Source organism: Hippopotamus amphibius, chromosome 3 (genome assembly GCF_030028045.1).
Source record: "Hippopotamus amphibius kiboko isolate mHipAmp2 chromosome 3, mHipAmp2.hap2, whole genome shotgun sequence".
Classification (NCBI taxonomy): domain Eukaryota; kingdom Metazoa; phylum Chordata; class Mammalia; order Artiodactyla; family Hippopotamidae; genus Hippopotamus; species Hippopotamus amphibius.
The window spans coordinates 125,612,854-125,748,742 of record NC_080188.1 but is presented as its reverse complement, the minus strand read 5'-3'; the positions used below and the strand labels follow the sequence as shown (position 1 = coordinate 125,748,742).

At 54.4% G+C, this 135,889-nt stretch overlaps 7 protein-coding genes across 17 annotated transcripts; 5 read left to right on the top strand and 2 right to left on the bottom strand.

Annotated features, from left to right (window-relative positions):
* The first annotated feature begins 20,055 nt into the window (after positions 1 to 20,055).
* Positions 20,056 to 36,857, top strand: MAJIN (membrane anchored junction protein). Its single transcript, XM_057729852.1, has 10 exons — positions 20,056 to 20,156; positions 25,196 to 25,241; positions 28,115 to 28,190; positions 28,358 to 28,495; positions 29,325 to 29,353; positions 29,662 to 29,762; positions 31,127 to 31,190; positions 34,965 to 35,028; positions 35,857 to 35,974; positions 36,584 to 36,857. Exons 1-10 carry the CDS (start codon positions 20,056 to 20,058, stop codon positions 36,627 to 36,629), a joined length of 783 nt encoding a protein of 260 aa, XP_057585835.1. The 3' UTR covers positions 36,630 to 36,857.
* Positions 36,858 to 39,148: 2,291 nt separating this feature from the next.
* GPHA2 (glycoprotein hormone subunit alpha 2) lies at positions 39,149 to 40,275 on the top strand. The gene is made up of 4 exons (XM_057730019.1): positions 39,149 to 39,250; positions 39,614 to 39,716; positions 39,877 to 40,061; positions 40,174 to 40,275. Exons 1-4 carry the CDS (start codon positions 39,149 to 39,151, stop codon positions 40,273 to 40,275), a joined length of 492 nt encoding a protein of 163 aa, XP_057586002.1.
* Positions 40,276 to 40,485: 210 nt separating this feature from the next.
* PPP2R5B (protein phosphatase 2 regulatory subunit B'beta) lies at positions 40,486 to 49,189 on the bottom strand. Of its 2 annotated transcripts, none has more exons than XM_057728582.1 (14): positions 48,525 to 49,189; positions 47,628 to 48,092; positions 46,661 to 46,857; positions 45,954 to 46,055; positions 45,702 to 45,794; positions 45,446 to 45,576; positions 44,213 to 44,272; positions 44,004 to 44,112; positions 43,404 to 43,457; positions 43,282 to 43,332; positions 43,038 to 43,157; positions 42,042 to 42,169; positions 41,674 to 41,775; positions 40,486 to 41,266 (listed from the first exon to the last, which is right to left on the bottom strand). In XM_057728582.1, the coding sequence occupies exons 2-14, from the start codon at positions 47,824 to 47,826 to the stop codon at positions 41,119 to 41,121; spliced, it is 1,494 nt and encodes a 497-aa protein (XP_057584565.1). In that variant the 5' UTR covers positions 47,827 to 48,092; positions 48,525 to 49,189; the 3' UTR covers positions 40,486 to 41,118. The 2 variants fall into 2 exon arrangements, with proteins under 2 accessions (XP_057584565.1, XP_057584566.1); XM_057728583.1 differs by having other exon boundaries at positions 47,628 to 48,086.
* Positions 49,190 to 53,496: 4,307 nt separating this feature from the next.
* On the top strand, positions 53,497 to 73,502 carry ATG2A (autophagy related 2A). Of its 3 annotated transcripts, XM_057728187.1 has the most exons (41): positions 53,497 to 53,758; positions 55,828 to 55,990; positions 56,109 to 56,261; positions 56,389 to 56,491; positions 56,906 to 57,062; positions 57,211 to 57,309; positions 57,597 to 57,693; positions 57,782 to 57,946; positions 58,051 to 58,191; positions 58,728 to 58,965; positions 59,051 to 59,195; positions 59,294 to 59,386; positions 59,836 to 59,994; positions 60,105 to 60,348; positions 60,708 to 60,804; positions 60,931 to 61,087; positions 61,796 to 61,938; positions 62,019 to 62,158; positions 62,244 to 62,386; positions 62,837 to 62,987; positions 63,124 to 63,323; positions 63,426 to 63,506; positions 63,726 to 63,832; positions 63,921 to 64,013; positions 65,419 to 65,489; positions 65,714 to 65,790; positions 66,337 to 66,507; positions 66,650 to 66,776; positions 66,865 to 67,079; positions 67,646 to 67,854; positions 68,112 to 68,247; positions 69,660 to 69,860; positions 70,092 to 70,193; positions 70,277 to 70,361; positions 70,449 to 70,584; positions 70,670 to 70,742; positions 70,915 to 70,997; positions 71,221 to 71,342; positions 71,485 to 71,639; positions 72,637 to 72,789; positions 72,893 to 73,502. In XM_057728187.1, the coding sequence occupies exons 1-41, from the start codon at positions 53,588 to 53,590 to the stop codon at positions 73,127 to 73,129; spliced, it is 5,793 nt and encodes a 1,930-aa protein (XP_057584170.1). In that variant the 5' UTR covers positions 53,497 to 53,587; the 3' UTR covers positions 73,130 to 73,502. The 3 variants fall into 3 exon arrangements, with proteins under 3 accessions (XP_057584170.1, XP_057584173.1, XP_057584171.1); XM_057728190.1 differs by lacking the exon at positions 57,782 to 57,946; XM_057728188.1 differs by lacking the exon at positions 66,650 to 66,776 and having other exon boundaries at positions 66,865 to 67,071.
* A 15,449-nt stretch (positions 73,503 to 88,951) lies between these two features.
* EHD1 (EH domain containing 1) lies at positions 88,952 to 109,235 on the top strand. The gene is made up of 5 exons (XM_057728496.1): positions 88,952 to 89,548; positions 93,260 to 93,357; positions 103,848 to 104,260; positions 106,585 to 106,749; positions 107,199 to 109,235. The coding sequence occupies exons 1-5, from the start codon at positions 89,145 to 89,147 to the stop codon at positions 107,721 to 107,723; spliced, it is 1,605 nt and encodes a 534-aa protein (XP_057584479.1). The 5' UTR covers positions 88,952 to 89,144; the 3' UTR covers positions 107,724 to 109,235.
* Positions 109,236 to 109,421: 186 nt separating this feature from the next.
* On the bottom strand, positions 109,422 to 114,964 carry LOC130848783 (uncharacterized). Its single transcript, XM_057727178.1, has 5 exons — positions 114,813 to 114,964; positions 114,022 to 114,088; positions 113,749 to 113,913; positions 112,871 to 112,986; positions 109,422 to 109,833 (listed from the first exon to the last, which is right to left on the bottom strand). Exons 1-5 carry the CDS (start codon positions 114,962 to 114,964, stop codon positions 109,422 to 109,424), a joined length of 912 nt encoding a protein of 303 aa, XP_057583161.1.
* Positions 114,893 to 134,325, top strand: CDC42BPG (CDC42 binding protein kinase gamma). 8 transcript variants are annotated; one of them, XM_057726739.1, is made up of 37 exons: positions 114,893 to 115,170; positions 117,713 to 117,804; positions 117,887 to 117,970; positions 118,337 to 118,432; positions 118,753 to 118,901; positions 119,413 to 119,506; positions 119,751 to 119,951; positions 120,076 to 120,324; positions 120,769 to 120,848; positions 121,685 to 121,782; positions 121,876 to 121,956; positions 122,242 to 122,333; positions 122,435 to 122,614; positions 122,881 to 122,976; positions 123,112 to 123,236; positions 123,312 to 123,384; positions 123,578 to 123,684; positions 123,776 to 123,890; positions 124,104 to 124,252; positions 124,333 to 124,421; positions 124,731 to 124,783; positions 124,870 to 124,965; positions 125,075 to 125,134; positions 125,428 to 125,533; positions 125,822 to 125,955; positions 126,039 to 126,178; positions 126,277 to 126,358; positions 127,014 to 127,230; positions 128,578 to 128,640; positions 128,767 to 129,366; positions 130,750 to 130,847; positions 130,929 to 131,013; positions 131,118 to 131,238; positions 131,384 to 131,501; positions 131,637 to 131,760; positions 131,873 to 131,961; positions 133,117 to 134,325. In XM_057726739.1, exons 1-37 carry the CDS (start codon positions 115,011 to 115,013, stop codon positions 133,171 to 133,173), a joined length of 4,653 nt encoding a protein of 1,550 aa, XP_057582722.1. In that variant the 5' UTR covers positions 114,893 to 115,010; the 3' UTR covers positions 133,174 to 134,325. The 8 variants fall into 8 exon arrangements, with proteins under 8 accessions (XP_057582722.1, XP_057582721.1, XP_057582726.1 ...); XM_057726738.1 differs by having other exon boundaries at positions 124,867 to 124,965; positions 131,876 to 131,961; XM_057726741.1 differs by having other exon boundaries at positions 114,894 to 115,170; positions 122,881 to 122,973.
* The last annotated feature ends 1,564 nt before the right edge of the window (positions 134,326 to 135,889 follow it).

The window sequence follows — 135,889 nt, the reverse complement described above, 5'->3', positions numbered from 1 at the left end:
CAACAGAAGATTTCTCAGCCATGCCCAGGCTCCAGGAAGAAAGGCAAATTTTGTATCAGTTTAATGAGCTGCTTCATCTGGTAGTGATTTCCCTGTTACTGGAAGCATTCATAGAGAGGCTGCACAAAAACCTGCCATGATACTGCAAGGAGGACTCCTACAACATGAAGAACTTACCCAGGTGACTACCAAGCCTAAAATTCAATTATTTAATTCAACGCAAAGTTTTCTTGAATGCATAAAATCTGCTTCTCTCTGTATTGCCCCTCTTATGAGTATGTTTACTTTTCCCTAAGACTTAAAATATTTCATGCTCAGTAGGAAATCTGAAAAGCATGGGGGAAAATTATCTGTACCAGTGGATACTACTCAACAATAAAAAGGAATGAATTACAGCTACACATACCAACTTGGACGGATCTCAAGGGCATTATGCTGAGTGGAAAAAGCCAACCTCAAAAAGCTACCTACTATGAGATTCCACTCTGTAACCTTCTCAAAATGACAAAATTATGGAGAGGGAGAACAGATTAGTGGTGGCAGAAGGTTAGGGATGGTAGAGGGAAGGGTTGGATGTGACTATAAAGGGTGGCATCTTTGAGGGAATGCACATTCTGTATCTTCCGCGTGGTGGTTACACGAATCTATACACGTGATAAAAAGACATGGAACTACACACACTCTTTATAGAGATGAAGGTTTTCTGGTTTTGATATTGTGCTAAGTCATATAAGGACTTCTCTGTACTGCCTTTGTCACTTTTTGTGACTCTATAATTATTCCAAAATTTAAAAAAATTTTAAGAGCATAGCAAGCCCCACTGTTAACATTTTAGCATATTTCCTATGAATTGTTTTTTTTCACACAGTTGGGATCATGTTGTATGTAAGTTTTATATCCTGAAATTTCCTCTTAATAGAATATCATAGGCATTTTCTATGTCATTAACTACTCCACAAAACAATCATTTAATAGCTATGTAACATACCAATGTCATGGATACATCATTCTTTACTTAACCATTCATCCCTTGTGGAACACTTGGGATGCTGCAAATTTTTCACGACTATAAATTGCCCCATGATGAATATCTTTGTGCAAAAATGGATACCTACATTTTGAGTTCTTTTTTTAGGTCCGATTTCCAGAAGGGAAATTATGAAGTCAAAGGAAGCAATTTAAATAGTCTGTTTATTTTTATGGGGGAATCCAGTTGTCATGTTGTGTGGTCACTATGGAGAGGTCCAGGCAACAAGGAGCTGAGGCCTTCTGCCAAGAGCCAGCACCAACTTGCTAGACATGTGAGTGAGCACTTCAGAAGCAGATCCTTCAGCCCCATTCCAGCCTTCACATGACTGCAGCCCCACCTATATCTCAACCACAACCTCATGAGATACTTGAAGCCAAAACTATCCAGCTCAGCCCCTCTTAGATTTCTGACCCACAGAAACTGTGTGAGATAATAAGTGTTTATCATTTTATTTTATTTTTACTTAAAACAAATTTTTTTGGCAGTGCCACACATCATATGGGATCTTACTTCCTCAACCAGGGATCGAACCCATGCCCCCTGTGGTAGAAGCGCAGAGTCTTAACCACTGGACCACCAGGGAAGACCCAAGTGTTTATCATTTTAAGCCATTACGTTTTGGGGGGAATTGTTACATGGTAATAAATAATTAATACAAGGATTTGGCTAGGTGATGGGGGGAATCATATGGCAGGGTGAGAATTCCAGGCAAAGGGAACAGATAGGGTACAGAAGGGTCAAGAAACAGGAGAGAGGATGCTTGTGGGATGGAGTAAGCTAGGCCTTGGGGGGACCCTAACCCAGCTGGCAGGGCTGCCTTCTCCCCCATTGAGTGCCCCGTGGCACAAAGGGACCTGATTGATTGGCTGTGTCAGGTCTTAGTTGCCGTATGTGGGATCTTCTTTGCAGCACGTGGGATCTTTCATTGCAGCATGCACGATTCTCTTTAGTTGTGGCATGCGTGCTTTTCTCTTCTCTAGTTGTGGTGCACAGGCTCCAGGGTGCGTGGGCTCTGTAGCTGTGGTGCACGGTTTCTATAGTGCGAGGGCTCTGTAGTTTGCGGCATGCAGTTTCTCTAGCTGAGGCGCGCAAGCTCTGTAGTTGTGGCATGCGGGCTTACTTGCTCCGCAGAATATGGGATCTTAGTTCCCTGGAGAGATTGAACCTGCATCCCCTGCATTGGAAGGTGGGTACTTTACCACTGGACCACCAGGGAAGTCCCAAGGGGCCCGATCTTGACGTACAGCAACATCCAAGGGGGTCTGAGACCGCAAGTCGGGGACAGGTATTGAGGTCCGAGGCAGTGACTACATCAGAGCTCTGAATGTTTGAACAGTGCTTCAGCAAGCTGCAGGGCTCAGGGCGAACTTGGGGAAGGAGGAACTAGCAGGGATTCAGCTAAGACCCTCGTCTCTGTCAGGAACTGGCAGATGTCAGGGAAGGCAGCTGACATGGAGGGAAAAGGTCTGGCACACTAGATTCCACTTCTGGCTCTGTCACCTACTGTGTGGCCTTAGGCAAGTTATTTAATGTAACGGAGCCTGTTCACTCATCTATACAGGCATGACTCATGACGAGGCGGACCTTGCTAGGCTGGGGGCAGGCTGAGTGTAGTGGTGCATGGGAATGTCTGGTGGAGGGTCCGAGACACAGTTACATTGCCTTCTGTTCATTCCATTTATTTCCTCCCTGGACAAAAATGAGAGGTGAATGGATGAAAGTGGTTACAAGAAGGTGAGCTTGCTTGGCTCATAGGCATCCGGGACTCACCCCAGATACCCAGCTTCGGCAGCGTAGAGGCAAAGTCGGGTGTCCACGAGAAGAGACACTGGCAGGTGGCTGCCCTGAGTTAGGGCAACACCAGATTGGTGGGGATGTGGAGCAACCACAACTCACACATTTTTGGTGGGAATGTAAATTGGAAAAAAGATCTATACAATGAAACATATATCTATCTGATGACACAGTGATTCTACTTTTCGATATTTACCCAAGAGAAATGAAAACATATGCTCCACAAAAGACTTGTAAAGAGTATTCATGGCAGACATTTATAATTTCCAAAACCAGATAAAGCCGAGGTGTCCATCAATTGGAAAATGGATAAGTAAACTGTAGTATATTCATACAATAGAATATTACTCAGCAACTAAAAGGAACAAACTGTGGACTTAAGCAACAATATGGATGAATCTCAAAAACGCTATGCTGTGAAGAAGAAGCTTTATGCAAAATAGTGTATACTCCATGCTTTCATTAATGTAAAATTCTAAAACAAGCAAACAATTTATAATGGAAAAAAATTAAGACAGTGGTAACTTCCAGGGTGGGGGTGGAAGTGGGAGCCAGGACTGACTGGGAAGGGGCAACAGGGAACCTTCTGGTAAGTTGGAAATGTTCCATATCTTGATGGGGTTTTAAGATACATAGTTTGCATTTGTCAAAACTCAGCAAAGGCACACAAGATTTGGACATTTCATTTTACATAAATTTTATCTCAAAAGAAAAAGCTTGTGGGACTTCTCTGGTGGTCCACTGGGTAAGACAGCACCCTCCCAATGCAGGGACCCAGGTTTGATCCCTGGTCAGGGAACTAGATCCCACATGCCGCAACTAAGAGTCCGCCTGCTGCAACTAAGACCTGGAGCAGAGGGAAGGAAGGGAGGAAGGAAGGAAGGAAGGGAGGGAGGGAGGGAGGAAGGAAGGAAAGGGAAGGGAAGGAGGGAGGGAGGGAGGAAGAAAGAGCTTGTAACTCAATATTGATCTCTATTTAATGACGTGTGTGCCGAAGTATTTAGGGGGGAGTATACTGAGGTCTGCAACATCATTGGAATGCCTCAAAAAATCACGCATTGATGGATGGACAGAAGGATGGATGGATGGATGGATGATATATGATGAAGCAAGTAAAATTAAATTGTAGTGATAGCATCTAGGAGGTGGGTGTACAACTTTTTTGTATGTTTGAAGATTTTTGTGATAAAAGTCTTTTTAATCAAGACAATAATCGGGGGCTTCCTGGGTGGTGCAGTGGTTAAGAATCTGCCTGCCAATGCAGGGGACATGGGTTCGATCCCTGCTCCAGGAAGATCCCACATGCCGCGGAGCAACTAAGCCCATGTGCCACAACTACTGAGCCCATGTGCTGCAGCTACTGAAGTCCATGCATCTAGAGCCCATTCTCTGCAACAAGAGAAGCCATGGCAATGCGGAGCCCGCACACCACAACGAAGAGTAGCCCCTACTTGCCGCAACTAGAGAAAGCCCTTGTGTAGCAACGAAGATCCAACACAGCCAATAAATAAATAAATAAATAATAAATAAATTTATATATATAAAAAAAAGACAACAATCACTTGGGATCCTTGGTACAAATGCAGAGTGCTACCTGTGCCCCACCTCCTGCCCCTCCTGAGTGTGACTCTCTGGACTGGGCCTGGGACCCAGTGTCTAGAACAAGTTCTTGGCACACTTGAACCTTCAGGGGCTCAGTCTCCCAGCTAGATCCAAACACAAACCCTTTCCAAGGAGCGTTCTTCTGAAGGGGTCCCTCTCACCTCCATTCCGGGCTTGTCTGCTTCTGTCCTATGGCATCCACCACCTGCAGGAATCAGCTCTCATTACCAAATGAACAATGGCCTCCACGATCTAAGCTGAGCCCAGATGTCTTCTGAGGCCTCTTTGAGCACCCCTAACCCACCCCATCGCCTCCCTGAGCTCTACAGGGCTCATGACTGAATGGTCACTGGGTTCACCTAACTGTGAACCTAACTGAAACACCCAATACGCAAAGAGAAAGCAACAACTGGCCAACCCAATGATAACTCTCCACCCTTAGGAGACCCCCCTGCTCCCACCCCCAGGGCTGCCTCTCTGAGCAGGGTCAGTTCTCCCTGCGGCCGCACCAGGCCAATCCGTGGCCTCCAGCCTTCCAAGGCTGAGGGCTGAGGACCGTCACCTGATGGGTAATTGGCCTGGGAAGGCCAAAGGGAGATGGTAGGGACTCCGGGGATGAGGGAGCCCCAGGTGCTGCAGTAAGTGGAGCTGTTAATTAAGTGGCTCCTTCCCACCCTGGGACAGGGAGATGTGGATCTGCAGAGGACCAGGGAGCAGCAGCTCTTAAAGGAGACAGGAGCCCATTCTGAGCCTCTCAGGGAGAGCTGCGGGGGTGGGGGGACTCCCCTGCTCCTGGCACTCTTACTTCCTTCATCCCCAGCTTCTTCACAGGTCATGCTCAGAATCTGTCCTGTCTTCTGGACTCCCTGGTGGAACCGCTCCTCGGGAGGGAAGCCAGTTAAGGAACCCATGTGACCAGGGCCCCTCTGAAAAGCCCTAGGGAGTCCCTAAGAGAAAAGGACCAAGAAAGGGTACCGTAACCCCCTGCTCCAGCTCAAAGTGGGTGAGACAAGAGTAAAGACCAAGGAAATCCCCTGAAGGGCCAGGTGGTCAGTCAGATGGTTGTGATAAACTGCAGCAATGACAGCCCTTTGACAATGCCCAGCCCCGGGCTTGGCTGTGAGAAGCACCTAAATTGTAACTGCATTGCATCAAAGGTTCTCTGAATGTGGTCCCCACTGGCAGCATCAGCATCACCTGGAAACTTACCTGAGAAGTCCTAGAATGTGAAATTTCTGTGAGCAGACCTCTTCAACTTTCTGACACTGGGGCCTAGCACAGTGCCTGGCATGCAATGGGCTTTCAATAAATATTTATTTAGTGAAGGAAAGAAAGAAAGGAGGGGGTCCTCCCTGGTGGTGCAGTGGTTAAGAATCCACCTGCCAATGCAGGACTTCCTTGGTCTGGGAAGATCCCTCATGCCTTGGTCCAGGAAGATCTCACATGCCTCGGAGCAACTAAGTCCATGCACCACAACTACTGAGCCTGCGCTCTAGAGATGGAGGACCACACCTACTGAGCCCGTGTGCTGCAGCTACTGAAGCCCTCACACCTAGAGCCCGTGCTCCACAACAAGAGAAGCCACTGCAATGAGAAGCCCCTGTTCACTGCAACTAGAGAAAGCCCGTGCGCAGCAAAGAAGATCCAATGCAGCCAACAATAAATAAATTACAAAAAGAAACAAAGAAAGAGAGACAGAGAGAGAGAGAGAGAGAGAGAGAGAGAAAGAAAGAAAGAAAGAAAGAAAGGGAAAGAAAGGAAGGAAGGAAGAAAGGGAGGGAGGGAGGAAGGAAAGAAAGAAGGAAAAAGGAAGAAAGGAAGGAAGGAAGAAGGGAAGAAAGGAAGAAGGGAAGGAGAAGGTTAAATAGGAGGTCCAGGGAAAAAACAAAGGCAGGAATGATGAAGAGTCTGACAGTGAGCACATCCCAAAGGCAAAGGCGTCAAATGTTCTCTACAGAAAACCTGGAAGAGTGGAGACAGGGCTTAACAGCCAGGAGCTTCTTGCCACCTGCTTGCTGGCTTGTCAAATCTGGCATAAGTGCTTTGAATCCAGTTGTCATCTGCTGAGCGTTGCTGTTAAAATGTTCCAGTGTGTCAGGCCAAGTATGAATCCATGCGAGTCTCTAGCACTGTAAGTTGGTTCCTGAGTTTGGTTACAGGTTTATTAATTCTCAAGAATCCTAGGGACTTCCCTGGTGGCGCAGTGCTTAAGAGTCCGCCTGCCAATTCAGGGCACACGGGTTCAATCCCTGGTGCAGGAAGATCCCACATGCCACGGAGCAACTAAGCCTGTGCGCCACAACTACTGAGCCCAAGCGCTGCAACTACTGAAGCCCATGGGCTCTAGGGCCCACGTTCAGCAACATGAGAAGCCACAGAAATGAGAAGCCTGCACACCGCAACGAAGAGTAGCCCCAGCTCGCTACAACTAGCAAAAGCCCAGTTGCAGCAATGAAGACCCAACGCAGCAAAAAAATAAATGAAAATCAAAATTAAAAAAAAAAAAGAATCCTAAGGGCACATGGAAAGATGTTGAACATCATTAGTTATTAGGGAAATGCAAATTAGATCTACAACTAGATACCATTAACATCTATTAGAAGGGCAAAAAAACTTTTAACTGAAAATATCAAGTGCTGATGAGGATGTGGAACAACTGAAACTCTCAGATTCTGCTGGTGGGAATGCAAAATGGTACAGCCACTCCAGAAGACAGTTTGGCAGTTTCTCATAAAATTAAACATACACTTACAATACAGCCCAGCAATCCCACTTCTAGGTATTTACCTAAGAAATATGAAGACTGGGAATTCTCTGGCGGTCCAGCGGTTAGGACTCCGAGCTTCCACTGCTGGGGGCCAGGGTTTGATCCCTGATCGGGGAACTAGGATCCTGCAAGCTGCACGGCCAAAAAAGAAAGAGAAAGAAAGAAAGAAAGAAAGAAAGAAAGAAAGAAAGAAAGAAAGAAAGAAAGAAAGAAAGAGGGGGAGGGAGGGAGGAAGAAAAAAGAAAAGGGACGAAGACTTAAGTTCACACAACAACCAGTACATGAATGCTTATAGAAACTATTCAAAATTGCCCCGAATTGAAAACAACCCAAATGTTTATCAATAGGCAAATAAATAAACAGTGGTATAATCATGCAATAGAATACTACTCAGCAATAAAAAGGAACAATTTTTTTAAGCTCTTTATTGGAATATGATTGCTTTACACTCTTGTACCAGCTTTTGAGGTACACCAAAGTGAATCAGCTGTATTTATACATATATCCCCATATCCCCTCCCTCCTGCGACTCCCTCCCACCCTCCCTGTCCTGGCCCTCTAAGGCATCACCCATCATCGAGTTGATCTCCCTTTGTTATACAGCAACTTCCCACTAGCTATCTATTTTACAGTTGGTAGTGTATATATGTCTATGCTACTCTCTCACTTCGTCCCAGCTTCCCCTTTGCCCACTCCCCCACCGCCACAACCCCGTGTACTCCAGTCTATTCTTGGCATCTGCATCGGAACTATTGATATAGGCAACAACATGGATAAATCTAAATACATTTCACTAAGAGAAAAAACCCAATTCCAAAAGGTTAAACACTGTACAACTCCATTTATATGGCATTCTGGAAAAGGCAAAACTTTAGGAATGGAGAACATGTTGCCAGTGGTTGGGGTGGGAGGAGGATCTGACTAGAAAGGGGCAGCTTGAAGGAATTTTTTGGCATGATGAATCTGTTCTTTGTACTGATCTATTCTTGCATCTGTGCATATGTTGAAAATCATAGAGTTGAAATCATAGGGACTTCCCTGGTGGCACAGTGGTTAAGAATCTGCCTGCCAATGCAGGGGACATGGGTTCGATCCCTGGTCCGGGAAGATCCCACATGCCTTGGAGCAACAAAGCCCGTGCGCCACAACTACTGAGTGAATGCGCCACCACTACTAGAGTCCGTGCTCCTTAACGAGAGAAGCCACCACAACCAGAAGTCCACGCACTTCAACAAACAGTAGCCCCTGCTCACCGCAACTAGACAAAAAGCCTGCATGCAGCAATGATGACCCAACGCAGCCCCCAAAAAATAACAAAATAAAAAAATCAGACTTATACACCAAAAACAGTGAACTGTATTATATGTAAATTTTTTAAGTTTTTAGTACCAGGTTAAAGAAAAAATAACCCCAGGGGACAAGGCAACCCTCAGGCCCAGAAGGGGTGCCCCCTCCTACTGTCTCATCAATGGTGGCCAGTATTTGTTCCACTTCTAGCTCTTTAAGCAGGGTGAGTCAGCCCATGCAACCCTCCTGGGTGGCTCACCAAAATACGCTACAATCCTCCCATCTAGTTTTGGAGGTTTTTTGTTTTGGCTGCGTTGAGTCTTTGTTGCTGTGCTCAGGCTTCCTCTAGTTGCGGTAAGCGGGGGCTACTCTTCATTGTGGTGAGCGGGCTTCTCATCGCGGTGGCTTCTCTTGTTGCAGAGCACAGGCTCTAGGTGCTCGGGCTTCAGTAGTTGCAGCTCTCGGGCTATAGAGCACAGGCTCAGTAGTTGTGGTGCATGGGCTTAGTTGCTCTGTGGCACGTGGGATCTTCCTGGCCCAGGGATCAAACTCGTGTCTCCTCCACTGGCAGGAGGATTCTTAACCACTGTGCCACCAGAGAAGTCCTGTTCGTTTCTTTCTTTCTTTCTTTTTCTCTTTCTTTCTTTCTTTCTTTCTTTATGGCTGTGTTGGGTCTTTGTTGCTACTCACAGGCTTTCTCCAGTTGTGGCGAGTGGGGGCTACTCTTCGTTGAGGTATGCGGGTTTCTCATTGTGGTGGCTTCTCTTCTAGTGGAGCATGGGCTCTAGGCTCAGGGGCTTCAGTAGTTGCAGCACAAGGGCTCAGTAATTGTGGCTCTTGGGCTCTAGAGCTCAGGCTCAGTAGTTGTGGCGCATGGGCTTAGTTGTTCCACAGCACGTGGGATCTTCCCAGACCGGGGCTCAAACCCGTGTCCCCTGCATTGGCAGGCAGATTCTTCACCACTGCACCAGCAAGGAAGCCCCTCATTTCTTTTTAATATTTATTTATTTTATTTATTTGGCTGCACCAGGTCTTAGTTGTGGCACACGGGATCTTTTTTTTCTTTTTTTTAGTTGTGACATGTGGGCTCTTAGTTGCAGCATGGGGGATCTAGTTCCCTGACCAGGGGTCAAATCCGTGCCCCCTGCATTTGGTGGAGTCTTAAACACTGGACCACCAGGGAAGTCCCCTCCCATCTAGTTTGACCTCAGTGTCATCTCCATAATGACAGCTGACTTTGGCTTCTTCACTGAGGTATCCCTAAGGGCCTAGAACAGTGCTTATATAGAATAGTGACTCAAGAAATATCTGTTGATTGAGTAAATATTTATTATCTCTTTATCTCACTGGCTCCAAATTCCTAAATCCACTCTCTTAAGTCAAATATTCACCTTAGCCTCCCCTGCCTCCTTCTCCAACAACGTCACTTGCTCTAACTCCTCTCCTAGAATTTTGGCACTTAACATTCGTGCTCAGGTGCTGTCTCAAGTGAGAATTCCTCCCTCTAGCTGCATGCTTCTCTGGGCCCTCAGCCAGAGTCAATGGAAGCAGCCCTGGCCTCATCACAAAGGATGGTGCCCAACACGGGGCTGGCACCCTCCTCAGGCAGGAAGGAAATGCCAGTGGGCCACATGGGCTGAGAAGCCACCTTGGGCTCACCAAGGGCTGCTCCCATGCCTCAACAGCAGGATGTGTATTTGTGTCTGCCAGGGGACACTTTGTTTCAATCCCAATCGCTCAAAGTGTTTGTGTGTTCCTTTGGTTTCCCTTGACACCCCATAGTTGTAGATGATAGGTAGTGGGGTGTTCGGTCATTTGGGGTTGTACTAAAGCCCCAGGGCTTGGATTTCCTATTTCCCTCCAAGCTGGTTGAAACTGAGGGCTATTTGTGTCCAAAGAGTGATTATTTCCTTTGTCCTTCACACCTGGCAAGGGGCCCTCCTCCACAGGAAATCATCACACACATCACACAGGTGGTCGTGTAAGACTCATGACCTTCATTACCACAATCTTAGGTACAAATAATATCCAGGGAAGTAGCTAACAAGTAAACAGCACAGGTACAGAACAGTTTTCTCCAGCCTGATTCCTTTACCCTCCACTGACCCCCATCTCCACCCAAAAAGAAGGGACTTTCTCTTGGTTCCCAAGCACGGAGAGTGCAAGGGATGTGTACCCAACAGTGGCCAGAAGGCTGCCCTGCACTGGGAACTCAAGTCGTATCAACTTGGTCAAGTTTTACTCTGTGTCCATCAAGATCAGAGACACAAATGGGTGGCTCAAGAGCTGGGTCTGCCCACAAATGTGTTAGTTTCAGACCACACAGTGTACTCAAGCTTTCCAACTAATTGCCAACGCTTTTAAATTGGGAGATTTCTCAAGAAAATCAGATCAGGCATTAGCAGGCCACACTTCCCACGAGCCTCCGTTCAGTGGGAGACTGGCTAACAGATGCCCTCTTTAGATCCAGTTTCCTCTCTCTCCCTCCCTCCCCCACTGCTTTTTGCTCTTTTCCGGCCTTGCTTTCCCAGGCCTTTGGGTGTACTAACCGATAGTAGGTGCTCAGTAGTCCTGAGTATGAAAAGACATACAAGACTCGGCCGTCAAGTTTACTATCTGGGCATACAGAATAGGCTTTAAAATGAGGTGGGTTTAGGGGTGGGGGAGGTATTCCATGCAGAGAGAACAGCATGAACAGTACAGATGGCTACAAGAGAATGCAGAAGGACTACAGGGATACGTTGTGGCCGAGGGGTATCTCCCAGGTGGGCAGGTGCATTATCAGCAACTCAGGACACCCAGCCCACCCCGTCAGTCCTGCTAAGCAGATGTGGGGCTGGATGGCTTAATAATTCACAACACGGTCAGAATTTGATCAGCAGGAAGTGGATGGGAAGATGCTGGGCTTTGGAATCACAAAGACCTATCTGAGTGTTCCAGTCTTTGCGTGTCCACAAGTCGCTCCCGTTTCCAAGCCTCTGTGGAACTGGGATATTAATATTAATAACTGCCGCACAGCACCAGGGTGAGCATGAAAGGAGAGCGGGTACAGAAAGCGCACGCAAGATGCTTGACACACAGTAGGGGCTCCACGGTCCGCGTACTGGAGCCGCCCCCGCCAGGCGCGTGGTAGGCGCGAAAAGACAAGCGGGAGGACAAGCCCGGACGGGTGGTGACGCAGGCTGCCAGGGATCTCGGCCTCGCGGGACCCCTCGGCCTCGCGGGACCCCTCGGCCTCGCGGGACCCCTGCGCGGAGGTGGAGGAGGGGTGGGGGGGGAGGGGTGGTCGCACTGGCGCGCACGCGCAGACGCGGCCAGGCCTCGGAACGCGCGCCCACCGGGCGTCCGGGGAGCGCAGCTGCGCGTGCGCCGACGGCCTGGCGGGAACGCGGCGGGAGTTGAGGCGCGGGCGAGAGGCCGAGCGAGTCAGCGCGTCAGCCAGCCAGGCTTCGTGAGAGGTTGGCACCTGCCCTTTTCAGAGAGCGGTTCTTAGTGGGTACCCCGGCTGAGGCCACTTAGATGAGGCGCGAAGAACCCTTTTGAGAAAAGAGTCTGGCCGAACCCAGGAGGTCCTTGGGTGTGAGGTAACGGCCCGCAGCGGCCTGGGGCGCTGGTGAGGTTGGCGCCTTTCTCTGAGGGAGATTTCAGGCCCGGGCCCCACTCCGTGGCCTCCCGCTGTGGCAGCCTGCGCAGCCCCGGGCCCTTCGGACGCCCAGCGCACGCGACGCCCGGGCTGGGCCCAGCGCAGGGCCTCGAGGTCGGGGCGGCGGGCCTGGCGCTCAGGTCGCCCGCAGGCTGCGGAGGTGCGAGGGGGAGCTGGGCGGGCAGGGAGGGGAGCCGGGCGGGCCCCGAGCTGTGTCTCGATCCCCTTTCACGGGCGAGAGAGCAGCGCAGAGGCGAAGATCCTTGTCCAGGGACTGTTCCTGCCGCCACGCCACCCTCAGCACGGAACGCTGCCTCTGGCAGAGATCCAGTCTTCTGAGGCCCCCAACTCCCCCCTCCACATCCTCTTTAAAAAACAAAAAACACACACACACAAAAGACAAAAGTGATCATTCTGGTCCATAACTGTCGTCTAACTCAGGCTTAGGAGTTGCTGTGAAAACAAGACTTCTTCCATGGAAACGTATCTTGTCACATCGTGTCTCAATGATTTGAATGAGTTTCTGGCTTTCAGGTGCCTGATTGAACCTAGGAAGTAAGTTCATTTGAGTCACGGCACTCAGTCAGATCTCTCTGTTCAGCTGCTCGGGTCCTTGAATCTTGGCATCTGGGAAAAGTATACTTGGCTGTACATCCTTGACTTTTCTGAACTTTAGTACCTTCATCTGCAGATAGGAAACCTACCACAATAGCCAAAAGTCTACCTAGAATCTCTCTGGATATCTCGTGGGCGCCTTAAAATTAAGCATGTCCAAAAATGGACTCAATATCTTCCGCTCAAACTTACTTTCTACCACTCCTTTTTTTGGGAAGTGGCACTTTTATTTTTTCAATTATTTGTTCAAGCAACTCACAGTCTTTCTTGGCTTGTCCTTCTCCCTTACCCCATCAAGTCACCAAATCATGGCTAGATACCTTCCAAACCAGTCCACTTCTCTTCATCTCCACTCATCACTGTAGACCAGGCTATTATCAACTTCTGCCTGGAACCACAGGAGTCTCCTAGCCGATCCTCTTCCATCTGTTCTGGTTCTGAGTTATTTCTCACATTACAATCAGAGAGATTGTTTTGGTTTTTTAGTTTGTTTTTTAAAACTCACAGACATGTGGTCATGTCATCCTTTATTATGCCCTTCAGTGCCTTCCTGTTGGTCTTAGGATAGACTTCACAGTCCATAACCTGCCTATGAGGAAGGCCCTCATCCCTTCTCTATCTATACTTTCTCCCTGGATGATCTCATCCATTCCAATAGCTTCAAATACTATCTAAACACTGATGACTAATGTATGTTTCTATCCTGATTTCCATTCCTTGCATAGTAGGAGGCTGCCCCCTTGATACATCCACTAGGATGTCTGTCAGGCCTGTCACACTTAATTAACCAAAGCAACAGAGAGAATGGTAAATCTTTTTCTCCAGAATCCTTCCGCATCTCAGTAAAGGGTGTGTACCATTACCTATCTAATAACAGAGGCCAAAATCAAGAGCCATCCTTGATTCCCACATCTAGTCCATCAGTCTAAAATATACCCCAGATTTAACTTGTCACTAACTACTGAGACCTCAGAGTCCAAATCAGAAGCATCTTTCTGCTGGACTACTACAAATCTTCCTAACTAGTCTTCCTGCTTCTACACTTGCACTATTACATCTCAACTTCCTCTTGGCAGCCAGAATGCTATTTCTAAAGCATAAATCAAATAATTTCACTTCTTTTTATAAAACCCTTAGCATAAAATCTGAACTCTTTACAATGGCCTACAGAACTTACATGATCTGGTTCCTGCCTATCTCTGACTTCATTTCTTTCTACTCTGTCTTCATTCTCTGTGCTTCAGTCACACGGACCTTTCTGTCCATTAAACTACCCATCATCACAGGACATCTGTGCCTGCTGTTTTTTGCTGCTTAGAATGCTTTTCCCCTCAACTTTGTTGTTCCACTTTCCATTAAGGCCTTAACTCAGTTGTGATCTCTTCTGAAAGGCCTTCGCTGACCACACTAGCTAAAGCAGCCTCCCAGTCACTCTCTACCACAAAACCCTATTTTATTTTCTTAATAATACTTATAGTACTTCAAATTACATTTATTTATTTGTATGTTTATCACTGCTCTCCAAACCTGAAATCGAAGCTCTTAAAGATGAGGAATCATGTCTTTCTTGTTACCCACTCTCTCACTCCTCAGAACAATGCCTCATACATAGTAGGCTTTCAAATGTGTGCTGATTCACTGCGCATCTTTGTAGTCTTAGTTCGTAGCACTGCCCTTGCTGACTGTGTTCGAAAGTACTATACCTCTCTCCCTTGAAATTACCACGCTCTCTCTCAACTGAGGACTCTTATATCTGCTATTTCCTACACCCATATCAGACCCCACACCCACTCTTCATTTGTGTCTCCCCAGCTCTTCCTCATCCTTCAGATATGAGTCAGAGTTCCCTGACTTGCATTCTAGGTTAGGATTCTCTGTCTTGTTCCTTTATCACCCTACCCTTTTTTTGTAGCAGTCATCGCACTTAAAATTATTTGTAAACTCTTTGCAGGCGGTGACCAAGTTCTTATTCTTCTCCACTTTATCTCCAGCACTTAAATTTCTGAAACATAGGAGGCATGCAGATATTTGTGAACTGAATGAATGAATATGGAGTGAACACAGATTGAGAGGATCAAATCAGGTAAAAGTTAGGAGGACAGTTAGCATGGAGCATAAGTTAGCTGCATCTGCCCTGCCTACTTCAATAGATGTTTTTGAATCTTGTGAGACAGGAATAGGAAAGCATTGTATAAACTGAAAGTGCTTTTATAAATGTAAGATTTTTTTTTCATCACATCCCTGTGGTCTGATGGTCTTTCAAAGTGCAAAGCTTTATGTTTCTTAGCAATAATGCCTGATTCTGTTATTTTAGAGCTATGCGTAGGTGGTAAAATATAAAGAATTGAGGCTAACGTTGAGTTTGGGCTAATTCATAAGGTAAATGTATTCTTGACACCCTTAATTCAGCTGGACTATCTAGCTTTAGCAGTAAATCAGAGTTTTAGTCTTGCCCTTGATGTGTGACCTTGGGCAAATTAGATGATCTCTTCAAGTCACGTTTATCTTTCTGTAAACCTAGTGAATACAATTCTTATCTCCCCAGTATCTCACCAGAATTAAAGTCAGTAAGATATTTCAGATTTCTTGTGTGAAACTTGCTCTTTATATAAAAAAGTAACATAGTTTTATTTATTAACTTAATGTCTTTAGAATCTGACATTGTTTCATGCCAAGAACAAAGCTGTATATTTTAGAAGCTTTCTTTTCACACTTTCCTATACCTGTCTTCTGTCACTGAGACCCTTGAGATATGTACATCAAGGGCTCAAAGTTTATAGCTCAAAATTGTAAAAGATGTTCCTTTCTCTCTAGCTAAGGACATTCTCTCCACCATTTGCCCTTCTGAAACTGCTGATGCTTTTTCATCATTTTTAATCTTCTTCCTTACATGTACTGCTTCAGGGCAATTCACCCAATGGTGTAACCAGAAAATAAAATGTCCCTCATTGCCTGCAATTTTCCATCCAAATGTTTTTAGGGTTCCTGGGTTTAGTAGGATTTTTAGAGTACTGCAGTGAATTCAGTGTTATGTGAATGCTAATAGGTTGATCTTCATGTAACAAGCCGCAACTAATGGGCAGGGTGGTGAGATGAGATACCATGCTATTGCTTTTCCAGAATAACGAGCACAGTCCTGGACCTATTGACCAAAGATAGTTTCTCCATTAGCTTTTAGGATGGTTTAAATGGAAGTGCAAGAGCCATTAGGTGTAAAGAGTAACTTAAGAGGTTGACAGTCTCCTTTCTGGCCTATTGATTTGTTCACTAAGGCCTTTTGATTTCATTTCAGGGCATCTTCCTACCACTCTGTTAGAAGATTTAGTTACTCCTCCCCTCCCAAACAAAACAAAGCAAAATCTGACACATTTCCAATCACAAATATATTTCTGAATAAATGCCAGTGGTGTTTTAAAGATTGTGTCTTACCAGAAAGAGTAGGTAGAAATCTAATGAGAAAGAGAATGCCATCAGTAAGCATGGAAGTATCTTGGGTAGTCTTAGATCAGACTCTTCTTGTCCTATATCTTAACATTTGGATTTGTTTTGCTTTTAAAAAGGCTATTCTTTATTGAGTAACCTATGTACAGAGCACTACAATAAGCAGTTATACATGCATTAGTTCATTAATCATCCTAATCACCCTGCAAGGTGAGGAAACTAAGTTCCTTTTGAAAATAGAGCTTGAAGACAAACAAATGTGAATGTAACTCTTTACACCCCAAGATATAATCCTAAGAAGCTTTAATCAGGAGATCTTCCATTTTGGTTTGTACCTAAATGAGTTTGTACCTAAATTGAGTTTGCCTTGAGTCATCCAGAGTTATGAGAGTGACTAGGGTTACAGTTTAATAAAATGACCGGGTGATGTGTTATAATGGAAAATGTATGGGCCAAAGGAGCCAGCAATCTTGGGGGGCTAATCCTGGTTCCGTACTGAGTTATGTGACCTATAGGAGTCATTTCCTTCTTTGGTGGATTCACTTCCTCTTTGTCCCCTCTAAAACGAAGGGCACTGCCAGCTATAGGCAAGCATGAATCTCATTAGAAACATAGATTATCAGATAATCTGGATCTGCTTCAGTAAAGGCAGGCAGACTTCTGAAACTAGCCAGAGACTTTTGAAGTTAGAAGAGGAAGCTGAGCATCTGTTCTCAATCTCAGTGCTAAAACTTGGGTGTTGGATTCATAGCATCAGTGGGATTTCCCTATTTTGTTGCCCACACTCACTAGTGGTCACAGAGCCTGTCATGTTAATCTGCTCAGTAAATGCATTTTTAATACATGCTCGTGAAAGCTCTTTAATTCTTTGACACTGTGGAGGGTTTTCCCATCAAATATCACCAGATGTATTTAGTGACAGTACTTCCGTACGATCATCTCCTTCAGCTTCAATAGTCAATATCATTATCCTCATATTGCATTCAGCCCTGCTTCAGATTCTATACATTGACCCAGATGTTTCTTTAAGTGAGACAAATTACTAAAACCTTAGAAAAATCTTTCCCTTTCTAACATCGGTGCCTATGTGTCATTTAAATCTATTACTAGGGATTTTCAAGGAAAGATTATTAATTGAGATTTGTCAGATTTTGTACTGATGTTAAAGCTAATCAGTTTTCTTCTCTTGAATTTGCTTTTCTAGTAAAGCATTAAGAGAGAAATTCTTCAAATCTGTGAAAACAGCTAATGTTAATATAATAATCCAGAGTTTACGAAGTGCTTTTTATAGCATTATCTCATTTAATCCTCACAGCAATTCCAGGGGTAGGTGTAACCCCCATTTATAGATGTAGAAACTGAGAAATGAAAAGGCTAAGTGACTTGATCAGAATCTAAAGACTGATAAGAGGCGGAGCTAGGACTCAAACCTTGGTCCTCCAATTCCAAATCCTGTCTTTCCCACTATCCCATATTGCCTATAACATCTCTTTTATTTTAAAGGCATCATACTTTATGATCACCTAAAATTGGTTGAGAGTCTGACCCTTCATCTGCAAGATCTCATCAACTTAATAAATAATAGTGCCTGGGACGCAGTGTCACCATGACCGTAGGACTCATGTTGGAAAATAACCTTGTGAAATCTTTGAACCACTACTACTGTGTGGTTGTTTGGGATTTTGCTGTCTCATCTTTATTTTCAAATAGGGTAATTAGTGTGTGGTGTTTGTTTCTGAAGCAGGCAGCCAGCAATTAACAGGAACAGGCCCCAGCTAGAAGAAGGTGGTTTTTACTTCTTCCAGCCAGCCATCTGTGGCGCAGCGCATGAAGTTTCCTCTCTGGATTGTCATTTCCAGCAAATGTTCTTCATTTCCTTTGCTCTGATGCCCCCAGTCCTCGGTCTGTGGGAAGAGGTGACTGCATTTTTGAAGAACCCTCTGAATAATGAAGGGCTCAATTTTTGTGGCAGCAACCTAAGTCTCACTAAGCGGACTCCCTGCCTACTTAATCAAGTCATCTAGCACCAAAAACACCATAGAATTTAACGTGGGTTCCTGCCATGCCTAGGGCATGGGGAATCTGTAAGTTTTTCTCAGGATATGAATAGTATTTCACCTCTGGTAACTTTGCAGTTGGCACCAACTATTTCATTTCACTTTTGACTGCAATTCCAGTCTAAATAGTCTCAGGCTCTGGCTCCAGCCTCCTGTCATTCTCATCCCAAGCAGCCAAGATCAGACACTGGGATATCTCTTTACTGGCAGCCCTAGACTTGAACTTTGGATATTGTGGGAAATTCCACTCTGGGCACATAGATCTTCTGACTCTACCATACTAGAGTTCTCCCTTCTGAGTGGACGTGGAATCCGGGTAATACGGAGGAAAGAATAATGAAATAGTCCTTCATGTGCGTGTAGTATTTTAGTACTTACAAAATGATTTTATATTCATTATCTCTTTTTTTTCTTCCTAATAACCCCAGGAAGCAGAGTGGAAAAGTGGTTAAGACCATCAAGTCTGGATTTACTGCCTCAGTTTGAATCCCACTTCCAACATTCATAGCCATGGAAAACTTATTTCATCTCTCAGTGCCTCAATTTTGTCATCTATCAAATTTAGACTACTTATTCCATACGCTTTTTGGGAGGGTTAAGAGAGATATATCTGTAAGGCACTTAGAATAGGGTATCACAAAAAGTTGTTGTCGTTAGTAGTTGTATAAATAAGTTATTATTATTGTATAAATAAGAAAACCAAAGCCCAGAGAAACTATGTGGGGACAGTGGAGCTGAGGTTAAAATATAAATTATTCTTACTTTGTGCCTGCTCTGTCTACCCCATCTCAGCTGCCTCTGAAATCAATGCTTTGTATTGTATATAGGTAGATTTGAACCTAGAAACTCTGGATCTTTTACTTTCATTATTTATTTAAATTTCCATATGAAGTGAGCAGAAAGTACAGAGTTTATTATCTCTACTTCACAAATAAAAAGAGGCGTAGAAAAGTCCTAGTGACTTAGACAATCGCAGTGTGCTTGATTACTTTTGAGTGCATATCAAAATGCTCTCTTGGAGTAGAAGAGACATGCTATACTTCTTTTTCCATTTCTTCCTTCTCCTGAGTTGCCCGCAGAGAGGACCTTAAGCGAGCAGAGATTCTGGACTAGGAAAAGTAAAACTAGTAAGTGCTAGGAGAGTAATGGGCACAGGGCACTCTCTTAAGTGGTGAAGAAGTTGAGAGGTAGGGAAGGTAAGGCATTCCTTGGCAACACTGGAAAACATTAGTATACATCCTTATTTACTGCATTGGCTGTAGCAGGGAGGTATGCTAATTCCTAAACTTCATCTGAAATTAATAGCAGAGGTGTTTCCAATTGTGCCTCTTATTGGTACATCCTTTGAACTGTTTCATTATTTGATTTCAGCACTCTTCACATTGACCTAGGTTCCAGGGAAAGTGGGGACAAGGAACAAGAATAGATTCAAGAGATATTTGGAAGATAGATTTAATCCTAACAAAAACCCTTTTAGTCATCAGATGTTAGTGTCATTAGTCTCATGGAAGAGGAGTAATTTGCACAAGGTCATAAGGTAAACAGCAAAACTTCAACTCAGTTCTTTTGACTTTAAGTATATTATAGAGATTGTCCCGGAATATCATGTATCCTCCCCGTGCAGGTGGGGAAATGGTCCAGGAAATTAATATCAGAAGTGAGCCTGGGACATAGGCAGTGATACTGAGAACTGGACATTATACTGATGAAGAGATGCTACAGATTGAGCAGGTTCTCTTTTCTGTACATAAGGAACCATATTTAGCTTTTTAATAATTCTCTCATATTTCTATTTTATCTAGGTTATTGTTTGGAAGCAATGAGTTTAAAACCTTTCACCTACCCATTTCCAGAGACAAGGTTTCTTCATGTGGGACCCTATGTGTATAAATTCAAAATTAGATACGGCAACAGCATCAGGTAATTTTAAAACTAAGAGGGTAGACTTTGCAAACACAGGTTAGTACATTCCCACAGGTCATTTATTCTCTGCCTTCACCCAGTCCAGGAGATGGGCTGAAGCAGCACCTTGTAGGACTCTTTCCCAGGTGTGTTATGTTCTATATATTTATTATTCATATAAGTTTTTAAATTAGCAATGGCATATCTTTGGGCAGTGGTTCTCAAATTTTTTTTTGTCCCAGGACCTCTTTGCACTCTTAAAATTGAGGCTCCCAAAGAGTTTTTGATTAAGTGGGTTATTCCTGTCAATATTTATCCTATAAAATTGAAACAGAAAATTAAAATAATTGCTTATTAATATAAGATTTTATTAAAATAACTATATTTTTAAAAAATTAATGAGAAGATTGGCATTGTTTATATTCCCAGGACTTACCCCAGGAATGCAAGGATAGTTCAGCATACAAAAATCAATCAACATAATACACCACATTACTAGAAAGAAGAGAAAAAAACCACATGATCGTCTCAATTGACACAGAAAGGCATTTGACCAAATCCAGCACCCTTTCATGATAAAAATACTCAAACTAGGAATAGAAAGGAAATTCCTCAACATAAAGGCCATATATGAAACACCCACAGCTAACATCATACTCAGTGGTGAAAAACTTAAAACTTTTCCCTTAAGGTCAGGAACAAGATAAGGATGCTCACTTTCATCACTTCTATTCAACATAGTACTGGAGTTCTAGCCAGAGCAAGTAGGCAAGAAAAAGAAATAAAATGCATACAAATTGGAAAGGAAGAAGTGAAACTTCTCTGTTTGCAGATGACATGATCTTTTTTCTTTCTTTCTTTCTTTCTTTTTTTTTTTTTCCTCTTTTGGCTGTGCTGTGTGGCTTGCGGGATCTTAGTTCCCTGACTAGGGATTGAACCCATGCCCTCAGCAGTGAAAGCACAGAGTCCCAACCACTGGACCACCAGGGAGTTCCCAACATGATCTTATATGTGGAAAAACCTAAAGAATCCACACAAACCAGCACAAAACTGTTAAACCTTATCAATGAATTCAGCAAAGTTATAGGATACTAAATCAACATCAGTTGATTTGCATACACTATCAACAAACACTCTGAAAAGAAAATTACGAAAACAATTGTTTTACAATAATATCAAAAAGAAAAAATACTTGGCAATAAATTTAACCAATGAGGTGCACTTAAGACTGCAAAAACAATATTTCTGAGACAAAATTAAAGGAGACCTGAATAGAAAGATATCTGTGGGAACTCCCTGGTGGTCCAGTGGATAGGACTCAGCACTTCCACTGCTGGGGCCGGGTTTAATCCCTGGTTGGGGAACTAAGATCCCACAAGCTGCACAGCGAGGCCAAAAAATAAATAAATTAATTAGAAAGACGTCTGTGTTCGTGGATTGGAAGACTTAATATTGTTAAGATGGGAATTCCGTGGCAGTCCAGTGGTTGGGATTCTGAGCTTCCACTGCCAGGGGGCATGGGTTCAAACCCTGGTCAGAGAACTAAGATCCTGCATGCCTTGTGGTGAAGCCAAAAATAAATAAATTAAATAAATAAATAAATATAGTTAAGATGAAAACAGTACTGAAAGCAATCAGCAGGTTCAATGTAATCCCTAGCAAAATCCCCATGGCATTTTTTGCACAAATGTACAAACCCATCCTAAAATTCACATGGAATTTCAAGGGACCCCAAATAGCCAAAACAATCTTGAAAAAGAACAGAGTTGGAGTACTCATACTTCCCAATTTAAAAACTTACTACAAAGCTACAAGTAATCAAAAAGTGTGGTACTGGCATAAGAACAGACATATAGACTAATAGTATAGACTTGAGAGCCCAGAAATAAACCCTCACATCTGTGGTCAATTGATGTTTGACTAGAATGCCAAGACCATTTAATGGGAAAGAACAGTCTCTTTAACAAATGGTTCTGGGAGAACTGGATATCCACATGCAGAATAATAAAGTTAGACCCTTATCCTACACAATATATAATAATTAACTAAAAATGAATCAAAGACCTAAAGGTAAGAGCTAAAACTAAAACTCTTAGAAGAAAGCATAGGGGCAAATCTTCATGACTTTGGATTTGGCAGTGATTTCTTCAATATAACACCAAATGCACAGGCCACAAAAGAAATTAGATAAATTGGACTTAGTTAATTTTATAAAATTGTGTATCTAAGAACACTGCCAACAGAGTGAAAAGGAAGACCACAGATGGGAGAAAATATTTGTAAATCATATATCTGATGGGAGCTTAATATCCAGAACATATAAGAAACTACAATTCAACAACAAAAAGATAAGCAGTCCAATTGAAAATGGACAAAAGACTTGAACAGACATTTCTCTAAAGAAGATGTACAAATGGCCAGTAAGCACATGAAACATTAGTCACTAGGGAAATGCAGATCAAAACCGCAATGATATACCACTTCACACCTACTAGGATAGCTATAATTTAAAAGGCAGAAAATAACAGTTGTTGGCAAGGATGTGGAGAAATTGGAACTCTCATATACTGCTGGTGGGAATATAGAATGGTGCAGCCACTATGGAAAACAGTTCAGCAGTTCCTCAAAAAGTTAAACTTAGAATTACCATATGACCCAGCAATTTCATTCCTAGGTATATGCCAGTCACAGCAGGACAAATATATGATTCTGCTTATATGAAATATTAAAATAGGAAAATTCATAGAGACAGGCTGGGTGGAGGGGAGAATGAGTTATTGCTTAATGAGTACCATATTTCTATTTGTGGAAATAAGCTTTAGAAATAGATAGTGGTCGGGACTTCTCTGGTAGCACAGTGGTTAAGAATCCGCCTGCCAATGCAGGGGACACGGGTTCAATCCCTGGGCCGGGGAGATCCCACAAGCCATGGAGCAACAGCCCCTGTGCCACAGCTACTGAGCCTATGCTCTAGAGCCCTCAAGCCACAACTACTGAAGCCCGAGTGCCTAGAGCCCATGCTCTGCAACAAGAGAAACCACTGCAGTGAGAAGCCCACACACCAAAAGGAAGAGTAACCCCTGCTTGCTGCAACTAGAGTAAGCCTGCATGCAGCAAAAGACCCAACGCAGCCAAAAATAAATAAATATTAAAAAAATAAAAAATAGAGGTTGCTGCTAAAAGCAAAAAAAGGGATAGATAGTGGTGATAGTTGCACACATGGTTGTGAATGTAATTAATACCACTGAACTGTGTACTTAAAAATATTTAAAAAGGAAAAATTTAGGTTATACATATTTTACCACAATGTTTAAATGCATTAATTTAAAAATAATAATATACCTATTGTTTTAATACATTTTTACTAAAAATAACTATATTTTCCAAGGCAAAAAATTAATGAGAGGGTTGGCATCACTTTAAATTTCTGCAAATCTCATAAATGTCTGGCTTAGTTAAAAACTGCTAGATTATCATATTTGCTTCTACATTTAATCTGTTGTGAAATTTTTTCTTTTGGTTGAATTATGTGAAAAAATCCAGCCTTACATATATTTTTAATTGGGAAAGGTAGGAATATATTAATAGCCTTCTCAGATCATTGTGGATTCTCTTCTTTGACTCTACATCAAAACTTGACGAATGGTAGTTTTGTTTCTTTTATTTAATTTTAATTTTCATTATTATTTTTAATTATTTATTTATTTTATATTATTTTGGCCGCTCTGAGAGGCTTGCGGGATCTCAGTTCCCCAACCAACGATTGAACCTGGGTCACAGTAGTGAAAACGCAGAGTTCTAACCACTAGACCACCAGGGAATGCCCTGTTTCATTTTGTTAAACATAGTAGTTTTTTAAAGGTTAGTTGCAGTGTGGAATCTGAAATTATGTCACTGAACTTTCTGAACTCTGCAACATTAAAATCTATTGGTCTGTCTTGTTCTTTGAATGACGGTCTTTTACCTAGAATAATTTTGTAACCTGAAGTGTTTCATTGGTCATTTGGAAAATCTTGGTTCACTGACTTATGCCGATTATTCAAATGTCAACACTTTTCATTGTACAATATCAAAAAATCTTATTTGCTAATATCACTACCAATCTTACCAGAAAAAAGTCTAAGTATTTGGAAGCTGTCAACCCCACAGTGGTGGATAGAGGTTTTCCAAAAATCAAAATTGTGCTTCAAGTCCCAAAATTCATCCTTGACAACAAACACTGTCAGTTGTTTTCCTTAAATTGACAAGCTCACTGTTCGCTTGTGAGAAAAATGTCTGTAACGTTCCCAAGTCTAACAATCACAGTTTATCTGTTAGCTGATCATTCAAGTAAAATGTCATGAAAAAGCAAGTGGTTCAGTTTGCAGCTTAAACCATCGCACAGGTGCTTCTTCTCGAGACAACCATCATCTTTTGGTATGCAGCAGAAATTCTTTATGCATACTTCCTGTTTTATCACATAATATATTAAAAAGACATATTCAAGAGTTGAGATTTATAGAATTATTAATTTTTTACTGCTTCCTCTGGGATATTAAATGAAACTGGAATTTTTTTTCCTGTGTGGTGATAAAGATGACTACAACTGCTAGTACAGTTTAGTGCAACTGGCTAGATTTGTGCTAAGGCACCAGCAATTTTGCCCACCATTGATTTTGCACTGATTACAAATGTTAACACAGTGAAAAAGACAAATAACATCTTGGTGTTATGAAACCAGTTTTGCCCTTGGAGACTCCTTGAAAGGGTCTCGAGGACCCCTAGAGCTCTACAGCCGACACTTGTACAACTGGTCTAACAAATTATTAACTTTAACAGTGGAAATTTCAGGTCTTGGCAGGTTAATGGAGAAGATATTTTGGTACAGCCTTGTACCAATTCTCAGACCACACCACCTAGGTGGTCACTTCTTCCCTCGAGCACTGGGTGAGTGCACACAATTGTTATTTAGTTATGTTTCCTTAGCTCAGTGAAAGTGTCATTTTTTGCTCTACTAGAGTCTGTTGTCTCCAGAGCTTTCCTTTTTGGCTTACTTGTCTCGTCTGTTTATCTTCTAGAGGGGAAGAGGTAGAAAAAAAAGAAGTCATCATCCAGGAGCTGGAGGTAGGGAAAGAAGCAGACAACTTCTGGGAACGTTATTCTTTAAGTTGAGGATGCGTCCATATTCAGATTTTAGTTATTTCCTGCAAACTGAGTCAAAACCTGCACTTGATTACTTGGCTTCTCCCTGCCACATTTCCTCTGCAAAGAAACTTTACTGTTTTTCCAGGGAAATTAAAGCCTATACGCTTTCTCAATTCTCCTAGTTGAAGTGTCAGCACCTTTGAAGCTAAGGGTTATTTTGTTTCCACTAGAGTTCCCAGCCATGGGCAGCTCTCTTTTGCGGCAGCTGGCATAGAGAAAGCTTCCGGAGGACTGAGCCTTCCAGGGCTCTGGGAAACCTCACCATCCCAACCACTGCCCGGTACTTGACGTTCAGGAAACTCAACAGTAAATACACAGACAAGGCTGGTGTGTCTTCATTTTAATTGGAAACATTTGCAATTGCTTTATTCCCACATTTTCATTCCTTTCCTACCCAGCTCCTCTAGCTTTAGATTCTCCCACAAGGAGACAAAGAAGGTGGACAAGTTTGTAAATTGGTAAAAGCATTGGACTGGGAGTTAAAGGTTCTCAGGGCTGGCCCTGGATTCCAGTCCTGGCTGAGCCACTAATTAGCTGTGTGAGCCTTGGCAAATCACTTATCTCTCTGGGTCTTAGTTGCTTCATGCGTAAAATGAGAGTTTTAGACTAGTATATTCTCTTCTAACTTCACAACTGAGTGATCTGTGACTGTTGTGATTTATGAGGACATATGCTGCCACATTTCAAAGAATTTGAATGTAATTACATACACAGACACAAAACTCTGGAAACCAAAAATTTGAGTCAAAGTCTTAAAGGTACCTATGGCTCTTTAGCTGTGTGTTGAAAGATAAATTAGGATCTTTGAGAACCTCAGAGGCATCATTATAAATAACAATTACTGTAATATAGGACAGTTTTCTGCTTATTTAAATGATGAGTAGAGCAGAATTTATTTCACTTTGCTTCACTAAATATGGGCAGAGAAAAGCTCAAGGCTTGGTAAAGCTCAAGTATAGTAAAGTAGAGAGAGCATAGACTTTAGAGCCAGTGAAACGTGAATTTGAACTCTAGTTCTGCCTTCACAGTGTGACTTTGGAAAGTTTGTCTGCCTTCTCTGAGTCTGTTTCCTTACCTGTCAGTGAGATTGATAGATAATATCAGTTTTCAAGATTGTGGTGAGGATTAGAAATAGACATATGCAATGCCTGCCAAATAGTAGTTCAACTAATGGTAGCTAGAGAGCACTTACACACATTTATAATCATATTAAAAGTTTTTGAAATGCTTTTTTTTTTTAAGATTTATTTTATTATTTATTTATTTATTTATTTGGCTGCATCGAGTCTTTGTTACTGCTCACAGACTTTCTCTAGTTGTGGCAAGCGGAGGCTACTCTTCGTTGTGGTGCGAGGGTTTCTCATTGCAGTGGCTTTTCTTGTTGCAGAGCATGGGCTCTAGGCACTCAGGCTTCAGTAGTTGTGGCGCTCAGGCTTAGTTGCTCCTCGGCATGTGGGATCTTCCGAGCCCAGGGATGGAACCCTTGTCCCCTGCATTGGCAGGTGGATTCTTATCCACTGCGCCACCAGGGAAGCCCTTGAAATGCTTTTTATATGTTCTTCTTCTTACTCTCTTTAGTTTTGAGGCAAATGTTATCATCCTTTTTCATTCACTTAGAAAACATTTATTGATAGGCAGTTTAGTCTAATGGTTAGGAGTGTAAGCTCTGGAGCCCCACTGCCTGGGTTCATATCTTAACTCCATCATTACTACCTGTGTAACCTTCCATTTTGCCTCTCTTTGTTTTGGTTTCCTCATTGGTAAAATCAGGATAATAGAAGTGTTTATCTTATAGTGTTCTTACGAGTTTTAATATGTACAAAACAGTAATACTTGCTATAGTGATTACTTAATAAATACTTGCTATTAAAATTATAAGCTGGATACTATGCTAATAGAGACCATACAAAATAAGCATGACACAGTTTCTGTTTTCTCTGAGCCCAAATATAAAGAAAATGAGGCTTGCAGAGATGAAATGACAAAACTGAGACACATTCAGATTTTTTTCCCCATGGAAATTCAGAAGTCTTTTTATGATACCAATTGTTTAATTAGTGTATACTAATAAGTATAGGTTAATTAGAGACTAATCAGTTAAGATTTAGAGAGTAGAAGAAAAAGTTTGACTTAAGCAAAAGCAAAATAAGCACATATAAATAAATACCAGTATTATTCATTAATCCAGTATATACTTGTTGAGGAGTTATGCTTCATCCACTGTGGTAAACACCATAGCAGGGGTGCTAAGATAAGTCAGGTATATATTCTACTTCAAGAAGATTTCTCAGTAAGGAAAATAAAAATCTGTACATAGAGGAAATTCCCTGGCAGTCTAGTGGTTAGGACTCGGTGCTTTCACTGCTGGGACCAGGATTCAGTCCTTGGTCAGGGAACTAAGATCCTGCAAACCACAGGGCATGACCAAAAAAAAAAAAGAAAAGAAAAGAAAAAAAAAGTACATGGAATATAGTCAAGGCGCAAGGCTAACTACTGTGAAATTTGAGACTAACAGTTAATACAACTTGGGAAATCAGGGAAAACCTTGTGGAGGAGATGGCTTTGAACTGTACCACAAAAGGATACGTTGAATTTGGTCGTATGCTGATGAGTTAAAAGGGTATTTCAGGCAAGAGCATAGAAATGGAGGAGCAGAAGGCATATTCAGTGAACAGCAAGTAGTTTGACTTTAAAAGAGTATAGGATACGTGAAGAGCAGTGACAAGGATAAATTGATAGATTGGCTGAGATTAGACAGTATTTAAAGTCATTTCAAAAAAATTTTTTTTCAGGATTCTATTCGTGCGGTCTTGGGCAACCTGGATAACCTGCAGCCATTCACTACAGAACACTTCATTGTATTTCCCTGTATCCTTTCTTTCCTGGGTGGAAATGAACAACAGTTTACATTGTAGATTCAAATGGAAGCAGCAAACCCATAGGCAGTTTGGAGGGTAGGTCAGGAAGAGCAGAGGGTGTCTTTCCCCTAAAATACTACCCAGGGATTCGTACTGGCTTCTTTCCTCACTCCTTAGCACATTTCCCAGATAAAAGCAAATGGGAGAGAGTGTCCCACCTGAAATTCAAACACAGAGAAACTGTCTTGGTCCCTTATCCATTTGTTTTCACTCTGTACGTGGAGATGAAATGGTTTCGTGAAAACTTGTCACCTGGTAAGTAGAATGATAGAAGTTTGGGTGGTGGAGAAGAGAAAGGGGAAGGTTGGACATCCATGGATTAGCACTGAAAGCTGAATGTAGTGAAATAGTCAGCCAGATTGGGCCCCAACACTGGCAGTGCAGAAATCAGGAGCATATGCTCCTAACTAGACTGCCTGGTTCCAATCTTGGTGGCTTTGCCACTTAATAGCTGTGTGACCTTAGATAAATTACTCAATCTTTCTATGCCTCCTTTGTGAAATGGTGAAAAATAATAATAGTATCTATCTCATTGAATTGTTTAAAAAGATTAAATGTATAAATACTGGAAGATGGAAAGTACAATGTGACTTAGAGTAATCACTTAATGAAAGGTACCAAATAATTCCTTCCATTTTAGAATTTTTAATGACTTTCACCTTAGTCATATCTTAAAGATATCTCCCAATTTTTAATCTCTGGGGGCCATCGCTACTTTTACAAATAGAGGGATAAGGAGACACCTGTCAGTTTGATTTGAAAAAAGGTACAAAGGCCTTATCTCAGTTCATTTGTCACTGCTGCCGAAAGTTCCACTTTTTTTCTTTCATAATAGGGATCATCCCCTTTTAAGTGACATATAGTTAGAATATAGTATGAATCAAACTATATTTAGCTTGTAGATGGCAACAGTTTTAAAATAAGGGAGGAAGAAAGTTTGAAGACACAATATTTCTAGGAAAAGTGGTACCAGGAGGAAGGGAAAAGGGCAGACACCAAAGTTTTGTCTGGGACCAGTTCTAAGAAGTCTATGATGACCAGAAACAGTCTTGATCCATTATGACATTCAAATTTCCTGTTGCAGGAAAACTAGTAAACAGTCCTCATGGATTGGTAAGTTTGCCTTTTCTGTAAGAAGTGAAAATTGCCCTTATTGCCTCCTGTTGTCCCAAAAGTCCTGCTCTTGTCTCTTCTTTTTTGCCCCTTGGTCGTTGCCCAAGTCCTATCAGAATTGTGTATGTGAGACATTCTTTTTCCTCTTGGCTAGATTTTTGAGACTATCTATCCTTACTAGCAAAGCTGGTGTTAACAGTTGCCTTTGACAATTTAAAGATGGGGGGGGGGGGGGCGTTCTTCACTGTGCCCTCATGTAAGCAGCTCTGGAAAAGGAAGAGTCACAGGAGTGTGGTTCCTCTCTAAAGGTCCTGGCAGAGAGGAAAGCAGCAAGAGCCATGATGAGGAAACAAAAATGCGCAGAAGTGCCCAGCTCCCCCAGCTCCCCAACCAGGCCAGGGCTGGACAGGTGAGTAGTGTTGGGAGAGGGGCTAAATCCTGCATGCTAGTTAGGCTTTGCCAGCTGTTGCTTCTGGTCGATCTTGTCCTTGGGCGAGTCACTCTCTGTCTTAGGGCTTCATTCATACCTGCCTATTCTAGTGGGTAGACTAAGGGAAAGAAGCAAGTTGACATTTGCACTGTAATCTGAACACAGTCCCTTCCTCAGCAAAGTAGAATTCTTCTGTTTATCCAGGTGAAGACTGAGGGACTTCCCTGGCAGTCCAGTGGTTAAGGCTCTGTGCTTCCACTGAAGGGGGCATGGGTTTGATCCCTTGTCTGGGAAGAAAGATCCCACAAGCCACATAGCATGGCCAGAAAAAAAAAAAAGATAAAGACTGAGAGGAAATATAAACAGATCTATGCAACTGAATCCAACAAATATTCAGTGAGTACTTTCTATGATCATAGTATCAGAAAACACAGTCAGAAGGTACAACATATGAAGTCCCAGAATATTAAATAAGAACATGGAGAAATCCTCAAAAGAGTGAGGATGAACAAAACATATCTTATTTTACCCAGTGAGCAGTAAACTTTGGACCTCTACCTTAGAGGTTGCACAGGCTGAAACATAAATGTCTGCAAAAGGACACGCATCAATTGCTGGGGGAGGTGCTGCAGATTACCGGAGTGCTGAGCTCAGCCCTTTACATGTTGAAGTCACTGCTGTAGAGGCTACTTAGTTTCTTCTTTTGATTCTCTGCCCAGGACAGAATGAGTCAGTAAGACAATTCAGTTGTTCATATTAGCACCCACAGAGGGATGTTGGAATAATCCAAGGTGTGGTTTGCTCCCCAGTGCTTTCAGCCAAAGTTCACAGAAAGCAGCTTATTCTTTTCCTGGTACTGTGTGGGCCCCAAGACATACAGGAGCAGTGAGGGTAGACCACGAGGGAGCAGACCTCTACACCCTCCAAATGCACACGTTGGTGAAGGGTTAGGAAATTCCTTTCCCGGCCAGGTGGGATGTGAGGGTACTTGGAGTGTGAAGCTTTGCTCAGTTCCATTTGACCGAATTATCCATGGAGGTGAGGCCTCACATCTTCCCTTTTTCTGTGTTTTGATGCACAGTCAGGTATTTCAAAATCTGATAGATGCTGTCAATCACATTTTCCCTTTCTCAACCCCTAGATCCCAAAATGTCTCAAATTGTGATTCTACTGTGAATTCAAGCAGCACCCAAAGAGAATTTGGCCACACAATTTATTCTGCAGGCCAGGAGTGGCATAAAAATAGCCAACCTGCTGAAATATTCATTTGGGCCACATTTGCTTGAATGTGGTGATATTGCTGCTGCCAGTGACATTTCCTGGGCTTTTTTCTCCCACCTCAGGGCCAAGATGGGGACTTCCAGCCAAGGGCTCAGCAACAAGAAGCCCCCTGTGGAAACCAGGAGGGTAAGCACCAAAATAGAGACTTGGAGGCTCTTGGCTATTTCTGCTCCATTGCAAGTCAGGATTCCTCTGTTACCAGCACATCTTGATCCTAAGTACAGACTGAATTCACTGGACTCATTCTCAGGTTTCACCATCTGCAGAACAACTTTCAACCATTCCACCCTTGCCACAACCTGTCCTAAATGTAGCTGCATAATACACACATCGATGAATCCTTTTGTTAAAAGGTCTTCTCTCAGCTTAAAAAGCTGCTTTCTTATACTCTGCAGTCGAAAAAGAAAATAGGTCTGTTGAATTGAGGTGGGATCCAGTTTAAAATTTTTTTTTAGAAACCTTTTTGCCTTCATCTGCGCTAGAGTCTGAGTTTGGGAACATCTAGTTTTTACAGACAAAATAGGTATGTATCAGCACAGGATACCTGTAAGAGGAAACTTCATTTAGAGCAGTGGTGGGCCAGCCGCAATATTTGATTTCATTTTGTGATGTCTCTTCTCCATTTAGATGTTCATACATCTGCTACTCCTCCATTTCAAGGCTTCTTTTCCATAGTAGTCTGTAAAATAGTGCCCTTTTTCCTGAAGTAGCTGTTAGTTGTGACTTTTCTTACTTCTCTGCCATCGCTCCACAGCAGCTCTGACCTTAAGTATCCAAACACTCCCAGCTCACCTCCCTCACCTTCCCAGGATCCATAACATGATCAGTTATTGAACAAACATTTACATACACATTCAGCCCACAGACATTTACTGAGTGTCTGCTACGTGCCAAGCACTAGAGCTATCACACACACTCTCCCCTTAAAAATGCCGATAAAGTGTAAAGCTGGGCAGACGTTACAGATAAATGTGCTGTGTGCAGGAATAAAGGAAGCACAGGGTACAGAGAGACCACAAAGGAGAACCTCATTCAGACCAAGTGGATGTGAGAGAGAGTTCCCAGAGTAGCTCAGAGAGCTAAGGCTGAGAGGAAAGAGTACAGTGCTTTCGGTGACTGGAAGCCAATGCACCTGGCGCTTAAAGTACAGCGTTGAGAAATGTTATGAGAGGTCAGCATGGGCTGGATCCTAAAAGGCCTTAAAGCCACCTTCGAGGTGACAGGAATTCCCTAAAACATTTTAAAGTAGAAAAGTGAAGTGATTTTCATTTCTAAACAATTCTGTCTCCTGTTTACAAGGTATTGTGTTTAGTGCTAGAGTGCACCCAAACATATAAAACCTAGTTTTTTCCCCAGGAGCTTATCATTTAGTTGGAGTAAACTCTTAAAGATGCAGACCTCTGCCTCTGCGGACGGGGACAGGGTACAGACCCCTGTTGTGCCCATGGCCAACTGGCCCATGGAGTTATTTTAGGCAGATGGTTTCCCTCCTCTGTACTCTCATCCTTTAGAGAGGGAATAAGAAATTACAAAGTACAACAAGAGTACATGAAGCTCTGGAGAACAAAGACACTTTACACAGACAAGATAATTACTATGAAAGGAACATTTCCCTCACTCTCTACCCTCTGTACCTTCCTATTCTTAGTTTGACACATCATCTCCCTCAAGAACCCACAGTTTCTTACTCAACATAATTACCTTTTCAACCTGATACTGGGTTTAGAAAAAACTCTGAGCAAAAAAAAAAAAAGGAACATGTTTATTGATTTTGACTCAAAGCCCAGATGGTCTCCATTGTAGACCCCGTTCCCAGAGAGCAGACTTCTCCTAAATTAAAGTGATCACAGTGACTCTTAGTGTAAGTCACTTGAGCTGGAAGAATTGAATTTGCTTCTATGGTCCAATGCCTAATATTTTCTCTCCCCTTTGGAGGAAGTTAAGGTGTAGAAACACAGTCAGTGTGGATTGGGCACATCTGTGCACATAGGGAGGCTGTGTGGGGAAAGCATAGAAGAGAACAGCATATCCCTGAATAAGGTCTCTGTTTCATAAGCGGTGTTTTGAGGAGAATGGGAAGGAAGGGCAGACTCATTCCCTTTGTTACTTCAGCTCCAAGATCTAGAGATCCGGACTTTAAAAGGATAAAAAATGGGAGAGAGCAGATGAATGGACCAGAAGTGAAACAGACTGCTGTGCACGTAGCTTTTTTTTCCCACCTCTGCTTGAACTACACTTCTAAGCAGATCTGACTCTAAACATACAGGGGACAACCTTGCATCAGGTTTTCAGGGCATTACGTGTTGTGGGATGTCCTAGATGGCACCCTCCGTCTTAGTTCAGGCTATAATGGTTTTCCTGTCTTATATTTGCCTGAGGAAACCTCTATCAAGATTTTAGGAGCACACAAAGGCTGTCTTATGAGGGAAATCTCCCCTGGTTCAGAGGTAGGCTATACCTCTGCCCCAGGGCCTTGGCCCTTCTGGTCCCCACTACCAACCTTAGTAGATGCTTACATTAGCGCCAATGCAGCAGGATTTAAACCCCAAACCATAGTTTCCATACTTTACCATAGTACATTTGTGAAAATCGTTCCCTCAAGCTAGAAATCAGATCCGGGGGCTCTAAATTCCATCTCCCCGCTGTCTGGAAGAGGTAAGAGAGAGTCTCCTTCCTCCCCAGAGTTCCCTTTCACTTTTGGAGGAGTATGACTTAGGTGGCTGCCTGTGTGGTCTGGGATTTGAGGGGTTTGTGGAAAAGCTTATCAGAAATATCAGCTTATACTTAGGATGGGGGATCTGCCCTAACTTTCCTGGGATTGCTGTGCCTCTGCCTCCTAGATACAACTTTGCTATAGAATTCTTCACCAGCAGGACTTCCTTGGCAGTTGAGTGGTTGAGACACTGCACTTCCACTGTAGCACGCACAGGTTCAATCCCTGATTGGGAAACTAAGATCCCGCATGCCGCATGGTGCAGCAAAAAAAGAACTCTTCACCAGCAAAATGGCTCAAGGAACTCCCCAGCACTGCTGGGTAGTCAAGCCCTCAGGTTCTGCCTGGGTGAGGGAAGTGGCCAGTTGGCAGAGATTCTCAGAGGAAATATATAAACCATGTTTCTGACTATCACGGTGTCTCCTAGAATATTATAGGCTTGGAACCAGGTTGTAGGGTGTCCCCTTCAAAGCACAAAGGAAGGTCTGTAGAGCAGTAGACAGGGAGAAATAGTAAGATTGCGTTGTAGTGCGCTGGCTGCTTATGCCACAGTCATGTTTCTGCTGCCCTGGCTCTAGCCATGCTGATCGTATTTACATGTTAATGGCAATGTGCCCTTGTATGTCACGTCCCTTTCTCTCTGAGAATGGCCTTCTCTCTCTGACCCATTGATGCCATCCATCGAGGCCCCATTTAAATAACGCTTTCCCTGTGGAGTCTGCCTTTACTAACCACTTCACACTATTCGTGTCCTCCTCAGCAGCCACGGCACTCTGTATAGACTGATGAGCTATATAGAGCTCATCACACTGACTTATAATACTTAGTTCATGTGTCATTTTTACCACATAGATTATACTTTTCTTCAAGGTAAAGTGAAGGTCTTCCTGATTTCTGAAGCCACAGTATTCTGTCCTTGGCAATAGTTGGCACTCAGAAACATGGAATGATAAGGTAAACCCAGCTTGGTTTGTTCTCAGCTCTTAAACATTATGATTTGAGAGAGACAGTGCTTGGGAAGCTGATATGGGAAAAGGACAGTCCTATAGAAGGAAAAATAGAACCTGCTTGGGCAGTCAGAAGCCAGGCCCCAGCGCTGATGTGAAATCACCTTACCAGCAAATAGCATTCAGACTGCCAAGCTATAAAGGTGTAAAGTTTAAGACTTTTCTTGGTCTTTTTATCAGAACAGAGGAAGAAAAACCCAGCAGGAGACCCCAGCATTTGATATCACTGAAGTCCGGGACCAGGGTAGGTTCTGGGAAATTCATATTTATCCTCCTCTAACAATTGTCCTGTCCTCTTTAGTCCTCTGATGAGCAGAGCAGCACAGAGCTCAGAGGCTGGGCACGCTCAGTGGGTCATGTGCCTTGCTCCCGTGCAGATGCTTGTTGGCATCCTCCAGTCTGGGGGCAGGCTCTTGAGTAATAGAAGCCACCGCAGTTCCCAAAAAGAGTGAAGGAGGCAATACATGTCCTTCTTGTGCTTCTGATAGTGAAACTGATGCTCCCACAGTTTGAGAACATTTCCATATTATGTGATAAGTTTTACAGAAAAGTTGGGAGGGATATGTTTCACTTTTCTACCCTGGAGAACAGTCTCTGGGAAGCTGTCTCTCCTTCTCCCTTTGGGGCGTTCGTGTTAGTATTGAAGGGGCAAGGCAGATGCTCGGCAAGGGCTGGGAATGCATGTCGAGGTGTTGTCCTTTCAACTTGCTGATCTTTCATTCAGCGTGAGGGTTCAGTATGGAGGCAGTTGTCACAGATGCAGGCATGTGAGCAAGTGAGTTCTTCAATAAGTTGTCATTCCATGTGTAGACACACCAGCCGTGGGAGGTGTCTAGGATTTGAGCAGTGTAAAAATCTCAGGGGCCTGACTTTGAAAATATTCCAAGGTCAGAATAGCATCTTACTGAGCTGAGATGAAATTGGGAAGGTCAGAGCAAACAATGCACCTGGCTTCAAATAATCCTGGTGTGAGGCTGCCCTGGGCTCAGGCTCAGTGCCCTGCCTTCTCCTGCTCACGAGAAAGTGGCCTGCGGACTAACACCTTTCCCCTGCCTGAGTGTTTTCCGTGCAGATTTTAAGTCGGGGGACAGCCTAGCAGAGAAGATGATCCCACCATTGCAGCAAAACAATCCACCTCCACCTGAAGGACCCACAGAGCTGGGAACCAGTGGCTTCTTTGGGTTTCTAAGGTAGGACAGACTTCTCTCCTGCCATTAAACTGAGACCCAGGGGAGTCTAGCTCCAGATCCGGCCCCACTGAATCTCTCAGGGAAATGAGAATAGAAAAGAAAGCAGATTACCTGCATCATCTCTATTTTGTGCAGGATAAATGATGGGCGTGAGATTGAGCATTAGGACCCTAGCTGTGAGTGAACTGTTGTTCATTTTTACACAACCTACCCCACCCCGATGTGCCCAGTATTGGACCTGATTCCATAAATGCTGCTTGGACAGAAGCTATTCTTATTGTACTTGGGTTATTCAGATGATTTCGTGACCAAAATTTTTCCATTCTCCCCTCTGAATCTAGGCTCTGTCTTCAGAGTCCTTTTTGCAGAGTACAGTTAGCAAATCCCTTTATCTGTCTAGAGCTCAGCCAACCCATTGTAGTTGTTCTTCGTTTCCACCTCCTGAGTATAATCTAACTTGGGTACCTTTCAAATGCTGTTTCAGACTTGAATTTCCATTCATTGGTCTCAGAGCAAAAATGCCCTAGCTAATAATGGAGCCCTAATGGGACCTGGGAGGAGGGAAGTGGACCTCTGGAGTCTCAACTTACTCTGCTCTCCTTCCTGCAGCTCTCTCTTCCCATTTCGGTATTTCTTCAGAAAGAGCAGCCAGTGAGCCTCCTAAATGCAGCGGTGGGAAGAGCATTGTCTCGCGCAGTGACTCCTCCCACTCCACCCTCTGCTCATGACGTTCCAGTCACGGGGAGTGAGAGCCCCAAACTCCCTGAGTCCTCTTGTGGGTTTGTCCTGTCATTTGCCTCTTTACAGTGGAATGTCTTTCCCCAGTTTAAAACGCTAAGAATGTAACTTTCTAAAATGCTCTAGTCTGAGAATTTTACTGCTTCATGGGCCAGTTAGGTCTTTCTTCTGCAGCACTTAGATTTCTAATGACAATAAATTATTTATGAAGAGTTATTGACTGAATTTTAGTTGAGTAGAGAGAGAGAGAGTGAGAGAGCAAACTCCTCAAGATATAGGGAAGCAATGCATGAAACCTCCCCTGGGTCTCCCTGGTTGTTGACAGAACACTTTAGGTAGGTACCTGACCTCAAACCTTAAACTCCCCTGGCCAGGTTAGAGAATGGGGTCTTGCAAGACTCAATGTCCTGAGCCCTGCTGACCCTCAAGAAATCACATCTCCTCAGTTTACCCAGTTTGGCCCCAAAGTGGAGTCTCTTAGTAGATAAATGCTTCTCACCTAGCTACCCCTTTGGCTTTTGACAGTAATGCAGATTAGTTTTTTGGATTAACTTGAGGTCAGTGTAGGTTAGGGCCAAAGGAATCTTTTTTTTTTTTTTTAAGAGAACTTTATTTATTTATTTATTTATTATTTTTTTGGCTACGTTGGGTCTTTGTTGCTGTGCAGGCTTTCTCTAGTTGCAGTGAGCAGGGGCTACTCTTCACTGAGATGCATGGGCTTCTCATTGCGGTGGCTTCTCTTGTTGTGGAGCATGGGCTCTAGGGCACACAGTCTTCAGTAGTTGCAGCACGAGGGCTCAATAGTTGTGGCTTGCAGGCTCTAGAGCGCAGGCTCAGTAGTTGTAGCGCACGGGCTTTGTTGCTCCGTGGCATGTGGGATCTTCCTGGATCAGGGGTCGATCTCATGTCCCCTGCATTGGCAGGTGGATTCTTAACCACTGCACCACCAGGGAAGTCCCAAGGAATCATTTTTTAACTGTAGAGATGTCTGGTATTAGAATGGGCCACCTTGTAAGGTAATGAGACTTTGTCATCCCTAGTCTTTAAACAGAGCTGATTATCTGTCAGATGCTGGAAGTTTCTCATGGTGAGTGGGAAAGTTGGGGCTGGACCGCTAAAGTCGGAGAGACCCTTTGTTCTGACGCCTTTCCCTTGGGTGGGGAGGAAAGAAGAGGTGGGCTGCTGAAGGCCTGGTACCCAAGGGGAGGAGGGCCAAAGGGGAAGTGGGCGTGTGTGAGGACTGGAGGACTAGGGACAAGTTGTGTTTACAGCCTCTGCCCTGCTGTCCCAAACACAGCCAGCTTTACAAAGCTGTTCAGAGGCATAGCTCTAGAATCTGGAGATCTGCGTGCCATTCTGACTTACAAGCTTATAATGAAGCCTTGGCAAAGTCACTTTCCTTTCTGGTTCTTATTTTCTCATCTGGAAAATGAAGGGGTAGGATTTGATGAGCTCTCAATGCCTTCCAGCTCTGGCAGTCTGCATGGCTGGCTCTGCCTCTCTGAGCAGGTCAGTGAGGCAGTAGCCGTGGGGTGCGTGGGGCCACAATCACCACAGGCTGCTTTCTGATCTCTACGCTGCCCCAGCCTCTGTGGCTCCTGCTGACTAGGGGTCTTTTTCTAACTTGCCACATTCTTGCCCCAAGTGTAGTTTAGCACCATGCATGAACAACAGGAGATTTGGGTTTCAAATCACCCCTGCATGAATTAGCTGTGTGACCTTCAGTAACTTTCCTTCTCTGAGCCTTAGTTGCTTCACCTGTAAAATCAGAGCCAGGGCTGGACTAAATGATAAGATTTGCTGGGGTTGATAGCTTCAGGCACTTCCAGGAGTCAGGTCCCTGTTCTCCAGGGACTAAGGGGAGCCCCACTCTGTAGCTGACCCCAAAAATGAGAAGTCATCCACTTGACAGTGAAATCGAAGCTCTGAAATGGACTTAGAACCGCCCCCCCCTACTCCTCACCCGCCCACTCTCCCCTAGCTCTGCCACCAAGCACATCTCAGGAGACCCCCACTGATATCATTTCCATTGTCCATAAGAATCTCCTCTCCACCCTTTCCTTTGCAGTGGATAAAAGAGACTGACAGGGCTGAGTGTAATAGTTTTAAGGTTGGGCTGGCAAGGCCCTAAACAGAAGTGTCCTGCCCAAGGCCACATAGCAAAGAAGAGAACCCAGGTGGCCACAACTCAGCCCAGTCAGAGCCCTCTCTCCCCAACTGCACACACGCTGCCCATTCCACCAGCTCCTGGGCTTTTCTCTACACCTCACTTCCCCAGCCCTGGGCCACAGGCAGCTTTTGGACACAAGGGAAGCAGAAATTGCCCTCTGAGGACCACACCTCAGAGAAAAGCAGGATCTCCCAGGTGGTTTGGCTTCAGGCTTCAGGCAGAGAGGCAAGCCTGAAAGCTGATCTCCAAGAAGGCGTGGCTCCAGAATGATGGCGAATAAAAACCCGGAGAGCCAGCTCTGTGTGGAGACCAGCAGGAGGCAAGAGGAGCAACTCAACAAGCCACTCAGCTCCTGGATCTTGGAAGTGGTGAGCTCACCGAGGCAGGAAGAGCCCTGGGAGGGCCTGGGGACTGCAGATAAGGGTCCTGGAGGCCAAGATGGGGCAGATGGAGGGAGGCAGAGGTTCGTGCTCCAGATGATGGAGGAAATTCTGGAGGAGAATCACTGAGGTGGGCTGACACACAAGTCACACTGAGGCAGCTGCCCACACCCACACCTATCTGGAGAGACACAAGCAGACATGCACATCCACCCTCACAGGCATGCCTCACCCCAGTCAGACAGACCAACCTAGCCCTGGCTCATTTACCTGGAGGCATGCAGTGTTAAAAGAACTCCCCCTCTACCTGCACACCCATCTAGAGACATCTATCTACCCACTGTGTTTCAGATGCCCATGGCGTCCCCCCAAACCCTGCTCCTCTGCCTGCTGGTCCTGGTGGTCATTGACGGCCAGGGTCGACAGGCAGCCATCCCAGGCTGCCACTTGCACCGTAAGTAACCCTGGGAGCAGAGAGCTGGGTGGGAGCAAAGAGCTGATGGATTGGACCAAGGGGCAGGCAGCACCTTTGAGGGACCCAGTGAAGCTTTGACAACAGGAGCTGGGTGAGCCTTTGCCAAGGCACCATCTATTGCTCATCTGTCTCCTTCTAGCCTTCAACGTGACAGTGCGAAGTGACCGCCAAGGCACCTGCCAGGGCTCCCACGTGGCACACGCCTGTGTGGGCTACTGCGAGTCCAGCGCCTTCCCTTCCCGTTACTCTGTGCTGGTGGCCAGTGGCTATCAACATAACATCACCTCTGTCTCTCAGTGCTGCACCATCAGCAGCCTGAGGAAGGTGAGGGGGCCCAGTTTGGTGGGGGCTTGTTGGGGGTAGGAGAGACAGAGGAGATGGGGATCTAAGATGGCCTGAGGAAGGGGACTGGAACAGACACCCACCTCTCCCACAGGTGAAGGTGCAGCTGCATTGTGGGGGGGACCGAAGGGAGGAGCTGGAGATCTTCACAGCCAGGGCCTGCCAGTGTGACATGTGTCGCCTCTCGCGCTACTAGCCCATCCTTCCCCCCACACCCTCCCCTTGGTCAGAGGGTTTAAAGTTGGAGTATATCCTATATATCCTGAACCTCAGTGAGGACAACAGCGCCAGCCCTCTGAGAAAGAGGGGTTTCTGCGTCTTGCTCACCTCTGCCTGGCTTCCTAACCAGTCCTTCAGCATTTCACCTCCCTCTTTGGCCCTACCCCTAAATAAAGCAAGCAGATGATGAGTTTCTCTCTTTATTAAATCTACCCCCAGCCAGGGAAAGGGGAACAGACCATGGTTACTGTGACCACCCCCCCTTGCCCCAGGACATAGGGAATCTTCTGCCTGTGCCCTCACCCCTCCCCCTGCCCAATAAATAAAAAGAGGACAAGGATATACAGGGCAAGGGAGAGGAAGGAAGGAGGGTGCCCCAGGCGCAGGATAATGTCTGTGTTGCAGGTGAGCTGGGGGAGAATAAATAGACCATGGATCCCATGGTGGGGTGAGGAAGGACCTTGCGCTGGCACAAGGTGGGGCAGGTGAGGGGACGAGTCCCCTTGCCCTAGGCTGGGAGCAGGGTGGGAGCCTGCCTGCAGTCTGGAGCCCAGCTTTGTGGGGCAGAGGCAGATCCCCGATGGCAGCTTCCTGGTCAAGCTTGCCCTGGCCAAGTCCTGCCAGGAGGGCCTGAGAGTTCTGTTGCCAGGACCACCATCTCTCCTCCTCTCCCCCCAGTAGAAACTGGGCCAGGCAGGGAGTCCTCCGAGCCCCCTCTGGCAAGGCCAGGAGTAGGTGTGTATCTCTCTGGGCCCCTGGGCAGGAGGGAGGATGGAGGGACTGATAGCTCTGGGTTTAGCTCCTCCCCTTCTGGGGATCTTTAGCTCTGACCTCCACTGGTGGCCACCTGGGGTGTAAGCCGCTGGAGCGGGGCCTCTTTGGCCCCCTGGGTCCCCTGTAACCGGCGTAGCCGTAGCTCCTCCAGGCCTTGCCACAGCTCTTGACGTTCCCGGGCCTTCTGCTGCTCCCTGGGTAGAGAGGGTGAGGCAGTTCCCCTACCTGGGGCCCCATCTGCAATCCAGCCTCCCTCACCACCACCCCACCTGCAAAGAGACTCCACTTAGGGGAGAAAGCACTAAGGAGAGACTGGTTCCAGCCTGTGGTCACAGAGCAGATGGATCAGCCTGGCCCTGAGAGGCCCCAGCCGAAGGACAGGAAGCTCCACACCTGGAAGAGCACCTGGGAGGATAACTGGAGGATGCAGGGGATAACTGGGCATGGAGGGCCCAGCACTTGGCAAGAACATAGGGAGAGACTTTAAACATCTGATCAGATGGGATGTGGGTTGTCCTCTTAGGTTCCTTCCAACCATTAGGAACTGGTTCCTTTCTGCTTTTCTTCCCTCTCCCTCCATGTCCAGCCTCCCAGCACTCACTGCTGCTTTTCCAGCTTGTAGGAGGCTGTGAGCTCATCAAACAGCTTCCCATTCATCTCCATGAAGGTCTTGAGCACATTGTAGATCAGAGACACAATGGTTCTTGGCAGGGTCAAGGGAGGGGTGAGAGATGAGAGCAATTTCAGTTGGGTCCCACCCCCCTCTCCAGCACTCTGCCTATCCCTGTGTCCCAAACACAGCGTGGAGCCCTGATCACCACAAGCACTGCCCTCTGCCTGCCCCTTTCACCACCCCTCCACCATCTTTGGATGCCTCCCCTGATCCTCTCCAGCTAGGAGTAACCCCAGTTCTGGACTGGCCAGCCCTGCCCCAGCTTCTGTGGGATAGGTCAAGGTCTGGGCACTCACTGATTCCAGTGCTCCTTGGAGACTTGGTAGAGGGTCCCAAACACAGCAGGCAGCACAGTGTGGCAGTTGTCCTCAATGAGGCTCAGGATATACTCATTGTTCCAGAAATACAGAGCCCGCTCTGCAACCTAGGGCAGCAAGATGGCAGAGTAAGTGCTTGGCAGTGGCTTCTCTGCATGTGGAAGGCCTGGTATCCATCCCCAACCCAAAACCCAGGGCGCCCTACCCTCCACACACCCACCTTCAGGGCTCATCTGACCCACTGGTGAGGTGAAAAGAACACTGGATTAGGAGTCCAACGCTCAGAGGTGAATCCTGGCTCCACTACACACTGGCCACATGACTTTGGGCCAGGCATTTAACCCTTCAGCCTCAGTTTTCAAATATGTAAAGTGGGACTAATAATAGCTACCTCCATATGGCTGTTGTAAGAATCAAATGAAGTATTTAGTAAACTGAAGTGCCAGAGACACTGTGAGGAAAAACTGACAACCACCAGGTTATGGCTCATAAAAATGAAAGTCTGCACACACAGGTAGGAGAACACCAGTTACAGCCAGACTGGAATGTGTGGGGAAGCCTCGCTGGGCTCTGAAGTGGGGCTAATGAAATCTAAGGCCACCAAGAAAGGGGAAAAGTGATGACAAACATCCGTCCCATTAATGGACATTTGCTAGGTGTCCATTTCCGTTTATGAAGTGTGTTTAAGCTACCATCTCTTCAGTTCTCATTACCACCCTGTTGGCCCATTCTACAGATAAGGAAGCTTAATCCAACTCAGAGTGGTGAAGTGATTTGCTCAAGGCTCCTCAGCCAGTGGGAGGCGGATCCGGGGCTTGCCCCTACATCTCTGGACCCTAAGTCCAGCATCTCCCCATTATTAGACCCAGGAAGGTCCAGAGGAGAAACTGAGGGCAGAGGAAGCTGTATTAAGTCAACTTGCCAACCTTACCAGTCCATACCCTGGCTCTCACCCCACCCATCCCCACCCCATACCTGGAAATGGGGGCTGGACACACAGCGAGCCACCTGCTTGAAGAGGGGCTCCTGGATCTTCACAAACTGGGAGGGCTCAATGACATCCAGAATCTCTTCCATCTCCCCCAGAAACATCACCTGGGGTGGGGGTAGGGACACAGGGAGAAGCAGTTCCTATCTCCCCCAACACACACCTGACTGCCCTCTAGAAGCTGAGCCCACCCAACCTCCCTGTGGTGGACATCAAAGCCCTTCTTCATACCTCTTTCTGCGTACAGGTTTTGGGCCAGTATTTGAGCAGCCCCCGGATCACCTGTGGGATTGAGGCAGAAAGGAGTCAGACCTTCAGGGGTGGGGCTTCCCTCTCCCCCCAGGGGTACTCACATGCTCAGTCAAGGTGGCATCCTTCTCCAGGAACTGTACCACACAGTACGCCAGCTGCAGGGGGACGGGGGTGGGGGAGGGGAGAGTAGGCAGAGAAAGGACGGGTCAGGAGGGGACCAGGACAGGATGCCAGACATTTGCTCATTTACTGTCTATTCTGTCATTTGCGAAGCAGTTACTGACCACCTAGGATGCACCAGGCACTGTGCTTGGTGTGCGGGGACACAACAGTGACCTCACAATAAGGACCTCGGCCAACTCGTCCTTATAAATTTCACAAAAGGGTCCATAATCAGAATCTGTATTATGATCTATGGGAATAGAGAAGGAGGAGAGCTTAATCCTGCCCAGGTAGGTCGAGAGGGAGGGGGCTGGGAAGTCTTCAGAGAGCTGATGCCTGAGATTGGCCTTAACGGGTTATGGGGATTCCCTAAGGTGGACGGAACAGAATTAGTCAAGAAAAAGCTGAGAGAGGATCCCATGAGTCCACGCTTTAGTGTGGCTGAAGTCAGAGTGTCAGGGTCAGCCCTGCAGGCCCAGGTGGCTGCCCTGACTCTGTCAGGATCTCTCTACTGTGGCAGGGCTGGGCCTGGGCCTTACCTGGGCATGAAAGACAGATAGTGACTTGACAGAGTGCAGGGGAATCAGGACTCGAACCAGGAACTGCTTGTGTTCAGTCTTCAGGGGCAGTGCAAAGCCATTGATGATGCTGAGGAGGGGGCAGAAGAGATGAGGAGGGTTGGGATGACTGGGCCTCAGTCCCTCCTCCCAGAATCCTGATGCTCCAGCTGAGGCCCAGAGAGAGTCACCTTCCTAAGATCTCCAGCAGCTCAGCCACGCCATTGAAGTGCTCGAGTTCATAGATGAACCTTTGAGAGGAAGAGAAGGATGCAGAAGGGCTCAAGGCAATTGGAGCAGGCCCAGTCCTCCTCTCAGCCATCCTGCCTGCCCACCCCCACCCTGCACATCAGTCCAGCTCTCTCCCAACCCAGAGGCTGTGCTGCCTTCCCAAAACCCCAAACCAGGCCCCACTGAGATCCATACCCACTTCTGTATCACCTTTCTCAGCCCAGCCACCAGTGCCCCTCTGGGTCCCAGCTCAAACCTCTCTTCTGTGAAGCATTCCAACTCTCTTCCTCCCCCAGACCCTGACCCTCATTACCTGGTCCCCATCACAGGCACCTAGCTTGAGTCCTTCGCTCTTCATACCAATCAACCAAAAGAATGACAAACACTTAGAGTGTCTATTCTGTGTTACGTACTTCTCAAAATTATCCCAGGAGGTAGAGCTTATTAGATCCATTATATAGATGACAAAATCAAGGTTCAGCAGATCAACGAAACTCGTCCCAAAGTTAATAAGCAGGGGATCTAATACACTGAGCTCCTGGAGGACAGGGATCATGCCTCACCTATTTTGTAAGCTAATAACGATAAGAGCTAATGTTTCAGAGTTCCGGCCTTTGTCCAGGAGCTATACTGAGTGCTCTGAAGGCATTGCCTCATTTCATCCTGATGACTGTCTTCTGTGTGTTAGTTTAGCTATCATTCCCATTCTAGACATGAGGAAACTAGGAGAGAGCTTAAATAATTTGCCCAAATATTTGAACCAAACTCAAACATAGGCCATCTAGCTCAAGAGCCAGTTTCAACTACAAGGTGATATGAGTCTCTGATGCCCAGTAGGCATTGGTGCTCCATACATATTTGCAGAAAAGAATCTCTTTCTTTAGGTCCTTATGGACTGGTATGACAAGGATCAAAAGATTTAGATCCTAGGTGCCCTGAGCTGACCTGGTCCCTGCAAACGACTTCATCTCTCAGCCTCTATTTCCTCATCCGTAAAATGGAAATAAATACCCTTTCTCTACTGATCTCACAGGATGTGTATAAGCAATATTATGTAATATGTTGCCAAGGAAAAACTCAGTAAACCATGGTTCCACAGGGTCCCCCAGATCGGAAGCCTTTGCCTCCGTCTTCTCCCCACAGCTTTCTCCCTCCCTCCCCAGGTCTCAGCTGGGCAGGCAGCAGGCACCCACCGGAGGAAGATATGGCTGCACTGTTTGCGGATGTAGGCCCGGAGCCCCAGGAATTTGCCATAGACCCGGTGCAAGATGGTCTTGAGGTACTCACGCTCCCGCGGGTCCTCGCTGTCAAATAGCTCCAGGAGCTGTGGGACCCCGGATCAGGGGTTAGGAAAGAGGCCAAGCCAGGTTGCTTCTGTCCCATCCCCATGCCCCTCAGAGAACCTGCCCTTGCTCCATGACACCACCCGGCCTGGGCTCCCCACGTCACCATCAGGACAAACTTTTGATCCACATATCTCTTGGCCACGGAGGGCTGGAAGTCTGGGCTCTCCAAGAAACGCAGGAAAAACTCATATACCAGCTGGAGAAGGGGACAGATGAAAAGGTGAGTTCAGGAACAGCCTCCCCCTCATCCTGCCCTGTGGCCCTCATCCAACAGTCCAGAACCTAAGAAGACCCCCTACCCTCTCCTCGGATCTCTTCTGAAACTCAGATCCCCTGTCTTCCCCAGCCCGCATACCTGAAGGTGCGGCCACGAAGGCTCAAGGTTGGGCTCATCCTCTTCAGGGTCGAATTCAGGGTTCTCACTGGGCGGCAGCGTCCGGAAGATATTCACTGAGATCTGAGAGGGCAGAGTCAGGGTTCTTTAAGGAAGAACCCTCCAAGGCAGAAATGAGGACATCCCTCATCCACAGTTTAATGAGCTTGAACACCTGCCTCAGCAAGCAACTCACTGCTTGGCAGTCATCACCTGAACATCTAGTTCACGGAAGACCTGAGCCAGGGCTTGGGGACCCAGAGTGAATGAAACCCATCCCTGTCCTCGATCAGGCGCAGTCCAGCAGGGAAGACAAGATGGAAAGCAATAAGTTATACGGACATTCTAAGCAGCAAACGGGAGATTTCTAGCTTGGGCATTAAGAAAGGCTTCATGGAAGAGGCAGCACCCGAGCCAGCCCACGGCGATAAGGAACGTGGGGGGAGTCCACGCCAGGCCTCAGGAGAGTATAAGCAAAAGTGCAGGGTGGAACAATCCCAGGAGGCACTGAGTGACCTACACTGGCTGGGTGCTGGGCAGCAGTGGGGCTAGGATGGGGGTCGGGTGGGGGGAGGAAGATGTGGGCTGAAGAGTATGGGTTTATTCTCTGCACAGGGGCTCCGCAGGCAGGCAGTAGGGTTCCCATGCGCACCAAGCCCTCTCCCAGAGGCCAGGTGCCAGGTGCTCACCATGCGGATGATGTCTGGGTAGACAGGCTCGATGAGGACCCCCCGGGTGCTCCCCACACACTCCACCAGCTCATTGAGCGCCGCCCGCTTCACTTCCTTCCCCTTCAGGTCGGCCACACAGTCCAAGAAGTCAAACATCACCCCACACTGGGCCAGCTTCCGGCTCAGCAGCTCATGCAGCTCAGAGGCTGGCACATCTGGAGAGGAACGAGGGGACTGAGCTTGGGCCCCAGCAGCCACAGCGCTGGGCAGGGGCGGGCTCTCCTAATCCCTGGGGCAGGTTCCCCTGCCCCCAGACCCCATGCTTTTGTGCCATCTCCCATTCCTTGCAGAGAGCAAACAAATTCTGCCCCATGCTCCATTCTTGTGAAGTAAAGGAGCTTCATCTCTTCATCCTAACCTAAGCTCAGAGACCATGATGGCCTGATGTGAAAGTATGGTAACAGATCCAGGATGCCTGGGCTTTCCACAGGTGCCCCAAACAGCCACTGCCCACCACTCATAGGTGGTGGCACTCTGTTCTAAGAGCCAGAAGTGGAGAGAAGAGCCAGGACCGAGGATCTCTAGGGTGCCCTCTGCCTCAGCCAGTTGGGCCCTGTAGCCCAGAGATTGGGGGACTATAGGGGGACCGCAGGGAGCCATGCTAAGCACCGTCCCCAGGACCCTGGCAGCAGCCGGGCTGCTAGTGGCCTCCTGGAACCCAGACGGGAGGCCCCACCCTTGGCCCTGGTCTGCCCCCCAGGGTGGCACCACCTCCAGATGCCCCACCTCCAAGGATGACAGGCCAGTCAGGCCATGCGTCAGCAGAGAGGGCTGGGGGGCGGGGGTCAGCTCAGGTGGTGGAGTCCCTCGCTTGGAAGGGCCATTCAGACTCCATCTGATCGCAGCTGCCAGCTGCTTCTCACTACCCCACCCCCAAGCCTCACTTGCTACTCCAGGACTCAGGTATGCCAGCAGCCGGGCTCACCTTTGAGCAGGGGCAGTGGAGTGAGTTCTTGCTGGTTGCTCTGATAGCGGAACTGAGAGGAGCTGTGGGACCGCCGGGGCCGGGCCCTGCGGAGGGAACGGCGGGAGAAGCCGTCCACCTTGTCGGGTGGGGGCACAGGGGACAGCCCCGGGGAAGAGGGGCTGGTGGGGGTGCTCGCAGGGGGCAGCTTCGTCTCCATGGTGATCAGGTGGTGGGTCAAGCCTTCAGAGCCCCTGAGGTTGCCTCTGGGCCTGCAGGACGCTGAGTGAGGCTGGGCTGACTAACTTGGGCCCATCCTGTGCAGTGGAGGGGGGGGGGCACAGCCACAGTCCTGGCCCCCCCACCCCCCAGGGCCTTCGGCAACTGCCTGGTCCTGGGGGGCAAGCGCGATAGAGAAGAGGATGGCTCAGGTTTCACGTCCTTCCTGAGGGTCCGAAGAGTCCAGTTAGGGTTCCCACCCTGGCTCTTTTGAAAAAGTCAGGGCAGAGAGGTCGGCAAAAAAGAGACAGAGAGAGTCTGTCAGTTCTTTCAGGACAGCATTTGGGGTAGCTGCTAAGTCCTTCCCTCCTACCCTGGCACAGACCCTAAATAAAGGTGCAGCTCTCTGCCACAGGAGACACGGCGCTCCCTTCTCCCAGACTAAAGGCCCCAGGCTCCAAAACAACCCCTCTGGAAATAGGGCCTCTGCCCCAAGCCAGACGCTACCATTCCTCATCCCTGCCCCTAACAGAATGGGACCCCGGTTCTGCTCCAGTAATCCGCGTCACCAGGGACTTTCCCAAGAATGGGGGCTCTATCCCCATGCCACCCCCCCTACAACCTGGCGCCCTCCCCCACCTCAGTTTCTCCTTCCTCGCTCCCAAATCGCATACTGCCCCTCGATGGGGGGACACTCACTTCTCAGATGCCCAGACTTCGGTGGCCGATCCTCCAGGGGCTGCCGGTGGGGAGGGGGGCAGCAGTTCCGGGCTCCTTCGCAGCGGTTCGGTTCGGGGCGCTGGCGCTGGGCGGCGGCGCTCCTGGGTTCTCTCTCTGGCTCCGGGGGGGCCGGAGCATGCCCCCAACTCAGCCTCGGGTCGGGGCGCGGGCGCCGGCGGGCTCTGGGCGGGCCGGGGCAGCGCGCAGACCTCTCCTCAAGTCGTGGGACCCGACCCGCGCGGCACCGCGGGAGCCCCGGCTCTGTGCGCACCGGCACCCGCCGCCCAGCTGCTCACGATGACATCAAGTCACCTCCCCCAGTCGGCCCGCACATCCCCGCGGGTTTCGGGCGCGGGGGAGGGGGGCTGCGTCAGGAAGTTCCCGCCCGGGGCAGCTGGGAGATGTAGTCCCCTCACCGATTAAAGCGGCTGCCTGACCAAAGGGGTGATCCCTGCGGGCACCCGGGGACAAGACTGAAGCAGAGTGGAACGGGGTCCAACTGGGGCTGGGCTCCTGGGTTCTGGAAGGGAGACTGTATAGGGAGAGAAGAAGACTCAGGAGCCTGCCCCTGAAAGCTGGGGGTGATGCCAGGACTCTGGCAGGAAAGAGGCCCAATCCTAAATTGGGATCAAAGATTTGGCCTGCTCCATCTGTGCCCCAGGCATTCCACCCCCAAGGGAATCCCACCCTCACTCCAGAATGGCTGGACACTTCAAAACCCTGGTAGAAACCGGCACTAGACTGGTTAATAGTCTGCAGTGAACCAGTGCCTGCTGGGAGGGGTGTGGTGCACCCAAGGCTGCTGGGAAATGCAGTCCTTCCTCAGGCCTGCAGTCCCCCTCCTGTCCCTTGCTGTCTAAGGTGACATCATGGTCTGGGTTTAAAGGGCCAGCCTAGGAGTTGCAAAGCACCAGAGCAGGGGGTGCTCCCTGGTACTGCCACCCTACCCCAGGCAAGCTAGTCTTCCTGGATGGAACTCCCAGCCCCTCTGGGACCTAAGGTGTGCTATTGGGGTCTCTTGTTCAAAACCCTGCTGCAGGGTATTCAAGGCACAGATGGACTTCCAGGAGTTTGACATTCCTGCCAAAAGTTCCCAGCTTGTAGTCCTGGGCCCCCTTCCTAGCACCCTGGACCCCAACACCTTTCATTCCCGTGGACTCCACCCCCTACACTACACTGTGAAATCTCCACCCAGAAGTTTTGCCTGAATGAACAACTGGTCCGAGGGAACATCAGGAGCGGGCAATGAAACCTGGCGATGAAGTCAGGGAGGGGACATGGGGCCCTTTTCAGACTCTTCCTCACCCTGCCTTAGGCCTTGTTGACCACTCAGCGCCCCAGTGGAACCATCCAGCCACCTTCCCTGCTGCAGAGGGAGCCTGGGTGCCCAAGAGGTGCCCACCTGCTGGAGCAGTAAAGAGCAAAGGCCACAGTTTAGCCAGGCTGAGATCCACGATGGAACCCCTTGCTCAGCAGGCCTTTTCCATCAGCTCATCTTGGTGACCTCATCTGTCAAATGGAAACCTATAATCTCCTCCTTGCCCACCTCCCAGGTTCAGGAGATGAAGACTCTCCCACACACCTGCAGAAAAAACTGGGGGAGGGCAGGCCCACCAAGCCTTCTACAACCAGGTAAGGACCCAGAGGCCCAGAGAGGAGAAGTGCTTTGCCCAAGGTTACATATCCTACCATCAAAAGCTGGGACCACGGTCCAGGCCCCCACCTCCCAGCCTAAGTCAGGAGCACACCAGCACCAGCACCCCCTACCCCCAGGTCGCCTGGGGGCTAGTGCCCTGAACTCCGAGTGTCTCCAGGCCAGGCTGGCCGTGGAGGGTTGGTGCTTTGTACAAAGGGGGTGCTCAGTTTGAGGACTGGGGCACTGTAGGGTGGAGGACAGACATAAGACTTCCTGCAAGAAATAGCCTCTGAAAAAAGAGAGAAAAAAAAAAGAAAGAAGTAGCCTCTGAACTGTGTCTCAGAATAGGTACAATTTCACATAAGGGTGGGGAGTTGAAAATTATTTTTTAAAACATCTTCATTGAGATATCATTCACATACCATAAAATTCACCCATTTTGGTGGTGTTTAATGAGCACAGAATTTGAGTTTTGCGAGATGAAAAAGTTCAGGAGATTAGTTACACAACAATGTGACTATACTTAACACTACTGAATTGTACTTTTAGAAATGGTAAATTTTATCATGTATGTTTTACCACAGTTTAGAAAAAATGCAAAATCCAGGCCCTGAGCCATGGCCAAGTCAAAGCCTCAGCCCCCGGCTACCTTCCGTGATCAATTTTATACCCAGTCGTGTGTGATTCTACTGAGTAAATTCCCAGAGGGGCTGCTTCTGGGTGGGCCATTCCTAGGGAAGGGAGAGCCTCCCCCCAGGGCCCCTGAGGCCTAGAGCACCTGGCTTGCCTGCTAAGTTCCCACCCATCTGATGTGGGGAGGACCCCAAGAAGCCCCACAAAGGCTGGCCCTCCCCCTTTTCTTTCCAGGGGAGGAACCCTGGCCCCATGCTTTTCCAGACCCCTTGAGTTCTCTGAGATCCAGTTGTCCAGTGCCCAGAGCCACTGTATTTGTTGGATTTCTGTGGAGCTCACTGTGCGTTGTTTAGGGGAGGTGGCAGGAAGGATCATTCTGTACCTCTGAGTCCTATTGACTTCTGTTGTGGCACAGACACTGCACTGTGTCCTGGCCACAGAGGGAAGCAGGCTCAGGAGTGGACTCCCAAGCACCCACTTCTGAGAGACAGATGTGGCTCCTAGTAAAATTACAATGAAAGACAAGACTTGAGTGCAGCCTCAGTGGCAGGAAGCCAACCTAGGAAGCAGCCACCCCAGATTGGAGGTCTGGATATTGGCAACCGCCCTGTGTCCCCTCCCTTTGCATGTAGTGCTCTCCATTCCCACTGCAGGGGAACGGTAGCTTGCTGCTAGACTGAACATAAGGATAACTTTAACTAGACTCCAGAATCTGCCCTTCTATCCCCACTGTCTTTGGGAGGAGAAGCGATGCTTGTTCATTCACTTGCTCCACAGGTAACTTAGGCACACAGCCTCAGTTTTCCTCTCCTGTAAAATGGGGCTATTAATAGTGCCTCCCTCATGAGCCTGTGTCGTGAAGAGCAGATGAATTCATGCACGTAAAGTGACAAGCCCAGGGTCCAGGGCATCACATGGGCTCAATTCATGCTGTCTGTTATTTTTATTATTAATTTAATAAACACTCGATGAACGCAACTCTGCCCCTGGCCTGTCACGGGGGTCAGGCTGACCTCTTGATTGATCCCACAAGCATTTTCTGAGCAGCCATGTTATTAGCCAGCCTCCTAGAATGGGGCTTTCCTAGTGTTTCCCACAATTCTCTCAGAGGCTGTTCTTCAGTTCCTTCCAGTAATGAGCTGTCCTACCTACTAACCCAACCCCAGGTTAGGGGGATAAAACAGGCTCACCAGTAAGAGCAGTGACTTGCCTGAGGCCACACAGAGCTGGGAGTGGAATCCAGATCCCTGACCCTCTGGCCAGGGTAGTTACTCTTGCTTCAAGCCAACTTTTGGTTTTAGCAGTGCTGCAGAGTCCTTCTCCCTAGTAAGGCTAAAATGGGATTATAATTATAAGTATAATTACAATTACCTGTGGGTATCTCTTAAGTCATCATGATGTAAGGGAGTGTGTATGTCCAAACCTGGAGAGCAGGAGCGGGCAAACTTTTTCTGTAAAGGGCCAGAAAATAAATATTTTAGGCTTTGCAGGCCTCTGTTTCAAGTACTCAACTCTGCTGTAGCAAGAAAGCAGCCCTAGAGAGTACTTAATCAAGTGAGCATGGCTGTCTTCTACTGAAACTTTATCTGTGGACACACTGTGAATTTCATATAATTTTCACATCGTGAAGTCATATTCTTCTTTTGATTTTTTCCAACTACTCTGGTATGTAAAAACAATTCTTAGGGGTGTTCCCTGGTGGTCCAGTGGGTAGACTCCAATCTCCCAATGCAGGGGGCTGGGGTTTAATCCCTGGTGGAGGAACTAGATCCTGCATGCCGCAACTAAGAGCCCTCATGCGACAAAAGATCCCGCATGCCACAACTAAAGATCCCGTATGCTGCAAGGAAGATACTGTGTGCCACAACTAAGACCTGGCACAGCCAAAATAAATAAATATTAAAAAAAAAAACAAAACACCATTCTTAGCTCAAGGGCTGTACAAAACAATAAAACTCTGCTCAAGGGAGTTAGAATCCATTCTTTATCGAATTTTAGGATTACAGATATTAAAAACATTATTATTATTATTACTATTATTATTATTATTGGGAGGCCTGACAAGTATAGAGAGAAGGGAACATCAGTTAATCTCCCGTCAAGCGTCATTCCAAGTGAGACCTCTTTCATGGTGGACTCACAGCAATTTTTATAAGTCTGTTTCCTTATCTGTAAAACGGTGACAATAATCTCTACCTTAGAGGTTGCTGTGAGGGTTGAATGAGACAGCGGAAGGTTAAGCGTTTTGTAAAATGCAAATATTTTCACTTAATTGTTTCCAGAGATGCGTACTGGGGCTCTCACACTGAACTTTCCTCTGGAAAGCTTTTTACGAAGTTCAACGGGACACTGTCCCTTTAAATCCTCGCCAACTACCTCAAGTACTAGTTGGAAGAGTCGGCACATGCGCATTCCTTTGAGGGGCTGGCACCTCAAGCAACAGCCTTCCCGGAGCCCGTAGGAGAGAGGTTAAAGGTGCTCCCACACAGAATTTATACGCAAGCGTAAATCAATATTGGGAGCCCTATATCTCAGGGAGAGCCCAGTCCCTTTTTCGCGCCTGAAGGCTCCGCCCCCGCGGCCAATCAGTAGGCCTCGCCCTTTGCAGTGGCCAATGGCAGTGAGCGTGGGGGGCGTGGTCGGGCGGCCGGGGGTGCGGCCTGGCGCTAAGAGAAGCGGCGGGGTGAGCCGGGGGCTCTAGTGAACAGCGCAACCGGACGGGGAACGCTGGCGGTCGGCGAGAGGAGGCGAGCCGGGCCCGGCGGTCTCCGAGATGTCACGATGGCTATGGCCGTGGTCGAACTGTGTGAAAGAGCGGGTCTGCCGCTACTTGCTGCACCACTACTTGGGTCACTTCTTCCAGGAGCACCTCAGCCTGGACCAGCTCAGCCTCGATCTGTACAAGGGCAGCGTTGCCCTACGGGATATACACCTGGAGATCTGGGTGAGGATCCAGGCCTGAGCCCGGGAAGGGTCGGACTGGGGGGCGCAGCGACCTGAGGCTCCCTGCGAAAGGGTCGGACGAGGGGACCAGGCACCGGAGTGGAGAGGCCTTAGGCATCCGGTCCTTTCCAGGGGTCAGAGGGACCCCAGCTGATCACCTCCAGAGCCTGAAGCTGGATAGAAGGGGTCCCTGCCTCTACTTCACAGGAGGAGAAACTGAAGCTGGGGAGCAGGATGTCACTGGTCTGGAGAATGCCAGAATAAGCCTATCAAATTGGGGGCCCGAGTTGAGCGTGGTGCCAAGGGGCTTAGGAGAGGGTGAGGAGGGATCGGGGGAACTAGGGGGCTCTCGTGGGACCAGGCCAGGGAAGTGACAGAGTTGGAGCATACAGCTAGTTAGGGAAGTCTGGCAGGGGTCCAGGGCCCTGCTGTGGGAAAGGTACCCTGACCTCCTGACCCCACGACCCTGGCCCTGTGAGTGGCGTTCATCTCCAGATATGGATGTCAACAACAGCGTCAGCACCCCTGTTGATCAACACTTTGTGTGGCTGCCACCACTGCCTACTTCCTGCTTTTGGGAGAGTGGGATGGACCAAATGGGTGTTTGGGGAGGAGCTTGGGCATCTGCATCCCCACCTAGAGGAAAGCCCTTGAGGAAAGGTGGAGTGGTCTAGCCTTAGGCAGGAAGGAGAGAGATGCTGGGGAAGCAGAGAGGAATAAGGTCTGGGTCAGAGGCCTGAGGCTGGGGACGGTGAGGAGCTGTGACTCACGGTTCAGCTGACCTGGGAAGTTGCAAAGGAGCCACCAATTAGAGGCTCCAGACCAGGGCTGGCACTGGGTCAGCCCTCCAGTCCAGAGCAACAGAGGTGGGCATGGGGACAGGGGCTTCTCAGTTTTCTGGGGGAACATTAGACAGGGTGCCTGGCCTCAATACAGTCTGGGCAGGAAGAGCTGGGCTTTAAGGTAGACCAGGCCTTCCTGAGCAAATGTGGGGTAGGGGGAGACCCCTGAGCCCAGAATTGGTGGCACCTCTTGCCTGTGTATCCCAGTGTGAGAGACCCTTTCTGACCTCTGGCCTCTTAGGCTGGCCCAGACCTCTAGGCAGCCTCTTTCTACACTCCCAGCCGCCCTGCCTTCTGGTTGGAGATTGAATTGGTTCCTGCCTGGCCTCCAGGGAGGATCTGGGCCCTGGTGGAATGCAAGTGCTTTCTTAATATGCCCACCCTTCTCGGAGCTGCCAGGCCTGCAGCCCCTGCCTTGCAGACCACCAAAGAAGCCAAGTGCCTGGGGACCCTGGGCTGAGATGAGGAGAGAGGCCCGGGTCTCGGTCTCAGTTCCCATCATACGCTGGGTGACTAGGCTAGTTCCTTCTCCTTAGGCCTCAAGTTTCTGTGGATCTGTGGGTGAGGAATTCGAACTTGATGTCAATGGGCCTCTAGTTCTGTCGTGTATTTTGTTCACGGATCCACCAGGTGTTGACTGAGGCCCTCTCTGGGTGGCACCACGCAGAGCACCTGGGGTCACACAGAGAAGGCAGGTGGGCTCCTGCCCTCAGGGAACTCCCAGACTGGAGCGGGAGCTGTTCCCCTATTTGTGACCGGGAGCTCTAACCTTGCGCCTCAGAGCACAGCTACACCAAGTGTTTGGAGTTGGGGGCCCCCTTCCAGCTCCGGTCAGCCCCCTACCAGCCTCTCCTGGACACTCCCCTTAAAATCCATACTCGCCCAGGTAAATGTAGGGTGCTGCTGCCCTCTCTACCAGGTCTTGGCATGTGCTACTCCCGTGCCTGGAACGCTACCTCCATCCCCTCTGCCTGGCTCCCTCCTCTTTGCCCTTCATCTCTCCCTTCCTCTGGTTTGGGAGACTGGGCACATTGGACTATACAGTAATAGGGCGGGCCAAGAGTAGGGATCACTTGAGCAAAGGTAGGGTTTTGCAGGTAGCATGTGGAGGGACCGGGGAGCAAGGGGGCTCTCCAGGGTGGAACAGCCAGGCAGCGAGTGCCGCAGCCAGGGAGACAGCTGGGTTTGGGGTTTCACTGAGCTGGCTTTGTCTCTTGCCTGCTCCCAGTCTGTGAACGAGGTGCTGGAGTCCATGGAGTCGCCACTGGAGCTGGTGGAAGGCTTCGTGGGCTCTATCGAGGTGGCCGTGCCCTGGGCCGCGCTGCTCACCGACCACTGTACGGTGCACGTGTCAGGCCTCCAGCTCAGCTTACAGCCCCGCCAGGGCCCAGGTGAGGGCAGGGGGCAGCTGGGGCTGGGGTGGACGTGTGGGAGCAGGCAGTGGGAGTGTGCCTGGGCACCCTGGAGCTGACGGGGCCGGCCTGCGCTGAGACCTCTTCCTACCTGCAGGGCCGGGGGCTGCTGACTCCCAGAGCTGGGCCTCGTGTATGACCACGAGCATGCAGCTGGCTCAGGAGTGCCTGCGGGATGGGCTGCCCGAGCCCTCTGAGCCACCCCAGCCACTGGAAGGACTGGAGATGTTCGCCCAGACCATTGAGACTGGTGAGCAGGTCCCACCCGGCCACGGCTTGTAGGGCAAAGGCCTCAGACAGCACCCTGCTGCCTGACAGGGAAACTCTGTCTGGCCCCTGCTGCTCTGCCTGACCTGAGACCCCTCCCCACCCCTCAGTACTGCGAAGGATCAAGGTGACCTTCTCGGATACTGTCGTGAGGGTGGAGCATTCGCCGGGTGATGGGGAGCATGGCGTGGCAGTGGAGGCCCACGTGCAGAGGTAGGGGCAGGCCGAGCAGCTGGGCTGGCGTGAGGAAGAGGGGGAGTGAGGGGCTGCCAAGCGGCCCTGGCCCTGCCCGCACCCCCAGCCTGGGCTCCTGGGTCGTGTCAGGGCAGTTCTGGGTGGGCCTGGGCTGCGACCGTGGCAGGGGGAGGTGAACTGTGTTGTGAGCCTGCAGTGGTGTCCAGGCTCCCAGTGGTGCAGGCCCGGGGTGGCTGAGCCCCCAGGATCAGGTTACACTCTGAGGGTCTGAGGAGCAAGAGCTGGCCATGGAGGTTCAGGATGGCCTGGGTATGATGGGGCCGCTCTGCAGGCCAGACCTCACTGACCCCAGACCCCTAGAACAGCATCCTGTGTGGGGAGAGGGGCACCAGCCGGGGTGGCCTGGGCAAGAGCTGATCCTCCACTCCCCAGACTGGAGTACTGCGATGAGGCAGTGCGAGACCCAAGCCAAGCACCCCCGGTGGATGTGCACCAGCCTCCTGCCTTCCTCCACAAGCTGCTGCAGCTGGCGGGGGTCCGCCTGCACTTCGAGGAGATCCCCCCACACTTGGAGGAGCTCCGCCCACAGGTGGGCCAACTCTGGTCCTCACAGCCTCTTTCCCCTTCTCACCCCTGTCCTCTCTGGCCCTTGACCCATCTGCCCCTCTCCATCCCTTCTGACCATCTTTGACCGCATCTTTTCGACCCCTCCCCTCCTATATCCTCTTGTCTCCCAGGAAGGACCCCCAGAGCCTCCCTTGCAGATCGGCAGCTGCTCGGGGTGCCTGGAGCTGACTGTGAAATTGAAGCAAAATGAGGCCTTCCCAGGCCCCAAGGTGGGTCCCAGGCCCCTGGGGAGGAGGGAGTATGTTCCACTTCCAGATCTTCCTCCACGGTGCTGACCTTCCCTGGGACAGAGCGGGGTCGTTGAGTGGGGGAAATTACTGCCTTCCAGGCAACTGGAGAAACTGAGGCTCAGAGTGGTCAAGGTGGGGCCAGGATTGCACAGCTAGCTGGTGGCAGAGCTTAGCCCGGCAACTGGCATCCTACCTCCTCAGGGTGAGGGCAGGTGGGTGGTGGCAGTGGCTGGTGTAGGCTCCATGGTTGCTCCTTCCACCCCCAGCTGGAGGTGTGTGGACAGCTGGGCTCCCTGCACCTGCTTCTGACCCCACGGCAGCTCCAGCAGCTTCAGGAACTGCTTGGCGCAGTGAGCCTTGCAGGTGAGGCCTCTGGGTGATCCAAGGGGTGGAATGGCTGGGAAGGTGCCGGCCAGACTGGACTGACACAAGGAAGTGTCCTCCCCTGTAGACCCTGAGGGCCTGGTCGACAAGCTGAACAAGAGCCGCCCACTAGGTGCTGAAGATCTGTGGCTGATTGAACAGGATCTGAACCAGCAGCTGCAGGCGGGGACTGTAGCTGAGCCCCTCAGCCCAGACCCCCTTTCGAACCCCCTTGTCAACTTGGAGAGCACTGGTGGGTGTGGAGCCAGACCCAGCGACGGATGGGGTGTCCCGTATGCGTGCAGGAGTCAGGGGGCTGAGCCCGGCCGCCTCTGACCCCCGTCCTTTGGCCCACAGACCTCTTCTTCTCCATGGCAGGCCTCACAAGCAGTGTGGCCTCAGCCCTGTCTGAGCTCTCCCTCTCCGATGTAGACCTGGGCTCTTCTGTGCATAGCAACATGGCCTCCCGCCGGCTCTCTGCCCAGGCCCCCCCAACCGGTGAGTCCTCCAGGGGCAGGAAGAGCTGGAGGAAGGCTCAATGCTGGTGTCATGTTTGTTATGCGATGTCACACGATGCCGGAGGGTCCACTGTTGGTGACTTGGTTCCGTGGGAACGCTCAGGGGAGGCGGTGATGTGATGGACAGAACCTGGGTTTCAAAGCCAGTGACCCTGGGCCAAGCACTTAAACTCTTGGAGACTCAGTTTCCCCTTCCATAAAAAAGGGATAACATCTGACCAGGATAGGCTATGTGTTTTGACTGATGGTTATTGAGAGATTGTGTGTGTCAGGTACTGGGTATGTGCTTTATCGCCTCCAGTTGTTCCAGCTTCCTTGAGCAGATTGAATTGAACTTGAGCTCAGTATCTGGTATAACAAGATTTCATGTCACCCCTGCCTGGCCAAGCCCCTGGCCAGAGTCACGGTCCAGCTAGGCCAGGGCTTCTCCCAGCCCCTAGCCCAGTGTCTGACTGTCACTTTACCTGGGAGCCCACGAGCTCCGGGGAGCCTCTGGTAAAGCCTTTGTCCTCTCAGGCAAGACAGCCCCTGCACCCCCCTCGAACACTCTGCGCCCCAACTCGCTGCTGAAGATGACCTTGGGGGGTGTGACCCTGACCCTGCTTCAGACGTCTGTCCCATCTTCCGGACCACCCGACCTCACCACCCACTTTTTTGCGGAGTTTGATGCCACCAAGGATGGGTCCTTCGGCTCCCATGACTTCTGCCATCTCCGACCGTGCTTCCAGAGGGCCTGTCCCTGTAGCCACGTCCGGTACAAGCCCAAGGCGGGCCTGAGCTAGAGGGGACTCCCTGAGCCCCTGAAGCCCACCTTCTGACACCCGGCTTCTTCCCTGTAGGCTAACGGGTGCTGCTGTACAGCTGTCCTGGGAGCTGCGGACAAGCAGGGGCCGGCGGGTCACCAGCACGGAAGTGCACTTCGGGCAGCTGGAGGTGCTAGAATGTCTATGGCCTAGGGGCGCTTCAGAGCCCGAGTACACAGAGGTGAGGGCCGAGGGCCAGGGCGTGCACCACAGGGCCTAGAGGTGAGGGTGGGCTCGGGGGCTCGGCCTGACCCTGTCATCTTCCATGTCCCAAACCAGATCCTGAGCTTCCCCAACATCCTGCGATCCCAGGCCTCGGCTCAGCCCTGCGCTCACCTGCACCACACGCAGACTCTGCGCCGGGTGCCCAAGGTAACCCGGCCTCCTCCAGGCCCGGGGGCCCTTGGCTGTTCCTTATGGTGTATTGCCCTCCACCTGCCTGCCCTGGTGCCCCCCTGCTCCCACCCTCCTTACCTGTGCTCAAACCAGAGCACGCATCCCCATCCGGGAGCCCTTGGATACACCAGGACCACATACGTCCGTTCTCTTAGCCCCTCTCTGGGCTTGTCGTGGCAAACCCCTGCCCGCCTGCAGGGCTGGGGGTGGTAAGTATTGGGTGGCTGTGGTTAAGCAAGCATGGTCGTCTGCCTCAGGCAGGGGGTGACGGTCTCCCCATCCCCTCCTGGGTTCCTTGCCTAAGCTCTTCTCCTCACAACTTGGGAGGGCTCTGTGTTCTTTCTGTTTTTGCTCAAGGGGAACCCTGCCCATCCTGCCCTCACCCACCCCACAGCCCTCGCTGACCTGAGCACCCTCACCCTCAGAGCCGGCCCCGGCGCCCAACGGCCTGCCATTGTCACTCAGAACTGGCCCTGGACCTGGCTGACTTCCAGGCAGACGTGGAGCTGGGGGCCCTGGACCGGCTCGCTGCCCTGCTGCGCCTGGCCACCACGCCCCCTCCCGAGCTGCCTGCTGGCCTGCTGGTAAGATGCCCAGCTAGGGTGGAGAGCAGGGTGTGGGACCTTGGGCTCTTGACCAGAGTTGGGTTGTGGCGGGGGGCCTGGCAGCAGCTCTGAGCCACCCCCTCCCACAGACAGAGCCCCCGCCAGCCGCTGAGCAGCACACAGAGGTGCGGCTCTCGGCACCCCGGGCCACCCTGCAGCTGCGCTTCCCCATCGCTGACCTGCGGCCTGAGCGGGACCCCTGGGCAGGCGGGGCCGTGCGGCCTGAGCAGCTGCGACTGGAGCTGATTGAGCCCCAGTTCCGGTCAGAGTTGAGCAGTGGGCCTGGTCCCCCAGTCCCCACCCGCCTGGAACTTACCTGCTCCGATCTACATGGTAAGAGCCCCCCCAGGAGACAGCCCCCTTGGCCAGGGGCTCAGGCCTGTGGGAGAGGTGGGCTTGGGGGCTATGGAAGGGGCTGGGTCATGATGGGGGCAGACCCTGGTCCAGGCCTCATCTGCTTCGTGAGGCACCAGCATTGCCTGTCTCCCGGCTCCTCTGGGCCGTGGGCAGAGTGGACTGTTTATCCCTGGGCCGCTGCAGACTGGGCGCGAGGGAGGGCACAGGTCTGTAAACAATAAAACACCTTGTCATGGTGGGGGGGGTGCTCCAGGCCCCTGCTGACCCACCTGGCATTGAGGAAGAAATGGGAGAGGTGGCACCGACAACCCCCCACCCCTCCCCATCCCCTCCAGTCACCTACGAAGATGGAGAGAAGCCACCTGTCCCCTGCCTGCGGGTCTCCAAAGCCCTGGATCCCAAGAGCCCTGGGCACAAGTACTTCCTGCCCCAGTAAGTTGGGGCTCTGGAAGGAGCAGACAGGAGAGGAAGGCTTCACTATTGAGGGCAGTGGGAGGCCACTTGGGACCAGGGGGCTGGGGGGCCCTGCAGGGCAGTGACAGGCCTGTGCCATGGCAGGGTGGTGGTGACCCTGAACCCCCAGCTCAGCAAGCAGTGGGACGTGGCCCCGGACAAGGGAGAGGAGCTGGAGTTGTCAGCTGAGAATCTGTGTGACCTTCGGGAGCCTGAACCCTCACCCTTCTCCTCCAAAAGGACCATGTACGAGACGGAAGAGGTGAGGTCCAGGGCCTTTTGAGTGAGTCTAACGGGGGCCACTAGGTGGCTGTGGGCCAGGGAACAAGACCACCTGGGGCACCAGATAATGTGACCCAGCGCCAGAGAGTTTCATTTCTTTCATCGTCTCTGGTCCGTGGGAAATCTCGGGGTGGGGGGGCCCGAGAGTGAAGGCAGTGGTGAGGGCAGCGCCCAGGGGGCATGGGTCCTTGGTGGGGAAGATCACCACCCCATCCCATCAGCCGTGTATCAGTAGTGTACACTTGGGCCTCAGGATCCCCTTCACTGAAGGTGATGTGGGTTGAGTGAGAGGTAGTTAAGGGCCTGGCCTCTGGGCCCGACGGCCTGGGTTCAAATCCAGGCCCGGCCACTCAGTGGCTGTGTCATCTGGGGGAGTTGCCTAACCCCTTGGAGAGTTACCTACAGACGAGTTTCCTCATCTGGAAAGTAGATATGATGTCCTGTCTCATGGGCCTGTCGTGTGGGTAAAGGAGTTAACCTAAATGAGGCCCTTGGAGCAGGGTTCGCACGTGGTCAACGCCTGAGATGAGGTGGCTGCCATACATCCTAGCAGAGAAGGGCTCTTGTGAATGAATGAATGAATGAATGAATGAACGGTTGGAATTCGGGAAGCAGACCTGGGTCAGATTCTAAGGGCAGCAGCAGGCCCTGACATCACTCGCATCCCCTTCCCCGCTGCCCCGCCTAGATGGTGATTCCTGGAGACCCTGAGGAGATGAGGAACTTTCAGAGCCGGGCCCTGGCGCTGTCCCGCTGCAGCCTGGAAGCGGTCCTGCCCAGCGCCCATGTCTTCCTGCCCAGCAAGGAGGTCTACGAGAGCCTCTACAACAGGTGGCAATGTGGGCGGGGCAGGGGGTGGCAAGGGGCTGCGCCGGGCCTCCCTCACCGCCGTGGTCCCACTGCCCTCTCAGGATCAACAACGACTTGCTCATGTGGGAGCCCGCGGACCTGCTTCCCACCCCCGCCCCCGCCGCTCGCCCCGCTGGCTTCCCGGACGCCTCGGGCTTCTGGCACGACGGCTTCAAGATGTGCAAGTCTGCCTTCAAGCTGGGTAGGAGGGATGCCCTGGTGGGGCCCTGGGGCCCGGGCAGCCCTCCCAGGTCTCCTTCCCACTCGGCTCCTTGATCTCACCCCAGACTCGGACTCGGATGACGAGGACACCCACTTCTCGGTGGGGGCGTCAGGTGCCCCTGAGTCCCTGAGCCCTCACTCCCAGAGTACCTTCTCTACACTGGTGACGGTGCTCAGGGGTCGGATCACAGCCCACTGTGAGACCAAGGTGAGGACAGCCCACGGGAGGTGAGCCCCTAACTCCGGAGCCCCCCGTGGCAGGAGAACAAGTACAAGCAGCTGCAAGTTGGACATGTGGGAAACAGAGGCCCCGCTGGGGGCTGAGTGGCCGGTCCAGCCAGTAGCGCCCACCTGCCACCCACTGGCCCACCATTGCCACCCCACCCACCCCATCACGCCCCACTCAGCCACTTACGGGCACCTGCTTGATGTCAGGCACCATGCTAGGGGTCCAGATGGGTGCCCTCCGATGCTTGGAGGTAGACATGGCAGGGATGAGCCTTCCCCTTTGGCAAAAGAGAAGGTGCCCCAGACCTCCAGCAATCTGGGTAGAGGCTGGAGCTGATCCTAGTCAGGCCAGGGCTCCAGGAGGCCCCCCTTACCCCTGTGGAGCTGTTGAGGGTAGCAGGTGAGGCCAAGCCGCGTGCTCTGTCTGCAGGACGCGTGTGGGAAGCGGCTGGAGGCCACACACGGGGAGCTGGTGCTGGACGTGGAACAAGGCACCATCTTCAGCGTCTCCCAGTACCGAGGCCAGCCGGGACTTGGCTACTTCTGCCTGGAAGCCGAAAAGGCTACACTCTACCACCGAGGTGTGAGGGCTGGGGGCCAGTCGCCATGGGGTCTCTTGGGGCCATTGTCAGGGGTAGTCCTTGGGGAGGGACGTGTGCCCTGGGTGGAGTGGGTGATCAGCCAGCTTGGCAGGGGGCTCACCAGATGCCTCCCCAGCGGCCGTGGATGACTACCTGCTACCCACTCGCCTGGAGCTGCCCACCTTTGCTCCTCCGGCCCAGCTGGCCCGAACCATCTACGCGTCGGAGGAAGGGGTGACTGAACAAGGAGCCTCGGGCCGCAAGGGCCAGGGCCGGGGCCGCCACATGCTGTCCACTGCTGTGCGCATCCAACTGGACCCCCACAGGAACGTCAAGGTATAGCCATGCCTGCTTCTGGTGCACCTGTTTGGCCGGGGCCACTGCTACCTGTGCCTGGAGGGCTGGGCTGCCACCATGCTGACTGTGCCCTGCCCCCAGGAGTTCCTGGTGACACTGCGGCTGCACAGAGCCACCCTGCGCCACCACATGGCCCTGCCAGAACAGAGCTGGCACTCCCAGGTGAGTGAAGGTCATGTGGGCGGCAGGTCTCTAGGCTGGTGTGAGGGGCACGGGCTGGGCCAGAGCTGACCTTGGACTGGGGCTGACTTCTGGGTGGAGCCCCTGGGCCAGGGTGAGATGGACAGCTGATGGGCAGTAAGTGGGGGGCTGTGCTGGGATGGAGGGTGAGGAAGAAGGAGGCCCTCCCTCCTCCTGTCCCTCTCGCTCTGGCTCCCAAAGCTCTTGGAGTTCTTAGATGTCCTAGATGACCCAGTGCTGGGCTACCTGCCTCCAACGGTCATTACCATCCTACACGTACACCTGTTCTCCTGTGCCGTGGACTACAGGTACCTGCGCGCAGGGGACTGGCTGCCAGGGGCTGGGGGCAGGCTCTCGGGTAAGGAGCCTGCCCCAGCCCAAACGTGACCTCCCCAGGCCCCTCTACCTCCCTGTACGTGTCCTTGTCACTGCTGAGACCTTCACACTCTCCAGCAACATCGTCATGGACACCTCGACCTTCCTGCTCAGGTGTGCAGCTCCCCTGACCCAAGCTTCCCTGTCCATCCCACCCCAAGGTGACTGCAGCTGCCACTCCCCCAGGGTCCTGCGTACCTGTATATCCTCAGGCCAGTCTGAGCCTTTCTGTACATTCGGGTGATCCCTCTCTGCAGAGCAAGATTGGGTTTCACCTTCCTAGAGTGAGTCAGACCTCTGAATTAGAGCCTTAAAGGCATTTGAGCTCTGACCTGATCATCTCACTTCCAGTGGTTGTCCGCGGGGTATAAGGATAAGAAGAGTGGAATATGATGCCTCCGTAGTATAATTTAAAATAGTGAATTTTTTTTTGGCTGCACCATGTGGCATATGGGATCTTAATTCCCTGACCAGGGGTCAAACCTGCGCCCCTGCAGTGGAAGCACAGAGCCTTAACCAGTGGACCACCAGGGAAGTCCTAAAATAGTCAAAAGTTGTAAACAATTAAATGCCCCCAAATTATAACCGGTCAGTAAACGAGGCCCACCCAACCATTAAAGTCAAATTTAAGAATGACATTGAAAAATATGGGGAAATGCCATAGTACAGTAGTTACTGAAAAAAAGTAAGATATAAAACTATATATAAGTATGTGTATATTTTTTAAAGATTTTTAGGGGGTATGTTTGTATACATCTCTGTGTGCCTTCATAGAAAAGACTGGAAGGAGATGTACAGCTGTCACTTGATATCCACAAGGGATTGATTCCAGGACCTCTCGTGGATACCAGAAACCAGGGGCGCTCAAGTCACTTACATAAAAGGGTGCAATATTTGCATATAACCCATGCACATCCTCCCATTTAAGTCCTAACCCATTTACATCATCTCTAGATTACTCATAACACCCAACACAATGTAAATGCTATGTAAGTGGTTGTCAGCATACGACAAATTCAAGTTTTGCTTTTTGGAACTTTCTGGATTTTTTAAAAAATATTTTTGATCAGCGCTTGGTTGAATTCTCAGAAAGAGAATCTGCAGATACAGAGGGCTGACCATCTAAGGTTCTTTTCTCATTTGGGATTAGCTATATTTTAAAATATTTAAAAGGCACTTATGTCAGATTGCCATTAAAGTAAGGACTTATTTTAAAAGAAGAATGCATGCTGTGGGGGGAAAGCAGGACATTTCCCTCCCAGGGCTGCTGTGAGGCCCAGGTGAGGTGGAGGTGCTGGAATTATTTGGAGAAAGAGAAATGCTACCAGAGTGCCTGCTGTCTGGGTCTGTGGTACAGAAGACCAGGCCCAGTCTCCCCATTGTACAGACAAGAACACTGAGGCCAGAGAAGGCCCAGCTCTAGTTTCTTGTGGGCTCGGAACCCCCTGTTGGTGCCCCCTCTGCCTGCCTCCACGAACGCCACCCCTGCTGGCTCCTTCTCAGCCCTGTTCCCCTCCAGGTTCATCCTCGACGACTCTGCCTTGTACCTGTCCGACAAGTGTGAGATGGAGACCCTGGATCTGCGGCGAGGTGGGCAGGGCCTGGACTGGGCTCCCTTCCCTCTGAGGGGCTGTGGCCCCCAGCCAAACCCAGAGCAGCCAGATGGCCTCACCCAGCTGCTGGCCAGGTCCTCAGCACCCATACACATTTGCACACACTCAAGGGCTACACCCAGATAAACCCTAGATTCTCACAGCAGGGCCAGGGGCTGGGTAGGAGGAGGCAACAGGAACTTCTCCTGCCTTCTGCCTCAGATTATGTCTGTGTCTTGGACGTTGACCTTCTGGAGCTCGTGATCAAAACATGGAAGGGGAACACTGAGGACAAACTGGTGAGTGTGGCTGTCGCCCAGGGTCCCCCAGAGCCAGAGCAGGGACCGGGGCAAGGGAGCCTTCAGGGGTTCCCTTTTCCCAACGCACCATCACTTTGCTTCTGTTCCCTGGGCCTGGGCTCAGGTCCCAGTCACCGACAGCCCTTCCCTGTGGTTATTGGCCCTCCTGGGAGGGGCCAGGCCCTTGGTGGACATCCCTCAATATGCACCCTGCCGGCAGAGGGCAGCAGGGCCTTGGGAGTTAGCCTTTCTGGGCCCCCAATTTCCTTATCTGTAGAAGGGAGATCTCAGGCCCTGCCTCTCTGGGCTGAGATGAGGGACTCAGGAGACTGGGCACTTGAAGTCCTTCACATGGGAGGTGCACTCTTGCTTCCTCGGGCGGCCCTGGGCAAAGCCCCTTGTACTCTCTAGGCTCAGTTTGCCCCTGTGTTCAGTGGGTGGTTGGCTGACAGCCCCAGGCTGGCCGCCCCGGGGGAGACGCAGCCCGGTCCTAAGTACGGCAGGGACAGACCCAGGGCTGATGCCCCCCCGCCCCCTGTGCCACAGAGCCAGCCACTGTTTGAGCTGCGCTGCTCCAACAACGTGATGCACGTGCACAGCTGTGCTGACTCCTGCGCCCTGCTGGTCAACCTGCTCCAGTACGTAATGAGTGAGGGCGACCTGCACCCCCCACCCCGGCCCCCCAGCCCCACGGAGATCGCCGGCCAGAAGGTGCAGGTGAGGCCTGGCCCTACAGCCTACCAGAGCTCTGCCTGGCCCCCTCCCCGCCATGGCCCCCAGGGACCTGGTGATGGGGGAGCCCTGGGGCCCGCCCCGCCCTCATGACACACACTCACCAGTCCTCCCCTGCCTGGCCCAGCTCTCGGAGAGCCCTGCCTCCCTGCCCTCATGCCCCCCCGTGGAGACAGCCCTCATCAACCAGCGGGACCTGACCGACGCCCTCCTGGACACCGAGCGCAGCCTGCGGGAGCTGGCCCAGGCTTCAGGTGGGGGCGGGGTGCTTTGGGGCCAGCAGACACCATCAGACACCCACATGGGGCATCCCCCAAAACCGGCCTCTCTCTCCCCCCACAGGTAGCCCCTTCTTTCAGGCCTCGCCCGTGTCGGTCTACCTGTTCCCAGGTGAACGGAGTGGGGCCCAGGCCCGCTCGCCCCCTGTGGGGGCCCACGCTGGCAGCTCGGGGTCCCACACAGAGGCCAAAGAAGATGAAAAGGAAGAGGAGGGGGACGGAGACACTCTGGACAGCGACGAGTTTTGCATCCTCGACGCTCCTGGCCTGGGTATCCTGGTGCGTGGTGGGCAGGCTGGGCACGAGCCAGGAAGAGGGTGGCTCCGTTCTAGGCCCTTCTAGAGCTCCCACGGCGAGAGGGGCAGGATGGGGTCCGCATCAGCGGGAGAGCGAGGTCGGGTCCGCGGGCGGGGCTGGGAGGGGCTCCCGGGGGGGCAGCCCTCACTCTGGGCTTGGAGGGAGTGGATGGATTTCAGAGGAAGTCGTGAGGCATGGAGTCCTGGAGAGAGGGACTGGGACATTCACAGGAGGGAGGGAGAGAGGGGAGCAGGGCAGTTAGCGGGGGGGGGGGGGAGGATTCCCACTTGGCTGCAACGGTGGCTGGCCTCCTGGCCTGCAAGTGCCTGTGGGAATGTCCTAACTCACTGTCCCATGCGAGCAAGACCGAGGTTCAGGGAGGCCGCGCTGGCAGGAGCAAGGGGCACTCGGGCTCCTCGGGATAATGGCCCATGAGAATCATCTTTCGTGCAAAAGGGGAAACGGGTGTGAGGATGGGGGAGGAACAGGTGGCCTGGGCTGGGGAAAGCTTCTGTGCCCCGTGTGCTCACTTGGCCTCCCCCCTGCAGCCCCAGGACGGGGAGCCCGTGGTGACACAGCTGCATCCAGGCCCCATCGCAGTGCAGGACGGGCACTTCTCACAGCCGCTGGGCAGCACGGACCTTCTGCGGGCACCTGCCCACTTCCCAGTGCCCAGCAGTCGCGTGGTGCTGCGTGAGGTCTCCCTTGTCTGGCACCTCTATGGGGGCCGAGACTTTGGCCCCCACCCCGGACACAGGTGAGAAGGAGAGGGTGCAGGTTGCAGCTGTGGCAATGGGGCCCCCAGGAGATGGGCCCCGGGCTGGGGTCCAGTTCTCACCTTCAGCAGCTGGTAACCTTGAACCAGATCCTCACCTTCTGGCCTTAACTCTTTCCTTGCCCTGCCTACCTCCTAAGAGTGGGTCTCTTGCTCCAGGCTGAAAGCGCTGTTCTGATGGGAGGGAACGAGGGAAGGGGCTTCTCCTGAGTCAGCTTGTCCCTTGTTCCACTTCCCAGGGCAAGAGCGGGCCTCACAGGCCCCAGGAGCTCCCCTTCTCGCTGCTTTGGCCCCAACCGGCCCCAGAACTCCTGGCGTGCGCAGGGGGGCAGCGGGAGGCAGCACCATGTCCTTATGGAAATCCAGCTCAGCAAGGTGAGGCCAGCCGCGGTGGGGCCCTGCGACAGGCCCTCCCACCCCCGCTGCTCAGCCAGCACGTCACTGCCCGGGAATTTCTGCGGGCCCTGGGTCCTGCACTAGGTCCGCTGCCGCCATGGTGTTCTAGCTGCTGCATGTAGCAATGACCGCCGCAGTCAGAAACCCTGCCTTCCTGTCCTGTGTATCGTAGTGGAGGGAGCGCAGTAAGACTACACGTGCATATACTCTAATGTGGTAAATGCTCAGGGCACGTAAACAAAGAGGGGGCACGGGGAGTGCTGGGGACGGCCGAAAAGTCCTCGTGGAAATGTGCCATTTTGCAAAAGATGTGAGGCAGTGAGCCAGGAAGAGGTTTTCAGGCCGAGGGCACAGTGTGACGGCTGCGAGCTGGGAGCATCCCTTATGTGTTCTGGGAGCATCCCTTATGTGTTCTGGGAGCAGCAAGGAGGCCAGCGAGGCGGCAGCTGATCAGGGAGGAGAGCAGTAGGAGACAGGGCCTAGATCCAGCCCAGGCCAGGCTGCACAGGGCCCTGTAGACCACGGATGGTTTTGGTGTTTACTAGAGGGACGGTGAAAAGAACCACAGGCTGGGCTGCTGGACTGAATGTGCGTGAGGTAGAGAGCAGGCCGGGCTGACCTGACACATTGTGCGGGTCAGGTGCCTCTTACTGAGAGCAGCCTGCACAGACCCACTCCCCGAGCTGGTGAGGGTGCTGGTGCTGAGAGCTCAGGGGGGTGTGCTTCGGAGTGGTGGCCGGGGCGCCGGAGCCAGCGCCAGGTGAGGGGGAGAGAAGGCCGGGACGAGGACCCGCGGGTGCGGGAGGCTCTGACCTGTCAGGTGCAGGAGAGAGGCCAGTGAACCGCACGTCAAGAGCAAGGGCTGAGGGCGGGCTTTGGAGGGGGAAGCACAGCCTTGCCAGGCCACAGTGAGGGGTTTGCAGGGCGCAAGGTGGGTGGACAGACGCTTTACCAAGATCCCTCTGGGTGGTTGGAGAAGGGGCTGGAGGGAGTGAGCAGGGGGTGCCGGCAGCTCCGAGGCCAGGTGCAGCTGCAGAGGTGACAGAAGTGCGGAGGGATTGGAGAGATGTTTTGAGAAGCAACACTGACAGCCATGGTGATGGAGAGGTTGCAGGGGGAGGACCGAACCAAGGTTTGCACTTAGGGGGATGGGGGACAGGTGCCACTCAGGGGAAGGGAAGGCTGTGAGAACGGGGGCCGGTGGAGTCGCGGGAGGCGGTGGCGTTCATCGTGGCCGTGGGGGCTTTGCAGTGCCCGTGGGGCAGCCATGTGCAGGTGTCCAGGTGGCAGCCGCTGTGGGACTGAGATTGGGCTGGGAGAGGAGGGCCCTGGGGTGAGCCCCCAACCCCGGTATGGCCCTGCCTGCCCACTCAGGCCCGTCCGCCCCTCAGGTAAGCTTCCAGCACGAGGTGTACCCTGCGGAGCCGGGCCCTGGAGCCCCCGGCAAGGAGCTGGAGGAGCAGCCGCTGTCCCGCCAGGTGTTCATTGTACAGGAGCTCGAGGTCCGCGACCGGCTGGCCTCCTCCCAGATCAACAAATTCCTGTATCTACACACGAGCGAGCGGATGCCGCGGCGCACCCACTCCAACATGGTACAGGCTGCCCTCGCGGTCCACCCTGGCAGGGCACACACGTGTGCTTGCGTGTACACACACGCGTGTGCACATACACACCCCGGTGGTCTGTGAGCCTGGGAGGGGGTGGGGGGCTCAGGTGGGCTTAGCCGAGGGAACGGCACGTACGGGACCAACGGGAGGCTGGGAGCAGTGGAGGCCGGGGGCCTGAGGCCCAGCAGGTGCCCAGAGCTCCCCCTCTGCCTTTAGCTCAAGATCAAAGCGCTGCACGTGGCCCCCACGACCAGCACGGGTGGGCCCGAGTGCTGTCTCCGCGTCTCGCTGCTGCCCCTGCGGCTCAATGTGGATCAGGTGAGTGAGCTGCGTGGGGGCAGAGCCGGCGGCGAGCCCCTGCCTGCAGGCCTCTGAAGCTGACCTGCCCCTGCCCCCGGCAGGATGCCCTGCTCTTCCTCAGGGACTTCTTCACCAGCCTGGCGGCCGGCATCAACCCCACGGTCCCAGCTGAGACTTCCGCTGACGGTGAGCAGCCGGGCAGCGAGGGGAGGGTCCAGGCCTCCTGCCTCACAGCCGTGCTGGGACCCATTCCTGATCTGTCCTCTCCCCCAGCTCGCCCTGAGACCCCAGTCCAGCCCGGCGGCCCCCAGGGAGGGCAGCCCGAGGGGGTGGAGGTCAGCAGCTCCCAGGAGGCCGCAGGCGGCAGACACGGCGCCTCCCCCGCGGAGCAGCAGCCCATCTACTTCAGGTAGGACCCGGGGCTGGGGGCCCAGGCCAGGCTGCAGGGGGCCAGGCCAGTGACCACAGGACCCCCACCCCCACTCCCCACCCAGGGAGTTCCGCTTCACGTCTGAGGTGCCCATTTGGCTGGACTACCACGGCAAGCACGTCACCATGGACCAGGTGGTAAGCGGGGCTGTCGGGTCCCTGTTCTGCCCAGGTGTGGCCTGGTCTTTGGAGGCCAGGGGGCCGGGGCTTTGTCCAGGCACATGGGCCGCTGTCGGCCTCCAGTGGCTCCTGTGAGCTGGGCGGGCCCCTGGGCCACGTCACGTAAACTCCAACCCCTCCTCTTCCCCAGGGCACCTTCGCAGGCCTCCTCATAGGCCTGGCCCAGCTCAACTGCTCCGAGCTGAAGCTAAAGCGGCTCTGTTGCCGGCACGGGTGAGCCTCCAGGCCTCTCTCAGGGCCCTTGCTCTGTTCTTAACTGTGGCCTCGGCCAAGAGAGGGACCTCAGTTTGCCCTCTGTGAAGTGGGTACAAGCATTCCCTCCGTACCAGGCTGGGTGGGGCCGTGGGGAGTGTTGGGGCGCCTGGGGTCCTCCTGGCCGTGTGACCCCTCAGCATGTGGCTCTGTCCCACCCCATCCTGCTCTCTGCCCTTCCTAGGCTCCTGGGTGTGGACAAGGTGCTGGGCTATGCTCTCAACGAGTGGCTGCAGGACATCCGCAAGAACCAGCTGCCTGGCCTGCTGGGCGGCGTGGGCCCCATGCACTCTGTGGTCCAGCTTTGTGAGTGTCTGACGTTGGGAGCTCTTGAAAATGCCATCCTCTCAGGCAGCCTGGAAGCCACTATGGGGAATAGGTGGAAGGGTTCCCACAGCAGGGCAGGTGGGGGCAGCCTGGGGCATCTCTGACCACCCCATCCCCCCAGTCCAAGGGTTCCGGGACCTGCTGTGGCTGCCCATCGAGCAGTACAGGAAGGACGGGCGCCTCATGCGGGGGCTGCAGCGGGGCGCTGCCTCCTTCGGCTCGTCCACAGCTTCAGCCGCCTTAGAGCTCAGCAACCGGCTGGTACAAGCCATCCAGGTGAGGGGCCCCCCGCGTTCAGGCCACGCAGGGCAGGGGGGGTCTGCTCCATGGCGCCCAGCTCCATCCCCAAAGCTCTACGGAGGGTAGGCGGCCTGGGAGTGTGGTATCTTACGAGGACCGGTCACAGGGGAAAGAGGCCGAGGGACTGGCCTGGGGCCCACCGTGGCTCCCGTGTGGGAGGATGAGTGCCCGCAGGCTTTAGAACCCGTTCGTCTCTCTTCGTGGCTGCGTCCTGCAGGGCAGGGAAGGGGGTGGCTCTGCTTACTGACAGAGAGCCCGAGGCCCAGAGACTGGCCCTGGTTCACTCAGGCCTCACGCTTCCTGGCCCAGACGGGAAGCCAGGGGGTTACCCCGTGAGCAGTTGTAGTTGCGTGACCCGGGCTCTGGAGAAGAGGGGGCCGGACGGGCAGGTGTTTGCGGCCAGTCCTCGGAGGTGAGGGGTGTGCTTGCAGATGCTCGGGGCTGGGGGGCAGGGTCTCTTGAGAGGAGGCTGGAGGGATAGCGGGCATCTGAGGGCTCCCCCCAGGGCATGAAGCTGGGGTGTGGCACAGCCAGGGGAAGGGGTCAGGGGGGGAAGGAGTGACACCAGGATGAGAAAACAGAGGGCCAGCAGATGGAGGGTCACCCTTGGTGATGGCTTGGTGATCTGTGGGGATGGGTGAGGGGAACCCAGGCCACTGCCAGGGCTGCCCCTGGAGCTGGCAAGGAGCGGGAGGAGTGCGCTGAGCTCAGGCTGCATCTGTGGCACCCCTCAGATGGGCAGGGGACGGGTGGTCAGCGGGAGGGGGGGTCCAGAGGACATTAGGAGAGTCCCCTCGGAAGGCACGCAGTCCACCTGAAGCCCCCTGACCTGGGTGGTAGGAGCTTGGCAGGACCTCAGGAACAGCACAGTAAAGCACGGCTGTGGGGAAGGCAGGTTGGGGGGGCTCCCTCCCGGTCGTGTGTGCCTAGGCCACCTCTCCTCACCTGGTGCCCGCCGTGCCCCCCCCTCCAGGCCACGGCCGAGACAGTTTATGACATCCTGTCCCCGGCGGCGCCCATCTCGCGCTCCCTGCAAGACAAGCGCTCCGTGCGGAGGCTGCGGAAGGGCCAGCAACCTGCCGACCTTCGGGAGGGCGTGGCCAAGGCCTACGACACAGTTCGAGAGGTAAGGAGGCCCAGCCCTGCTCCCAGTCATCCCACACCCCTCCCTCACCCCACCCCACCCCCAACACACACACAGACCCCGCACTGACCTCCGACCTCCACAGGGCATCCTGGACACAGCTCAGACCATCTGCGAGGTGGCATCTCGGGGCCACGAACAGAAAGGGCTGACAGGTGCTGTGGGGGGCGTGATCCGCCAGCTGCCCCCAACGGTGGTGAAGCCCCTCATCCTGGCCACAGAGGCCACGTCCAACCTGCTGGGGGGGATGCGCAACCAGATCCTTCCCGACGCACACAAGGACCACGCCCTGAAGTGGCGACTGGACGAGGCCCGGGACTGAGCCCCGGGCACCCGGGGCCCCAGGGTGCTGGCCGGGCCAGGCCTGCAGGGGATGGACCGGGAAGGACCCTGACTGGCCCACCCGCTGCCAAGCGCTGTGACACGAGTGGAGCCTCCCTGCCTGCGGCCTCGGCCCTGTCTCTGCACTTTTCCTCTGGGGAGAAAGGACACCGCCCCTACCACCGCCCGGGCCCACACTGCTGCCTTGTTCCAGGATGGAGGCTCTCGGACCCTCAGACCCTGACCCCACTCAGCCAAGTGTCTTTCTGTGTCTCGGGGGGAGATGGGAGGACGGACACCGTGTGGTTCAATGTATTTTTAAGTTCCTTGAGTGTGTGGGTCAGTGTCTGCATGACATGGAATAAACTGCCCACCGCCAGCCCCCTCCTCCTGTGTACCTGCACCGCCCCAGCCTCAGCCTTGACTTTGACGCGCCCCATCCCCATCTCTGCACCCAGCACCTCCCATGTCACACCAGAGGTTGCCACACCCTCTCTGCCCACCCACCAGGTTAACAGCTCCCCAACACCCCACCCATGGCCCCTGACCTCTAACCCAGCAACCTGCGCACCTCTGCGCCCCCTCCCTTGGCTGCCCTGCTGCTGTGCTGGGCTTCTCACCACTCTCCCAGGGTACCGCCATCCCGGCCCCACTTCCGACATGGCCGGCGCTGAGTGGAGAGCGGGGGAGGATGGTCTTTGGAGCTCACCGTCCAGACCACGTTTCTTGGTCCTATCCCTGAAACAGTCTGGGATCCAACCCTACCTGAGGCCAGGTGTGAGGTGCTCTGGCAGGACCAGAGTAAAGGATAGGGTTGTGGAGTGCCCCAGGGAGGCTCAGGCCTTGACCATGTGACCTGAGGCCACACCCTTGGCCTCTGAGCCTCAGTTCCTTGCTGGTAATCCCCGTCCAGCTGACCCAGGGACCACGAGGGTCAGTTGAGGCCATTCCTGGAAGGCTGGGCCCTCTGGAGGCCGCCGTCCCTAGCAGAAGCTTTTCGGGTGACTGGAACATCTGTCCTGGGGTCCCGGCTCCAGGCCATTGGAGGGGGCGGGGGGCCAGGGGCAGCACTGTGGCTCGAAGGGGTCCTGACAGTGGTGTTTGCACAGAAACACGTGGGGTGAGGAAACTGCTATTGTCCGCCCCTCCTGCAGCAGCCCTTTCCTTGTTTCTTGTGAGCAAGGAGGAAGGGGCTGCTCTGATCACGCCCTCCCCACCCTGCTCCCCAGGAGCACTGGGCTAAGATGGCACGGCCTGTGGGGAAGCTGAGGCCCGGGTTGAGGCACAGATGTAGAGAACCCTCACCTTGCTGGAATGTCAGCAAAACCCCCCAGCTCCCCTTTGTGTCCCTGGTGGCGCCTCCTCCGTGAGGGAGGTGGGGGCACGAAGTGAGCAGGGCAGAGGTTTTGTCCTGGTGGACCCCAGAGTCCTCGCTGCCCACGGTCACGCAGGGCAGTAGTCCACGCAGTGATGGGGGAGAGGGGTTTTCATGGCTGGGGTGTGATGCCACCGGGAGAGGCAGGTGGGGGCCTGGTCTGATGCTTCCTGGAACCGCCCCACCCTGCCTGAGCACAGTCCAGGGTTTCCTGCCCTTCGAACCCCGCTTGTGATCGGTATTGACAGGCAGCGAGATAATCATTAACTACAGCCAGGGGCTAGGCCAACGGCTCAAAAGGCACAGGGCCCAGGGTGGCCCCACTTCCTCCTCGTGCCCCGCGGGCCAGCCAGGCACCCAGGTAAGCGCCCTCCCCGGGCGGTCAGACCCCTGCAGCCCTTCTGCTCCGGGGTGCTCCCAAGCCCGGCCCTTCTGAGGAAGTAAGGAAGGGACCTAGGCAACCGCTGGGTGACCCAAGCAAGTCCCTTCCAGCCCCTGGGCCTCCGCGTCCGCCTGTGGGATGAGGGGGTCAGGACTCCGGGTTGGGTGGCGGCGTCTCTGCTGTCGCCACTGCCTCTGCCAGACCAGGTACTTAGCCTTGCCCGGGCGTCTTCAGAGGGGCCTGCTGGGCTTTGGGGGCGGGGGTTGGGGGGTCACCAACGAAGATGTCTTCATTCACGGGCCAATCCTCCCAGGCAGAGGACTGCTGCCCTCACCTCGCCTTGACTGCATCCCAAAAGGGAGGGGACCACTTCAGGGAGGTTGCTGGGCAGGATGGACCCCCGAGGCCCTGCTGTGACCTTGGGCAGCCTCCTTTGCCTCTCAGGGCCGGTTTCCACTGCTGGGAAAGGGGAACATAGCCAAGTCCCCTCCAGAAGCTCAGAGTCCCAGCTCCTCTTCCTCTCCAGAAGCTCTGGGGTCTCCAAAGTATCCCCTAGGCCCCAGCAGGCCTGGCATTGTAACTTGGGCCGGTCTCTTAGGCCAGAGCCTGTCTGGCAGGGATGAGAACACACTTTGCAGGAGAAAGGTCTGTTCCTCCAGGGGCCCTGGGCCAGCTCAGGGACCCCAGCTAATACCTCCTTCCTGTCCCCACTGGGGGGACAGACCCGAAGGTTGAAGGGAAGGTGGCTTCCTAACAGCACAGGCCAGGATGGCCTCACAAGCCCTGATTTGCATATGAGGAACCAGCAGCAGCTCAGAGAGGTTAAGCCACTTGCTCAAGGTCACCCAGATCCCAGGACCCCGCCGGCTCTCAGGCCACTAAAGTGCTAAGTGCTCTTCCAGATGGGCGGTTGCTTATAGCCTTGTTCTTAGTGCTCTGTGGCAGGTTTGTGTACAAGCATCTTTTCCAGTTCCCTGTCCTTCCCCCTTTCCCCCCACCTCACCCTCCTCTGTCCCTTTCCAGTTCTCTGCCTGCCCCGCTCATCTCTTTCTCTCTTGGCCTCTTTTCCGCACTCTCCCACTTCCTCTGTCTCTCCTTCTCCCACTACCCTTCTCTCTTTCCGTCTCATCTCCACTCCATATCTGGGGCCGTCCTCAGGAATCTGGGCATTCAGAGGTCTCTGGAGGTGGACAGATGCCCAGCCGTCCCTCACAGTCCCTCTGCCCTGTGGCTGCAGCAGGAAGGGTGGGAAAAGGGCAGAGAGTGGAAGCCACAGTGGCGAAACCTGAAACTGGGGCCCAACTCTGGTTGGGAAAGAAACAAGGAAACAAGGAACTTGGGGAGAGAGGGTGTGGGGGTGTCAGGGCGGGCAAAGGCTGCCCAGGAGCTGTAAATGGGAGCCACTCCCGGCTTTATGAACAGATCTGGGGTTGAGACTGGACTTCGCCCAGCGAAGGAGCGCTGGCATCAGACTCCAGGTGTGGGCCTGATGATAAGGAGCCTCAATAAAAAGACCATGGACCTGGGGCCACGAGGACCCAAGGGGCCCAGGTGGGTGGGCCTGCTCTACTCCCCAGACCTCTGCCCAAGGAAAGATGCCAGGCGGGCAGGGCCCAGGCCTCCAATTGGCTCCCACCCCCTGTAACAGCAACTCCATGTGGAAGTGCCCACTAGTTCCAGTGGGGCTGCTGTTATCTGGGGTGGGGGCCGGCGTCCACGGAGGAGGAGAGGCGTCTGCGGCCCAGCAGACCGGCAGGGACCCCCACGGCCATGCACCCAGGCCCAGGATGGCGAAGGGTGGTGGGCTGTTGGTAGGCTGCCGAGACCGAGTGCACAGGGCTCTGACCTATGAATTGACAGCCAGTGCTCTCGTCTCCCCTCTGGCTGCCAATTCCATAGGTCACAGGTATGTTCGCCTCAATGCCAGCCTCCGGGACCTGCGGGGGAAGGGGTGGGACTGGGGGTGTCTGGTGGGCAATGAAGACTTGCTGCTGCAGTGGAGCACTCGAGGCCCAGCCCCCTCCCGTCCCGTTCCCACTTTTCCATTTTCCCACTTGTGAGCATGGACGGGTTGAGGTCTGCACCTACATCACCGGCGCTGCAGCCTGCCTCTTGTGCTTCGTCCACGCGGTTCCCTCTGCCTGGAACACCCTTCCCCGCTTTTTGGCCAGGCTCACTCGTACTAACCGTTCCAAGCTCTGCCCAAGCATCTTCTGCCTCCAGGAAGCCTTCTTAAAGCCCACTTGATCGTACCTGCCTGGCTGGACACCCCCAAGCACTGCATTCTCCCAGGGTTTCCGTTCTCCCCACCACCTTGGGCTCAGCCCCCAGCCCCAGCCGAGCCCAGGTGTGCGCTCAGTAAATGTCTGCACAGACCCTGAGCCTCCATCTTGCACCTTGAAGAAGCACTACCAATGTCCAGTGTGGCCAAGGGGAGCCAAGGACTCTGGGTTCCAGTCTGTGCTGGAGCCCCGTTCCCCCCCAGGACAGGGACCTTGTGCCAGCCTCCCCCTCCGCTAGCCCCTTTCTCCTCTCTCACCAGTCTCATCTCCCCAGGCTGCCCAGGCCCAGCCATGGACAGGAGGGTGGCCCCCATCCCGGCTCCAACCTCCCACAACAGCCTCGCTCCTGCCTCGGTTTTATAACATGGGGTTCTGGGAACATTTTCGTTTGAATAAAAAGGTTTCTGCTGCTAAAAAATTAGAATTTAAACCTTGGAAAAACAGACCTAAGAATAAAGTCCAAATTGCTCCGTAACAGGAACTGGTCCTTGAGCTGTTTCTGCCTGCTGGGCGCTGGCATACATCAACTGCCTGGAATCATCTGGGCAACCTTGTAAGGTAACTGTTGTGAACCTGGTTGGGAGATGAGAACTCAGGCTCAGAAAGTGTGAGCATCTTGCTAAAGTAACAGAGCAAGTCGACCTTCTCCCTCCGAGGATGCTGCGCAGCTGACAAGCATTCGGTCCCCTGCTCTTCCCTTTGCCCCTTCCCATGTGCAACTTTGCTCTCACTGCCGTCAGCTCCGGATTCCTGGGCCCCCATCCCCTCTGCTGAGGCCCGGCTGGGATGGCCCTCCCACGCCTGAAGGATCTGCTCCCCTTCCTCTACCTGCACCAGCTCGGGGCGCCTCCTTATCTCCTTCCATGCAGTGTTGGGAGCTCTGTGAGCTTATCTTATCCTTGTGCTGATCCCAGACTCCTTGAGGGCAAAGTCCAGGACTCATTCATCCTCTCTGGTCAGGCAGCCCAACACAGTAGGTGTTCAACATATTCTGGCTGAATGGAGGGGAGGACCGTCTTGGGGCTGTCAGGCCCCAGGGCTAGAGTGCTGGCTTAGGGTGGAAAGGGGCGGCAGGCAGCCTCCGGCTCTGAGTGTCCTCCTCCCTCTGCCTCTACGGAGCCTGATGGCTCTCAGAGACCATGTGAGGCAGACCTAACTACCTCTGACTGGTTCCTTAATCGCCACTGACCTGTGGCCTTTTCCTGGCAGGCCCTGGGCCTGTGCACATCTTGCCGAGCCTGGGGACCTCAAGGACACCTCCTTGCTCACCGCCGGAGCCGGCTTCGCCCCTCCTCCACTCATTGGCCCCCATGATGTTCTGCGGCCTCTCTTAGAGCTCCCATCACACCCCATCACCAACACCTGGCTATTCCCCCACCCCCCCACCCCCCAATGTGAAGCCCTGTGAGCAGCAGCCACTGACTTTGTTTCCTGTAGCCTCAGAGAGCAGGTACTTAGTACATTTCATAAATGACCACATCCATGAATGAAGGTGCTTGGAGCCGTGGGCACAGTGTCCGCAGGTAGGAGGCCTTCAGTGAATGCCAGCCGTGGCCTTCATCACTGTCACCACACGTGCCTGAAACAAGGCATCGGTGTCTAGGCCCGCTGAGAATACATGCAAATTAACTGTTCTGACCTCAAAGAAAGGATGATGGGGGAAGGAGTGGTCAGAGTTGGGTGGCCTTGATCAGGAAAGGCTCCCTGAGAAAGGTGACTTTGAGTTCAGCTTTTGCTGAGGTGAAGCCCAGGAAGAGGTCGTGAGCACTGGTGGGGGAAGGAGCGACAGGGACGACGGTGCAGAAAGGGGAGGTAGGCATTCAATGGGCCGGGGAGCCCGCTCTCCGGGAAACCTTACTCCCTGTGGCCACCAGCAGGGGGCGCCCCAGACCGCATCCCGCCAGATCTGGGCGGGGTCGATCCTCCCCATCCTCCTTCCCGCCCAGCCCCCATCCCTGCAGCCATCCCCCATCCCTGCAGCCATCCCCCACCTCCCACCCCACTCCGGCCCCGCCCTGCCCGGGCCCCTCCAGGCCCGCGGGACACGGTCAGCGCCCTCCACGCAGCAGTGGGTCCCAGGGGTTCCTGATGGGACGTTTACAGCTGTTATGTGTGTATAAAACATAAATGTAGAGTGTAAATTTGAATAAGTATAAAATGCGTCCCTGTGTAACTACCACTCAAGATAAGAAAAAGAAAATCTGCCTTGCAGAGCCCCCCAGTGTGTCCTGGCCGGTGACCCCTCCCCAGGTAGGCTCAACGCTGACCTTTACCGTAACCACTTCCTTGCCTTTCTCAGCGGTTTACCACGCAGGTACATAGCCCCAAATAGCACGTGCTCGTTTGGCCTGGGATTGTTGTCTAATAATCAGTGGAATTTTGCGGCCGTGTCCGGAGGTCCCCAGGTGGTTGCTGGAGCCGAAGTTCGTCCCCATGATGCTCTATTGTATGGACAGAGTCCAGTTGATTTATGCAGTAGACTGTAAATGGACCTTGGTACCACTGGGTAATGAGGCAGCAGATGTGATGTTGGACCAGTGGACCAGGCCACAGGGTGCCTCAAGGAGGGGTACCACGTTACAGGCCTTTTTCTTTTTTCCTTTTTTTCTTTTTGGCTGCGCTGTGCGGCTGCCTTGCGAGATTTTAGTTCCTGGACAACCAGGGACTGAACCTGCCGCTGACCACCAGGGAATTCCCTTTTTTGTTGTTGTTTTTTTGGCAATCAGGAAACCTTCAGAAAAGCTGCAAGAAAAGTACAATGAACATGCATATACCCTTCCCTCAGATTCACCAGTAGTTAGTTTTGCCCCATTTGCTCTCTCTCACACACACACACATTTTTTTCTGAAGCATTTGACAGGAAGTTACATAGGTCATGACCTTTCACTCTTAAGTGTTTCAACATGTATCTCCTAAGAAAAATGACCTTTCTTACACAACCACAATCAATTACCATATTTAAGCCTGGCGGCGGTGATGCAACCCTGATGCAACCCTACGATCTGATAAGCTGTCCCCTTTCCAGTGTCTCTGATTGTCTCAGTGACCTGGCATCACACCTCCCATTTGATTGTTAGGTCTTCGGTCTGTAATCTGGAACCATCCTCAGCCTACTTTGGTTTTCAAGACCTTAATGTTTTTGAAGAGTACAGGGCAGTTGCTTTGTAGCATGTCCCTCAGGTTTTTTTTTCCCCTTCCCCACCCCACCCCCAGTTAACAAAATCAAATATGTCCATTATATAAAATTTGGACAATACAGAGAACCATACAGTAAACCAAAGTTGCTCCAGCTTCTTTGACGCAAGGATAACCCTGTAGACATTTCCTGTAACCACGTGAGTTAGTCAACTTTGCTGTTCTGTGGACTCTGGATACTAACATTTACTTCTACGAGGTGGGTTCTTTCCTTAGTCCCATTTTACAGCTGGCCCCAGAGACCCTGAGTCTTGCTAAAGATCATACAGGTAGGACTTGAACCTGACTGTGCACTTGGCCCTTATGCTACACGATCTCTCCAAGTGGCTGATAGTGTGTGTGTGTGTGTGTGTGTGTGTGTGTGTGCGCGCACGCGCGCGTACACCTCCACCCTACTGACATTTTGGGCCAGGGCCAGATATTTCTTGGCTGTGGGAGGCTGTTGTGCCTTGTAGGATCTTAGCAGCATCCCTAGACTCTACCCACTAGATGCCAGCAGATCCCTCAAGTTGTGACAACTAAGCGTGTCTCCAGACATTGCCAAGTGTCCCCTGGGGAGAAGAGTCATCTCCAGTTGAAAATCCTGTGTGTGTGTGTGTGTGTGTGTGTGTATATCAAGCCATGTGACATTGTATTTAGTTTGAAATCTGCTGTCCCAGTTATCAGTACTCCACGATCACTTTGCTTTCCTTTCATTTTCTTCTCATCTCTGATCACTTTCCTTTCCTTTCGTTTTCTTCTCATCTCCTGTTGCCAGGAGTTGCCAATCATATAAATTGTCGAGTGACAAAAAGACAAATCCATTGCTGTAGGAGTCTTCTATTGCCACACAACAGATGACCACACACTAAATGGCTTAAAACAATAGTCACTTATTAGCTCACGGGTATGTAGGTCAGAAGTCCAGAGTCTCAAATGCCAAAAGGAGGTGACGGCCAGGATGAGCTCTCGGCTGGGGGCTCTGGGAGGCGTCCGCTTCCACGCTCGTTCCCGTTTGTTGGCAGGGATTGGCAGGATTCCGTCCTTGCAGCTGTAGGAGTGAGGTCCCTATTTCCTGGGGGCTGCTCTAGATTCAATCTCTGACGTCCTCTGCCACCAGCCACAGAAAACGCTCGGCTTTCAAAGAGCTTGTGTGGGACTTCCCTGGCGGTCCAGTGGTTAAGACTCCAGGCTTCCACTGCAGGGGGCACGGTTCGATCCCTGGTCGGGGAACTAAGATCCTGCATCCTGCGTGGTGCAGCCAAAAATAAATAAATAATCAAATGAAGAGCTTGAGTGATGAGGTCAGGCCACACAGATAATCTCTTATCTGAAGTCACCTGTACCCTCAAACATGACCTATCACAGGAGTTGTACTCGTCATATTCACAGTCCCAGGCTTTATATCGGGTGTGTACACCAGGGTGAGGAATCTTGGGAACACCTCAGATCTGCCTACCACAATTACCGAAGGGCAAAGAGTCCTTTCAGGGGAGGTCTCGGTACCAAAGGGTAGCAGGCCAGGCTGGATGAGCAGGAGATGGAGGTTTGACTCCAGCTCTGGGAAGGGTCCCGTTGCATTACTGCCCTTCGAGAAGCCCAAGTATGTACCTCTGGGAGTGAGCGTGGAGCTTGGGCAGACATGGGCCCTCCCATCTCCCCCATTTCCGGCCCCTTTTCAGGTAACCCATCCCCATCACCTATACTGAAGGTCAGGGGAATGTTCTAGCTGGGCCAAAAGGGAGACGAGAGACTGACTGTTGGCAGGGTAGGTAGGCTGGGGCAGCTGCACCGGACCACCCAGCTCTGAGTGACCTGGGTGGAGACTGATCTGGGGAAAGGAAGAGAGAGGTGTTAGGTCAGCGGAAGGGACTGGAGGGTGGCCTTGGACACAATGTCTGACCCCACTGAGGTGTGGCTGTGAGGGGCTGGGCCAGGGACCGGAGGAGCTGGGCTTGTTGAAGATGAACTGGTCTCAGGACTTTGCTGGTGGTCCAGTGGTTAGGTCTCCGTGCTTTCACTGCCAAGGGCCCAGGGTCAGTCTCTGGTTGGGGAACTAAGATCCCACAAGCTGTGCTACATGACCACCAGGAAAAAAAAAAAAAAATGAACTGATCTCTGTGCCCTGGAGGCTGAATGTGACACACAGTTGGAGATAGAATTACTCTCCAGCCCCGAGCCTGTGAGGCCTGGGGTGAGGCTCAGGGCAGCCCCCAGTCATGGGGAAACAGGGGAGAGAGGCTGTGGGGCGGGGGGTGGGAGGGTGGGGAAGGCAGCTGGAGCAGAAGAACCTGCTTGGAGAAGATGCGAGAAAGGCAAGTGGCTGCCCTCCCCTGGGGGGCGCGGTGCCAGGTTTGTTGGTCCCTCAAGCAGAACATCCACATGCCTCGTGTGCACTCTCAGGCTTCTGAGACCACAGAGATGTCGGGGTCATGTCCGTCATTTCCATCAGTGCAGAGTAAGGCGATCCCAAGACCCTGCCAAGGGACCCTGGGTGGTATCCCTGTAGAAGGCAGAATTCTCATGTGAAAATGATAAACCACTTCCCCAGAAGTCCCCAGATGTGATGTGTCCACACCAAAGGCCTGGAGGGCTGGGCTGCGATGGCGCCTGAGCTCTCCAGGGAGTTTAGGTAAAGACTGCACCCTGAGTTCAGCTGTAGCTCCTGCCTCAGAGCTCCTGCAAGATGCGGCCAGAAGCCACCAGGACTGGGACTAACATTTGGAAGCCCAGCAGTGGGTGGCCCCCTCCAGCCCCCAGAGTATACTTAGTTTCTTCCTCTTTCTTTCCCTTTCTTTTTCTCTTTCTTTCTTTCTTTCTTTCTCTCTCTCTCTTTCCTTCCTTCCTTCCTTCCTTCCTTCCTTCCTTCCTTCCTTCCTTCCTCCCTCCCTCCCTCCCTCCCTCCCTCCCTTCTTTCTTTCTTTCTTTCTTTCTTTCTTTCTTTCTTTCTTTCTTTCTTTCTCTTTCTTTCTGTTCCTTCCTTCCTTCCCTTCTCTTCCTTCCTTCCTTCCCTTCTTTCAAAGATTTATTTTGTTGTTTATTTTTGGCTATGTTGGGTGTTTGTTGCTGTGCACAGGCTTTCTCTAGCTGTGGCGAGCGGGGGCTACTCTTTGTTGTGGTGTTCGGGCTTCTCATTGTGGTGGCTTCCCTTATTGCAGAGCACCAGCTCTAGGTGCATAGCTGCAGCGCGTGGGCTCAGTAGTTGTGGCAAACGGGCTTAGCTGCTCCGTGGCACGTGGGATCTTTCTGGCCCAGGGATCAAACCCATCTCCCCTGCATTGGCAGGCAGATTCTTAACCACTGTGCCACCAAGGAAGTCCCTATAATTTCTATCAGAAGTGCTCAGAGGCCTCTGCAGCTCAGCTTTGCAAAAGCACCATGTGGTTATATGTTCATAGCACCCTGACAGGGCCCCCCTGGCTGCAGAGCCAGAGCTGCTGCTTCAGGGCAGAGTTCACCCTAGCCTGTACCTGGGAAGGAGGCTCTTCAAACCCTCTTGATTTGCTTTGCTTTGCTACCAGCCTGACCTTGCAACTTCAAATGGGTTGAGTGTGGAAAGAGCACAGTGTTATGATTCCAAAGGTCCACCCGAATAGCCAAAGCAATCTTGAGGGAAAAAAATGGAGCTGAAGGAATCAGACTCCTTGACTTCAGACTACACTACAAAGCTACAGTGATCAAGACAATATGGTAGTGGCACCAAAACAGAAATATAGATCAATGGAACAGTATAGAAAACCCAGAGATAAACTATGGTCAACTAATCTATGACAAAGGAAGCAAAGATAAACAGTGGAGAAAAGACAGCCTCTTCAATAAGTGGTGCTGGGAAAAATTGGACAGCTACATGTAAAGGAATGAAATTAGAACACTCCCTAATACCATACACACAAATAAACTCAAAATGGATTAAAGACCTACATGTAAGGCCAGACACTATAAACCTCCTAGAGGAAAACATAGGAAGAACACTCTTTGACATAAATCACAGCAAGATCTTTTTGACCCACCTCCTAGAGTAATGGAAATAAAAACAGAAATAAATAAATGGGACCTAATGAAACAAAAGCTGCACAGCAAAGGAAAATTTAAGCAAGACGAAAAGACAACCCTCAGAATGGGAGAAAATATTTGCAAACAAATCAACAGACAAAGGATCAATCTCCAAAAATATATAAACAGTTCATGCAGCTCAATATCAAAAAAACAAACAACCCAATCAAAAAATGGGCAGAAGACCTAAACAGGCATTTCTCCAAAGAAGACATACAGATGGCCAAGAGGCACATGAAAGCTGCTCAACATCACTAATTATTAGAGAAATGCAAATCAAAATGACAATGAGGTATCACCTCACACCGGTCAGAATGGGCATCATCAGAAAATCTACAAACAGTAAGTGCTGGAGAGGGTGTGGAGAAAAGGGAACGTTCTTGCACTGTTGGTGGGAATGTAAATTGATACAGCCACTATGGAGAACAATATGGAGGTTCCTTGAAAAACTAAAAATAGAGTTACCATACGACCCAGCAATCCCACTACTGGGCATATAGAGAGCACCATAATGCAAAAAGACACATGCACGCCAATGTTCACTGCAGCACTATTTACAATAGCCAGGACATGGAAGCAACCTAAATGTCCATCAACAGATGAATGGATAAAGAAGATGGGGTACATATATACAATGGAATATTACTCAGCTGTAAAAAGGAACGAAATTGGGACATTTATAGAGTCATGGATGGACCTAGAGACTGTCATACAGAGTGAAGTGGGTCAGAAAGAGAAAAACAAATATCGTATACTAACACATACATGCGGAATATAGAAAAAGGGAACAAATCAACCGGTTTGCAAGGCAGAATTAGAGACCCAGATATAGAGAACAAACATATGGACACCAAGTGGGGAAAGCGGGGGGCGGGATAAATTGGGAGACTGGGATTGCCATATATACATCACTAATACGAAAAAAAATATCAAATTGTACACTTTAAATATATGCAGTTTATTGTATGTCAATTGTATCTCAATAAAAGTTCTTAAAGAAAAAAAAAGATCCCTAAAGTCCAGCTTCTCATTCAACCTGTGTGACTTCAAGTAAGCCACTCAGCATCCCCAGGCCTCGGGCTTTTTCTCATTGGGATCTGAAGGCAGAGATTCTTAGCAGCCTGGACACTCTGTCAGCTCCAAGCCAGACACCTGCAGAGGCCTCTGGAGCTCAGCAACCTTCCCAGAGCCCTAGCCTCAGGTCCGTGTCCACGCTGCGCATCTTTGGGAGAGAGGCCCCGTGGGGGTGGAAAGGATGCCCTCTGGCCAGCGCTGGAGCCCCCTGCCTGCAAAGGAACAGAACTTCCTGGCTTTTTACCTTGTTTTGGCAAAACTGATCTGTTGGCCAAATCTATTCCCCACGACGGCAAGAACGAGAACTGTGCTCATATGTAAACTTTCTCAGTGGAAAGAATGACCCACTTCTCATCCCGGGACAAACCTATGTGTTACTGGCTTTTCCCAGCCCGATGCTTCTGCCATATTTGGAGAAAAACTCTTTTTCTTTCCTTTTTTTTTTTTTAAATGTTATTAATTTTATTTATCTATTTTGGCTGCGTTGGGTCTTCATTGCTGTGTGTGGGCTTTCTCTAGTTGCTGAGAGCAGGGGCTACTCTTCGTTGTAGTGTGTGGGCTTCTCATTGCAGTGGCTTCTCATTGCGGAGCACGGGCTCCAGGATCGTGGGCTTCTGTAGTTGCAGCATGAGGGCTCAGTAGTTGCAGCGCACAGGCTTAGTTGCCCTGCAGCATGTGGGATTTTCCCAGACCAGGGATAAAACCCGTGTCCCCTGCATTGGCAGGTGGATTCTTAACCACTGCACCACCGGGAAATCCTTTTTTTTTTTTTTTTTTTTAAAGTTGTTTTTAGGGGCCATGTAGACACTTCTCTAGACTATGCTGTCATGGCACTGAGCAGAATGCTTGGAGGGCAAGCAAGTGACCCCCTTCTGCTAGCTGGAAGCAGTCTCCAAGGAGGCTTAGCGGCACCCAAGGCAGAGTTTGGCAGTGTGTGTATGTGAACTTGAAAGAAGAAAACCCTGGGGGGAATGGGCATCATTTCTGAGAAAAAGGAAAATAGTTGAAGCCTTCTTCAACTTTTTGCCAGGGAACCAGGCAAAAACAGAAAGTGAAAGAGGAGAAACCAAAAGTGAAATGGTTCATTCGTGTTTTATGAAACGTTCCCACCAAACAGAAACTACCCTACACAAAAAACAAAAAGAAAAGAAAGTTAGGACATTTTCACAATCTGGAGCATTACTAGATACGCCAGCTGCCCATGACCTAGGTGCCGACTCTGAAAAACTGGGGAAATGAATTTCCGCCCACCTGAGTCTCACGAGGGAGAGGAATCCCTTCTTCTAATCCTTGAGTCTTTGGAGAAAGTCAAGTGGCCATACACAACCAACAGGGGCTGGGTTTCATTTATAAATAACCCAGGAACATTCTGTTGTTTTCAATTTTTTAGGGCTGGGTTTTCCCAGCACACAAGGCTCTAGGGAGATGTGAAAATCATGGCAGGTCAATGTGAGAGCTGCTGGGACAAGCTCGTGGAACCCTCATTCAGGCCACTAGACAGCCACCTCTTTCAGGATCCTCAGCCCCAGGCCCTTCCCTGGAACAGCCCAGAAATTACATCTCCGGGGTGGACCCCTCCAAGTGCCATGTAGGAGGCAAGTCCTTTCGCTTCTAAGGCTGGCCCCTGGAAGTCTGGACGGGGCCTGCCAGAGGCTCCCGGCCACCAGCTGGCACACAGCCTCTGGTGACAGCCCTGCCTATGAGTCTCCATATCCCCTTTGGAGGAGAAAGCCAAAGAAAGAGTCTCATAGCTTCTGTGTTTTACTGTGATTGATAAAAAGAATGCTAATGAAATCCCAAATAAAAGCAGTAAGTCAGGGACCTAAGACTGCAGACAGCTGCTCTCCAATGGTCAGGGAGGGGGAGGGAAGGCAATTGATTTGATGTGATTTATTCCCTGAGAAGGCACTGAGGCCTGATCCTCCAAGGGGTAGGTGATCAAATCTCCTATCTGGGACTTCCCTGGTGGTCCAGTGGTTAAGACTCCACGCTTCTACTTCCACCCACTGATTGTGGGTTCGATCCCTGGTCTGGGAACTAAACTCCCACATGCTGCCCGGCACAGCCAAAAATATATTAAAACAACAACAACAACAAAACCCCCCAAACCCTCCCATCTGGCCGTGTCTTGACTCAGTTCCCCTAATATTCTGCTTATTCTCAGATTTGAGTTCCCGCCTCTGTCTTCTTAGCCTGCCAGGCTGCCTTCTTCCCTGAGAAGAGACACCCAGCCCTCCAGGCTCCCACATTTCCCAGGAGCCAGAAAGCTGGACATGAGGCCTCCAAGTTCCCAGGAGCACCCCCCACCCCCCGCCCCACACTTTGGTGTCCTGATACTGGTTACATAACAATCACAGTCTCCAAAGCTCTGACATCACCCACTGAAGATTCTCACCAGCCAAGGGGGCCTATGTGTGGCCGGGGACGATGGTGGGGGAGCGAGCCTAACGGAACAGCCAGCAACCGGTAAGGGCAGGGGGCACAGGTCAGAGGAAAGCATGGTAACTGGTGGTGACCCAGAGAGGAAAGCGGAAGTATTTGGGTTTTTTAATTCCCCCTAAGTTCCCACAAGATTTCACTGTTGCTCCACGTTTCCCCTCCACCCCACATAGGGAATTTCCGATTTCACTTCCTCAAAACTCAAGTGCTGGAGGGCCTCAGCTTCCTCTTTACACCCCTCAACATACGCAGCCTCTTTAGGGAGGCCTCTCTTCTCCCCCACATGTTATATGTCATATGTATCCTCCACTGCTAGTGTCTATCTCCCAATTCTTGGCCTGACGGGAGCTCAGGCCTCTTGCTGCTGGTCCAACTTTCTCCATCGGCCTCCTGCCTTCCCATTTTTTCCCCCTAGTCACCATCCCTCCGTGGATGTTCTACTCCCTCAGCTTCCTCCACTACCTCATTCCTGTCTCTCCCTCTCCCAAAGTAGATAAAAGATGAGGGGATGAGAGGGAGTGTCAGGGAAGAGCGGGCGAGAGGAGGCAAGGAAGGGCAGTGCAGACAGGAGGCGCACGGCACCGTGGTGGTGGTGGTGGGGGGGATCCTTCCATGCTTCTGGGGATTCTGAGCCAGTGGGAGGAGGAGGACCGTTCACGGGGAAACTGAGGCTGGGGCGCGTATTCAGGGTACTGGGATGTCTAACTGGGAGTCTCGCGGGTTATGGAAGACGCGCAGACCCTGGGACCCCCTCGCGCCGGACCCCCACTTCCCGCCTTCCCAACAGCAGCACTTCCGCAAGCCTCCCTCCAAAGGGCGGGGCGAGGGCCAACAGGTGCGGTTGCCACGGCACCCGGGCCAGGGGTGGAGCGAAACAAGCGGCGCTCGCGAGATTTGGAATCGGCCAATGGGAGGCGGGGGAGGGGAAGACGTGGCGCGGAGTGCGCGGGCGGTGCTCCTCCCTCACCCCGTCCCAAGTCCCCGCGGCCCCGCGTGGCGGCGGTGCGCGCGCAGGAACGCGCGGCCCGGCCATATAAAGGGCGCACGGCGAAGGGCGCGCGCCACTGCGCAGAGGCCGCTCAGCGGGCCGTGCCGTGCGCCTGCGCAGTGCGGGCCGCTCCCCGCCCCCTGCCCCGCCGCCCCTCCTCCGGCCGGCCCGGCCCTCCTCGGCTCCGAGCCCTCCACCGGGTCTCAGTCGCCGCTCTGCCCCGCAGCAGCCAGCCCGGCCTCCGGCAGCATGTTCAGCTGGGTCAGCAAGGATGCCCGCCGCAAGAAGGAGCCGGAGCTCTTCCAGACGGTGGCCGAGGGGCTGCGGCAACTATACGCGCAGAAGCTGCTGCCGCTGGAGGAGCACTACCGCTTCCACGAGTTCCACTCGCCCGCGCTGGAGGACGCTGACTTCGACAACAAGCCCATGGTGCTCCTCGTGGGCCAGTACAGCACGGGCAAGACCACCTTCATCCGTCATCTGATCGAGCAGGACTTCCCGGGGATGCGCATCGGGCCCGAGCCCACCACCGACTCCTTCATCGCGGTCATGCACGGCCCCACCGAGGGCGTGGTGCCGGGCAACGCGCTCGTCGTCGACCCGCGGCGCCCCTTCCGCAAGCTCAACGCCTTCGGCAACGCCTTCCTCAACAGGTACCCACCCCTTGACCCGGGGGGCGGCCGGGGTCTCGAGCGTCCTGTGGCCGCCGCCCCCGCTGGTCTTTGTCCCCGAGGCCCCCGTGAGACCCTCAGCGACCACTCCCTGGGACTGGGTCCCCTGCCGCTTTCCACAGAAAACCCTTACGATGGGGTGTTGCGAGTGGGCGTCGCCGGCTCCCCTGGCTCTGTCACCGGCCCCCCCCCCCCGAATTTTCCTGGTTATCGGTTTAACTCCCAACCCCCCCGGGAGTTCCCAGACTCACTTCCCTCAGTTAGTCTTGGTCTCTACCTCCTTCCCCCAGACTGGACGCACCTAATTCATTCAAACCAACCCCCTCACCCCTCCCTTCAAGGGTCTGTTTCTTAAGTGTCGTGGAAAAACACGGTGACACTTTTAGCCATTCCCTTTGCTGGTGTGCTGTGCTGTGCCTCCCCAGGGACCGGTGGTTTGTGGAGGAGGGACAGGGGAAGATCTGCTGTGGCCTGCTGAGTTTGGGGCGGCCTGCAGAGGCAGCCGACGGCGAAGACCGGCCCTTCTCCCAGGGGCAGCTCTGAAGGGCCTTTGCTGCTTTAGGGGTTTCAGGGGTAAGAGTCTGTGCTGCCAAGCGGTGGCCCTTGGAGCCCTGGAATGAGATTTGGGCCCCTCTAGACTCTCTGGGACGTTCCCTAACCTACTTGGGCCTCAGTCTCCCCAGTGAAATGGGTAAAACCCTGATGAGGGTAATTCTCCAAGGTTCTAACCTTCATGATGGTATGAATGAAAGGCACCGGGCTCCTCTCTCAGGAGTGCCACAGCCAAGTTCATTTTTCTCTAAAGGAATTGGGAGGTCCCGCTCAATGGGGATTCTAAAATCCCTCCCCCCACCCCCAGGGGACACACCAAAGGACTTCACAGATCTGTCCTCTCTGCCAAATCCCATTCAAGGAGTGACTCCACATGCCTTTCAGAGTCTCTTCTGGGGAAAAGCCTAGGAAAGAATCCTTGACTCTTGCCTTCCAGAAGGTCTCCACCCTGTATGATCACATTCCTTTCCAGACACTGTCCAGCTGCACAGGGTAGACCAGCTTGCCCTCAATCCAAGCCAGTGGCCGGACCTTCCTCTGTGTGCAGAACTGACCTTTAACGGAGAAAATAGGCAGGCTTCTGTTGTCTTTTTGCCTCTTTCAGGCATGTAAACCTGTGTGTCACAGCTGATGGCATTTGTGAGTCAGGGCCAGAGTAGAGTAAAGCCCTTGGGGTGAGACTCCTGAAGAGGCAGGGCCCTCCTAGCCAGGAGCCCGCCTCAGGGGATACTGGGGTTTAGGAATTGTTGTGCTTGTAGGTAGGCAGTTGCCTGACTGTCAGATGGGGGGTGCCTACAGCCTAGCGGAAAGTTTGGCTGCTATGCTGGGAATTCCAAGCATTGTTAGGTCTGCTTTCCAGGAGAAATTTGGGAAGCTAGAAGGAAGGAGCTACATCTCCTTCTGCTCTCCTTAAGTGTCCCCTTTTGATTGTAAGAACAGATCTTTTTTGTAAGGAGGCCTGTTTTCTGAATTTGGAGACCTGAAGTTTCAGAGCTGGAAGGGATCTTAGACATCAGCTAGGCAACCCCCATCTCGTTCAGGAAACCGCAGCTCTGAGAGCCCAGCTGATTCGTCGAGTTCATGAAGTTCACAGAGCACGTTAATGCAGTGCCGACTGTCTGCCTTTGTGCAGCCAGTTACCGCCTCCTGCTGCTTCTCTCTGAAAAAAAGAGCAGTTCAGGAGCCCCGAGGTCAAAGAGAGGCACCCTGATGATGCCGGTGTGGCAGGTCTGAGAGCCACACTTTTTTTCCCTTCTGCCACCACTTCATCTCCAGAGGGTCCCAGAACACTACTGGCCCTGCCGGAAGGGGCCGCATCTGCCGAAGGTGGGGGTGTGGGTTTGCACTGGAGCTGAGGCCCCCGAGCTGTGTCAGCCTGTGTAGTACACCAGCGCCGCCCAGCCAGCCAGGGCACACAAAGGGGGCTCTTCACTGGCTGACACAGCCTCTCCCGCACTCTTAAAGAGACTCATTGAATCATGGACTGGACTTTCCGGTCTCTTCCCCCTAAGTGGCTGCTCTAAGATTAAAATGAGAGAGAGCAGGAGGCAGGGTGCAGCGAGGGTATCCTAAGCATGTCCTGTGTAAACTCATTGCATAACTGGTGCTTGTAACGCAAGATGAAACCTCTGCATCCTTGTTGGTGAGGAAATGGGATTGGACACATCTATGCTGCCTGCTCCCTTTCGTGTTTTCGGCCCCACTCCCCGGGCTTTGCCGAGCACCTGATGCACGGAGATGTTAACCTAACTCACGAGGCTCTTTATGAGGCATTTTTTTGTATGTTACTTTTCAGAGCCAACTCTACTACAAACCCTTGTGTTTTGGTTTTCTCTCTGCTGCTTCTTCCCCAGCAGGAACCCCTGGTTGTGCAGTTATTTACAGCACATATGCTCTGCTGCTGGCACCGTGAGGGTGAGGTCCTGCGGGTCAGCTGCTTCTGCTCTGTTGTGCCTGCAGGCAGCACCTCTGGCCCTGGCCAGCTGCCCCCGTCCACTCCCCGTACCCCGCCGGTTGGCCGAGAGTCACTTGGCGGGTGGGGCCGAAAGGAGACTCGTATCATCTCAGATTCCTAGACAATGGGCCAGTATTTTCTTTGCTCACCATACCTTTTCCAGAGGAGTTTTTAAAGGAGCCTTTTTTGTGTCCAGTCAAGAATCTCTGCTATCAGTTGGGACAGCCCCTTGCTGTTCTGGGCTGTTCTGAGCTTGGTGAGAAGTCAGGCACACACAGCTGAGCCCTCGCCCGTGAGTTGCCAGCCTCTCTGTGGCTTGTTATTCCTCGATCTGCTTTGACTTTCAGAGAGAATGGTGTCTGTACCTCCCTGCCCCACCATCTACCAGCCTGCGTGGTCCCCTGGCAGTCACTGGCTGCCTACTGCAGTCCCTTCACCCAAGCAGCTGAGTGGAAGGGAGGGCTGGCCCCAGCAGCGGTCGGAAAGGACCACCTCTCTCCGTATGTGGAAATTTAGCCAAGTGGTTGAATTTATTTATTTATTTAATTTTTTGGCTGCACTGCATGGCGTGTGGGATCTTCGTTCCCAGCCCAGGGACCAAACCCGCACCCCCTGCATTGGAAGCAAGGATTCTTAACCCCTGGCCTGCCAGGGAAGTCCCATGAAAATTTTAATATGGAATTCCAAGGTCCCAGTTGTCACCCTTCTCTTTTCCGTCTGGAACTGAACGGTGACCTAGGCTTGGGCAGATTTCCCTAACACATCAGCAACTTGAGAGAGTTGAACTCTTGAACTCTGGGGGAAAAGCTAAGTGAGGGAAGTGCTGATGTGGGTCTGTTGGAGCCTGCTGGTTGGATTCCCAGTTAGGACAATATGTGCAATTTGCTGGGCACCCCTGGAAACTTTTTTTTTTTTTTTTTGGCCACATGGCTTCCGGGATCTTAGTTCCCCGACCGGGGATTGAACCTGTGCCCCCTGCAGTGGAAGCGCAGAATCCTAACCACTGGACCGCCAGGGAATTCCCACCCCTGAAAACTTATGACAATAGAAAACCTCCTTTCAGTTCCTTGCTTCTGGAAAGGAAGCCAGAGGCAGAGATGAAGGAGTACAGAAGTCACTGCTGTCCCACCTAGAGCAGCGATCCCTGAGTCTTGACATCTCTCTTCCGGGCTCTTGCTCTCATGCAGGTTCATGTGTGCCCAGCTGCCCAACCCGGTCTTGGACAGTATAAGCATCATCGACACTCCCGGGATCCTCTCTGGAGAGAAACAGCGCATCAGCAGAGGTAAACAGGCTCTGACACAGCCCAGGGCACCTGGTACAGTCCGACAGCTGCCATCTGACGTCTGTGACGCGGACCAGATGCTGCCCAGGTCTCTCCCAGCCCACATGAGAACCCATTCTACATCAGCCTGGTATCTGCACGCTGCTCCAAGCCCGGTGGGGGCCGCAGCTTGCTTTCTCCTTGGCTCCCTTTGCCGAGGTTACAGGAGCCATCGGGGTGATTTAAGTCATTTTCAAGCTTCCCAGCCCCTGGGGCCTTCTAGAAAGGAGGACAAGGATCCTGGCTGGTTGTGAGGTCCCAGGAAATCACTCAGTGTCTGGGCTCCAGGTGCCTCAGCCAGCATTGCTATTCTGAAGGAGCCTCTGGCTCCCCTGGGGCTCATCCACCTTCGTTTGTGTTTAAAAGCTTTGCCTCCCAGAGCTGTATAAATTCCTGGTGAGTCGAGCAGGACTGTGACAGGACAGTTTGACTTGAAAGAGCCAGCCAAAAAGAGAAGCTAGCAGGAATTTATGAAACATTTTTGGGCTGAGGAAATGTGTTTAAGTTTGCTTAAATGTTGGTCAGTGGCAGCCTGCCTGGGTGTCGTGCGTGGCGTAAGATTTTCATGCCGAGTCGCCGTGCACTGGGCCCACTCTAGTTGTGTAAACTCCTGTCTCCACTTCCCCAAGCTTTTCTAAAGATCTGGTTCAGGGTGCACCTCAACTTGGTTATATTTCTGCGGCTGCCTCTTTTTGCAGAAGGGAGGGGCACCTCTGGATGCTCTCTGGGAGGAGCATGGGGGCCTGGCTAGGAGTGGAGCCAGCAGCTGCAAATGTAAGAATGAAACTGGATCAGGTTCAGGGGGCGTTGAGGACAAGTGGTCAGATTTGTTTATCATTAACATGCAAATCTCTCCTGCATCCCCTTTCCCTCCGGGCTGCCCAGCGTTAGTGAGCTTTGCAGTCGTTAGCGAGCTTTGCAGTCGAAGCCTGCAGCTTCAGATTTGGGAGGCAGTGTGGTCTGCCGTGGTTGTCAGGGGTTGGGGGCCCCGCTGTCAGTGCCGAGAAACCCTGCTTCTCTTTTTTTTCCTGGCTTGTGGGCCCCTGCCAATATGGGATTGCATCAGAGCATACTGAAACTGCTCTCTCTCTCTCTCTCTCTCTGGTTTGAACTTTTAAGTTCTCTACCTCGATGATAACGACACTTCTAGGGGTTCGAGAGAGCAGATTTGGGGACCCCCTTTGGAAAAGGCGAGGGCCAGGTTTTCTTTCTTACTGCTGTTATTGTTCCAACCTGGTTTTAAGAAAATACCTGATAAACAAGGCTTTTGCCTGGTCATTTGCCAAAGCAAGGCTAGAAAATCCAAAGAAGTTACTCTTAAAGAGAAAGACCCACAAAAGGGAATTTATTTTCCATCTACCTTCAGGACTGAGCCATCCTGGAGGGACTTTTCTTTGAGGCTTTGTAGAGTTACGTCTTTAATGACCTGGGGGAGTAAGTTGGGGAGGGGTTCGGTTCTCCTGGCTGGGGGCCATCAGATCAGATAGGTCAGTTGACATAAACACATCTTTGGATAAGGGACAGTAATAGCTCATAAAAAGAGCTTATCCTCCCCAAATGCCACACTCCTTATAACCTTCAGAGCTGGCAGTAACGGTATTTGAGGGAAAGCCTTTAGGGTTCTTGTGGCCCCTGTTGTCTCCTGAAAAGGAACTCAGAAACAGGGGTTTTCCACCAGTGCTGTGAAGTACCCCTGCTGGGCTGTCTTTGACACTTCAGCCTGGGGCCTTAGAGCTCAGCCGACTGAGGAGTTGGGAGTGTCTGACCCTATCTTGCTGCAGAGAGAACCCTTACCCTGCCTGCTGGGGTGTTTCCCTCCCCTGCCTCCCCTTCCCTCTGCTTCCTTACCCCATTAGTAGAAAGACAGGCAGTGGTGTCCAAACTTGCTCTCTGTGGGGCAGACACCAGAGCAGAGCTTCAGTGTGCTCTCCAGCCAGGCTCAGGGTACCTCTTCCCGGGTACCAGGCAGTCCAGGCCCACACGTTACCCATGTAGATGGCAGATACTTGGAGGAGGAAGCCAGCAGGAGAAAGCAGGGTTCACCATTAGTACTCTGCCTCCGCACCCCGCCCTGTCCCCTGTCATGTACAATGTGGCCCCTCTGGGCCCCTGGGCAGCCAGGGACCCTCCCTCACCCATCACGGGCAGGAAGACGGAGGTTGGGTTAAAGTGCATCACTCTGATTGGAGGAGGGCTTTCCTCCTGTGAAATAGTGAGAGACCAAACTGATTTTACAGGCTGTTTCTTTCCCTCTGTAACCCTGGAGGCCTGGGTTTAAAGTATTTTACTAAAAGTTACCAAGTTGGGATTTACCATGGGATGTGTTTGGGGTGAGCATTTTATCAGCTGGAGAAAGACCATCAGGCGGTACCTCTTAGATGTTCTGGGTGTGGCCTCCAGGGTGGTGTCCTCTAGGTGGACACAGAAGGGATGGGCTTCTCCTTGGAGACCCCATTCGTCTGTCATTGCAAAGACCCCATGTTGCCCAGCAGAGCAAGTCAGAGTAGCGCAGTGTGTTCCAGGCTCCCTGGCAGCCACCTCTCTGCTCCCTGTGCTGATGGCGTGGAGAGCAGGTGTTTCCCTCTCAGAAAGATCAGGCCAACAGAAACCGTGGGTCCCGGGGAAGCGGCATGCATTTCTGGGTCTGCCGACCTCGTTCCCTGGAAGCAGAACATCCTTCTGGAGCCTGCATGGATGTTAGCGTCGCTAATTGCATTTACTTCCAGTTCCTACCCTGTCTGCCTGGCCCCTCCTGACTTTTTCCCCTTTCCCCATGGTGCCTAATGTGTGCAGGAAATACTGCGTGGAAAGATAAGGTAGGGCCTGAGCAGGCCCAAAGCAGTCAGGATACAGCCCAGGCTCTGCAAGAGAGCCCTGAGAATTACTCCAGGGAAGAGTAGGGGCCTCTGGGGGGGTCTTGGGCTACACCTCCCCACTGTGCTAAGTCTCCTGAGTGCCTTTAAAGATAAAGTTCTCTTGTGTCAGCAGAGAAAGGTAACCTGTGGGGACAGTGTTCATTCTTGGGTGCTGCCCGTGTGACTGATAAAAAGGGCATTCCAGAGGGTGTCTGGGGCACGGCGGGACTGGCACCCCGGGCTCCCAGGCTGCTGGCCGCCGGGACAGTCGCGGCAGGGCCTGGGAGGGAGCAGGTCTTCCCACGTGGGTCCTCTGTGGGCCGTGGTGGGAGGCAGTCCAGTGGAAGCTGTGGCCCGGGAGGCAGGGGCCTGGCCAGGGCAGTCATGCCATAGTCACCGTGAGGCTGTGAGCCGAGCTGTAACTTTTGGGCCTCATTTTCCCCCATGGGAGTTGAGTCAGCAGGAACGAGTTGCTTCCACTTGGATTAGGAGCTGGAACCCGGTGGGCCTCGTGCCTGGCTCTCTGCTGGCCTCCGCCATGGGAACCAGCCCCGACGGCTTATCGCAGAAGCTGCATCTGTGAGGAAGCCGCTGCTCTTCAGATGAGGAAACGGAGGCTTAGCGGAGTTAAGTAGCTCAAGGGGACACGGGCTAGCAGGAGTTGGTGCTGGGATTCGAACCCAGCAGAGGCCGTGCTCACGCCGTGTGGGCTGAAGGCCGGTGCTCTGGGCTGAGGAGCTCCGAGGGCTTGGCTCGGACAAGCCCTTGGCCCTGCTAGGCCTGTGCCGTGCCAGGCTCAGCTCTCCCAGAATGTCCAGGGGCCACCCTGCTTCTCTCCCGGCCCGAGATCAGACTCCGAGTCTAGAAAGGGGCCTGAGGATTTGAACAGCAGTGCTGAGATCTGCTTTTTTCCCCCCTATTTTCTGCCTCTAGTTAGAAATCCCAGCCCACCCTTCCCCACCCAGCCATCCGTGGATGGGCATTAGGAGCCCAGGCTAAGGCTGGCCGGTCCCCTGGGTTCTCACTTGCCCCCCTGCTGACTGTCCCTGGATCCCAGGCTCCATCCCAGCTCAGGAGCCGTCCCTGGCTCAGCCCTGGAGCCTGCTGGCCCACAGGTGTGCCTTCCTGCTGACTACCTCCTGAGATGCCCCAGCCCTAGAAGCCCTCCAGGCCAGTGTTTCACCAGGGTTTTCTGCAGCCCATGCAGTACCTCCACGAGGCCGCCCCCAGAAGCCTTGTGCAAGGCCACGTACTGCATCCCTCCTGGGTTCCCAGCGCCCCAGCACAGACGATGACTGAGGGTTTGAGTCCCAGGTCAGTGCTTAGGAGCTGGGGTCCCTGGGGAGTTGCTGCGGCCCTGGGAGCCGCATCGATGGAACAGGAACTACTGTACCAGCCTCTTGGTTCCTGTCAACGATTACAGGAATTCACATGTGTTAAGCTCTTGCCCTAGGGCCTGCTGCCCAGTTCAGTGTCCAGCAAATGTCAACCGAATGAAAATACACTGAAGAACCCCGGGATTCCCCGACTTTGGTGAGGAAGACCTTTCTCTGAAAAATATCCCAAGGATGCCGGAGGAGAGGGAAGCATTGACTCAGCAGGGATTTTCCTTCAGACTCCAGGACCTCCTCTGGGGGCCTGGGGCTCAGCACAGCTACCCTCCTCCGAGCCTTCCTCTGCCACCCCTCCCAGCCCCTCCCCCCCCCCCCCAACCCAGCCTTGGCCGCTCTCCCCGTGGGGGTGTGGGACCAGCCTGTGCTGGCGCCCCACCTGTTCCCAGGCAGCTGCCTGGGCGTCTGCAAATGCTCGGTTTATATTTGGGGTACGAGGCATTCTTCACGCGTTAGAAACGGTCGTTGCCTACACACCCGTCAGAAGCTGAGTTTCTTGGGCCCCAAAAACAAATCCTGTGAGTAGATGATTGCAGACATTTACGAAGCGCTTACGGTAGGCCAGGCGCTCACTCACTCACACAGCGGAAACCTGCCGTCTTCACGTTGCAGTTGAAGAAACGGAGTCTCAGAGAGTAGAAAGTTCGGGCCTGATTCCAGAGTCCGTCTGCCATTCCCCGTGCCCCACCCCGTCCTTTGTTGTTTGTCTGTAGGCCAGGTTTATGGAGGTTTGTGTCATATACGGTAAAATTCACCCAGGGCACCCGTTGTGTAACCGCCACAGCCACCAAGATGCAGTCTCCATCAGCTCAGAAAGTCCCTTGCACCCCTTTGTGGTCCCTCACCTACATCCCTCCTCAGACAGCCACTGATCTCTGCCCCTAAGGTTGTGCCTTTCCAGAATGTTAGAAATGGAATCACCCAGTACAAAGCCTTTTGTGTCTGTCTTGCACTTAGCATTTGCTCTGGAAATTCATTGTGTCTTTGAGAGTCTGCAGTTCATTCCTTTTTGTAGCTGTTGTATCCCGTGATATGAATGTACCATAACTTGTCATCCATCCTTCTGTTGACGGGCATCTGGGTTTCCAGTTTGGGGCAGTTTTGAATAAAACTGCTACAAACATTTATGTAGAGTGCAGATTTTAATTTCTCAGTTTCTTTCTTTCTTTTTTTTATTGGCTGTGACTCATGTGTGGCATGTGGGATCTTAGTCCCCTGACCAGAGCTTGAACACCCCCGCCCCTGCTGCATTGGAAGCGCGGAGTCTTAACCACTGGAGCACCGGGAGGGGGGTGTCCCAATTTCTCCGTTTCTCTTGGGTAAATGCCAAGACGTGGGAGGCCCCTTTCTCCCAACCTCTGTGCCACTGAAAGGGTCCTTCCCCTAAACACTTTAGCTTAAGGAAGCTCAGAACAAATCCTCACGGTGCAGATTCTTAGCTCTTTAATCTCTCTTGTTCTCCTGTACCCCTTCCTCCCAGCCCCGCTGCGGGTTAAGCATGTGTGATGGGAGCTGTGGCAAGAAACGCCGAGGCCCACGCAGCTTGAATGGCAGGAAACAAAAGTCGATTGGAGACAAACCCTCTATTGTTCGCGTTCTAGAAACGTCTGGAATGTCTGAAGCAGCTTTTCCCCCCAGTTATTGGAACTACCTGTGTTTGGAGGTTGCTGGGGTAGGGCGAGGACACCTCACAGCTGCTCCCTCTTCACCTTGGTGTCAGAGGGTCAGAAGCGAGACTCTTGGCAGGAAGGCAGACCTGGTGAGCAGGGCAGCCAGTGCTGCAGAGGCAGGATCCCTGGAGCAGCCGGGACCTGCAGGAGGCTCGGTAGGAACGGAGCCAAGGTGAGAGGCAGGCTTGGGCCTCCTGTCTACATGGCCCGTGTAAAATATGTATCATGTACGGTTTACCATTTTAACTGTTTTTAAGTGTACCGTTCAGTGGCATTAAGTACATTCTCATTGTTGTACAAACATCACCACCATCACCTCCAGAACTTTTTCTTCTTTTGCCAAACGGAAACTCTGTCCCCATTAAGCGACAACTCCCCTCCTCGTCCCCAGCCCCGGGCCCCCAGTGTTCCACTTTCTGTCTCTGGGATGTGACTCTAGGCACCTCATACCAGTGGAATCATACCCTGTGACTGGCTTATTTCATCATTTCATAATGTCTTCAAGGTCCTAGAACTTTCCGAGCCAGAGCTTGTCTCTTATCAGCACTGGCTTTTACGGACACTGCAGGGTCAGCCCTTTCTTTCCAGCTCACCCTCTCTGACCGTGTTGTCTGTGTCCTTTGTGGGTGTCAGCGCCTCACGCCTGTCCTGCCCGAGGCAGACGAAGCTGCAGCACAGGGTCGGCACCTGGCGTGTGGGGCGTAGTGTCCTCCTTCGCGGGCGCGCCTGCCTTCCTGCTTCTGCTGAGGAGTGGCTGTGCCTCAGCTGTGTCTGGTCCCTGGTCCTTTTGCCTGAGGCCAGCCTCTAGGATGTCGCGCAGCCTGAGGCCCCGTGCCTGGGGCAGTGCTGGGGGCAGGGAGCTCCTTTCTGGACATGTCCCTGGTCCCTGGACTTGGCACCTGTCGCTGAGCCCCAGGCTGACGGTGGCCCCTGGGCCGCCTGGCCAGTGCGCGGGCTCGGTCGATGCTCTCGGCATCGCGGCTGTGGGTCTGTTCGGCCCTTGGTGCCTGGGGAGACACACGGGCTGAGTGAGGGGTGGGCGGGCTGAGGGGTGTCTGGTGGGCCTGGCGAGGCTGCGGCCACAGAGTAGGACATGGTCTTCCACCTGCGATGACGTTCGCACCAGCTTGAGCATTGTGACCCCCTCCGTGACCTGTGGATGTGCTTGGCCAGCCACCAGGTCTCTCTCATCAAAAGTGTGAGCACTTTCCATACAAACAGGAAATTTCATTCACCTGCAAAAAAATGGACTTAGCTCTGTTGGCTCCAGCTTGAGGTGTTGGCGAGGAACTGGGTTTGTTGGGGTGCTTGCTTGTCTGGGGGCTCTAGGTGCCTGGTGCCTCCGTCAGAGACTCCTCCTCCTCCTCCTTCTCCTCTGCTGTCTCCTCCTCCTCCTCCTCCTCCTCCTCTCCCTCCATCATCTGCCCCCCACCCCCGCCGCGCCGGCCCGCCCCATCGGGGGATGGGAGGCGGGAGGCCACGCTGGGTGGAGTCCGGGGGTGACCTCAGCTCCCTGCATGCCTCCTGACTCTGCGGCCAAAGCTAACTCGGCCTCGAGCCCAGCCCACCGGGGAGCCCCTGTTCCCAGTACCTCGGTTCTGGCCTCGCTGCCTCCCCAGCTGTGTGAATCTGTGGTCGTTTGAACTTGTGCTCGTCTGAGGACAAAGAGTGTGACGAGGGGAGAAGTTGGGCCTCGTTTTTGCGGAGAGGGAGCAGCGGTTCAGTCCTGAGTCATCGCTTTCTCAGCGCTGGCCTGCCGTTCCCAGAGCCGGCCATAAAAGGCGGTGGCAGCGAGGCCGGGCCGGCCCCGCTCCCTGCCGGCGTCCCTCGGCCTGCTCCTCCTGTCCGGGGCTGCGGGGACCTTGTACCTTGGAACCAGCATCCTGGTGGTGGCTGGTGTAGGAGTGACCCGGCCCTTGCTCTGTGCCCTCCCACGCCCTCTGGGTGCGGGGAATCTGGTAGCCCGGCCGTTTCCTTCATCTTCACGGGCCTCTGGAAGACCGATGGCTCCCCTGCCCAGGCTCAAGTTCAGATTCACAGGGACTTTGCTGCCCTCAGCTCACCTCACTCCCACCCTGTTAAGAAACTGGCTGCTGGAGGAGTAGGGGGGACCCTCCCATCAGAGTGGCCTGCTTCCCCCGGTGCTGCAGTGGGAACACGTTGCCCTGGCGGGGCCGCATGCTACGGAAGCCATGCATTCAGGGTTTTCCTTAAGTTTCGGCGTCTTGCCGCAAGGACAGACACTGGCCTCCGGCCTCAGAGCCAAACTGATGTTTGTCGCCCTTAGTTCCTAACCAGGGATGCAGCCCCAGCCGCTCAGCCCTCCATCCTAGGGTCCTGCCACCTCTCCCCCCGCCTGGGCCTGCCCGACCCACGGGTGTCATTCTGGTGCCGGGTCCTGTGCTGGGAGCCTGACACGTCCCCTCATTTAATCCTCCCTGTGATCTTAGAGGAAATTGTTTGACTTTTACAGATGAAAACGTGTAACTCAGCAGTTAAGAACTTTGGGTCACAGAGTCAGTGGCTGGAGCTGGGGATTCAACCCCAGAGGTTTCTTCCTGCAAGCCTGTGTGGCTTCTGAGTGTCCACGTGGCCACTCAGAAGAGGCCTGAAGCGATGGCCACTCAGGAGAGGCCTGCGTGGCCGCCGCTTCAGGCGCACAGACAACCCTGGAGCGCACTTGAACCTGGGGGCTGGGTGGCCGGAATGTTTGTCTAACCAGGCACAGCTTCACCCCAGTCACGCCCCACACGGCCCTGTTTATCTTAAAGCACCTCCTCGCTGCCCCCGGGGGGTGTTCTGCCTGGAGTGGCGGTGGCACGAGGCCCTCTGTGGACTCACCTGCAGCCCGGGAGGCTTGGCCGGATGGCTCAGCCCCCGCCTCACAGGAGGGGGCGGTGAGGGCTGCGCTCCCCGTGGCCCCGAGAGTCACTCTGGGCCTTCTGTTGACACTTGGTCCTTTTCTTTGGTCTCCCCCTGTACCTGCTACGTTTCTGGTCCTGCCATCTAGAGAAGGCGTGTCTAAATCCCAGCCTGGCCAGGGTGGGGCGTGTGGGAGCAGCCCTGGAGGGGGTGGGGGTTAGTTTTGGCCTGTTTCTGGGCAGTGTCCCAGGCACTGCTCTACAGGAACGGCTTCTCTGGCTTCTCAGGGATGTGACGGTGCTCTGGGAAGGATGCGTGGCTTTTGAGAGGGCCGGCCTGCACTTGGGGTGGCCTGTGGCCAGCGGGTGAGGAACAAGGACACTTGCCCAGAGTCACCCAGAGAGATGGCAGCTTGGGGCTGGGACCCAGGCTTCCCAAAGACTCTCGGGCCATTGTTTCCACATGGTCTTCCTACCGCTCCTTCATGTCCCTAAAAGACAAGAAGCAGAATTTTCACTCCTTCTGGGGACAGTGCAAGAAGTGGAAATATTAATAGGCTACAAATTAAACTGCTACTGTGGAGGCCCACAAATCCATTGGCTTAAATCAGGTATCTGAGCGTTTGCGTGAAATACAACAGTCCAAGGCCGTCCTGAACCCAGGGTGGTTGTTCCAGTTCCTGCCCTCACACCTGCGTTCCAGTCCTCAGGGAGGGAGAAGAGGGCAAAGGGCTGGTGCACCTTTTCTTTGCTTGTTCCTTTTTGCTGCAGAGAGGCTGGGAAATGCAGTGTTCAGCTGAGGGGCCATGAATCCAGCTAAAACTAGACAGTTCTGTCAGCGGTCCTACCGCAGACGGCACAGTTCACCAACGGCCTTAATTGTCGGTGGGAAACAGCAGAGAATAGGGTTGGGAACTGGAGTTTTAGTCCAGTCGCTTCATTTTAGAGAAGCATTTAAGAGCTAGAGGGGAAGTGGTTTGCAGCACTGCCTAGGCTTGTAGAGCCGGAGTCAGCAAACGTTTTGCTGGAAGGGTCAGAGTGTTAAATTTTCAGCTTTGTGGGCTTTGTGGTCTCTGCCACGACTGAGCTCTGCTATTGTAGCACAAAAGCAGCCAAAGACAGTACAGATGAACAGGCTGTGTTCCAATAAAGCTTTATGTGTGAAAACAGGTGGTGGGCCAGATACGGCCCCCGAGCTGTAGCTTCTACAGAATGAATGAGATTCGTGCAGAACAGGGAGCCCAGCACGTAGCCCTGGACAAGTAGCAGCGGTAGGTCTTACTGCTGTTAACGGTCGCTGCTGTGCAGGGGCGCCCAGCTGGCAGCCCTCACATCGGTTCTTGCCGCCCGGTGCCGAGCTGTGCGGCACTGCTGGGCTCCCCTCGCTCATGCCATAGTCGGACCCACTTTAGAGCTCGGACTTTGTGAGTTCCTTTGCATTATTTACGCGTTAAGCACCTCTTCGTGCCAGGTGCTACATGGGTGAGGGTGTTACCTTGGTGGGTACGGAAGTAGGGGAGACCTGATGAGCCTGCCCTCAGGGTGCTGTGCTGTCCACGTAAGTACACTCTGGAAATTTAAATGACCCCAGGCTGAGAAGTACCAGGCCAGAGACGGGAGCCATCAGACCGCCTGGCCCCTGGGCGCCGCTGACTCGCGCTTCTCTTCCCGCAGGTTACGACTTCGCGGCTGTCCTCGAGTGGTTCGCCGAGCGGGTGGACCGTATCATCCTGCTCTTCGACGCCCACAAGCTGGACATCTCTGACGAGTTCTCGGAAGTCATCAAGGCCCTCAAGAACCACGAGGACAAGATCCGCGTGGTGCTGAACAAGGCCGACCAGATCGAGACCCAGCAGCTGATGCGGGTCTACGGGGCCCTCATGTGGTCCCTGGGGAAGATCATCAACACCCCCGAGGTGGTCAGGGTCTACATCGGCTCCTTCTGGTCCCACCCGCTCCTCATCCCCGACAACCGCAAGCTCTTCGAGGCCGAGGAGCAGGACCTCTTCAAAGACATCCAGTCTCTGCCCCGAAACGCCGCCCTCAGGAAGCTCAATGACCTGATCAAGCGGGCGCGCCTGGCCAAGGTAGACCCGGGGTGGGGGCGTGGCCCCAGGGGGCTCTGGGATGGCCACTCGGGGCCCCGGGATTGGATGCCCGAGACCCAGCCCTGCAGACCTGTGGCCGCGCTGTGCGGTGCCGTGTCTGAGCCTGTCCCCTTGTGCACCCGTGGGTGCAGCCTTTTCCTACCTGAGATTCTTTTGAAAATATATAAACATCAGATAAGAAGGTACTGCTGTACCAAGGACCAGCTCGGGGAGTGAGAGTGGGTGGGGGTGCCGCCCGAGGCCTCACGGGCTTCCCCCCAGGTCTCCTGAGCCCTGGAGTGCAAGCAGCACATGCTGGGCGCCGGGGATGCAGTGGGGACTGACAGGTCCCCACCCTCCTAGCACTTGGCAGCTGTACAGGGGAAAGCAGAACACGTAAAGACAGAAAGCACGATTTATTTGTATTGTGTCTGGGTTGGAATGGGGTGCTGCAGAAGCAGGCCGCTGAGGAGCTGTCATGGGAGGTGGGCTGGACTGGGGGGCCTCGGGCAGGAGATGATGCTTAAGCCGGGAAGGGAGGTAGTGGAGAGATGGGGCGCAAGCCTGTGGGCCCAGGGAGAACACTGGGTGGCGTCTGCCCCAGCGGCCTTATGAACCGTCCCAAGGCCTCTGTGGAAGCACAGGGCCTGCTGGCACTGGCAGGCAGCATCTGAATTGTTCAAGAGTTTGGAATCTCAGCGCCTGGCCGAGCGCTTCAGAGAGACCCTTGGGGGGCTGGGGCTGGGAGAGGAGGGTTCATGCTGCCAGTGGACCCTTTAAACCCTGGGGAGCATAGCGTGTCCCCTTAGGACAGAGTTTTCTCCGGGGGCAGGCCCTGTCCTGGGAGAGCCAGGGAGCCCGGGGGGCCGTGGGCCAAACACAGTGTCCCAGGGCACCCCACCCCATCTTGAGCCCAGAGTCAGGTAGCTTTGGGTGCTCTTTGGTTTGAATAATGAGAAGTAACCCTTCATCCCTTACCCCCAGTTATGTCTCCACGCTGGTTATCCAGAGTGCTCCAGGACAAGCAGGCTGGAACTTGATAGATGCATAGGTTCTCAGACCCCACCTCTGCCCTACTGAACCAGAATCTGCATTTGAACACGGTCCCCTGGTGACCTGTATGCATAGTAAAGATGCAGACCCCTGCTCTGGAGGATATGGGGCTGCATATTTCTCTAGATATCTCACTTCTGGAAGCTTCCTGATGAGTGGAGCTGGTTCTGAGAAAGGAACCCATGAGAAAATCCATATAACTGGCTCCCGGCCTCGAAGGACAAAGCGACGTCCTGAGTTGAAGGGGAAGAGGCAGTGAATGGAGGAGAGAGCTGGCCTCCTGTTTTCCGGTCCAGCCTCTGCTCAGTCGCAGGGAAGGGCAGTTCCCCTCCCTCCCCATCCAACCCCTCTCCTGGAGGGGCCTCTCTTGCTCTTGTTCAGCCTCCTTCCAGGACAGAACAAAGGGCAGACTTCAGGCCCCTGCCTGCTCTGCTACAGAGATAGTGTGTAATCATGTGGCCCTCGGGCACATTGAGTCACCCTGCCTGGAAAGCCCCAGCCTCTCCAGTCCTGTCCTGCACCTGCTGTTTTGAGATTGTTTCCTTCCTGCACTGAGTTGGTCTCTCTGCTGGCCTGTGATGGGCAGAGCTATGACTGTGACTTTGTGACCAGCCTGCTTCCCTGGGGGCAGTTCTCAGCCAGGTCTTGGCCCCAGGCAGACAGGGTTAGGCCAGTGGAGGAGTTTTTGGGGGGGTGGAGCAGGCAGTCTGGGAGAAGGGGGTGTAAGGCTGACTGGCTTTAGCCCTCCTCGGCTGGACGTTGGTTGGCAGGGCAGAGAGATTTGAGGGCTGTGCCCCGGAAAGGTTGCCAGCCTTACTGGCCCACTGTGGGGAAGGGTGTGCCGCCCTCCATTGGCAGATGTCTAACCAAGGTCCTGAGTTTAGATAAAGCCTGAAACATCTGAGCAAAGCTTTGTGGGATTTCTCTAATGCTTGGTCATCCCCGAGGCTGTCAGGATGATAAAGTGGGGCATAACTTCAGGCCGTGTTGGAGTTCACAGCACCAGCATCCAGGCCTGTGTAAGCAGGATGTGTAAGCAGGATGGCACGGCTCCGCCTGGCTTGATAGGAACGTGCTCAGCATCTCTGATGCACGGAGGGGCCGCCAGGGGGAAGGTCTGCGCCCCGAGAAATGGAAAGAACGTGGGCTTTGGGCTGTGTTTAGCTGTCCCGGGTTACAGTCCAGCTTTCCGGGACAGCCCAGGTGCAGGCCACACTCCCAACAAGGTGTCCAGCAAGCGCCTGACGTCCGCCCCTTCCCTGTCTTCACAGGTCCATGCCTACATCATCAGCTCCCTCAAGAAGGAGATGCCCAATGTCTTCGGCAAAGAGAGCAAAAAGAAAGAGCTGGTGAACAACCTGGGCGAGATCTACCAGAAGATCGAGCGGGAGCATCAGATCTCCCCCGGCGACTTCCCCAACCTCCGCAAGATGCAGGTACAGCCACCCCTCACACCCCGGCGGGGCTGGTGGGGATCGGAACGAGGACGGCTCGTGGCAGTGGGGCAGTGGTTCTGGAGGGAACCCCGGCTCCATGGAGTGAGGCCTCCCAAAGTGGAAGCAACCTGGTTAATCACCAGCACCTCACCCCATCGGAGAAGCTGACCCGGGCCGTGACACCTCGCCGGGAAATGTGGTGACTCACCCTGAGGGGTAGGGAGAGAGCGGGGCTGTGCCAGCCTCCTCCCAGTTAATCCTGGCCACAGTCCTACAAGGAGGGGACTGTTTTTACCTCTGACTTAGAGATGGGGGAGCCAAGATGTCAAGTGGTTGGGGCCGTGACGCGCGGAGCCAGCTCCTCCTGCTCGGAAACCCTTGCTACCCCTGTGGCGCCAGAGCCCGGGAGGGGCCGACTCACCCCTGTCCTTCCTCCCCTCCCACCACAGGAACTCCTGCAGACCCAGGACTTCAGCAAGTTCCAGGCCCTGAAGCCCAAGCTGCTGGACACCGTGGACGACATGCTGGCCAACGACATTGCCCGGCTGATGGTGATGGTGCGACAGGAGGAGTCCCTGATGCCCGCCCAGGTCGTGAAGGGCGGCGCCTTCGAGGGCACCATGAACGGGCCCTTCGGGCATGGCTACGGCGAGGGGGCCGGCGAGGGCATCGACGATGTCGAGTGGGTGGTGGGCAAGGACAAGCCCACCTACGACGAGATCTTCTACACTCTGTCGCCCGTCAACGGCAAGATCACGGGCGCTAGCGCCAAGAAGGAGATGGTGAAGTCCAAGCTGCCCAACACGGTGCTGGGGAAGATCTGGAAGCTGGCCGACGTGGACCGGGACGGGCTGCTGGACGACGAGGAGTTTGCCCTGGCCAACCACCTCATCAAAGTCAAGCTGGAGGGCCACGAGCTGCCTGCCGACCTGCCCCCGCACCTGATCCCGCCCTCCAAGCGGAGGCATGAGTGAGCCCCGCCGGCCGCGTCCACCAGCTCGGTGCCCGGCCCGGCAGAGGCTGGGGGAGGAGAGGGTCAGCAGTTCCCAAGACCATAAAGACTGAGCCATGTTTCCTCAGCTCCCAAAAGGAAAACCACCGTCTTTCTCTTAAGGCTGCTCCTGGGGAGGCAGGTGTGATATTCATATGTGAATGATGGAATTTTGTGCATAAGAACTACGGATATTTTTAATATATAACGTTAGAGGCAGCGTTCTTTCTTGCCTCCTCCTCCTCCTCCTCCTCCTTCTGGCAGCCCCACGTGCACACAGGCTCTGTCCTCCCGGTCCTCACCTCCTGCCGGGGAAGCCGCCCCGCTCGCCCCTCCTGCAGCTGTGTAGACAGGGACACGGGGTCCTTGTTTGTTTCAGGCTGAGTCGCTCCACCGGGCCAGTGGCTCCCTTCCGTGCCCGGCCCTGACCCCGCCCTCCGCTCCCAGGTTCAGTTGGTTCTCTTCCTCCTTCCCTTGCTGGCCCCCCACCCCCCCCACCCCATCCACAGGCCCTGCCTTTGCTCTCTTGTCCCCAGGCTCGGCAGTCACAGAAGCCAGGCCCAGCTGCCTTTTGGGGGGCATCCAAGGGATGGGTGGGTGTGAGAGAACATCTTCCAGAGAAATACATAAGCTAGCTTTTGTTCTGTAAAGTGGCATCTTTCATACTTGACTGAATTTTCCAGTAACTTCCCAACCACTTGTTCAGAAGCTGTGATTTTTGTCTCCTTCCCCACACCCCAGCTGGCGGACAGCTCCACTCAGGAGACACCCCGCCCTCCGGAGACCCCAGAGGTGGTGTTTCCTGCTTCACCCTCTCACTTTCCTGGAACATTAATTCTGGTGCACCTCCCTGCCCCACCTTTGGTGGGCAGTGGGTCCTCACGAACCTGGTGTGGCCTGGTGCTCCAGCCGGGGCCAGGTGGCCAGGCAGAGAGACCGGGGACGGCCCAGCCCCTTCCCTCTCCCACCTGCCTTCCTTCCGTTGAGCAAAGGAGGGCGGCGCTCCATTCTGATGCCCTTAGAACAGCGCCCCCCGGGCTGAGCACCTAGAAGCCCGAGCCAGCCGGTGGCCAGTGGAGGCCGCCTCACTCTGCTTTGCCTCCACTGGGCAGTTGGAGCGCAGCCTCGGGGGCCTGGACATGCGTGCTGGCCGGTGGTTGGACACCAGGGCCTGGAGCCGTCATCACAGAGAAACTGTGGTCGGGGGAGCAGGCTTCCCACCAGTCACTCCCTCGGGGGTCTCAGGGACTCCACTCTGACCCCTGACCCCAGCCCACCCTCCCAGTGCTGCTCTCTAGGCCTCCCAGGGTCCAAGTCACCAGGAACTGTCCTTGTTACCTGCAGCCGGCCTCGGGCCCCCCCATCCCACACGGCATCCTCATCGGGAATTCACTGCAGTTTAAGGTGCAGTGGCTTAACCGCACTTGCCTGTGGGAAGGAAAAGCAACTGAAGACAAGACTTTTTTTTTTGCATTAAAAAAAAGTTTATGCTGAAGCTGGCTTCTGGTGCTGAGATGTCTCTTTGCGGGGCCTGCTCCCCACAGGAGCACAGCATTCGGGGGGCCAAGATACCAGCAGAGACAGACTGGCAAGCCTGGCAGAGTGAGGGGCTGAGCGGGAATAGTTTTTTTGGGGGGAAGGATGGGGTGAAGAAGTTGGGAGAGCCTCTGATGACTGAGGGTTAGGCTGCCCCCCTCAGGGGTTGGGGGGAGCAGTGCCCTCCTATGATCTTCACAGCATCGCCTCCAACCTGGGGTCCGCCCCAGCTGTGGACAGACAGGTGGGCGCCCACGGGGTTCAGGGCACTGGGAGGGGTCAGGCAGACAGGGTATATCTTGGGCTCCGTGCTGGCCCCAGGGTGGTTTAGAGACGGGGGAGCCAGTACTTTGAAGGCAGACCAAGCAGATAACACCAGCCACAAAACTACAAAGGGTGGGGCCAGCCAGTGTCGCAGATTGGGGACTGTTGGTATCCACAGAGGGGAGGGTGATAAATGAGGAGCGGACGCCGTGGAAGGGTGCAGATTTGAGGTGCAGTCGGGGTGGTGATTGCTGCAGGCACACTTGTGGCAGAAGGCAGGATGTGAACAGGTCCTGTGGGGTTTGAGGGCCGGGCTAAGTGCTCCAGCTCGGGTGGCGGACATCCGGTCTGATGGCCACAGGGGTTCCCCACCCTCCCCGCCCCACTCACAGGGTTTACCCCGAGCCTCATGACCCAGGCAGTCAGCATCCTCTCCATTTCACAGCCGCGAACCTGAACCTGAAACTCAGCAGAGCTTGAAGAGTGAGTGCAGAGTGCAGCGGGGTGGGGGGGACTCAAACCCAGGGCTGCCCACCCTGGAGCACGCTCCACTGCGTTTCTAATGGAAAATATCCTTAAAAGGAAAAAGCTGACAGCTCACCGCGTACCCCAAAGTCTTCAGCTATAGACTCAGGGTTGAGAAACCCACCCTGAAGATTAAATGCTGTCACTCCGGGCCGGGACCTTGAAAGCTTGGGGCAGCCCCTCAATTTCCAGGGTCACCTGAGAGGCAGAGATGCTTGTTCACCGCTGTTAGAGCACAGGGAAAACACAGGACTGTGAGTGCGAGAAGCGCTGCCTGGCCTGCTCTGCCCCCTTCACTGCGGGACACCTGTGCCTGCCTCCCCACCCCCCTTCCTGCACATCCCAGCCTGGGGTGGCAGGGGGCAGTGAACCCCCGAAGGCTGCCGCAGAAAGAGACTGGTGATCTGAGCCTTGAAGAGGGGCTGAAGGCAGCATCTGCCTCCCCCTCCCCACCCCGCCCCACCCCCGCCGTGCAGCCCTAAGTTGTGACCACCCTCCTGGGGACCAGCCTCCGCCCCTTGCCTCCTCCCCAGCTCCCTAGCTGGCCAGGGTCCTGTGAAAGGCCCCTTCTTCAGAGGCTGGTCTGGGCTCAGGATGGTGTTTCATGCTGGCTCCGAGCGCTCCTGGAGTCAGAGACCTTTGGGGCAATCTGCCCACGTGGTACCTCAGATCCCAGGAGACAAGGGGGTCCACCCACTGCGTCCTGGTGGCACAGCAGCTGTGCCTGGAGGTTCCATGTGAGCACAATAAACATTTCTTTTGCTTGTAATAAACAAACGGTTGATCACGAAGCCCACCGGTGCCCTCTTATCTCACATGGGCTGGCCAGAGGACTTGTCCAAGGCCATCAGGCTATGACAGGGTTAGGAAGCCTACCCAACAGTCCTGCCCCTTGGCATTGAAAGCAGCACCTCAGGGCAGACAGGCAGGTGTTCAGATCCCAGCTCTGCCACTTGCTGGGGCTCAGCCGTCCTCCCCTCTCCCCAGTCTGTTTCCTCAGGTGCCGAATGCAGACAGTGACACCTGCTTCCCAGAGGCAGGGCCCACAGGTGCCCAACTGGAGCGGTCGCCTTTCCTGAGGCTGATCAGGGTCGGGGTGAGGGTAGGTGCAGGCAGCCCAGCACCCCCCCAACTCCCAGAACAAAGCAGGCGGGACCCACCCTTCCCTGAAGCAGCTGGCAGACTTGGTGGCGCCCAAGGGCCAGAGGGGCGGTGGCCGAGGGGGCTTGGGCCTGGCTTCCTCTGCGCCCGGAGGGACTGATGATTATAAAACCACATGGGGCCTCAGCCGCTGTGGCTGTGGAGCGTGGGAGCCCCTGTGGCGTGTTGGAGCAGCACGGAGAAGGGTTTTGGAAGAAAAGCCAGGATGATGAAATCACCATATGTCCACCCATTTGGAGTGTGGACTTTTCAAAGGACACACCCTTGGTGTGCTGGGGTGGGTAGGGCAGTGGGCATGCGGGGCCACCGAGGACTACCTTGAGGAGTGGGGACCCTCAACCCCACCGTCTGCATCAGCCCCTCCCCCCAAGCCGCCCCAGCAGACACACTTTTTTTTTTTTTTTTTGGCCTCACTGCAAGCCTCGTGGGATCTTAGTTCCCTGAGCAGGGATTGAACCGACGCCCTCGGCAGTGAAAGTGTGGAGTCCTAACCACTGGACAGCCGGGGAATACACACATTTTAGTAAAACCTGGAGGCCTGGGCAGCGATGGAACTCTATAGGAGCTCCCAACCCTCCACCCACATGCTCCTCCTAGAAAGACAAGCTCCTGCCGCCCCTGGAGGCCACGCCCTGTGCCCTTTGCCACCCACACCTGAACTTGAGCAATTCTCCATTGTGCACAGAAACAGAGACCCAGAGAAATGGAAGTCACTCAACAGTAGGCAGGGCTGTAGGATTGCATGGCCACCTCTCCTTGTTCTCTGGGATGCTGCACCTCCATTGCGGCCAAGGGCAGGGGCAGCCTGCCCTTCTAGTTAGCCCTGTGGGACTATATGCTGAGAGCAGCTTCTGAAGGCAGGGCTGGGAGAGGCTGATCCTCAGCCACCAGGGCTGAACCTTGACCTTGAGGAAAGGGGAGCCACAGACCAGGGTCTGGAGGCCTAAGATGTGGGTGTGGATGTCACAGACCCAGGAGCCTGCCTTGTGTCGGGCCCCTCCCAGACCCAGAGGGCTGTACTCTGGGGGTCAGAAAACCTGGGTTCCCTGCCACTCATTTGCCCTGGGTTCTCACCCAGGGGCCCCTTTCATCTGAACCGTCCCTTCTGCCAGGCCTGGGTCATTAAATGGACAGTTTACTTTTCTCACCGTCTAAGACCCTTCTCAGAAGCCTACATACATCAAGTCCACTGCAGTCTGGCCTTTCCCTGTTCCCTGTCCCCAGAGTCTGAATGCCACACACTGTCCTTCTGCTGCCAGACACTGGCCTAGGCCTGGAACCTGGGCAAGGAGCTTGAGGCTGGCACTACCCACCACACACCTCCCACCTCCCCAGCCTCAAGGTATCAATCTGTTAATAAGAGACGACAATAATAACTTCCTCCCTCTGGCAGTGCTCTTGGGAAGATTTGCATTCACTCTGAAATGCTAAGAAGCACCCAGGAATGCTGTCCCCAGGGCTGGGTGAGTGCTAGTACCAGCGCCTCAATGCCAAAAGGGGAGAGAGGGGAGAGAGGTTATGGGGGGAGCGATGTCCCTCCAGGAAGCAGGGACCAGTGATGGGGGAGGAGTGTGAATAAGGACGTGGTGGGAAGAGGGGGGTGGTGGGGGTCTCCTCAGACTCACTCATCCCTGGAGCACCCACCTGCTGGTCCAGGGTCCCTGCCACACACAGGATGAGAGAACAGATCTGCTGGGCAAAGCAGGCCCAAGTGCCAGAGCTGTTTCTGACAGCAAGGGAGGACCAGCTGCTTGTCTAGGCTGGAACAGATACAGAATGAGTCTTGAAGGGCATTTCGGCCTTACAACTGCAAAGGAATGGGCAGGGAGTCTGAACTGACCCCCTTTTATAGACAAGGAAACTGAGGCTTGGAACAAGGCTGTGACAGAAAACAAATACAGGACCAAATAGAATCATGTACCAGATGGGTGGGGAGTGCCAGCTGTGCCCAATGAAGACCCCAGCAGGACTCAGTTTTTCCTGCCTGGGGCTCGGTTTTCCCTCTGCTGTACTGTGTGGGAACGGAGTCTGAAGGACCAGGGGATGGACTTGTTTGAGAACTTGGCATTCAGAGAGGCTAAAGATCACACACAGAGTGAGCTGGGACCCAGAGGTCTCACCAGTTGGTCCTTGACTGCTGACCCTGGGGGACATGGTAGTGTGGAGGGCCCGGGATCAGGGTGTCCAAAGGGTCGGAGGAGGAATAGCCCATCTTCCACCCAGGACCCTCTCCCTACCTCTTGCTCCCCAGGAAACTGAACTTGGTCCTGCACCGAATAGGTGGCCCTCCCCTGGTCTCTGGCGCCGCCCTGTGGCCGAAGAGGGTGAGAACCCTTCCCCGTGGGCCCTTCCCCTGCCCCGCCCCCTTAAGGAGGGCCTAGAACGCTTCAGGTGAGAGCTGGGAGGGCTCAACACACCATCCAGACCCTTGTCCCTCACCCCCTCCCAGGGGAAACAGAGGCAATGAAAGCATCCCCAGATTTGGGTTTGAATCCTGCCTGCCCTTCCCCCACCTGACTGACCTGGGTGAGACAGCCCACTGCACAGACCTCAGGCACTGCCGCAGCGCAGGTCTGTGAGACGAGAGGGAGGGAGACCGTGGGGGACGTCCCCTGTGCGCTGCCAGGGATGCTCAGTTCAGCTCCACAGACCTTCACAGAGCCGCTCCCCCCCTCCACACCGGTAAACTAACCCCGTACGGACTCAAGAAGCTCCCCATCAGAGGCGGGAGGCAAATCTCCAAAGCGATTTTTAATGGAAGAATTTGTTGTCTGAAGCCACTAAAAATGCCCCACCCTTTGGCCCCTCCTCTTGGACAGCCCCACAGCCCCATGGCATCTGGTCCAGCCCAGCTGGATACAGCTGGGCAGAAGTCAGAAATATCACTGGACAGAGTCAGTCCCTCCCCTCTCCCACCTCCTCCAGCCCAGCCTCAACCTCTCCCTGGCCCTCACGTTCCAGGCGGACCGCCCAGGCTTACAGAGCCTGTGGTGACATTACCAGCCCGCCCCCACTCCAACCTCTAGCTGCGGGGCTTCCTCACCCTCAGCCCCTCAATTCACCTTCGTCCTTCCCAAGCCTCAGTGTGTCCATCTGCCAAATGGGTGTAACCAACTCTGCCTCACCTATCCGTCCCCCGGGACGGCTGTAACGATGTAAACAACATTAAATCAGAAACGAGCCAGTTTTTTGGAGGGGGGTGCCAAGAGGCCGGCATCCCGGGGAGGGAGCGGACTACAACTCCCATTCGGCTCCGGGGCCGCGGGAGTCCCCAGCCCCTCTCCCCGCGCTGAGGGAAAGGCTGCCCCTGTCCCAGGGGGCGAGGAAAGCTGCAGTGCCCTGGGCATCCCCCACCTAGGATATGGGCCGAAGAGGGCCCTGGTCAGGCTGGGTCTGGGGCGGCAAGAGGATATGAGCGGCCGTCCAGGCCGCGGTGGGACCACCCCCCTTCCTTGCTCCGCCCCGCCCAGGAGTTACTCTTCGGGGCCCGCCCCCCCACTTCCTGGCCGGGAGTTGGCCCCGCCCCCTCGCGCCTCCGCCCTCCTACCTTCACCTCCAGTCGCGTCTCCCATTGGCCGGCGCACACCTGCCCGTCCGTCGGGGGGCGGGGCGGAGGGTGGGGCGCGGCGCCCAGGTGAGGGCGCGCAGGCGGCAGCGGAGGAAGGTGACAGCGGGGAGGGCGGGAGGGTGGGGGGAGGACGCGCGGACCGACAGACGGACGGACCGACGGGCGGGCATGCAGGCGGCCCTACTCTAGCCCGGGCTCGGGGCTCCGGCCGCAGCCATGGAGCGGCGGCTGCGCGCGCTGGAGTGTCTGGCGCGGGGCGAGGCCGGCGGCGGCCCGGGGCTCGACGGCCTCCTGGATCTGCTGCTGGGGCTGCACCACGAGCTCAGCAGCGCCCCCCTGCGGCGGGAGCGCAACGTGGCGCAGTTCCTGAGCTGGGGTGAGTGGCCCAGAAGGGACCTGGGGGGGGGGGGTGGCCAGAGGAACCCCGCGCCGGGAGCCTCTCCCTCCGTGCTCCACGCCCACAGACCCTCCCGCAGGGAGCCGCACCCCCAGAGGTTTCCCCACTCCCAGACGACCCGCACTGGCCACCAGACCTCCCGGCCCTCTCAGTCACCTGCACACTTTACCCCCATTCAGATCCACACAGACGCTTGCTCCGACTCCCAGAACCTGGCACGTGTGCACCACACACATCTCACACAGACACACAGAGACTTGGTCCCAGGTATAGACCCCAGACACATGTACACAATGCACGCTGCACACAGGGTCACCTCATGACCCGTGAGAACACAGTCTCTCGCACGGAGACCCCTATGCATGTGACTCGCTGACACACATGCTTTCTCTGGCTCCCACATTCCACAGACACACTCACATGCAGCTCCTGGAGAGCCCCAGGGAACCCTGCCGACCACCCCACCCATGCTGGCTCTGATACACGCGTATCTACTTCCACTCACAGATCACTTGCAGGCATCTCCCACCCCACCCCACCCCACCCCTACACTTTCATTTCCTCAAATACAAGACGATCCGAGACAGGACACAGGAACCAACCTCAGACCCTTTGTACGCAAGTGGCTGGACAGGCCTCCTGAGGGCTGTTCCCCAGGGCTGGGGAAGGGGGCCTGGCTGGAGGTGGGTCTGCACCCCTTCCTGGGGTTGACCCATCTGAGTCACTGGGAGTGGCTGGCCCGGGATGACCCTGAATCGAGTGTGGGCACTGGTGCCAGCCCCAGACCTCCCTGGTCACGCCTGGCCAGGCCAAGGGGGTAGTCCGTGGGGGCCTGGCTTGGAGGGTGGGGTGAGGCGAGTGTTTGCCCAGTGGGCAACTAGCATTCCTGGCACTCCTGAGATCTGGGCAGGCATGAGGCCCAGCCTGGCACGACTGGGGGCCTGTGAGACATGCCAGTGAGCTGGGCCCTGGCCCTAGCCCTTTCCTCTAGGGTGAGGGCAGTCAGAGGGCCCCTGCCTCTGCTGCCCGCCTGTCTGCCTGGTATTCCTGCATCTTACGTGTGTGTGTCTGACCGTGTTGTCATCACCCCCTGTGATGTCCACGCACACGTGTGCTCCTCCCTGCCTGCCTCTGGCACCTCTGCCTTGGACCCCAGTGTGGGGGCCTGTCTGTTGACATCTCCCGAGGTAACTCACAGGGCGGTGACTCACTTTACTCCTGCCCCAACTTGTCCCTGCTCCTGCCCAGAGCCCCCATCCCTGCCGCAAGGTGATGGGACTGGGCAGCCTGTCCTGGGGGCCCGGGTCCTCCTGGCTGTGGGCCCCAGGCTTTGGCCCCTGTCCGGCTGATGGGTAGCCGCCCTCACCTCAGGTTCCCCCTCGGAGACCTGCAGCTGCTCCTCCCCAGCTGCACACACAGACCCAGGAGAGAGACAATTAATTTCTGTAATGAGGTTTCCACACCACCCCCGCTGCGGGGGTTCTGCCTGAAAAACCTGTGGAGCAGCTCTTCGTCCCACCCACAGACCTGCCCAGCTGGCAGGGAGTTTACCTGCTGGCAGGGGGAAACTGAGGCAGGGAGCCAGAGTGCAGCAGCCCCCGACCCCTGCTGCTCCCCCTCACCTCCCTAAGTTTCCAGGCCCCAATTCCCTCCCACAGGCCTGGGGCTCCTCCGGGCGTGGGAAGGGCCGGGGAGTGGCTGGAGATGTCCCTCCTGGGAGTGTCGGGGACTGTAAGGAGGAGGTTCTTGGCCAGGTTCAGGCCATGTCCAGAGAGGGAGGCAGGGCTCAGAGTCGTAGGGCTGGTCAGGCCTGGAGGAGATCCTAAGCGCTCACACCCTCAGGTGCCAGTGTCAGGTGCCAGGGAAAGGTGTTCTGGCCCTGTTTTTGAGTCTTGTGAGAACCTGGGCAGACCTCTCTGTGCCTCCGGACTGAGGAGGCCCCGCACCAGGAGTATAGAGCCTGCCCTCCCACGGCCCTGCAGAACCCTGCCCTACCCGTCCTCCAGGGCCGCCCCAGGCCTCACTCCAGCCAGGTACCTCTGTGCCTACAGAGGGACCCACAGCTCCTCAGTGGCAAGAGAAGCCTCTCTGGGGACAAGGAATGTTGCCGGTCCAGTTTCCCAAGACAGGCCCTGGCCTGGTCTTGCTAAGGGGCCAAGAACAGTGAGGCGGGGGTGGGAATGGTATCCCCATCATTCCAGGGTGACCCAGCCAGCCAGGGTCAGCCCCCAGGCTGGGGAGGACTACAAATCCCATCAGCCCCTGGGATAGAGGCCACCTGGAATCTGGGGTCGGAGGTCCAGGGAACCATGGATTCCGTGGGGCTCGGTGGTCAGCAGAGCCAGGACCCCACCTTCCACGCCTCCTGATCGTGGCTGAATGGGTTGCAGCTCTGTCAATCCCTTAGCCAGAAGCCATCCCTAGGGAGGTCATCTCTTCCCTGGTCTCGTGGGAGTTGCAGGTAAGAGGGAGCTGGGGCCCTCCCCGCAGGCTCTCTGAGCCCCACTCTGTGTGCCCTCAGTCAGCCCCTTCGTAGCAAAGGTGAAAGAGCTGCGGCTGCAGAGAGATGACTTTGAGATCTTGAAGGTGATCGGCCGAGGGGCCTTCGGGGAGGTGAGCAAAGGGCCCTGGTGCAGCGGGGAGGAGGGTGTTTGCACCCAGGCTGGCCTGACCCCAGTGCTCTCTATGGCCTCAGGTCGCTGTGGTGAGGCAGAGGGACAGTGGGCAGATTTTTGCCATGAAAATGCTGCACAAGTGGGAGATGCTGAAAAGGGCCGAGGTCAGTGTCGGGTCTGGGGGGACTTTGGGGCCCTACAAACAGGTGCCTACAGGCCTCCGGGCCCTGCAGGGGAAGCAGCCGGGCATGGCTGCCAAACAGGCAGAAGATCCACCCCCAGCAGTGCGGGTTCCTCCTATCCCTTCCTCACAACAAGCTTTTCTTAGAACAAGCAGAGTTGTTCCCATTTTCCTTATGATAATACTGAGGCCCAGAGTCATAAAGCAAGGGCTTGGGCTCACGCAGGCGACCTTGATCCACGTTCCTAGACTTACTGAGTCTTCCTTCATCCCCTGAGCTGCCAAGGTGGGGTTCCCGGGCTCTGATAGCACCCCGTCCCTTACCCCCTGTGCCCCCAAACTGTTTCAGACAGCCTGTTTCCGGGAGGAGAGGGATGTTCTGGTGAAAGGGGACAGCCGCTGGGTGACCACTCTGCATTATGCCTTCCAAGATGAGGAGTATCTGGTGAGGATGCTCAGCAAGGCTGGAGGGGGGCGTCACCTGGGGACGAAGGAGAAGACCTTTGGGGGCCAGAAGCACTGGTCCAAGGAGAAAGAGACCCTCCTGCTGGGACTGAGAGCCTTCCACTCCCCACCATCTCAGGCCTGGAGCCTCCTGCCTGAGCTCTGGCTGGGAGCTGGCTGCCCCAGAGCTGCTGGGAGACATGGCCCTGCCTTCCCAGAGCCCTGCGGGACCCCTGTGAGGCAGGTGGGAGATGGGGCCCTGGAGCAGGTGACCCCCTATCTGATTCTTGCCCCCCCCCCACCCTGCCCACCCCCATGTAGTACCTGGTGATGGACTACTACGCTGGAGGGGACCTCCTCACTCTGCTAAGCCGCTTTGAGGACCGCCTCCCACCCGAGCTGGCCCAGTTCTACCTGGCCGAGATGGTGCTGGCCATCCACTCGCTGCATCAGCTGGGCTACGTCCACAGGTGCGGCCCCCAAAGCCCCTGCTGCCCTTCCCAGTCCCTGTTGACAGCTCAGGGACAGCTGACCACAGAAGTGCCAAGCCCCGTCTCGCTCGCTTTGTATGCACGCACAGGACCTTTGAATTCTCAAACCAAAAAACTTCTGTAATGGGAAGTGCTGTCATCCCATTTTACAGATGCAGAAGTCAGGCTTGCGGTGACTCAGCCAGTGGATGGCCGAGCTGTGGGTTGCACTGGGGAAGTCTGACTCCCGCGTCCCCCACAGCACACTCAGCCACCTCCAAGGCTCGTCCTTATGGGTCCCTCTCCCCAACTTAACCACCTTCTTCCTTCCTGGGAGCCAGGAGGCCTGGCCTCCATCCTTCCCCCCTCCACACGCCGGCACCTGCAGGAACACGCAGGGACGTGCACACGCTGGTGTGTGCCCGTGCACACACTCGCACACCCAGGCACATGCCTAAACGCTCATCCACACGCACAGATCAAGCCCCTCACTCTCCCTGCCTTCCCCCAGGGACGTCAAGCCAGACAATGTCCTGCTGGACATGGACGGGCACATCCGCTTGGCCGACTTCGGCTCCTGCCTCCGGCTCAACAGCAGTGGCATGGTGAGGGCCCCGCCCCCGATGGGGACAGAGGACACCTGGCTGGGAGAGCTCCCAGGGGAACGGGAGGCACCAGGCCTCATTCAGAAGGCATCAGACACCCAGGGGAAGGAAGTGCTAGGCCTGGGGTCCAGGTGGGGGGCACTGGGCCAGCCAAGCCCTAGGGTGTTGGGGTGCTAGGCTCAGACCTGGGGCCATGGCAAGGGGCCAAGACCGAGGCGATCTTCAAGGCCACCACCCCCCACAGGTGGATTCATCTGTGGCAGTGGGGACGCCGGACTACATCTCCCCTGAGATCCTGCAGGCTATGGAGGAGGGCAAGGGCCACTACGGCCCACAGTGCGACTGGTGGTCCCTGGGGGTCTGTGCCTACGAGCTGCTCTTTGGGGAGACGCCCTTCTACGCTGAATCCCTGGTGGAAACCTACGGCAAGATCATGAACCATGAGGTCTGGCCGCCAGGCCCTGGGGTTCTGGGAGGGCAGCGGGACTCCTGAGTCTGCACGGTTGGAGATGCCCCGGGCTGGGGTGGGATTCTGGATGCTCACTTGCACCCCTCCTCCGGGCCTGCAGGACCACCTGCAATTCCCGCCAGATGTGCCCGACGTACCGGCCAGTGCCCGAGACCTGATCCGCCAGCTGCTGTGCCGCCAGGAGGAGCGTCTGGGCCACGGAGGGCTGGATGACTTCCGGAACCACCCCTTCTTCGAAGGCGTGGACTGGGAGCGGCTGGCGACCGGCACTGCCCCCTATATCCCCGAGCTTCGGGGACCCATGGACACCTCCAACTTCGACGTGGACGACGACACCCTCAACCATCCAGTGAGTCGAAGGAACCACTGCAGTGGGGAAACTGCCTTGAGTCTCAATGGCTGTGGGACTCTCCCCGCCCCACAAAGTTCCCCAAAGCAGTTGCTGGGCTGCGGATGAGGCCTTCAGACCCTAGAGGCTCATGGGAGTTATGGTTCACCTGGGCTGGTTCATTTGCACTGAGGTGGGTTGTGCCAAGTGAAGTTCCTCTGACCACAAGCATCATCCTGTCAATCAGAAATACAAGAAAGAAGACTCCCAGCAGCACCTGGGAGGCCAGAACCTCAAGGACTTGTGGGAATTGTAGTCTTTTTGGGGGGGGGGGGCATGTTATTCCCCCTAGGTTCCCACTCGAGCAGGAGGAGGCCGGCACTCAGTCCCAGGGGGTCTGCTGGGTCTTGGGCCTCCGCTTAGAGCTGTACGTGTTAACTCTTAACTCTCCTTCCCCTCCTGCAGGGGACCCTGCCGCCCCCCTCCCACGGGACCTTCTTGGGCCACCACCTACCATTTGTAGGCTTCACCTACAGCTCAGGCAGGTGAGTCTAGTCCTCACACACCTGGTGGGAAGCTGGGGGCTGCGTGGCCTGGGAGCGTAGCACATCAGGACCGTGGGAAAGGGACTGAGTGGCCCACCTGGTATCCACATGAGACAGAGGGGCTCAGGGAGTGTGCTCCGGGTCCTCCGTAGGACACCCCCCATGTCCGCAAGGTCCTGGTGGGGCTGTGCCTCCTATGAGCCCTGCCCCAGCGTTTGGCCCTCACAGCACCCTCCACGGCAGGCTGGGTGTGTACTGGACTCGGAGCCAGAGGTGTTATACCACTCCCCAAGCCTCCCTTTGCACCACTGTAAAATGGGCAGGATGCTCTCAGCCCCGTTCTATTTGGGGGCTGGCCTGAGGCTACAGCGAGGTCCTGGGGGAGGGTAAGCAGAGGCATGTGACCCTCACTCGTGGAGCGCGCACTGTGTGCTGGGCGTGGGGCCCCAGGGCCCTTATCACTCAGTCCTCCTGACAGCCCTTGGAAGAGCCCCTGGCTTCACCTCCATTTTCCTGACAGGAAGCTGAGACTCTGATGTTTGGTGACTGTTCAAGGCCACCCAGCCTGTAAGGGCCAGGGCTGGGCTGGAGCCTGAACCAGGGCCCAGGGGATCCTGGAACCAGTGCCCTGGGCTGCCGTCCGTGGGACCAGCCTGGGGCCTCCTAAGGGCAGGGTCTCGTCCGATCTGCTTCTCTTCCCAGCACAGAGCCCAGACTCGGGTACAGAGCTGGTGCACAGTGGGTGTCTCTTAGATGAATGAATGTTTGGATGCAGAACAGTGGAGGAGGCTGGGGGGGTGGTTCTCTGCCAACTCGCGTTGCCCTACTCCCCCCAGTCCGGGCCCTGAGGGCAGTTCTGAGCAGCTGGCTGCCCTGGAGCGGAAGCTCCGCTGTCTGGAGCAGGAGAAGGTGGAGCTGAGCCGGAAGCTCCAAGGTATGGGGGAGCCAGCTGGGCCAGGGCAGGGTGGGTCTGCCCCGGGGGCTGCCGCAGGTCGAGTGCCTCACCCGTGGGCGCCCCCCACTGCAGAGGCTCTGCAGACCCCCTCAGGCCATCGGGAGCTGGAGCAGCTCCAGAAGGAAGTGCAGACGCTGCAGGACAGGCTGTCAGGTACCCCTGGTATCCCGTCTCTTCCCCCTCTACCCTCACCGTGGGGGCTGAGCTGCTTCCCCAGCACACCTGAGTCCAGCCTGGGTTCTAGTGCCGCCTCTGGTCTGTACGTGCTGTGTGATCTTAGGGAAGTATCTTGAACTTTCTGAGCCCGCATGTAGAAAATGGGCCAAGGAGACTCACCTCCCAAGCTGGGACGTGGGTTCCATTAGATACTGCACGTAGAGTTCCTGCCTGAAGCTGGGGCAGTCAGTACGTGCGGGTTTCAGTGACAATTCCTGGCAGAGACGCTGAGGGACAGCAAGGTGGAGAGGCCCCCGGCTGGTAGCCCAGGCCAGGACAGTGCCCTGCGGCAGGAGAGAGACCAGCTCCTCCAGGTAGGGCTTGGTGAGGTGGGGGAGTGGCCCAGGGCTCGAGGCTAAGGAGGTCCATGCCCTGACTCCAGGGCTTGCCCTCCCCACCGCCACGCGGACCCCAGGAGCTGGCCAAGGCTCGGGCGGGGATGCAGGCGCGGGAGCAGGAGCTGTGCAGGGCCCAGGAGCGGCAGCAGGAGCTGCTTCAGAAGCTGCAGGAGGCCCAGGAGAGAGAGGCGGCCATGACCAGCCAGACCCAGGCCCTGAACTCCCAGCTGGAGGAGGCCCGGGGTGCCCAGAGGGAGGTGAGTGACGGGGGTGTGTGGGGACCGCCACAGGGCCCTGCCCACATGACCCCCGGTGTGGCTGGAGGAAGCCCAGGGAGCTGGGAACACCACGTGCCTGTGTACCCCCACCATGGCTGGCCGAGGCCTGAGCAAGGGAGCAGGTGGGGCAGGCAGGGGTCCACGGCCTCCACTTTTGCTGCAGCCAGCAGAACCCGGGAGCCTGGAACAAGGTCAAGAGTTGGGGTGGAAAGGTCAGCACTGGCTGCCTCTGCACCCCATCCCAGCTGCAGACCCAGGTGGCCGCCCTGAGCCAGGACGTGGCGCAGCTCCAGAGACAGCGGGAACGAAGCCTGGAGAAGGAGTCTCCCCAGATCAAGGTGGTGAGGCCTCCCCCCCTGCCAAGTGGCGTCTCCTCTTGGCCCGACCCCACTCAGGGTCCTCAGGGCCAGGCCCCAGGGGTAGGGTGGGCCATTGCTTCTTGGGTCCCTGCCCTCACACCTCTCCATGTCCTGCAGACCATCCATACTGCCTCTGAGACCAACGGCACGGGATCGCCCGAGGGTGGCGGGCCTCAGGAAGCACAGCTGAGGCGGGAGGTGGCCACCCCGCGTGTGCAGCTGGAGCAGGCCCGCGGCCATGGGTGAGCTGCACAGCCGGGACGGGACAGCTCGAGGGCCCGAGCGGGGAGTCACCCCACCATCCTTCTCCCCCGCAGGCCAAGTGGGAAGGAGGAGGCTCTGTGCCGGCTGCAGGAGGAGAACCGGAGGCTGAGCCAAGAGCAGGAGCGGGTAAGCACAGCCGGCAGAGGGCTGGAGAGACAGGCGGCGGTGGGACAGAGGCGGGGAGCTGGCAGGGCAGGTGGGCAGAGCTGCCAGGGCCGCGGGCCAGCTGTAGTGGGTGAGTGTGGGGAGACATGGGCGGGGCTCGGGGGTGCTGTGGGGCCTCTGGGGGCCGAGCCCACTTTTCTCCCCCGGCCCCCAGCTGGTGCAAGAGCTGGAGCGGGAACAGCAGAGCAAGCAGAGGCTGGAGGGTGAGCGGCGGGAGACAGAGAGCAACTGGGAGGCCCAGATCGCCGACATCCTCAGCTGGTGGGTGCCAAGGGGCTGGAGGGCGGGGGCCGGGCCCAGGCAGGGCTGAGCGCACAGCCCCTCCCTGACCCTGAGCGCCCTTCCCAAACAGGGTGAATGATGAGAAGGTGTCAAGAGGCTACCTGCAGGCCCTGGCCACCAAGATGGCCGAGGAGCTCGAGTCCCTGCGGAACGTGGGCACCCAGGCTCTCCCTGCCCGGCCGCTGGTGAGCCCCGGGGACACCCAGGGGGAGGGGTGCTGGGAGCCACGCTCCACAGGTAGGGACACTGAGCTCACGGAAGATCAGGGACTTGCCGAAGCTCCCATCGGGTCAAAGGCAAAGCTGGGGCTTTGAGCCTGGCCAGGTGGTGTGGTGGGAGGCGCCTTGGAGGCAGCCAGGCCCTCAGGATATCTTACGTGGATGCCCCCTGGCCACCAGGATCACCAGTGGAAGGCACGGCGGCTGCAGAAGATGGAGGCGTCGGCCAGGCTGGAGCTGCAGTCAGCACTGGAAGCCGAGATCCGGGCCAAACAGGGCCTGCAGGAGCGGCTGACGCAGGTGCAGGAGGCCCAGCTGCGGGCTGAGAGGTGAGACCAGGGGCAGGCGCTGCGAGGGGCCCAGGACCCACGCAGAGGCCTGTGGCGAGCCCTCGCCCGGTTCTCCCCAGCCGTCTGCAGGAGGCCGAGAAGCAGAACCAGGGCCTGCAGCAGGAGCTGGCTGCACTCCGGGAGGAGCTGCGGGCCCGTGGGCCGGGGGGTGAGTGGCCGTCTGCATGCCTCGTCCTGGAGCAAGTCCTCCGCTCCAGGCCACCAAGGGGGCCCCACGACAGCCTGGCAGGGCTGTGGAGACAAGCGTTTGCTCCAGACTCTGCTGCCTAACCCACTCCCTGTCAGCTGGCACTTACTGAGCGCCTGCCGTATGCCACCACCGCCACTTCCCAGCCTGCAGTCATGTCCCCATTTTACTGAGGTGGAAACTGAGGCCCCCGACCCGACCCCTGGTTTCTCAGTCACAAGTGTTAGGGTGGAGCCTCCGGTCCCAGTGACCCATGCCCTCTGTTTGCAGACACCAAGCCCTCAAACTCCCTGATTCCCTTCCTGTCCTTCCGGAGCTCAGAGGTAAGAAAGGGTATGGGGCTGCCTGGGGAGGAGTCCCGGGGAGGACACAGGGGCCTTGACTTTGCCCCCATCCCGTTTCCCAGAAGGATTCCTCCAAGGACCCCAGCATCTCAGGAGAGGCCCTGAAGCCTGGGGTGGAGCCCGAGCTGAGACCAGAGGGGCGCCGCAGCCTGCGCCTGGGGGTGAGGACAGAGACCCGCGGCTGGGGGGCTGGCGGGCTGGCGGGCTGGCGGGCTGGGCCCCCCCCTCTGCCTGTGCGCGGCTCACCTTTTTGCTCACCCTCCCCTGCAGGCTGTGTTCCCCAGAACGCCTGCTGCTACCACAGCCCCTGCCGAAAGCCCTCCTGCAAAGGTCAGCGCCCGGGGGAGGGGGCGGGGTGGGGGCGCCAAGCCGCTGCGCCAGGTTTCCAGTGACCCGCCTGGGTCCCCCACATGCATCCTGGCTGGCGGACCGCAGCGGGAGTGGCGGTGGCGGGCGGTGGAGAGTTTTGCGTTTGAGTACAGACTCCCTGGGGCTGAGAGTTCACACTGCCACCTGCCTCGTTCCCTGGTCTTGCCCGCACCTCAGGGTGGCAGGGGTAGGGTATCGAGAGGCCCTCGGAGGCGGCGGCCAGGCGTGGGTAACGGGCCTGCCCCCCTCCCCAGCCTGGCTCACACGCGCTGCGCCCCCGGAGCTTCCCGTCCCCCACCAGGTGTCTCCGCTGCACCTCGCTGATGCTGGGCCTGGGCCGCCAGGGCCTGGGCTGTGACGGTGAGCCCCCCACCCTCTGCTGCACACCGGCCTCCCACGTGCCAGCCACGGCCCCCAGGTGGAGGCACGGGGGTGGCCGCTCCCAGGATGCTGCAGCCCCGGCCACGGGCCCCTCCCGGTCAACACGTCCCGCTGCTCCGCGTTCTTTGTTTTGCTTTGCTCACTTTATGGGGAATGGGCGGCAGCGCGGGGCCTGCGGGGAGCTGGGGCTGGGAACACCCAGGCTCCTGGCTCTGGGCTGTCCCCACCCTGCCTCACGCCCCCCGTCGGCTCCCGCTTTCCCCACAGCTTGCGGCTACTTCTGTCACTCGACCTGTGCCCCGCAGGCTCCACCCTGCCCCGTGCCCCCTGACCTCCTCCACACGGCCCTGGGAGTGCACCCCGAGACGGGCACGGGCACCGCCTACGAGGGCTTCCTGTCGGTGAGCCGACGCCGGGGGCAGGGGAGGGCGGGCGTGGGTGGCCGGGGGCCTGGCGGGCCCTCCCACGCCTGCCTTCCCCCCAGGTGCCACGGCCCTCGGGCGTCCGGCGGGGCTGGCAGCGGGTGTTTGCCGCCCTCAGTGACGCGCGCCTGCTGCTCTTCGATGCCCCAGACCCACGGGTCAGCCCAGCCAGCGGGGCCCTCCTGCAGGCACTGGATCTGAGGTGGGTGCCAGGCAGTCCGGGGTTTGGGGCAGGGGGTGTGTGGGTCAAGGGGTCAGCGGGGGCCACGCAATCGCTGACCGACTCCGTGAACCTCCTAGGGACCCCCAGTTCTCAGCCACCCCTGTCCTGCCCTCTGATGTTATCCACGCCCAATCCAGGGACCTGCCACGCATCTTTAGGGTGAGTTCGGGGGCAGGATGGGGCAGACCTCTGTCTGCCTCTGTGCCGTCCCCACTCCAGCCACTTTTCTCCATCACCATAGCTGCCGCCTTCCTCCCGCCCCCCATCGCCTCCACATGGACGGCTACAGTAGCCTCCATTCTGGTCCGTGTAGCTACGCTTCATCCCGCAGCGCAGTTTTCTCTATATGAAGCTGGCTGTGTCCTGCCTTGTTTAGGACCCTTCTGTGGCTCCCCATCGCCCTCCGTGTGCTCCTAACCGTGGCCTTGAGGCCCCACATTTCTGACCCTGCCAGCTGCCCCGCCCCCACCTCCACCTCGAGCACTTCTGGTTACTCTACTCATCCCCTAGTCTCAGCAGAAATGTCTCTTCCCCTGGGAGGTCACCTTTCACTGCTTAGCCGGGGTGAGGGGGCCCCACCCTGTGTTCCCACGATGCCCCATCCTTCCCCCTCTGTGGCAGTGGTCCCAGGGCTCTGGAGGGGTCCCCGTGCTTGTCTGACCACGCCACCTGCCTTATCACCTGCTGCAAGACGGCACCTAGCACTGCACTAGGCAAGCCCACGCTGGCGCTAATAGGCTGATGGAGAGAGGGACGGGAGGAAGGACGGCTGGCTCTCAGGCCTCTGCCCTCCAGCCTGGGTCCCCACCCGCAGGTGACGGCCTCCCAGCTGACGGTGCCGCCTGCCATGTGCACGGTGCTGCTGCTGGCGGAGAGCGAGGGCGAGCGGGAGCGCTGGCTGCAGGTGCTGGGCGAGCTGCGGCGGCTGCTGCTGGACACGCGGCCCAGGCCCCGGCCTGTGTACACGCTCAAGGAGGCCTACGACAACGGGCTGCCACTGCTGCCCCACGCACTCTGCGCTGCCATCATCGGTGAGCCTTACGTGAGGGGGCGCCGCCTGGCCGGGCTCGGGGGAGGGGTCCGGGCCTGCTGTGGTCATAGGCCTGCTGTCGCTGCCCAGTCCCTGCGGCCCTGAGCTGTGGACTCTCCTGCATGTGTGTCCTCCTTGCCGCTCCTCTGGGCATGGCTGTGTGAGGGACCTGGGCTGGGGGTGGGGAGCCTGGCTTCTGCTTCTCCATTTCTCTGCACCTCCCTTTCTGCTTTTTCTTTTTTTTTCTTTCTTTTTTTTTTCCTTATAAATTTATTTATTTATTTAGGCTGCAATGGGTCTTTGATGCTGTGCGCAGGCTTTCTCTGGTTGTGGCGAGCAGGGGCTACTCTTCGTTGCGATGCGCAGGCTTCTCTGTGCGGTGTGTTCTCTTGTTTCGGAGCTCAGGCTCTAGGCGCGCGGGCTTCAGTAGTTGTGGTGTGTGGGCTCAGTAGTTGTGGCTCGCGGGCTCTAGAGCACAGGCTCAGTAGTCGTGGCGCACAGGCTTAGTTGCTCTGTGGCATGTGGGATCTCCCTGGACCAGGGTTCAAACCCACATCCCCTGCATTGGCAGGCAGATTCTTAACCACTGCGCCACCAGGGAAGTCCCCTTTCTGCTTTTTCTAAAAGAACCTCAGGAGAGCGAAAAGAGCAAAGGCTTTTAGTAAGAGATAAAGGAGGGTCCTGCTCCTGGCTCTTACCGACAACTGGGTGACCGTGGGGGAGCCTCACGCTGTCTCCCGTGGGGCTGCTGTGTTCAGCCGGGAGCCTGGTGAGCAGTGGGGCCTCCGTATTGGACAGCTGGGGAACAGGAGAGGAGCCTCCCTGGCCTCCCCCAGCCGCCGGGCCCTGAGCCGGCCCTGCCCCAGGGGGCTGGAACGTCTCCCTGCAGTCACTCAGGATGGGAGCCACTGCCCGTGTCCTCTAGGTCCCCTGTGTCAGTCTGGAGCCGGGGGACAAGGGCATTTATTGAGCAGCGATTGTTGTGAGCTTAACACTCACTCTGCACTGCTTCATCGCTTCACAGCCTCACAGCATCCGTGTGGGAAAGTTACCATTATCATCCCCATTTTACATAAGGGGAAACCAAAGCTCCGAGAGGTGACGTGACTTACCCCAAATCCCACAGCTCGGGATGGGGGGCCTCTCACCCCGACTCCTGTCCCCGTGGCCCTTCTCCACTCGAGCCAGTCCACACCCCGGGACAGAATGGTCCAGTGATGCAGGGACAGTGGGATTGCCGTCTCCATGTCCTCAGGAGACACTGAGGCTTGGCAAGGGCAGGCAGACTGCCCAGTCTCCTGCCTCTGGATGGGCCTTTGACCCCTGACCCTCTCTCTCCCTCCACCAGACCAGGAACGGCTTGCTCTGGGCACTGAGGAGGGGCTGTTTGTGATCCACCTGCATAGCAACGGTACCTACCGGGCTGGGCCAGGGCAGGCGTGGGTGGGGGTCAGCCCCAGGGGACACAGGAGGCTTGGCACCACCGGGCTGCTCCTCACCCACCTGCTGGTGACACTTTCCCTCGCCAACCCTGCAGACATCTTCCAGGTGGGCGAGTGCCGGCGGGTGCAGCGGCTGGCCGTGAGCCCCATCGCGGGCCTTCTGGCCGTGCTGTGCGGCCGCGGCCCCAGCGTGCGCCTCTTTGCCTTGGCTGAGCTGGAGAATGCGGAGGTGGCAGGCGCCAAGATCCCCGAGTCTCGAGGCTGCCAGGCCCTGGCGGCTGGGCGCATCCTGCAGGCCCGCACCCCCGTGCTCTGTGTCGCAGTTAAGCGCCAGGTGCTCTGCTACCAGCTGGGTCCAGGCCCGGGGCCCTGGCAGCACCGCATCCGCGAGCTGCAGGCCCCAGCACCTGTGCAGAGCCTGGGGCTGCTGGGTGACCGGCTGTGCGTGGGCGCGGCCGGCGCCTTCACCCTCTACCCGCTGCTCAACGAGGCTGCGCCCTTAGCGCTAGGGGCCAGTCTGGTGCCTGAGGAGCTGCCTCCGTCCCGCGGGGGCCTGGGCGATGCCCTGGGCGCCGTGGAGCTCAGCCTCAGTGAGTTCCTGCTGCTTTTCACCACCGCCGGGGTCTACGTGGACAACACCGGCCGCAAGTCTCGCATCCAAGAGCTGCTGTGGCCAGCAGTGCCCATGGGCTGGGGTGAGGCCTGTGGAGGGCCAGGCTGGGTGGGGCCCGGCACCTGCTGTGTAGCCCACGCATTGGAGGAAGACAGGGTCCTGCCCAAACTCCTGAGCTTGGATTTAGAGGCCAGTGTGTGCCCTCCTGCCCGACCACACCCTCGGTGGCTTGCACGGGATCTTCCTCCCATGCTTCGCTCGTGCTCTTCCCCTGCCTCAACTACTCTCCTTTTTGTAGCTGGCAAACTCTTTTTTGTTTTTTTCTTGTTGTTGTTTTTGTTTTTTATTGGCTGGATTGGTCTTCCTTGCTGCACACGGGCTTTCTCTAGTTGCGGTGTGCAGGTTTCTCGTGGTGGCTTCTCTTGTTGTGGAGCACAGGCTCTAGGTGCGTGGGCTTCAGTAATTGTGGCACAAGGGCTCAGTAGTTGTGGCGCACGGGCTTAGTTGCTCCGAGGCATGTGGGATCTTCCCAGACCAGGGATGGAACCCGTGTCCCCTGCATTGGCAGGCGGATTCTTAACTACTGTGCCACCAGGGAAGTCCCTGAACCTGGCAAACTCTTAACCAAGTCCAGCCCCAGTAGCAGCTCAGGGCCTAGAGCTGGAAGGCCCTCCGTAAAGACCCCCATGATTGCTGTCATGTTATCCTTAAAGCTTTCACGCTCCCTCCCTCCCCCACCACTGGTCCTTTGCTCTCCACCTCTGTTCAGACCTCTGCCCTGACTCTCAGCACCTCATTATAATGGCAGGTTTGGTGCACGGGGAGGGGGATGGGGCCTGCAGTGCTTTATCCCATGCAGCACCAGCCCAAGCTAGCACACCCCAGGGGCTGTGAATGTTTGGAAGAATGAGTGAATGGATGGACAGGGCAGCGCCGGAGTCTCAAATGTCCACAGGTAGCTCGTGCGATAGGCTTCAGGCTAGAACAGAGGGACAACACTCCTTTCATGAACAATCGCCTTTCTGGGGTGGGGCCTGTGGGTTGGGTGTAGCACAGACATTCAGCGTGTAGGTGTTGGATCCAGACTGCCCGGGGCCAGTTCCCAGCTCTCACTCACCACGGAGTGAGACTTAGCTCTGGGCTTTCCGTTCCCTCATCTGTAAGTTAGGGGCGATAATACTACCTGCCCGGAGTTGCTTGAGAATTAAAGGAGGAAAAATATGCACCATGGTTAGAACTAGGCCTGACACCGCTCAGAGTGAGCGCTCCCTGACTGCTATCTCTGACTTGCTATGGAGGTTGGGTGGGGCAGCCGGGAGAGTCTTCAGAAGGACCTTTGGTGGGGCGTGGAAGTTACTGTGCCGTGACAGTGCACAGGGCGTTCCCTGTGATACAGAGGAGGAAACAAGCCCAGAGAGATGCCTGACCTGCCTGGGGCTGCACAGCACAGTTTCCCACCCTGTAGGTTATGCAGCCCCCTACCTGACAGTGTTCAGCGAGAATGCCATCGATGTGTTTGACGTGAGGAGAGCAGAATGGGTCCAGACGGTGCCACTCAAGAAGGTGAGGGGCTGCTCAGACCCCTGGGGCTGGACTGGGGTGGGGTCGGAGAGTATGGTGTGACCTCTGTGCCTGCTGCCTCAGGTGCGACCCCTGAACCCCGAGGGCTCCCTCTTCCTCTTTGGCACCGAGAAGGTCCGCCTGACCTACCTCAGGAACCCATTGGCAGGTGAGGGAGTGTGGGGGTGGGAGGAAGGGGTGTGGCCCCGAGCCCCAGCTGACCGGGGCCCTGGGATCTTGTGAGCACTGCCCAGCTCTCTGCCTCTCGCGCAGAGAAGGACGAATTCGACATCCCCAACCTTACCGACAACAGCCGGCGCCAGCTGTTCCGCACCAAGAGCAAGCGCCGCTTCTTCTTCCGCGTGTCTGAGGAGCAGCTCCAGCAGCAGCGCAGGTGCGCGTGCGTGGTGCGGAGGCTGGGCGGGGCTTCCTACTCCCGGGGGCTGGGCGAAGCCCAAGCCGCCCGCTGCGGGAGCCGGCGGGGAGGTGTCAGCTTCGCCGCCCCCCTCCCTTCCCCCCTTCCCCCCTTCCCCCTGCAGGGAGATGCTGAAGGACCCTTTTGTGCGCTCCAAGCTCATCTCAACGCCCACCAACTTCAACCACCTGGTGCACGTGGGCCCCGCAGACGGGAGGCCCAGCGCCAGGGACCTGCCCCCGGTGAGTGTGAGTCCTCCGGAGCCAATCACAAGCCTCCCTGGTGAGGCTGAGCCAAGCAGCGGCCTCTGCTTACCTGGGACCTCGGCACATCCCAGGCCGCGTGCGGTTCCAGCCCTCCACACTGTCCTCCAACAGGCTCCGGAAGAGAAGGGCCGAGGGGCCCGCAGCTCTGGCCCGCAGCGGCCCCACAGCTTCTCTGAGGCCTCGCGGCGCCCAGCCTCCATGGGCAGTGACGGCCTCTCAGGAGACGTGGACCCCAGTAAGGACAGCCTCACAGCCTCCACTACCTCTGCGTCCCTCCCCCTTGTTTCCATCCCCTTTGGACCCTTCAAATCTGACCCTGGATTTTCGTCCTCTTTGTTCCCTTGGAGTAGTGAAAAGGAAGCCTTGGACATCTCTGTCCAGCGAGTCCGTGTCCTGCCCCCAGGGATCTCTGAACCCCGCGGCCTCCCTGATACAGGTGAGCCAGTGGGGGCTTTCTTTTCCCCCACTCAAAGGCAGGCAGTTATGTTCCATGCTCGGCCCTGCACTGGGACCTGAAGCCAGAGAACAAGCTGAGCCCATCGCTGCCTTGGATGCTAAGAGATGCTGACTCTCCCCTATCTCACCCCTTAGTGGGTCCCAGCAGGGGCCTGGAGGCAGGTCCGCCTAGGCCTGACTGTCCCGGCTCTGACTGTCCCAGCAGTGTGGCCCCAGGTGAGGTGCCCAGCCTCCCTGAGCTTGTCTCACCTGTGAAATGAGATTATCATGAGACCTGTATGAGGTGAGGATACCTCAGCACAGTGCTTGGCACGAGAGAAGAGACCACAGAAGGAGAGTGCTTGGATTTTTTTTTTTTTTTTTTGGCCTTGCCACACCCCTTGCAGGATCTTAGTTCCTCAACTAGGGATTGAACCCCGGCCCTCAGCAGTGAGAGCGCGGAGTCCTAACCACTGGACGCCAGGGAATTCCAGCTCTCAGAATTCTTAACAGAGGCCCAGGCTGTGGGTGAGAGGTCAGAGGAGGAAGCAGTTCATTCTAGCTGGGGACCAGGAAGATCCAGCTGCCACCCCCACTGCAGCCACACCAAGCCACTCGGAGCCCTGGGACCATGTTCTTTCACACTTCCGGGCCATTACCACTGCTGTCCCTCCTGCTTCTCTTGGAATGCCCTTTCCTATCCTCTACCTGATTAAGGCCCAGGCCATCCTTAAGGCTTTGTTCCAACATCGCCTTCTCCAAAGACCACTTGGCTGCCTGGTCACTGCCTCCCTGGCTCCACCTTTGGTGCCCTCCTCCCTCCACGCCTCCCTGTTGATCCTGCAATGCTGGGGTTTTCTTCTGGGCTCCCTGATTGTGGGGGTCAAGTTTCTCTTCTGCCTGGAGTAAAGCCTGTTTGTTGATTGAATGTAGGATGGAGTGAATGAACAAAGGGGCTTTCGTTTGGGCTCCAGGATTAAGTAGGAGCTCCTCAGGTTTTTCTCACTCACCCCTATCCCACCTCACATCTGACCTTCTCCGACGGCCCTGCCGCAGCAGCCGATGGGTCCTGGGGAAGCCTCTGGGAGGCACTGATGGTGAGGGAAGAGTCCTGCCTTCCTTTTTCTACCCTGACTTCCTTCTGTTTCCCCTCCAGGTCTCAGAACGGCCCCGGAGCCTCCCCCCAGCACCTGAATCTGAGAGTTCCCTTTGACACCCTCCAGCGGGGCCCAACCCCCAATCCCAGGACTGAGAGATGTGAGGGAGCAAAGAGCTTGAGGAATGCCATACTCCGGCTGGTCCGGGACTTGTGGAAATTCAGACTCAGGGAGGGCCTGGGCTAGGCAGCCATGGCCTGGGTTCCCAGGACTGACGTGTGGGTGGGGGTAGGGGTGGAGTGGGTGGGGGTAGGGGTGGAGTAGGGGTGGGGGTCTGACTCCCAGCCCTCATTCTGCCCTTCCCTCTGCTCCCAGCCCCAACCTGTGCTAGCCATGGGGAATAGGATGGCCCCCAGTGTCCCGGAGTGAGTGTGCCAAAGCTCTCATTTCCAGGGCCAGGCCCTAGGAGGTTTGTGAGTAAAAGTCCAGATGAGGGACAGAGAAGGGCTGGGTCCCTGGGAGCAGTTTGGGGTCTTGGCTGTGGACTGTCTAACTCCCAGGGAGGCCAAGTTTCTGCTCAGGGTCAGGGCAGGAAAGACAGGCTCTGATCCAGAGGAAGAGGTAGAGAAGGAGGGAGAGGATGTCGGTGAAGGAGGTGAGCGAGGCAAGGGGGAGGAAAAGACGTGTAGGAGGCGGGGATAGTGATTGGAAGGAGGTGAAAGCCATCCAGAGGAGGAGGAGAGAAGGATAAAGGAGGAGCGATGGAGGAGAGAGAGGCTGGTGGAAAGGGGTGGAGGAAGAGGAGCTGGAAGAGCACATGCCCAGGCGCCTTCTCTCTGGGGGGAGCTGGTGGGAGTGGGAAGAAGGAGGGGCTCTGCGAGCCAAGTGACATTGTCATCTAATCCGTCCAGGAGGAAGATAACTCCTAGCCAGGGATGGGATGGGGGGGTATTTATAAGGGCTACTTGGTGGGAGATGGGCACCCTATGGGTCTCCAGGCACACTCTGGCCCTTCCCAGCAAGGATGGGGGGGAGGGTTCTTTTTCTCAAAGCTTCAACCACCTGTGTATTAGGGGATCATAGGGGCATTCTATTACTCATCACAGTCATTATTATTGTTATTATATTACTATTTTTATTAAACTTCCCCCTACTGATGAGTAGGGGGCAAAGTAAGTATTTATCTCCTCAAATACATATTCCCGGGAGGGATAGACCCTGACGCTCTGTGATGCAGTAAGAAATCAATAAAGACAACTTTGTAAGCAGCTGGCCTCCCCGCCTGGATCTGTCTTCCTGGGGTTCAGAAAAAGGAGGCATCGGGGATAGAAGGAGGAGTGGGGGGATCAGGGACAGCTAAAGACAGATTGTTTTCCTGTATTTTCACAAATCAGATGATGTTCAAATGGGGGTAAATGAGGAGAGTTTAAAAGCAAAGGGATGGGGGAATTCCCTGGCGGTCCAGTGGTTAGGACTTGCGTTTTCACTGCCAAGGGTAAGGGTTTGATCCCTGGTCTGGGAACGAAGATCCCACAGGCTGTGTGGTGCTGCCAAAGAAGGCAAAGGGGGGACTTCCCTGGTGGTGCAGTGGTTAAGAATCCGCCTGCCAATGCAGTGAACATGGGTTTGATCCTTGGTCCAGGAGGATCCCACATGCCGCGGAGCAACTAAGCCTTTGCGCCACAACTACTGAGCCTGCGCTCTAGAACTGAGAGCCACAACTACTGAGCCCACCGAGCCACAACTACTGAAGCCCGCCCTAGCGCCCATGCTCTCCAAAAAGAGAAGCCATTGCAATGAGAAGCCAGCGCATGGCAACTAGAGAGAGCTCACACACAGCAATGAAGACCCAATGTAGCCAATAAATTAAAGTTAAAAAAAATAAAAGCAAAGGGACAGTTTATGAAAGTGTGGGCAGCATCAGGGGACCCCACCAAGGAACGGTGGCGCCCTGAGCCCTGGCAGCAGTGAGGAGCTGTTATCGCTCCCAGGTCAGCTGGGCAGGAAAAGGCAGGTGTTACCGGCAGGAGCTATGGCTCTCAGTAGAAGCACGTGGCTGTGGCCAAGCAGGAAGGCTGCCCAGGAAATTAATTCCTCCATCTCACTCTAGTCCCTCCCTCCCATCTCCTGCTTCCTTTTGTCCAAACCCAAGCAGAGCCAGAGGCTCCTAGAGCTCAGTTTCTGCAGGTCTAGAGGGCGGCCTTTGGGGTACAGAGCAGGGTGGAGACAGGAGGAAGTGGATCTGGCGAGCATAGCCTGCTGCCCCACCCAGGTGAGGCTGCTGAGAGGAGGAGGAGGAGGGGAGGTCCAGGAAGGTTCTCACTTGTTTTAAGCTGGGGTGTCCGTGACTGGGTAGGACCCAGGTCTTGAGGCTGGGCTTGGGGAGACAGGAGGTTAAGTCCTGCGCGCGGGGATCAGGGCAGGCGTGGGGCTGATGGCTGTGCCCTAAGGCTCGTGGAGGGCCACAAAGGTAGGGAAAGTAACCAAAAAGGGGCCTAGGTGCCTGGGTCAGGTTCGAGATGGGGAGTGGAGGGTGCCCATGAAATTCCAGGGCCTGGTCAGGTGCAGTTGAGTTCTGCAGTCGTGGGCATGTTACCTGACCTCTCTAAGCCTCAGTTTCCCCATCTGTAAGTGGGGATCATAAAATCCATCTCATGGCAGGTTCTGGTGAGGCTCTGGCGAGACGATGGTTGTAAAATACCTTCAGCTCACTCAGGTAATGTTTGCTCTGCCAATGGAGATGCAGCAGCCCTGCCCAGGGCAGGGATGCTGAGGCCACTTGCAAGCTAGGGTCTCCAGCCAGCCTCACCAAATTGGAGAAGTGGCCATTTC

Excerpts from the sequence above, each read along its gene's own strand:
- MAJIN (XM_057729852.1), top strand. The coding sequence starts at position 20,056 with ATGAGTTTAAAACCTTTCACCTACCCATTTCCAGAGACAAGGTTTCTT. Across the intron at positions 28,191-28,357 it reads ACACTTCATTGTATTTCCCT|CACATTTCCCAGATAAAAGC; the intron begins GTATCCTTTCTT and ends CTCACTCCTTAG. Across the intron at positions 35,975-36,583 it reads GGCTTCTTTGGGTTTCTAAG|CTCTCTCTTCCCATTTCGGT; the intron begins GTAGGACAGACT and ends TCCTTCCTGCAG.
- GPHA2 (XM_057730019.1), top strand. The coding sequence starts at position 39,149 with ATGATGGCGAATAAAAACCCGGAGAGCCAGCTCTGTGTGGAGACCAGC. Across the intron at positions 39,717-39,876 it reads CCCAGGCTGCCACTTGCACC|CCTTCAACGTGACAGTGCGA; the intron begins GTAAGTAACCCT and ends GTCTCCTTCTAG. Across the intron at positions 40,062-40,173 it reads CCATCAGCAGCCTGAGGAAG|GTGAAGGTGCAGCTGCATTG; the intron begins GTGAGGGGGCCC and ends CCTCTCCCACAG.
- PPP2R5B (XM_057728582.1), bottom strand. The coding sequence starts at position 47,826 with ATGGAGACGAAGCTGCCCCCTGCGAGCACCCCCACCAGCCCCTCTTCC. Across the intron at positions 43,158-43,281 it reads AAACCTGTACGCAGAAAGAG|GTGATGTTTCTGGGGGAGAT; the intron begins GTATGAAGAAGG and ends CCCCCACCCCAG. Across the intron at positions 42,170-43,037 it reads TGTCCAGCCCCCATTTCCAG|GTTGCAGAGCGGGCTCTGTA; the intron begins GTATGGGGTGGG and ends TTGCTGCCCTAG.
- ATG2A (XM_057728187.1), top strand. The coding sequence starts at position 53,588 with ATGTCACGATGGCTATGGCCGTGGTCGAACTGTGTGAAAGAGCGGGTC. Across the intron at positions 53,759-55,827 it reads ATATACACCTGGAGATCTGG|TCTGTGAACGAGGTGCTGGA; the intron begins GTGAGGATCCAG and ends GCCTGCTCCCAG. Across the intron at positions 68,248-69,659 it reads TGGAAATCCAGCTCAGCAAG|GTAAGCTTCCAGCACGAGGT; the intron begins GTGAGGCCAGCC and ends TCCGCCCCTCAG.
- EHD1 (XM_057728496.1), top strand. The coding sequence starts at position 89,145 with ATGTTCAGCTGGGTCAGCAAGGATGCCCGCCGCAAGAAGGAGCCGGAG. Across the intron at positions 89,549-93,259 it reads GGCAACGCCTTCCTCAACAG|GTTCATGTGTGCCCAGCTGC; the intron begins GTACCCACCCCT and ends GCTCTCATGCAG. Across the intron at positions 93,358-103,847 it reads GAAACAGCGCATCAGCAGAG|GTTACGACTTCGCGGCTGTC; the intron begins GTAAACAGGCTC and ends CTCTTCCCGCAG.
- LOC130848783 (XM_057727178.1), bottom strand. The coding sequence starts at position 114,964 with ATGCCCGCCCGTCGGTCCGTCCGTCTGTCGGTCCGCGCGTCCTCCCCC. Across the intron at positions 114,089-114,812 it reads GCCCCCCGACGGACGGGCAG|CTGTATCCAGCTGGGCTGGA; the intron begins GTGTGCGCCGGC and ends ACTTCTGCCCAG. Across the intron at positions 113,914-114,021 it reads CCAAGAGGAGGGGCCAAAGG|TTTACCGGTGTGGAGGGGGG; the intron begins GTGGGGCATTTT and ends GTACGGGGTTAG.
- CDC42BPG (XM_057726736.1), top strand. The coding sequence starts at position 115,011 with ATGGAGCGGCGGCTGCGCGCGCTGGAGTGTCTGGCGCGGGGCGAGGCC. Across the intron at positions 125,956-126,038 it reads CCTACGAGGGCTTCCTGTCG|GTGCCACGGCCCTCGGGCGT; the intron begins GTGAGCCGACGC and ends CCTTCCCCCCAG. Across the intron at positions 126,359-127,013 it reads ACCTGCCACGCATCTTTAGG|GTGACGGCCTCCCAGCTGAC; the intron begins GTGAGTTCGGGG and ends CCCCACCCGCAG.